This window comes from Cololabis saira, chromosome 10 (genome assembly GCF_033807715.1).
Source record: "Cololabis saira isolate AMF1-May2022 chromosome 10, fColSai1.1, whole genome shotgun sequence".
NCBI lineage: Eukaryota > Metazoa > Chordata > Actinopteri > Beloniformes > Belonidae > Cololabis > Cololabis saira.
The window spans coordinates 33,117,151-33,261,329 of record NC_084596.1 but is presented as its reverse complement, the minus strand read 5'-3'; the positions used below and the strand labels follow the sequence as shown (position 1 = coordinate 33,261,329).

At 41.5% G+C, this 144,179-nt stretch overlaps 4 protein-coding genes across 6 annotated transcripts; 1 reads left to right on the top strand and 3 right to left on the bottom strand.

Annotated features, from left to right (window-relative positions):
• Positions 1-41,536: 41,536 nt before the first annotated feature.
• On the top strand, positions 41,537-43,916 carry gadd45aa (growth arrest and DNA-damage-inducible, alpha, a). The gene is made up of 4 exons (XM_061731207.1): positions 41,537-41,721; positions 42,272-42,373; positions 42,519-42,744; positions 43,038-43,916. The coding sequence occupies exons 1-4, from the start codon at positions 41,672-41,674 to the stop codon at positions 43,149-43,151; spliced, it is 492 nt and encodes a 163-aa protein (XP_061587191.1). The 5' UTR covers positions 41,537-41,671; the 3' UTR covers positions 43,152-43,916.
• A 3,528-nt stretch (positions 43,917-47,444) lies between these two features.
• Positions 47,445-75,175, bottom strand: gng12a (guanine nucleotide binding protein (G protein), gamma 12a). 2 transcript variants are annotated; one of them, XM_061732632.1, is made up of 3 exons: positions 74,853-75,175; positions 50,726-50,834; positions 47,445-49,374 (listed from the first exon to the last, which is right to left on the bottom strand). In XM_061732632.1, the coding sequence occupies exons 2-3, from the start codon at positions 50,816-50,818 to the stop codon at positions 49,249-49,251; spliced, it is 219 nt and encodes a 72-aa protein (XP_061588616.1). In that variant the 5' UTR covers positions 50,819-50,834; positions 74,853-75,175; the 3' UTR covers positions 47,445-49,248. The 2 variants fall into 2 exon arrangements, with proteins under 2 accessions (XP_061588616.1, XP_061588617.1); XM_061732633.1 differs by lacking the exon at positions 74,853-75,175 and adding an exon at positions 71,235-71,371.
• Positions 75,176-75,936: 761 nt separating this feature from the next.
• On the bottom strand, positions 75,937-115,016 carry wls (Wnt ligand secretion mediator). Its single transcript, XM_061732631.1, has 12 exons — positions 114,731-115,016; positions 108,976-109,248; positions 97,002-97,126; positions 94,425-94,586; positions 93,021-93,157; positions 87,956-88,124; positions 81,184-81,281; positions 80,879-80,942; positions 79,092-79,235; positions 78,474-78,557; positions 78,174-78,342; positions 75,937-76,902 (listed from the first exon to the last, which is right to left on the bottom strand). Exons 1-12 carry the CDS (start codon positions 114,834-114,836, stop codon positions 76,793-76,795), a joined length of 1,641 nt encoding a protein of 546 aa, XP_061588615.1. The 5' UTR covers positions 114,837-115,016; the 3' UTR covers positions 75,937-76,792.
• A 5,846-nt stretch (positions 115,017-120,862) lies between these two features.
• scinlb (scinderin like b) lies at positions 120,863-140,836 on the bottom strand. Of its 2 annotated transcripts, none has more exons than XM_061732628.1 (17): positions 140,790-140,836; positions 138,467-138,680; positions 136,357-136,511; positions 133,590-133,751; positions 132,351-132,500; positions 131,917-132,009; positions 129,968-130,100; positions 128,382-128,470; positions 128,077-128,292; positions 127,858-127,991; positions 126,806-126,896; positions 125,540-125,710; positions 125,266-125,440; positions 124,190-124,305; positions 123,961-124,038; positions 123,754-123,814; positions 120,863-121,706 (listed from the first exon to the last, which is right to left on the bottom strand). In XM_061732628.1, exons 2-17 carry the CDS (start codon positions 138,645-138,647, stop codon positions 121,546-121,548), a joined length of 2,166 nt encoding a protein of 721 aa, XP_061588612.1. In that variant the 5' UTR covers positions 138,648-138,680; positions 140,790-140,836; the 3' UTR covers positions 120,863-121,545. The 2 variants fall into 2 exon arrangements, with proteins under 2 accessions (XP_061588612.1, XP_061588613.1); XM_061732629.1 differs by having other exon boundaries at positions 131,917-132,006; positions 140,790-140,835.
• Between the last annotated feature and the right edge of the window lie 3,343 nt (positions 140,837-144,179).

Sequence of the window (144,179 nt, the reverse complement as noted above, 5' to 3'; positions counted from 1 at the left end):
TAAGCATGGCTTGCAATAATCTATTCTCTCTCCTCTACTCCTCATGGATCAGGTTAGAGATTCCCCAACAGTGTTCAGAGTTGACACACTTATACATAATCTTTTTTTTTTCCTTATTTAATTTCCACCATCCTCTCTTGTGATTCTGCTCCTGTCCCTTTAGATGCAGCTGAGAGACTGATTTGGCTCCCATAATCTGTCCTTCCACTGCCCCCCCTCCCCTTCTCGAAGAAACCTTGAAATATCATAAGGAGATTATTTCATATGTAATTGATTGAGTGGCTCCTTTAGCACAGACCAAGATACTTCAAAGTGTGTGAACTAAGACTTGGGACGGGGTACGGAGGAAGGGGGAGGGTGTAAGGAGGCATCAAGGCTCCTGCTGAGGTCGGACAGCTGAGCCTCCTCGGCTGATCCTGTGATGGCAGCTAATTGGCTAAAGGAAGGACTTACTGATCAGGGGGGACGTTTCCATGAGGGTCTTCAGCACCGACGTACTGTACGGCTGATGTCTGAGCTACATCTTCTGCCCACAGCAGGCGGATGCTCGGTGGAGGAGGAGGAAGTTTGTAAACTTCAGTCACCTTTAAACATTTCCTGAAGCACAGGTCTTGTCAGCCTAACCTTTTTGAAAAATTTTCTGTTTAATTGTCTGACTGTAACTGTTGTTGCCAAGAGTGATGTGAATAGATCAACACTTCTCTTAGATCAAGGGTCGGCAACCCGCGGCTCTAGAGCCGGATGCGGCTCTTTAGCGCCGCCCTAGTGGCTCCCTGGAGATTTTTCAAAAATGTTTCACCTTTTTTTTTTTTTTTTTTTCTTTTTTTCTTCTCTTTTTCTCTTTTCCTTTTTTTCTCTTTTTTTCCTTTTTTCTCTTTTTTTGTTTTCCTTTTTTTCTTTTTCTTTTTTTCTTTTTTATCTTCTTTTTTTCTCTTTTTTGTCTTCCTTTTTCCTTTCCCTTTTAATCTTACATTTCAACTTTTTTCTCAACATTTCAACTTTTTTCTCAACATTTCGACTTTTTTCTCAAGAAGGTACTTCAATATTAATCTTGACATTTCGACTTTTTCTCAAAATCTTGACTTTTTTCTCGACATTTCGACTTTTTTCTCGAAGTCCATAATGAAAAAAAAATCTTCCCCCAGTCATAACTAATATAGAAATATGCAGCATGTGTTGCCTTCATTCTAAGGCTTATACAAGACTTCATTTTTTGCGGCTCCAGACATATTAGTTTTTTGTGTTTTTGGTCCAATATGGCTCTTTCAACATTTTGGGTTGCCGACCCCTGTCTTAGATAAAGCTGAAATGTGCAGATTTTGCCTCAGACTACATACGGCAGAGATAAGTAATGTGGTAGCTGTAACTGAATAATTACAGAGTTGCTGTCTCCATGTAAAGAACACAGTAAACTTTGTTCTTTGGCCGCTTTTTTATGTCAATAAGATTTAAACACTTAAAAGTCCGATCCTGCAGATTCCTTGATGCTAAGCATTTAAATTGCTAAGTCGCTCCAATGTTTTTACAGGCTTCATACTCTTTCTTACCAACAATGACGCCTCTGGTCCCCTGTTTGACATCCCAGACCTCCAGATCCACTTATTCCCCCCGCTAAGCTTTCACTGAGCACCTTTGAAGTGTCCTCCTCCAGGAAAACACCAGCCTTTGATTTGGGCCAGCTTCTGCGTTGTGTGTTTGAGTCCTCTGATCCTGAGCAGGTATCATCACAACTTTCTCTGGAGCCGTCCAAATATCAGGTTAACCATGATTGGGTCATTTAACGTGAAGGGGACACCGAAGCTGTACGAATTTGTACGATTCTGTGGCTTAGTCTCTGGGCCCACGGAAGAAAAGGATGAGGAGGACTTTTTCTCCATTTCATATCATTTCACCTCAGATCACTCATCACTGTTCATTTAACTCGACATCTCTTTTTTTCTCCTTCTGCCTCCTTTTCTTGCCTCTTTACCTTTCTCGTCCACACATCCTTTTGTCCCCCCATCACCCAACACCTCCCTATCTGTCCTGGCCGAATGCTGATTTTAATCCTCTTACCTCACGGCTCCATTACCCACTTCAGCCAGTTTTGCATTTACACCAAAGAAAGAGGGTCTCCTCTTTTTCAAACTCCAAAAGCGCAGTCCTTCAATCCCCCCAAATATAGATCCCCAAACCTCATATATCTCCCGCTGCATATGATTTAATTTTCAGTAGGATTTTTAAATCTGCAGAAATCTGAACAGTTTTATGGGGGTCCGAGGGAATGAGGCTTTGGAGGGAACGTTCAAATTCATGCACACCACCGTTCTCCTGGCAAGCTCTCATCTAAAATGGTAATGGTGGAAGTTGGTTCCCAGGCAGGGGTGCGGCCAGCCGCGGGGATTATCTCCTGTTTTGTGTTGTTTTAATCCCATAATTCCACTTCTGGTCCCTTAAGTGCCGGCAGTAAAATGTAAAAATGGCGCCGTGCTGTTCACCTTCTCTGAAGCGATTTGCCTCGTCATTGTTAAAAACACAACAGGCAGACATCACTTTATTTATTTTGAACATGCTGTTGCTTGCTTCCTAATTCATCATGTCCCCCCTTTTCCTTTTTACACGTTCATTTATGATCACATCTTTTCTAATTTACTGTTTCTCCCTCTCAAGGGAGAGATTAACCCTTAATCCCCTGATGTCCCATGCTTAATTGATATGATTTAACTACTACACGGCCCTGGGTGGTTCCACACTGCTACCTCAGAGAGATTGTTCCCTCCTCTGAGAACTGTGACCTTCCCTCTTCCCCCCATCCAGCTCCCCCTCGCCTCCCTCTTCAACTCTTCTTTCCTCTTTTTCCTTTCTCCAGTCTCTCCCTTTCATCTCCCATCTCGGCGTACCTCCCCTTTCCCTCTCCCTTGCCCCCTCTTCTGTTCTCTCTTGACATCCTTCCCATTGGTTCCCAGGGGTCATCGTTTAAAAGCAGCTTGTGGAGCAACTCTGGGAGTTTGTCTGCACCAAGAGACCAAAGGTTCATCTGAAAAACTGGGGGGACTTTACAGGCTCTTTAGCGGCTTCTTTGCATGCTCCACATTAAACTAGGAAAGTTTAACCTTCACCCTCTTTCCACAATTTCAACTCTGGAAGATTGAACACAAAAATACACCAAGTCTTAAAAATAAATAAATCAATAGATAAATATATCAGATGATCTGTCACGTATGATGTTTCAAGATCATAAAGACAAAAGTTGCAACTGCTTTGCATCTCACAGTGGAATTAAAGCTAACCCACAGCTTTAGCTTTAGTTGGCTTTAAAATCCCCAGATTTTAAAGCATTTACTCCCACAAATCCTGCGATTAGTCTGCATCTCTGTTGCTCATAATCTCTAAATCTTGTTTGTTCAGGAGCATGATGAAATCCCATTTTGAAACGACATGATAGTTCTGTGATATGAGCTTTACACTTATTATATTTTCTTTGTTTTTAATGATAATTGATAATAATTGATAATGATAAATGATAATTAAGTATTTTGTGCTTTAATTGTCTCCCACCCCTGCTCATGTGGATGTTCAAGGATTAGAATTGGAAATATTTTTTGTGACTGCATAAGAAAAAGATTTCTTTTTAAGTGCTTGATTGTATATATTAAGGTGTCTGAAGTGATCACCGCCTCCAAAATTCAAAGGGAGCACAACCCTGCCTCTTTGTTCGGAGTCACCTAAAAATGTCCTAAAAGTCCTAAAAGTCCTAAAAATGTGTCATTAAGTGAGTGGCTCAGATTTCCAGGGTGCTGCAGCATCACTTTCTTTAAATAAGAGTTGAATTATCCAGCTTTCCCAGACTTATCTCAACTTGATTTCACATTTTACTGCATTTAGGGAACCTCTGAATTGGTAAATGCAAAGCTATGTAACCATTTATGATGAGAGTTTATCCCAAACAAATTGTTTCCTGCAGAAAAATGATGGTCTGCAGTTTGAAGACGGGACTGTTTGAATCACAACTAACCTCATCTTCAGAAACAGAAATCTTCTTTATTTAATCTACTTGGAAAAGTAGAAAACGAAAATCTCTAATACACTCTGATACATGAACACCAGGAAATAGTGAAATAATGTGCGAAGAATTAGGTCCAGAAGGTCCTCCTGCTTTATTATAACAAGCCCACTTCACAGGTGGAGATTATTCGCTGGAGATGCAGCGTCACAACAAGACGAGCCCTAAAACACAAGCTAGAGTGGACAAGGAAGCAGCACACGATGGAAAAAATGCTGTCAGCAGAGATGAATGATGATCACTCCTTATCCAGAATAATGACCGTTTTAGTGCTGATATGAATCCTACATGTATTTGGACGAATCTGAAACATCAGCGACTAGAGTGAAAGTAATACGGAGGTCAGGAGAAGGAGCATGAAGAGATGACTCTGAAGGATTACCTGTCCTCGTCATACTTTGTCTCTGTCAGGAACTCCCAGAGTGAATTTTGTGGATATTTGTGTTTTCACACGCCGTCTGTAACGTGTCTTAAAGATTTCACTGCTGCGTTGGATTTGTGTCGTCCCCGAGCAGCTCCCTCTACTCTTAAAACAGCTCCTTCGACACTTCCCTCCTCTGATGACATTTCAGATGCAGAAAAACAAAAATGTAGGATTATTTTTTTCCTATAACGTTGCAACTCAATAATCTGTGGATATTGTGAAGAGTTTTGCATCAATCAATGATTTATACCAAAGTAGGAAGGAAAAGAGGCCCCCGAGATGAAAACCCTCAGAACGTTACCGTGTTACATGTCGGCTGAACTGGTTTGGTGAAGGAGCTGGTAATATATTTATAAATGCGAGGGACATTCATGCATAAACAATCAGAATCCATCATGTTGTAGTGTACGTACTCTTTACGTCTGCGGCGTTTGTTACATTCCTCATGTACATCCCTCTTCCCCTGAACCCGTGCAGAGTATGGCGACTCCATTATCAGCCCACTGTTGAAATGTCGCACCCCCACCGCAACTTTCACCACAAGTTTCTTATCGTTCTCTTTCCCCTTGTCTTCTTCTTTTCCCCCTCCTGCTTTCAGGACACATGACACGAGCACGGCCACTACACAGGCAGTCTGTCCGGTCCGCTGACGCTGGAGGCTGAGAGGGTGTCGGTGAAATCACTGTCATATTTCTCGGGCAGATGGAACATTCAGCCCAGGCCTGAAAACATAAGAAATAGAGGGTCGCACTGTCTGCTCTCAGCTTTAGCATGCATTCGTGATGCAATCATTCTCCAACCTCAGGGGCTTTTATGGCCTGCTTAGACCATAACATCCTTTCTCAGGTATTAAGGAAGAGAAGCTGAACCGAAGCGCTCACGAGCAATGGACCCCAAAAAAATAGCTAACATCATTTCTTTTTTAAACTGTCTGCACCGAAATAAATACTTTCAGACATTGTTTTTAAGAAAAGCATGGATGTGTGGAGACTTGTGGACTTTCAGTGGGAGTTAGTGAGAGTTAATCTGGATGCGTGTCCTCCAGCGCACATCTGCTGGTCTGGCTCTGTGAACGCGTTGAGCGAACGTGTCCTCAGAAAGATGAAGATTTGTCCTCTGGAGTGTTGACGCGGGAGGACTGGGAGGGCGTCGGTGTGTGTGTATGTATGTCCGTGCATGTGGAGGTTAGCGCGTGCGTTGCCCTGCAGTTTACCTTTAAGCTCACCTAAATGTCGGCGTCCTTCTTCCTCTCTTCCTTTCCTCCCACCCATCCCAACGGCTCTGCTCTTTGCAGCCCTTGTAAGCCGCTGAGGTATTTCCACAGCAGCGTGTCAGGGTTAATATTTACTCTGATCTCATGGTTGGACCACAGACACCTTGCACACCTCATCTGCCATGTCTATAACAAAGAAAGAGAAAAGAACGAGTATAAATACTCTCACCAGCCTCGGTGTACCTGATAAAGCGGTGAGTTTATAGAGTATACATGGTATATTTTATGTAGTATATTAAACTGTCTCCCCAGGAGGGAGTGTGAGCGTGCACGGCCATGTCTCATTTGTCTTTTTGATGGATCAGTAGGCTTTTACATTCAAACATGATCACTGACATAACTGCATAAGGAAAACAGCTGAAGAAAGAATTTTACCCGATTATCTCACTGTCCAAAATTAAAAGAAATGTAAATGTTATAAAAATCATGGCTGGTGCACCAAACACAGAATCAGAAGTGAATAATCACAGCGAGTCGGACGGTATGTAGCTTTTTCAGCGTGTGCATGTGTCAGTGTGCGGGCCTGCGGAGCAGTGTGTGTGATGTTGGAGTGTTTGTGTTGTCGGAGATCAGTCTCCATGGAGCCCAGCTGTCCTGGTGAAACCTCCGGGTCACAGGGGCGTAAGAACCCTGGGTAAACTTCAAGCCTCTGCCTCCCAGCGAGACACGGAGGCCGAGCCCGTGTGTTCGGCAGATCGAGCTGCAGGAAACCCACAGTGGAGGAGAATTCTTCTTCGGGGGGGTAACAGACTTGTAAAACTTCAGAAACAGTCGTGAAGAACCCAACTTTGACTGTTTACTTTGCTATTACAACAGACTATCAGACTTTTAATTGGCCCCAGGCAACAATTTAACAGTCAATAGAGCACCGGGCCTCATTTAAGCACCTATTTCACTTCCATTTGGTATCAACAAGACGACAGAGAGAGAAAAAAAAAATACAATCAGCAGAGTCCGTTGATTGAGAACAGTGATGATTTAGTTAAACTGAAAATCCAATGTGTTTCTCCCTCAGCCCGGCGATCAGCACAGAAAAACACCTCATCCAGTCGATTCTGAAGGGGCAGAAAAAAAGAAAACGAAATGTCGGCTCTTTTTCTTTATCCCCAAAGCAGGATAACAGCCTGTGTTAAGGGAATATCCACGCCTGCCAATTGCAGTAATGGCCCCTAATTCCAAATTAATTCAGTCTAAATGAACTGTCAGAGGGAGATTGATTTGTTGAAGCTGCTGTCTTGATGAGTGCTGTCGTGGGAGGAGGGTGATTAGGGCTGCGTCACCCTCCTGTGGCCTCCAGCTATAAAGGCTTACTTTTTTTTTTTTTATTCTAGTAGACCTGAGCAAGCGGCTGTTTCAGGGGATGACAGGCAGGGGGGCGTGCGGCCACTGGGGGCTGATGTCCACTAAGGAAACAGGGAGTGAGGCATCCAATTTTTTTGCTAGAATTGACTGGAAAATCGGGCTCTTATACAGAGGTTGATAGGGTTTTGAAATAATGTGAAAACGTCCCACCGTACACCTTTCAAAGCTCCGAAATAGCTTCTGATTTTGTCATCAGTTCCACAATTGGGTTTGTGTGTTTGCTGTCTTCTCCTCATCAGAAAGTTCCCTCTCTCTGCATATAGTTTCAGCATCTTTCTTTAACAAAGACAACCTTATTAAAAACATCTCTTCATAGTTAATTAGCTGTGGAAACAGGGCCAGGGGCGATGGCGTTCTGCCCCAGAGGACTTTGCTATCCCTGCTGATTCCTGGGCTAGGCTAATTATTTCCCAATAACCTTACTTACTGGCCATGCTCCTCGCTGTGGGCCTGAGCCTAACAGGCGTCAACCTGCCTGGAAGTTTTGAGCCGCCTGCCTCGCTGCATGCCCTGCCACCCCAGACATGATTTTCTCCTCTTCCTCCTTCTGAGAGGAAGCAAGTTCAGAAGCTATTGAAGCCCCAACATGTGGCAGCGGTGGGTGGTGGCTTTCCAAAGGCGCCGCTGTTTGATGTTGAAAATTAAATTCCTTCAAATTCACCATTAACGCTATTACTTAAAGTATTGGACACACTCCTAAGTATCCCAATGGCATTATGTTTGCTGTCATTAATTTGGCCCCTCTCCTGTCTGCCTGCAAATATCAATCTCAGAAAGACCTAAACAGCTTACCTTATTACTGGGCCTGCTTAATTTGACTGTTTATTTACTTTCTTATTTATATATTTATTTCATCTCCCACACCCAAAGCAGAATCGTCTGCTTTAATATACCACACATAGGAATAAATGTGGGCCACATGCACACTCTGAGGGCTGGAAAGCTGTTTATCATGCAAAGAGGGAACATCAGAGGCTAAGAGGGGAGGTGGCTAAAATAGGCCGAGGTATCAGAAGAGATGTTCGAATATTGGAAATTAAATTTGAACTTATGATCCCCTGACATTCTTGGAGATGAAAGGAAAAACTAACACTTTAAAGACCAACATTTGAGATAAGACTTTCTAACCATGCGAAATGGCAATTTTTCAGGTGAAATTCATGTTAATTATTGAAATGTAATGTTTCACCGTTTACAGCAAGCAGACTGATGTATCATGCATTTCTGACTCTTTATAATGTATTTGTCCGATTGATTATAGTATGTGTTTGTTTCTGCAGGAGTGTTTTTCTCATTTGACTATACTGCATTAATCCCCCTTTAAAGCTGTGCCATTACAATCCCCACTAAGTGCACAGCCCCGGGCCGCTGCTCACACTGTATGTACACTGGCTAATGGTCAGAGAAACATGTTTTTCTTCTTCATTGATACCGATCATAACAGATTAAATGTGAGGTTTCTTCATAATACTGAAGGATGCATATCGTGGATACTTGGTTAAGATGGTTGTTTTTTGCAGACTTGTCACAGAAACCACTTTAAATGTGTTAATTCCTCACAGAATCTAGAAAAACACAATCGGGTGGAAATATATCTGCCTTTTTTTTTCCTCAAAATATTTTGCCACAGCAAATGTTTTCATCAGATAAATCATAGGATGAAAGACAAAAAAATATGTTTCTTATTGGAATAAACACCAAATATAGGGATAAACATAAAGTCACATGTGAATATCAGCACTGAAGATCTACAATGACCTTGACTGCTGTTGATGTCATGGTGTCCGTGTTTGAAATGTGTGTGCCCTTCCTGGCGTGCACCCAAAATAATACAAAGTCCAGAAAATGTCAGGAAAAAGGAGTAGGATGGCTATAGAGAATTTTATATCACTATATTCTTCAAGGTTAGACGTTTACTTGATTAATTTATGGTTGCATCCTTTCAACCGTTCAACTCCGTTGAAACATTGTGGTTAGTCCACCACGAGCCTCTCAAAGCATCCCGGTGCCTCACTTCTCCCGGCAGAAGAGCTGCAGCTGAGTCACGTTTATGGACATTTTTGCACCTTTTCAGCGATGCCCACACATTTTATACAGGATTGAGGTCGGGGCTTTGGGATGTCTGCTCCAATACCTTCACAAGGGTCCTTAAAGAAACTTGCCAACTAATGGATTTGTGCTTAGCGTCAGTAAATCCTACAGCAAAACGAACCCTAAAACCTGATGCTGGTCCGTCTGCTTTTTATCTTGTCTCTTCACCTGCCCACCCAGTCGTCTTTTGCTCAACACCTCACGTTACCCCCTTAAGGAGAGCCAAAGTGGGGGGATTTGCTTGCATTGCATAGCACCATGTTTGGTAAAAACCTGATTAACAGCGTTCACCTCGTTCCAAAAGTCTAAATGCAGGATGATCTGTTTGACAGCTGAAGCTCACTTGAAAAGACAAAACAACAGAACAACGTTTCCAAACACACCTGAAACTCTGCAGAACAGAATACCAGAAGAAGAAGAAAAGCATCATGGCACTGCAATAACTCAAATTTCATCTAATTGACATTATATCAACTTAACACTGGTCAAATACAAGGTGGTTGATTATCAAAGGATGCATTTACTAAATAAATAACCTTTTTATTCTGTTGAGCCTCAAATAAAACCTTGGGATTCTAAGAGAGGGAATTTTTTCTCCACATATTTGTAGATCTAGATGGATTTAAAAAAAAATAAGAGCGCATCTTGGCTCTCATTATAGTATTTGATAAATACAAGTTCCAGCCCCTTTAAAAGCCTGCAAAGGGATCTCATACTATATAATCTGCATTTATGTGATGACAAAAGCAGATGAAAGCACCATGAATGGATCAAATACTTGAATTATATCATCATGTCCAGAGGAGACAGTGCAAATGGGTCGCAACTGTTTTAACGTGATGTTATGGACATAGGAAGCTGGAAGAAAAGCTTAAAATAAAAATGTCCTCAAAATGCACGGAAAGGAGAAAATTACTTTCCGCACACTGAACATAATACCAACATTTCAGGAGAAGAAATGCTTACAGCTGATTGAATTCTCTCCTGTTCTTTTCACTGTCTGGAATCTATTTCCACCAAAGTTTCCTTTTGTCCTCCCATGATGCACCTGAGGCCATAATAGAGCCCAGGTGTCTCATTTTCCTGATGGACCTCTGCTCCGCCTGACACTCCTGTCCACACACTAGTTAACAACTTTACTCCTCCCGTTGCCCGCAGCAATGCCGTGGATAGAGAGATGGCCCCAACATCTCCATATCTAACCCTTTTCCCATCTTTTCCCCCAACATCCCTCTTCCTCCACCTCAACTATCACCTTGTTTTCCTCCGCCCGCCTTACTTCTAACTCAGACGGCTGTCGTCTGCTCGCGTCTTCGTTTTTATTGTACCAACTCTGACCTATTCTACTGTAAGCACATTGTTTGCCATCTCAACTCGGAGCAGAGCCTTCTGACTGCATACATCCTACACCATGGCAGCTTAGCCTATCAATACTCTTTAAATTCTCCTTATGGCCCCAAACAAGCCGCTACATTATTTAAAAGCCATACAGTCAATTGCACATTATCTACACAACATTAATGGTGTTTGTGCAGAATGTGGCTAACAGCACATGTTGATAAATGTGTCTACCAGCATCTTTGTCACACTGGACAGTCAATACGGAGGGTTTAGTCCCTGAATCCATTCAGTAGATCTCCTTATCTGTCTCTAATGTATGTGACAGTTTCTTAATTCAGTGTAAGGCAACAAAATTCTCTGATCACTTGAACTAAGAAAGCAGGGAGAACTTTTCGAGGGGAAAACATTCACCACAAAACTGATCGCATAACGCTCTCCCTCCTTGTCTTAGTTTCTTTTGTTTCCCCCCGACCAAACTGGAACAAGCCTGTTCGCTCCGAAGCAGCAACGCGCGTAAGCGTAATGTACTTCTAGATATAGGAAAGAATGAGCCACAATAAAAACCAGGTCTCATTTTGTGTGGAAATGTGTTCCCATCTCCTGAGTTGAGGGGTTGAATATTCATTAAGGAATAAATCAAATGAGCCATGACTGCAACAAGGTTTGCAGTGGAAATTCAATTTGTATTCATAAACAGCCACGAGCAAGGAGGTGATAATTCAGAAGAGTTGTGTGACTGAAGCTGTTTTCTTCTTGTTATTTAAAAAGAAGCGGTGTTGTTGCGAGCGTACGTCTACGCCGCACATCCCCGTGTGCGCTTGCGTTTGCCCGCCTGTGCACGTTTCAGACGCTCATGAAATAATGAAGTCTTTACATCTATTAGGGATGATCATTTGTTTTCCAAGTGTTGTTTAAGATCTAAACTCAGTCGCGTTAAACAAGCACAGGGATGATGTTTGTTCATTAACGAAATGAAACGCAACTTTTCTCTGGGACTCATTTGGAAATTATTCTTCACTGATGATATAAAGAGTCCAGACTTTAACACTAAAACTACCGTAAAACTGGTCTAAGGGGAAGTATAAATAAACTGTAAATCAGAGTTTCCAGTTCAGATGCATGAGGGCCAACACCTGGCATGTTTTAGAGGTTTTACCTGCACAAGGCCCATCCCTGCAACTATCAGAGAACTGGACTGTCTGGACACATACAGTTTATTTAGAGCTCATTTATAGAAATGGTTGATTAATACTCAGCTCTGTCAGCACTAAAACTCAATTGCACCTTTCTGTATTTTTGTACTTTTGTATTTTTCTGTACTTTCTGTATCTTTCTGTACTTTTTTGTATTCTTACTGTCCAGGGACTACAGATGAAAAATAGCCTCTTGGCTAACTCTGGCACATTAACAGCAAGGTTTTTATTGATGTGCATTGTCCCTGTCAAATAAACCAATAAATAAAAAAATAAGGCAGATGAATAAACATGCAATGAAATCTTTTTATTTTAGGTGTTCAAGGAAACAAAATCTTACACACAATTTCAACTCAAACAGATTTATCCAGACCTGAAGGATGAATCTGTTTCAGCTGCAGATCTTTTACACTTTCAGTGAAATGTGATGTAGGACGAATGTGACCGAGTATTAGTTTGTCAGGACGCCATCAGGACTTTAAAGAACATTTTTACATTCATTAAAATTAAGAAAAAATGATATGATACATAACTGAGGCCGTTCTCACGTGTCTTTTCCTTTACGTCACCCCTCTTTTAGGCCTCAGAGACATATATGCATATAATGCCAATTCATAAAAAAATAACTAACTAAAGGTGCCTTTCCACTAGCAGGAGTTCAGGGGTAAACCCGTCAGACAGGAACCCCCCTCTTTTCTCTCGTTCTAGATTTCATATCCTGATTTTCATGAGTTCACGTGGTTGAAAACACGATGGGCTTAAATGGCACAAATATTACAGTTCAAGAGTGCATGCACGTCTCCATATGCTCCATCACTGCCTCCTTTAATCCATATATACTCCGCACTCAGCTTGTCCTTATTATTGTTGTTTTCTTTACTTATTGTACATTTACATCTGCACGATGGCAGGTCCCGGCAGAGGGCCAGGAGGATAGTGGGGGAGCAGCTCGCTCCCTGTTCACTCCCTTCCCATCAGGTCTCAGGTCACAGGTCCATCAGAACCAAAACCACCAGGCACTTGAACAGTTTTTCCCCAGACCACCACCCTCTTAAATAAAGCCTTCTAAAGACACTTAAAGAACACTTTATTTCCTTTTTCATTCCTGCCATCCTGTAAATACTTCTGGTCACTGTACATATTACATACATATATATTTTCTACTTACATATTATATTTTTTTCTATTTTTATTTCTAATTTGTTATTTTATTGCTCAGTGGAGCTGTTTTTACCAGGTTACGTCCCTGTGTACCTTGTACATGTGGTGAAATGAAGTGATTTCTGATTCTGATTTCTGATTCTGATTTAATGAGTCATGTTACCTGACTGAGTTAATCAGGTGAAATGATTTATTTAAATTGTGCCGCAGTGTTGTCGAGGAGAAAATCTGATCTCTGTACTATGACACGTGTGTGGGGAGGTTTGGTGCATGAATTATTTAAATAGTTGATTACATGTGATCATGATGGGCGTCTGAAACAAATTAAACAAATAGATCCAACTTTTAAAAACAGGAAACTGTCAACATTTTGAGAGACAAAAGGCCGTGGAATCAACACAGCAGTTCTTGTTGTATTTTTTTTTTTTTTTAAATCTGATTAAAAACTCCCTTTTCTTTTCTCCTATGGAAAAAGCACATGTCCCATTGTATTCTTGTGTAGCGTAGAAGCACTCCAAATACACTTGCTGTCTAACTTATGGTTGGAGGTAGTTAACCCTTCATCCTCATTAAGAGATTAAGCTTTTTTTTCTGCCAGGAAATACAGACATATTTAGAGCAACAAAAAAGAAGGACAGCTGAGAGATGGAAAGAGGATGCGTTCTCAGCAGTCATGGAGAGTCTGCCAAAATCCATTACCTAAGTGTTCTTTATCTTTTCCATATGCTTTTGTTGTCTAATCTATCGCTGCAAATCCTGGGTTCAGAAAACAAACAAATGGATCAGTCCTGCCGTTTGCTGCAGTTGAATAACCAGAGAGGAGGTCACGATGGATGGATGGATGGATGGATGGATGGATGGATGGATGGATGGATGGATGGATGGATGGATGGATGGATGGATGGATGGATGGATGGATGGATGGATGGATGGATGGATGGATGGATGGATAAGAAGCTAGAACAAAGGGCAAAGCTGCTACTCATTTCAGTATCAGAGCCTCTGCTCTGGCACTCGCATCCTTGATCCTCTCAGCTTTTACTACCTCTGCCACCATCCCCTGCTCTCTGCTTTAAGAGGGATTGGAGTTTATTCCAGACAATCCACCGCAGTTCAGGAAATCTAACAAGAGGCTCTCAGGAAGATTCAGCATCTTCTGAGGTGAATCGTATCCCGGGAGTTCTGTAGCTCCGTGACTCGTATCACCTTTAAATGTAGCCACCACCCACACACCCATTCCCCCACCTCCCCCTGTACTGATTACTGAAATGTGTTGGACCTTAAGAGAATGGGAACCTTAAAGGTTTCTGAATGTAAATATCTTTCATTAGCAGAGGGAGTCCATTCATCTGTAACAGCGGGTGCAGTGGACAACTCATGTTCAGTCTTTGAGGGCGTGCATCTCTTCAGAGTTAGGGTCACGGACTTTAAATACATACTTTAAGCTCTACAAACAGCTCTAATTACTTTGGTTTGTCTGCTCTCACATCTATGGGCTGATTAAAAGCTGCAGTGCAGGGTTTTGAACTTCTGCAGTCTCCTTTTTCTAGCTCACGTGACTGGAACATCTGTGCTTTATGCTTTTATGGTTTGATCTTGAGTTCTGAATGTAATATAATATATATTTGTTAGTTTTGATGTTATTTCTTATCCTACTGTTGCCTCCGTTCTGTTTAGCCTGACTTCCTGTTTTAAATGTTCTTCTTGTTTGAATGTGTTATTCCCTGTGTGAGAGTTTGACTTCACCTTGTTGTCAAACTCTCATGTCATGACTGTTAACTCCTGCATTTGGGTCGTCTGCACCTGAATCCTGGCAGTGGGTGTTGTTGTCGAAGTGTGTGAGCATGTTGGACGTATTTCTTTTTTTTTTTAACATGTTTCTTTATTGGGTAGTCGATGTAATGCATATTACATGATAAACATTTTTTAAAGGATTTGACAGAATACCCCGTTTTATATTTTACCACACACAAAAAAAAACAAGTAAAATAATTAAGGACACAAAACTTAACATAACAAACCAAAGTAAGTACCAATTACCAATCAAACTCTGACTGAAGACAATAATAATAGGAAAAATAAAGTAATACAATAAAATACAGGACACACAAAACAACAAAAAATAAATAAATAAATAAAAATTTAAATAAACAGACATAAGAGGAACCCTAAAAAAATAGACATGGTTAGCAATATCATACTTCCCTATAATTAAATTAAATAAAATTAAATTAATCTTCCAAGGATGCCAAATAATTAACAAAAGAAAGAATAGGTTCCCAAATATAAGAAAACTTGGACGTTGGACGTATTTCTACTTGCATACTGTACAGCTGCCTCATAACTTTGGAACATTGTCCCCATCGTCTCCACCTTTCCTCCACCGCTGTCGAAGTTCACTGGGAACTTGAAATATTCTCACAGTGCTGATCTGAAAGAAGCAGGTGGATATTTAAGCTTTTGCACGTCATCTAAACATCATAAAGGATGTTTTATGCTCCTTTCTTTTTTTGCAGTTGGAAAATAGTAACAAATTTGTTGTGCAAAGTTGTGCTCTCGCTTCTAGGCTAAAATCTGGACCACCTCTAATTAATGTGTATGTGCTCTTCAGCTGATCCAATTAGCAAACAGTGCTGTTGATACTGTCACTACTGTTACACCTCTAATGCAATGTTATCTTATCTGAAAATCAAGTCTGATTAAACACTAGCTAGATGTTTGTGAACAAATAAACTTGCTGGATGCAGCCACACAGCTCAACTCTTGTGTTTGCACACTTTTCTAATTCCCGTCACGCTGTAGGCTAAACTAGCAAGTGATCAGTCCCAGTCATTAAGCCCAGCAGCAGCATGCTGTGTGAGCAAACATCTCTAATCACAGCCTCTTTAAGACTCCTAATGAGTCTCTGGTAATTAGGCCTCCCTCTCTGAGTCAATCCTTTCTCTCCCTGCCCCACTCTGTTAGCCCAGCCTCATTTGTCTGCTATAGATTAGTGGGCAGAGGGGTGTGAGAGTGTGTTTGTGTGCAACTTAGGCTCCAATCACAAACTGAAAATCATCAGTAGTTAAGGTGAGGGTTTTGAATGACAAGTCCTGAATGATAAAAGATGAACAGGGTGGGATGACGGTGGGGCAGGGGGTGTATTTAGGGCTTTATTGTGCTTCTTATGAGGTAGAATTATTAACAATGTGGCTGTTTTGACAGGAAAAAGCCTAATCACCCTGTTTAATTCAACACTGTAAAGCCTGGGATATATACTACAAGTACAGGTACTTCTGAAGCACTGGGGCATTAATCAGAGCGGTACAAAACATACCTAGAGAGCGAACATTACAGACTAGGGTCTACCACACTGGACAAAACCCTAGCTGCAGACTGTGCAAAGATTTCCCGAAAACATCCAGCACATTATAATGGGTTGCTACATGCTGGCTGTTTGGCATAAATGGATCACCACAACCAAGAAGTGGGAACACTGTGCAGGAACATCTGTGCTGAGTATAGCTGGGAAGAGGAAAGTAGTAGTGATACACATAGCAATCTCAAGCAATAGCAATATCAAGAAGGAGCACGGCAGGGTAAATTTGGTTCTTCTGTCTGTGGAAGGTGAACACACCTGGCCGTTTGGCCGTCAGGGCCGTGACATCCCAGCTGGTGGAGCAAAAATACAGTGTACAACCCTCAAACTCCCAGGCTTCTGGTAGAGGATCGCAAGGACCTGAACAACCCACAGACTCCTTTAAGCTGTAAATCTTCTTTCAACATTTAAACAATAATCTGTGTTTGCTGATTTCTTAACATCAAAACAATGAACTAACACTTGCCACAGCCCAAAGTATCTGTTATACGGCCACTAATGTCCTTATCAGATTTCATTTGGACATTTTCGGGGAGGTTAACAGGGTCATCAAACCTCTTCTTCTACCAAGCAAGTCCCAGGGTAGCAGCAGCTGTCAGGTGACTCAAAACCCCAGGTACATTTCCAGACTGAACAGTACAAATCCTGCAGGAGACTCTCGCGCACCGACAGACTCATTTTCTCATTTGCAAACATATATACAATATGTTCTATCTATATGCATATGTGTGTGTGTGTGGGTGTGTGTGTGTGTGTGTGTGCGTGTCCACTGCACAGACAGAGAAGAGATCTCAGAGGACAAGCTTGCAGACTATGATGATTAGCTTTGGGCATACACTTCAACAGCACTAACCTGAGGTAGCCTTTTCTTGTTTGACTTTATCTGTCTCTCACATTGTTTGGTTGAATTTTGGCCCATTGGTCCGTTGGTGGAGATCCAGTCTCTGTTCTGTTTCATGTCCCAGTTTCAACCAAGTTTTAGCTGCTGGACAGGTCTTCTCATATTCGCTTCTGAAACTCAGACATAGATGAGTTCATGGTCAACTCAGTGACTGCAAGGTGCTCGGCTCCTGTGGTTGCAAACTAAACCCAACCATCACACTTCCCACTATGAACCAACCAAATGAACCTAAGTAGGACATTGTTCCAGAGGTTTTGTGGTTTGTTTAGGTTTTCTAAACTGAGTCGAGCATCCGTGCTCTATTTAGACAGAAGAGGCTTTCTGCTCCTTCTAATTGTGCTGTTGTGGTGCTTTAAAATTTAACAAGCTCAGTGAAGCCTATAAGGTCTGAGATGTAGCTCTTCAATTTTTTCTTTTCTCTTTCTTTTTTCATATCTATGTGAGCTTCACACACACTTAATCCTTCTCACTATAGAACACTAAACTCCAAACTGCTTGAAAACTATTTAATAACTCTTTCCATTAACTGAGCAAGTGGATGTGCAGCAAAAAATGTTTCTTTGAGACCATGTTTTTCTTCCATGGTATTGTTTTAATACACATCTGAATCTCAAAGACTAGCAAATTGCTGAGCTGATGATTAGCAGCGCCCAACTATGAAAAGAGAGCATTTTGTATTGCCCTCATGATTTTTTAGTTTCTTTCAGGCTTCATTTTTTTTAAATGGCACAACGAAAAAATTGTATGTTGTCATTTGTCCGAAGTTGTATTTGCTTAATACTAAGACCCAATGTGATGAGATGATATGATATTATTTGCTTGTGTCTTTATCTCAGATGTAAGTCGCTTTGGATAAAAGCGTCTGCTAAATGACAGTAGTAGTAGTAATAGTAGTAGTAGTATTATGTTTTTATGCAAAAAGACATAGGATTCAAAGAGGGGGTACACATGTCAGTTTGTGACATTGCATGATAAATGAAGCCATCTTTAAGTGTAAAACTGAAAACAAACAGTGTTGTGCTTGGTTAGGTTCAAGATAAAGATGACAAATCCTTCCATCCGGAGATTTGAGCTGTTTTGACAGCATGTGTCCATCTGTGGTGAAGGCAGGGCATCAGGCCATGATGGATTTCAGATCAGCGGGTAGAGCAAGAGGAGAATTTGTCACCGTCTGCAGAAGCAGATCAATGATAATTACCTGCCTGACATGAGTACAGCTATAACTTTACAGGATCAAGAACAGGGAGAGAGGGAGATGAGAAGGAGATGGAGAAGGGATGAAGGGCTCTGGGCCACACTTAGCTCTGAGCTGATCGATACGGTGTGAGATATGGCTGTGACCGGCCCCGAGGCCCAGCCTTATAGAAGCTCAACAAGCCATTACTACCCTCCCTCACAGGGCAGCCTGTTGCCCGGTAGTGTGTGTGTGTGTGTGTGTGTGTGTGTGTGTGTGTGTGTGTGTGTGTGTGTGTGTGTGTGTGTGTGTGTGTGTGTGTGTGTGTGTGTGTGTGTGTGTGTGTGTGTGTGTGTGTGTGTGTGTGTGTGTGTGTTTGTGTACCACAAGGAAATAAGTTGGCAGGCAACAAATCACCATCAGCCCTCTAAAATACCATTACTATCAATCATGTCTTGTAGAGAAGTTTTCAAATTTCACCAGAGCACTGTCTAGTGCAGGGGTCGGCAACCCGCATGCAGCTCTTTAGCGCCGCCCTAGTGGCTCCTGGAGCTTTTTCAAAAATGTTAGAGCTTTTTTTTTCTTGTTTTTTTTTCTTTTTTTCTCTTTTTTTCTTTTTTCTTTTTTTCTTCTTTTTTCCTTTTTTTCTTTTTTCTTCTTTTTTTCCTTTTTTCCTCTTTTTTTTCTTCCTTTTTCCTTTCCTTTTTAATCTTGACATTTCGACTTTTTTCTCAACATTTCAATGTTTTTCTCAACATTTAGACTTTTGTTGAAATTTTGACTTTTTTCTCAAGATTGTACTTCAACATTAATCTTGACATTTCTACTTTTTTCTCAACATTTCGATTTTTTTCTCAACATTTAGACTTTTTTCTCAACATTTAGACTTTTTTTCTCAAGATTTTTTTTCAAGATTGTACTTCAACTTTAATCTTGACATTTCTACTTTTTTCTCGACATTTACTTTTTTCTCGAAGTGCATAATGAAAAAAAAATCTTCCCCCAGTTATAACTAATATAGAAACATGCAGCATGTGTTGCCTTCATTCTAAGGCTTATACAAGACTTTTCATTTTTTGCGGCTCCAGACATATTTGTTTTTTGTGTTTTTGGTCCAATATGGCTCTTTCAACATTTTGGGTTGCCGACCCCTGGTCTAGTGAGTGTTCAGTGTTACAGTTATTGCAATCCAGAGGAAAGGCTAATATGTCTCCATCAGCACCATGGACAGCACTGATTTCAACCAGCCTTTCTGCGTTGGCTGGTTATGAAGCGTAATGAGCGAGTGGAAACATGTGATGGAGCAGGTTTTGTTTGAGGTTCATAGTAGACGAAGGAAATAATTAAATAAACATCAAGCATTGTTCTGCCCAAAACCTACACATTACCTGCTTCTTCCTAAGCCAAGTTTGTAATGTGTGCAGAATGTACACTGTTTCAAATAAAGTTGGAATTCTTTTGTTTTCAGAAACACTATTTCTTTTTATTCCTCTTTTTTCATGAAAAGTGAGAAGAAAAGGTTTTATTTCAACCATATGGGCAACAGTGTAGTTTTGAATTACTGAAAAACACATTAATGTTCTTGATAAAGACATCTGGATGTGGTAAATGTTCCTTTAATATCTCCGGGTACTTTTCTGACTTAATGCTGCCATGACAGATGTGTAAATGAGCTTTGCCAAGGACACTAATACGATCTCATTCCAGGACAGAGGCTTTTAGACTTGTTTTTGAAGACAGACTGGGCCTCTTTCATCTTTCTGGAATAACCCGGCCTCCTTTTCTTGGAGAAAAATAAAATAAATATCAGCAATGCAGGTGCAGTGGTCTCTTCTAGATGCTTCTGAGCCCAGAGGTGTCACCATCACCTTGGGACAAGGTTGAAATCAGGATTCCTTTTCAAAACAGTCAAGTTTTAAGTGGTGTTTGGAAATGTAACTCTGCATTGTAGTGTTTGAAATAAGGTTTTTTAAAGTGAACCGTCATGTATTTATATCAGCCGTTAATGAATTGCAGTTATTTATAGAGCTGTCTGAGGGATGAGAGATCATGGGTCAGCTTAGGTTTGCATCCTTTCCCTTCACGCAATAAAACTCCTCCAGATTCCTTTTTAAGGTTTAAAATTCACTGTGCAGGGATTAATTATGCAAATCCAATCCAGATGTTTATTGAAGAAGAAATATTTCCCAAATGTTCTATCTCCAATTGATTTTTCTACATTTATTGACAAAGTGCAGGTCCTCTGCCCATATTGCTCTCCAAAGGTTCACCCTTTCATAAATACTGCTTTTTTACCTAACCACATTACAATCACCTGTTGACACTGCATGCTTGTAACGCTATCATCTTTTTTTAAATTTAATTTCCCCATAGCAACTTTTTTAGGATATATTTCAGGCCTGATGTAAAATCTGATGTATTTTAACAGATAAAATGAGACTAATGTGAATAAACATGAATGACCTCAGATTTACATTGTCCAGATAGAAAGGAAAGTCCATATAAATGTAAGAATCACTTTTTCCCCCTTTTTTCCATATCACCCCAACTTTTTCTCATTTGGGAATTTAAGTTTCTCATCATTTGTGGTAAGCTATTTAATCCCCTGCTGAGTGAACAGAACTGAAATAGCAGTTTGCTTTGTCTGTGATGGAAAAGAACAGAAAAACCAACCCATCACTTGGATTAAGAAAAGAACAGACTGGTCAGAAGATCTATCAGTGAAATCCGTCACACTGAGAAACATCAGTGCTTCAATGGCAACACAGAACATCCTGACATTTACATCCCACTTATCTGCTGATTCACACCAGCAGCAAGTTCATCATCACAGAAAAGAGTCTTCCTGTTGTCACATCATAACAAATTAGGCAGACAGGGCAACAGGGCAACAAATTGGTACATTCATCACGGGAGAAATAGATCATGTCACTGCTGTCTGTAGTATGGAGGTGTTTCTGCTGCTCCTGTGGGCGTGCAGACATGTACTTCATCAAACACAACTGTAGGAAACGAGGCTTTCATGACACTTAATAGATTTTATTGAGTGGGTGATGGGAGTCTTTGAATCATACTGTCTCGTTGTGTTGTATTTTGCATTTTAATTAATAAAGTTCAACTTGTTTGTGTCAAGACTCACACATGCTTTTAATCAAGCCAAAAAGAACAGACAATGAACTGTAAATTTATTTCCTCTCATAATCTGACTTTTCTTTTTCTAGTTTGTTAATTAAGTTTTTTAAAAGCATTCCCCGCAAAAACATCCTGTCTACTAAGTCCTACCTACTTCCTCAAATCAAAGGCCATTAGGACAGCAAAGTGATTGTGTTTGTTTCACTGTTTCTGCATCTTTTATGAAACATGGAGTGATTAATTTCTTATTCGTAACCTCTGCAAGGTTCAGTAGCCACATCCAGTGACTGTGAGAGGAAGAGACAAGGATGGGAAGAGCGACAAGCAATCATTTCTCTGTGCGAGCGCCAGAGCGGGTAGGCGAGCACATGAAAGCCCATTTTCCTCTGATTAAGTCCTCTGAAAATATTCCATTTGTCAGTGCCAGCGCGGCTGAGACAGGCCGCGGCCGGCACAGCCAGCCGACTGTATCTGTTGACTATGTAGCTGCCACGATTTACATCACTCTCTGACAATATCATCATTTCCTCCTTTAATGTCCTCCTTGCCTGTTCTCTATACCTCCTCCCATCTCTCTATCCCTCCCCTTGTCCCACCACCTTGACCACTTCTTTTCTTCCTCCATTCCCCCCTCTCTCGTCCCATCCGCAGTGCTCAATGCCCGCCTCCCCCCTCTGCCCCCTTAACTGCCTATTTTTGTTTGATCTGCCCTCATTGCAAGGTTGACTGCTACCAAAGAGGCGAGAGCAAAGAGGGACCTGGCTCTGTCTCCGTCATAGTCATTTTCAATGTCATAAATTTCAATTTCCAATCTTTCTGCTCTTTTTCTCCTGTTCTTCACCCCTCCTTACCCTCCCTCTTCTCCTTTCGTGGCGCAGCCATCATGGGAATTTGTCAATTCTGTTTCCTTCTGTCTTTCCTTCTCATTCATTCTGACTCCCTCTCTCCCAAACACCTATTGGCTATTATCCTGTCTCATGTCTTCCCTAGACTTCTGCCCAACAGAATGCAATTTCCACCCAGCCACATCTGTGATGAGATCCAAATGAAAGATCATTAATATTTTGTTCAAAAAGAAATGGAGTTGTGTCGCCTATTTTCGATATTGCCATTTCCCTCCCTTTGCTGGTCTGCCATTAACATGCTCCTCCTCACCAGCAGCACATCAGGGTGATGCAGGTGATTACTGCAGCCTCTCCCCAGCTGTTGATTGCATATGCAGGTGTGTGTGTGTGTGTGTGTGTGTGTGTGTGTGTGTGTGTGTGTGTGTGTGTGTGTGTGTGTTTGTTTGTGCTCTGGACAAGCCAACAGGCATACAGAAGGTATTTGCTCTTTGTCTCAGAAGGTCTTTAACTTGGAGATACTGACAGCAGCAAATAAAGCAGCTGGGATTGTTGTTGTGTGAGGAAAGATGGAGCAGCACCATTAGCACAGATGAAGGCAAATCTTTATCACAGACCACAGTTTAAAGAGGGAAAGAGGACAGAGTTTATCACTGAAGGTACTGATAAACAAGATAAGCCTTTTTCTGTCTTTCACACCACGATCTGCCAGGACATTATTCAGCAGAACTACAGCGCGTCCTGATTATCTTTTGTTTGGAAAAGAAGTATGGCATTCTCTGAAATGAAGCCTTTTAGCATTGAGAGAATACAAGTGTTAGTTGTGAAGATCCTTCTCATCATGATGATGTGCTCAGAAGGTCTGCTACATTTTTTATCTTAGTTTCAACTCAGGATTTGTTCTTCTAAAAGCAGAAATTCACCTGCATCGTGACGAACAAGAACCTGTCAACGTGACATCTTACAGATTTGAATATTCATTGAGAATGCCTCTGTTACACCAGAAAACCCAGCAATTAAAATAACCTGGAAACTGTGACAGCGGGGGTGCATTAGAGATGACTCCTTGGTTATTACAAACTACTCTGGTTCAAATTAAAATAGTGTCTATAAATTACTTGGTATTCTTTATAATGTACATTTACAAAAGAGAAAAAATAGACCCATTTAAACCATATCTTTATTTTAAATCTGAGATTTTAAAAGGTGAACCACCCATAAATGTTGGAGCATTTTTGTTTTCTGAAGAGGAAAAATTATTGTTTTATATTCATTTGTGTAATTTATAAGCTTTGCTGTAAGCTTTACTGAAGTTTTTTAAATGTCTGTTTTAAATTTCTTTTTTGACAGGTTTTATTTTGCTGCAACATGGAGTCATATGATTTGAGAAGTATTTTCATGGATCCAGCACTGACTCACAGGCGCCAAAGGGCCGTCTGTCTTTATGTCTCTGTCTAATGTCGTTAGATCATTTGCGTAAATGAACTTATAACTCTGTAAAAGATGTGTGTTTGCTATATTATGGCCTGAAAAGACCTCATTATAAGTTATCCATGTCCATGTATCAGTTAATGAACACTTGATAACACATCGTAACAATCTAATTTAACTAAACTTCAATCGTTTTTAGATTCTTAAAACAACACGGATGAGAAGAGCAGTTCAACACAGACAAATCAGAAACACGAGAAACCAACAGAGGACCTGGAGCTTCGCGAGCATGATGGATGACAAAAGATTATGAGTTGTTTATGTTCCATAAATATTTGTCACCACAGTACAATTTAAACTTCTGCTTCAGGTGGTGCAAAAGTGGAGTTTAACGAGGCTTTCCTAAATAAGCAAGTCCAAATACGAAAGGCAAAGAAAACAACTTTTCCAAAAGACAGGTTTTGATGTGGGAAGTGAATCAGGGACGAAAAGAACTAATATAAGTTGTAAAAATGTAATTTGGAAACTAATCAGCATTCATCAGCCCACAGGGCCTTCCCTCAAAGTGGCTTTCTCGCCGCCTCACTGTCTTGTGGTCGTTTAATGGTCCTTTTCTCATCGAGGCATCATGGCTAGCCTGCTCACTGCTCACTCAAGCGTTGCCCATTTGCCTGCTGTCTCGCCAGCTCGCTCTCTAAGCAAACTTTACCTCCTACCTGGCGCCGCTTCCCTCCCTCCCTCTGCTGATTAGCATCACATTAGAATGATATTTGCATCATTTCAATCAGCGTTCAATTCACTTTGTCTTGTTTTTGTGCTTTCTGGTTTATAATTGATTATTTTTCATTCCTCAGCTCAGGAGAAATTATTCCCACATTTTGTTGCGGCTTCTCTTGTGTTGATGTGTTTTCTGTGTGTTTTCTGTGGCTTAGTTTTGGATATTTGGATATGCACTCAAAGAGAAGTACATCTTTTCTCTATGAATTCGCAGATTTAAGGGTTTCTGCGTGTGCTTTTACACTTCACCTAGTGGTTGGGAAGAATAACAAGCTATTTAATTATTTTGAGTTGCACCAGATCGGATTATTAGTTTCACATTACTGTATGCATTTATTTGTTTTGAGTGTGATGAAACTCTCAGGGGTTGAGATATTACTAGAAGGACAAACCATACACCATATTATGACAATGTCAGTAGCCTCGCATCTCATCCAGTAAAGCTTGAATGGAGAATTTCTTTCATTTTGTGCTGGAAAGACGTGGCAATTAACCAGTTAAGCAGAGCAGGGCGAGGTTACGCTCAGGCAATTAAGAAAGTGACAGCTCAGCCAGTACAGTGACGGGCCGAGGCCTCGGTGACGGACACGCACGTGCATTCACAGATATACAGATGTTTGCACCCTGCACCGGCGCCGGCGTCATGAACAAGGAGCCTGACTGTCATCGCCATCTCACATCAGCATCAGAAAACTAGAGGGAAATAAGTTGGACTGAAAAAATGATCTCATTCCTGTCTGGAGACAGACACGGAGGATCTCTGGACTCCCACATGGCTGAATCCTGGTGAGCAGGTCAAACTGGGCTACAGGACCTCAGATTTGATCTCTTCATAATAAGCAGTGGTTCAAAACGGGTTCTGAGTTTGTAGTTTGTCAACACAAACGACGTCTCAAAACTGTTGTTGATGTTTTGCATATTTAAGAAACGCTTGGTATTATGTAATATACTTTATGTAAGATTATTTTCTGTTTTTTGACAAAAACATACATTTGTGTATTGCTAATATTTATAACTTTATTAGCCAGCCTGAATGATTTTCATTGAATAATCTTATCTTTATTCATTTAGTGGCTGCTGTGATTTGGCGGGCCAAAAGAGTGTACGTGCTCCAAAACCAAACGTTCAACAGACATAAAAATGCAGGTAAAAGAGAGAAAGTTTGAAACATTAAGTGAAGCACAGCACTGGATTTATAGATGCATGTGTGGCGATGCATCCTGGAGACTCGCTCTTCCTGCTGCAGCACAAACATGTCCTGCAGCCCAGAGAGCTTCTCTCCGTACACGGTTATTGTGAAGAGGTCAGCTGGAGCATCGGGAGTCGTCTTTGTATTTTCCATGGACTATGTTTCTTTATTTTATATTTATGTCTTTTATATTTTTTTGGCATCTGGTGATGTTAGTTTAGTCTTGTTTTTCTGATGTAATTACTTCAGTTACTGTGTTTAATGAATGTCATTTTTAGGTCCCATTCAGTATTTTAGTCATCTTCATTTGTTTTGTCTTTTTTAATACAAATAAATAATGATAAAAAAAATAACATGTATTTCTTTAATGAATAAAACATTTTTTTCTTCTTCACCTTAATTTGATGGGTATTTTTTATATGATTTGTTTTGGAGACGGCTCTTCTCTCCTCCATCCTCTTCAGTTCAAGGAATCAGCTCACGTTATGAGAACATACGTGTCATTAACATTATTAAAGCAAATATTTTGTTCTTTTGGTAACTTTGGACACTTTGGCCTCCGTGCTCCAACCTCATCTCTATACCCACACTGAGATATTGGGGTTTAGGAGCAGCATTTGAAGCTCCTGATCTGTAGGCTCTGGCAGGTGGATGCTGGGATGACGGTGGGTTTTTGAGATGGCGGTGGGATTCTGGGATAGTGGTGGGATATTGAACAGAAATAAGTTTGAAGGTTGTGCACTATAGTGGACAAAGCAGAAATGACCACTGCAACACTCTTTAAAATGCATTTATGAACTAGTGCATGTAATCAGCTGTAATGTGATGTTTTGGCATCCCTTCTACAGCTGCCACTGTATATGTTATCTGTTAATATGCACCAATAGGTAACTTCACATTATTCAGCTATCTGCTATAGTATTATGTCCCTTATTTCTTCAGTGCTCTTTATCTTTCATGTGTTTGTAGGTCTCTGGCCGTTTTCCTGCCCATGCTGTTTGATTACCTGCAACTGCAGCCTTTGACTTTTTATTATCTTTACTTATTTATTTGTGTGCATGGTATTGGTCTTTTTTATATTATAATCAACCTGCATCTGGAACTTCCACCTACAACAACAGGCTTGACCGTCCCTAAAGTTTTCAGTCCAATGACGTACACAGCTAGTGAGAAAAAAAGTTTACTCAGTTCACGACACCCAAGTAAAGCTGGATGGATGGATGGATGGATGGAGGGAGGGAGGGAGGGAGGGAGGGAGGGATGGAGGGATGGATGGATGGATGGATGGATGGATGGATGGATGGATGGATGGATGGATGGATGGATGATGATGTAAAGACTAAGGTCTCCTCAAACCTCTCTTCACCACTACATAAAGTCTTCACAGGATTTAGCGTGTGTGCGTGTGCATGCATGCATGTGTGTGTGTATGTGTGTGTGCGCGCGTGTGTGGAGATTTGAGAGCACCACCCGAGCATCAATATAATGATTAAATGATGAATCAGTTTGTTTTATGTATTTACTTAAACCGCTCTCTTATTCCACTCTGTCAGATGTCCTGAGTGGGCAGTTAAGTGTTAAAGTCTTTGTAACATTATCCAGTTCTCCTTTTGTCTCTTCTGTGTGTGTGTGTGTGTGTGTGTGTGTGTGTGTGTGTGTGTGTGTGTGTGTGTGTGTGTGTGTGTGTGTGTGTGTGTGTGTGTGTGTGTGTGTGTGTGTGTGTGTGTGTTAGGGGGGGGGTGAGGCGTGAGGCCGGGGTGGTGGGATCCAGCATCCGGCAGTTATAAATGGCCATCATTTCCCAAACCACTCTGTTCTCCATTGTGGAGCTGATGTCGCCGCGGGGCGGGAGGAGATGATGTGTGTGAGGGAGTGTGTGTGTGGGATGACATGGGGGGGTGTGAGGGGGTAATAGAGGAAGTGAAGGGGTTGCTTGTCCCAAAGGAAAACTGTGACAGCGGAGAGCAGCAGCGATGTGACAGTTCATAGTCAGAACAGCTTTGCTAAAATCCGAGCCAGATGAGTGTATCACAGAAATACTGGAGGAAGTTTAGAGCCGTGTGTTCTGGCTGCATTCAGGGATCAGTTTCTGTCTCAGCGTAGCCGATCTGTGCTGTAGTCCAGATCTTTTCTGGAATCCAGCCAGCGGTTCGTGTCAAGTGTTACCCTGCTAGAAGTCTTTACAGAGACCAGTCCTGGTGCCAGCTAAACCCCACTGGCTTTTCTTTTATTTCCAGTTTGGAACCGAGTTTTTCATCTCACTGGAAATTCTCCAAGCTTCTAGTCCAAATGCACATCTGCCATCATTCTTATAACTCACAAACCTTTTGTTAATTTCACTTTCTTTTGGCAGTCTCAAAGTTTAGGATTAGAAATGTTAATGACCTTATCTTATCCTCTTTTTTTTCTGTCTCTCTTATTGTCTTAACGCAGTTTGGTTTTAGTTTGATCTGACTATTGTCCTGAAATTGGTTTATCTAAAACAACTCTTTCCGAGGTGTGCGTGTGGCGTGCACAAGCTTAAACCGCATCCTTGTCTGTGTGCAGTGGACAGTTATTGTGGACTTTTACTGGCAGGTCCTTGAGCCAGTCATAATAGCATATATCACATCTCCTGTTGTGCAAAACGCAGATGGCCATCAGTGTCAAACTTTACTTTTTCTGCCAGCATCCTAAATGTTTAATGAGGACAGGATAACATCAGAAGTGTTTTTCAATTATATTATTAAATAAAAAGGGTTTCTCTGTAATTGTGACCTAGATTAAATCACTTTTTATGCCAAATGAAGGCAGAAAACCAGTTTCCACACTTTTTCCTCCCTTCCCTCTCCTTGAAAGAAGCTAGATTAACCAGCACAAACAGCAGGGGACAGTGCGAGTATGAGCGATTCCCCACTTCACTAAATTACAAATGTCTTCCACTTAGGGCTCTTTGAACAAGGGGGCTGCTTTTAATACGAGAGGCGAGCGAGGAAGCGAGAGGGCCACTTATGGAGGGGAAATAGCCTGTGTTTGACAGGTGGCCTTTCCAAATCCCACACTCATCCATCATAAGTGGCATTTGAGCACTCTGAAGGCCTGATAATAGCCTTTTGCATTTTCATGCTGGACTTTGCCTTCTAGATTTGATGTGGGAGAGAGGGAGCGGATGGAGTGAAAAGGTGAGGAGAGAGGGAACACACGTCTATTGTTATACTTCCTTCTTTCTCCCGCTCCTCATCATCCCACTCTCTTTCCTTCAAGGCTGATTCTCTTCTCCGTTCCCTTGTACATTTTAGGAAAATCACTCTCTGAATTGGAAAAGGGGCCCCGAGGCCACGGGTGCTGGATCTATGTTTCTTTTTTTTTTTTTTCTTCCTCCGGATAATTGACTCCCATTGCCTGGTAATTCATTGCTTGCATATGCCAGCTAATTCATCAGTTGAAGAGATGCTGCTGACCTCGCCCCCCCCCCCCCCCCTTACATGCTCCTGCAGCTCACAACCCTCTGAAAACACTTCACATCATAGCACTTCTCATATCTCAACCCCCATTTCTCTAAATCGCATATATGCATGCACAAAAATGGATTTATATAATTTAGGGTTGAGTTTCACCCCGTCCACCTCCACCCACCGCTAAACCCAGAAGGGCCAGGAATCTGGAATGAGGGCAGGGAGCAAGTGGCAAGTTAGTAGATGAAAAGCCCCAGATGATAGATGGAGCGCACTGTGGCATTATGAATGAATTATACCTCCCAAATACCTTGAGCAGTGCCGACTGTCAGCCTGTATCTATACTAATCTGGGAGAAAATATAATGGTTTTCATATTAAATGGTGGTGACAAAGAACAAGGCGCAGAATTAATTGAGCAATCAGGCCATTAGAAAGAAACATCATACTGAGCCCTGTTTCTGATGTAACAACATTCATCATCGCTGACCGGGACTTTCCTCCTTTTCCTTTCTGTTCTTTTCCCTCTTTTCCTTTATGTTGTCTTTAATGGAACCCCATCTTCAAACAGATTAGGATTATTGTGACAAGAAAAAAGGTATCTCGTGTCTTCTCCCATGGCTGTGTCAGCGCCTGCTGCATTCATCATGGTTGTCACGCATTCTTTAGGCTTTCAGCTTGCACACCTTGTCCCATTTTTCTCTCGGTGGTGGGCCCAGTGGTGTTACATTTTCAAAAGAAAAGTACACTCCTGGAAAACAAGCCCTGATGGTTCCTGGCTGGACCGCCGGAGTGTTTATCCAGTTCTGTTGTGTCCCATGTTTATGTGATGAGTGTTGACAGAATCTAATTCTGGTTTAACACGTTTCAGTGTGGCATTAGGGGAAGTGATCTTATCGCAGATCCTCTCGGATATCTGAAACCGTCAACAAACGGACTAACGGACTGGTGGATCAGCTGCTGAACGGCCAAATAAACAATTCCTGCTCCAAGACAGTGCGGACAAATATTTTGATGTGAATGTGGGGGCTGCAGATTTGATGAGATCACTCAAACCAGTGAGAATAATTGTGATTTATGTCAACTGTCCAAATTAATAATGTATTTTAAACTTAATAATTACATACAGCACATTTCCACACTTTTCACCTCACAAAACAATAGATTAAGTAGCATTATTATTATTGTTTATTTATTAATCATCATTATTATCATTATTATCATTATTATTATTATCATTATTATTATTATTATTATTATTATTATTATTATTATTATTATTATTATTACTATAAGTTAATACGTTGTCCAGAATGAGCTGCAACTTCCTTCAGATCCAGACAAATTACTTTTTCTTGACTGAAGATCATTTTTATTATTTATATCGATGGATCTGCCATCAGAGAACATGATCATTTCCATCAGTGTGAGTTTTTATAGTTTACTTTTCACCAGTCTTTAGAAATTCATGTCTTCTACTGACGTTCTGTCATGTTTTAAACTCACTGAACATTTTCAAAATTTCTGCCAGAAATAGTCCGGGGTCAGCAGGGAATTAACCTTACAAGACGACTTAGTCATTCATCACCATGACTGAAATCATTTCACAAACCCACTTCAGTCAAAACACACTCAGTGATCTCTTTTGATGATTTAGTTATCTCCGACCACAGCCGAGCAGCAGAGATCCAATATCTGCCATCTGTCCCCCTCTAATGGACGAATCAAAGAAATGCAGCCACACCAACTCAGCTCCATCCATCCACCCATCCATCCATGCATCCATTCATCCATTCATCCATCCACTTTCTCCACCGTTTCATCAGCTGTTGAGGGTCAAAGGGGCAGGAGTCTGTTCCAGGTGCCATCAGGGCATGTCATCTACAGACCAGCCTCTCTCACTCCTGCTGCAAACACAGAGTTTGACATCATTAATACTCGCTAATAACTTGTTGAACAAACCACCTGGTATATATTAGCGGTCCAGAGAAAGCCTGAGCTTGTCCTGAGCAACATCATGAACATGAGACTGCAATTCACTCACTTTCTTAACTTTATGCTCCTCAGATATAAGTTAACATTTAGTTCATTAAGTTGCAAAAGTTGTTTATATTTACATGTAAACAATAACATGAATGTAATATGTAAAGTGAACAATAAAAAAGTTTAAATGCGTTGCAAAGATGATTTTGTATTTCATACAGAGAGTTAAACTCTTGGAAAAGTGTCGCTCCCTGGCGCTGTGATTTAAATTGATGCTTTTGGGTTTAATGATAAGGACGAACATGAACTGGTAAACACTGGTCAAGTGAAAATAAGATATATGAGCCATAAAAACTAAATCAATATTATTAGTTGTATTATACTTATTTCAGTCTGTCAATCGCTTATAATAAGCACGAAGTAGCATATTGACAGAGTGCGACATGTTTAGCTTTTTTAAGCATAACGATTAAGCAGTATCAGCAGAAATCTGTGAATTGTTTGTTTATTTCTTTGACTGCAGCGCAAATACTCTGCTCTTGTGAGCAGAATTTTCAGTTTTCAGGTTTTCAGGGATCCATGTCAGTGAAAGAGCTCCCTCTGCAGCCACAACATGCTTTCTGCAACCTCTTCCTCAGTAGAGCGGCGCTCACCAAGACTTGCAACAGATAAAACTGATGCACATGCAGCATCTTATCGATGTCTATCATCACAGGACAGAACATCAGTCCTGGGAGTAAAGGGGGCATTTTAAACTTGGGATGAAATGAAGGGATGTCAGAGTGGAAGAATAATGAGAATGATGACGCGTCCCAGAGACTGTAAAAATAACACTCCACCTGCACTTAACCATGAAGTAGAATAAAACATATTTAGCTCATAGTGTTGTTATGACTCAAAAAGCAGATGATAAAAGAGTGGGGGAATATTCATTAAACGTACTTAAGACAGTTGTGTAATCTGTGTATGTGCAGAGTAAACAACCTCTGGACGGCGTCACATCTGTTGGTTGATCTGATCAGCAAACCTTAATTAAAATATAATCACATTCAGTTCTGGTCCTCTGGCTAATTATTTTCCATTTTATCAAAAAATGCCATAAACACACTACTTTGACCAACTTGTCTACATATTACTGATGACTCTCTCCTTCTGTTACAGTTTTAGGCTTCACATGGGCTACTTTTTTATGAAGAGAAGTCCAGTTTACTAAAACTAAAAGTTTCTAGTGTCGACCTTCAGCTGGCAGTTGAACAAAACAAATATGAGTTTGTGTAAAAGTCTCAAGTTGTTATATTTCCTCTCAGGTCTGAGAACTCAGAAAATGCCAATTCAAAAAAAGAAAAGGTTGGAAACTGTGTAAAATATAAACATCAACTGTGCGGTTATTAGCTAATTTTATAAACCCGTATTTTATTCACAATCATACATAGACACCAAATGTGCAGTGAGACTTTTGACCATTTCATGAAAAATCTCATTTTACATCTGATAGCAGCAACAAATCTAAAAATAAAAAAGATGTCCAAAAAGAGGCTGGAAAAGTGACACAAGTTCTAAAAAGAACGCCCTGAATCTCCAGCAGCTTAAACGGAAACTGAATTTATTTTATTACCATTACCAACACGCTCGTCTTTGGGTAACGTTTTAGTATTTTCGTGGTTTTGGTTTTCTGACTCATACTGTAAATACAAACTAGCAGTATGAAGACGACAGGACTGCTTTTGCTCTTCTCATCTTACTCACACAGCATCATCATCACCTTTGCAAGGGCCATAAATCTATTGAGGAGTACTTTGTGAGGCATTCTGTCGTCAATTAGTACAAACTTATAACAAGGTGGTGGAGACAGATATGTCAAACATTTATTATACTTTATACACTTACAAAGCTAAAATTACTTTGATTTTTCTAGGGATCCTATCCACGCTCATTTAAGTGGAACATTTTAGTCTTATTAGAGGCTTATTATAGTAATTAGTAATTTATTCTGATTTAGGTCGGTTTTAAGTCATTTTCCGTATTTCTGCAGATGCATACCCCATCCTCACTCACAATGGCTTTGATTCGTTTTGGTTTGGTCCCCAATCACAGTAAAATCAGGCACATCAAATTAAATCAAATCAAATCAAATTAAATCCTAGTCAAACCAACATTCTTTCTTGCTTTTGTCGGCGTCCCATCAGTGGGTCTCACAGCAGGACCTGCTTCTATCCTGTTATCCTTTCATGCAGGCCAGCTGGGTGCCTTTAGTTGATCACCATCCTCGTGTGCACTAAACAGTTATAATGTGTGGAATGGCTGTATTAATGTCTGGTATATTATAGAGCTCTGACTCCAGTCCAGAAAGTGATGGTGTTCAGCCGCTGGATAGAAAGATTGATTGATTAGAAGATGTTATCTTGGATTCAACATCCACTTTTGCTTACAAAATATTCACGTTAAAATGTGCACATGCTGCAAATGTGCATCAAGGCAAAATGAGTCAGTTAATATTTGTTTTGAGCAGATACAGCGGGTGAACGGGAAAAAACATCTGTTCACTTCAATTCAGCTTTATTTATACAGCACCCAATCATGACAGATGCCATCTCAAGGTGCCTCAACAATACGGTTCAACTCAAAACTGTTTAGAACAACCCAATAATAAGTATTTACAAAAGTCCAATCTTGAAATAAGAAACGTATCGCTGAGTTTTTCTGCGTCACTCTGAGACAGGATGTTCCTAGTTTTAGTAAAAAAGGCAGTCCTGGAAACATGGTAAATATGCAAATTGAAGGACAGATTCTGGTCAGGAATAACTCTCGGGTTCCTGACTGTCGAACCACAGGCCAAGGTGATGCCGTCTAGAGTAACTGAATGTTTTTTTAACTTCATAGCTAGACAATATGTTCCTGAACCACTCAGGTCCAAATGCAGCAGCTGTAGTTCGATCTGAATTCGCTGGAGAAAGTTGCACGTCACACTCCTTTGAACAGAAGTTACCTTGTGCCACTGAGCAGTTTTTGGGATTAAACCAAGGCCAGATCCTCATGTTGAATTTGGCCAACCACGTCTGTGAAGTAAAACGCTGACACTGCACCGGAGTCTGAGCTCTGAGCTCTACATCACCTCTTCACTAGCATTTTCTCAAACAGTTGAAACAGTTGATCCATCAATGTTCAATTGTTGATTTGAGATTTGACCTTTGACTACGTCGACGCTGCTGCACTTGGTGGACTTCCTGTTAAATCTCACTCGTACAAAGCTTCATGACATCTTTTGGTGCAGCGGACAGTTGCTTAAACACACTGAAGCTGCTTGTGTGGTTGTGGTGAAATAAGTTGTTGTGAGACAAAACTGCAAGTCCTGAAAGTTCTGTTTTCCGAGTGTTGTTTTTGTCAAAAGCATGCCAGAGCAGGGAACAGGAAACTGATCCGTAGGTGTTGCCCACGTCAAGAAACAAGACTTGCAGATCTTTTTCCTCCACCGCAGCTGTCTGGATCTGACAGCGCCCGACGCCGGTGTGTTCAAGACATCCAGAAAAGCTTGTTCCTCCAGCTTTTTGGATGGCTGTGTCAACATACCGGTTCTGTTTCCAAGTATTAGTCTTTTTGCCAACACGCTAACAAGTATACGCATGATTTACTCTTCTATGTAGCAACGACACACATGGTTTGCATACAAGGCACATGTTGATGTTTATATTGGTCCTTTGCTGTTTGCATCGGCCTGAATTTGCACCACCCGATGCTGCAGAGGTGCAGGTTCTTTCCTGTAGCGCTGCATCTTGCAATGCTGTGTTCCCTTTCCTTAATTTCATATATGTAGCTCAGACATACCAAAAGAGTAAATAAAGAGGGTTGTATGTGAGTTGAAGCTGATAAATGTTGATAAATGAAAGCTATATTTGTGCTTCGCTTGAAAATAAGTGTTCTTTACCACCTGGACACCAACCACACACTTATAAAAACTCACATTTCAGACAGGGACAACCAGCTTAAAGAAGGTATTTACTACAGCCTTCATAAAACCTGAACTTGCAAATGCAGACAAGAATGAAGATGGCAGGAAAATGGGATCAAAACACAAATAGATGATGTAACAACGGAGCTTATTGCTCAGGTGAGAAACACAGCATCACAGCATGCAGCCACACAAGAAAAGGCCAACTTCTTGAAGACCAAAGGTCTGTAGTTCTCATGTCTGAAGCTTGGCTGCATGAGCAATAGCTGCAGAGAAAAGGCCCGATGTCAACAATGCTCATGACCGTGTCTCTCTTTGCGGCGTTTTCAAACTCTCACCAGACAGCAAGAGAGAGTTCAGATGAGTGGTCTTTATCCTGTACCCCGGTACGAGCGACAGAAACATCCGGTGTCACTGGAGGTGTCATTCCAGCGCGTGTCATGGCACAAAAGGGAATAAAGACAAATGTATTTCTGGATCCAAGTAGGTCACTGATAAACACACTCAAAACAAGCATCTTGTTGTGAATAATGGGAGCTGATTCTGTTGTGAATCATCCTGACTGGACTGTAATTCAGTAACTGAGACGGTAACCACTTTATTGAACTTAGAGAAGTATTAGAGAAGTATTTCCACAGATCATCAGTCCTGTAGTCCAGTATCATATCCCCCATTAAGAGGATGCTAATCGCTGGCCTGGCCTGAAGGAGGTGAGACTTCCCTCTGTGGATGCGGAGGCTGAGCTGCTCATGGGTCTGAACGTTCCTATGACGATGGAGCCATTACAAGTAATCAATGATGTGGACAATGGACCCTAACAAGGAAGTCTTTGTTTGTCAGGTGAAGGTCAAGACAAATGAGCCTTGTCTCCCAGAAACAAATCTGTCTTCCTCAAGAGTCTGAGGATGAACGATGGACTACTTGTGAAGATAAATCTCTTTTCAGGCAGGACAAAGAGCAGGGAGGAAGATTTCTTTCAATAGTTGCGTTTACACAGACTCACGTAGACGTAGCCTACGTTGGTGAGTAACGAATCAAGTGATGACGATAAGGAGCCGGGGATATATCCAGCCTATACATAAAATATAAATATTTTATTCAAACAGCAATATATAATTCAAGTCGACATGTTGAAATGACATATATTCACAGGGTTCACTTATTAATGAAGATTTGACAGAATTTACAAATTAGTGTTTCATGCTAAAATCCATAAGAATGTAAATGCTATTTTGTGTTTGGATGTAAATGTGCTAAATGTGTTAATGATTATTAAAGTTGCGTTTTAAGACTTGGTTTGCTGGGTAGCCCCTGGACTTGTCCCCGGGCGGGCGCAGCTTCAGACTTACACGTTGTGCATTAAGACATTAGCGTCAGCAGGGTCTGCACATCTGAACTTTGCACCATGCTGCTTAGCTGTGATCACACCAGTGGGTTTCAGCATGTCCCTGGAGACTCTGTAACCCCAATCAACACGTGCATGTGGCATATGTTTCTATCCCAGAGTCAATGTTAGAAATTGGAAGAAAATGACAAGATGACTATTGATCTACTTTATTGGTCTTGAAATAAAGATGGACTGTACTTCACCTGTTAACTTCTTTTCAGTCAATTTCCAAACACCTCTGATCCCCTGAGAACCAGGGTCACTTTCTCAAAACAGCCTTGATTCCTAAAAGTTTTTGTGAAATCCCATGAAGCTGAAAGCCTGCGCTTTGATCACATCTTGATTTCAGTAGTGTATGAAGGCTTAACTCTTTCATTGATTCTCTGGATGGATGGATGGATGGACGGACGGACGGACGGACGGATGGACGGACGGATGGACGGATGGATGGACGGACGGACGGATGGACGGATGGATGGACGGATGGATGGACGGATGGATGGATGGAAGCCGGAGTACCCGGAGAAAACCCACGGCACCGGGAGAACACGCAACACAGAAAGACTCCCGCCAGGCCCAGGAGTTGAACCAGGAACCCCCTTGCTGCGAGGAAACAGACTTATGGACCTACTGATAACAGAAGCTCTGTTCGTTGGATGCTGGCCGTGCTTCCTGTCTCCTTGGTCTCCTCCTCTGTTTCCCGGCCGGTTTCCACCTACATTAAGTTTTTTGGTGCTGTAGATCAATCTGCTTTGGCGGGTTTTTTTGTCAGATAAAAGGACATTATTTTGTACTCCTGCCTCCTGTTTGAGCCAGACAGTGAGTGGGACACTCACTGACCCGGACACGTGGTCACAGTTCTTAGTGAAAGAAATTAGAAAAACATTATTTGACTTCTGGAGGGCATAAACATTGTAAAATTTAAACAAAATTCATACATTTAAAAAAGAGACAATACAAAGAAATAACAGAAAATAATATAGGATAAGTTTTTCCTTGCCACTGTTTGGCCCATGGTTTTTCTCACTAGGGGAGTTTTTACCTTCCATTGTTTATGTTTAGGTAATAATTGCTCCAGGGTCATGTTCTGGGTCTCTGGAAAGATCCTAGAGACAACTTCTGTTGTAATAGACGCTATATAAATAAAATTGAATTGAATTGAATTGAATTGATTAAAAAAATAAACCTATACATTTAAATTAAAACAAAATCAAATCAGATGACAAACAAGTTTATGCTTGACAGCGTCATGGTTTCATAGCCTGAAAGAAAGGAATTATTCAAAATGTTTAGAGCTGATAGACACTTCAGGGATTACCCTGTGGTTCCTGCTGGTTTCCAGGAGCCGAGTTCGTCCTGGGGTCACAGGGTTCCCCTCATGTGGAACCAGCACAGGGAGGACCAGCACCCCCACTCAGAAACACCCTGCTGGGAGTTCAACCGAGACCTTCCCAGGACCTGGGATGTAACAGTGCCGACCACTATACCACCTTCACTTACTGTTTCTGAGAGGAGCCTTATGGTTTATCATCTTTAACAAATCAATAGAATTTACAGTTAAATATTGTATTAGATTACATAGAGCCTACGGCACTAAACTTAAAGATTTAGTCTCAGAATTCCTTCAAAAAAAGTGGAAAATACTTTTTCACCACTAACAGTACATGCAAAGTGATAAATATGTTTGTTTTTAGTTCGGTATTGAAACCATCGTGCCCCTGCTCTGTCAGCATTTTTCTTATTAGGCCACAGAGGGGCAGCATATTCCCTAAGATCCCAAGAACGGCCCTCCTGGTTGAGTGTCCCAGATCCTTGTGCAGATCATGACATGTTGAGTAGCGCTTGTAAATAAACACTTTACAGCTAATGTGAAGGCTCAGCTGTTCAGTAATGAATAAGAGTGTGAGCATGCTTGCAGGTTACACTCTTTTGTTCTGTACATCTTTGGGTGTATTTTTGGAAAACAGGGAAGCCTGGCATCCCAACACCTCCAGGCTTCTGTGTAAGTTTATCCCACCTCTGACTTGGTGACAGCTGGGATACGCTCCAGAAGAGGCCCGTGACCTGTGAATAGGGTTGAAGTAGGTAAAGACTGAATGAACTAAAATAAAATGAAATAAATCATTGTGAACTAAACAAGGCAAGTTAAGTTTATTTGTATAGCACAGTTCAACAGCAATGAGATTCAAAGGGCTTTACAGAGACATTAAAACATCACATAGTAGAAATGAAGAGCGTGATTTAAGTTCAAACAAAGAAAGCAATAAAATAAAACAAAATAGAACAAAAACAAGAGTTTAAATGCAGTAATTAATGACAGACACCATGCATTATTATTGTGCATTATGGTAGATTAATGAGATGCAGATGCCACAATGAGACTAAAAACTGATACAAAGTCAAGAAATGAACTCTCCAACATGGAGTCCAGCAGACTGCTGACCTGGTACTGATCCATGGTGCCACTATTCAAAAGAACGATACATAATGTTCAGCATCTTTATGCTGGCATGTAACAAGACCATAAAAATGTCATCACAAGGCATTGAATTAAATATGACCCCCTCATATGTGCAGGAGATTGTAGAGGAACTTTATTGCATGGGAAAAAATGACCTTTAAGTGAAGGACTAATGTAATCACACATGAATAACACAGAAGTAAGTAAATTAGTAAATAAGAGTAGGCCTACTGGAAGGTGAGGAGACCCTAAGATGGTTTTTAGAGTTATTTTATTAAGCATACTTTGATTGCAATGCAGGCCCGGTTCTACAAGGGTGCATAAGCATGCATTGCACCCTCAGTTTATGTGTTTGCATACTCAGTTGAAAAGACGAAAAGAAAACTGACAAATTGATTTATGGTTCCACGTTAAATCGACGGCGTAGCCTACGGCGTAGCCTACGGCGTAGGGTACACGGCGACGCGCACCGTACGTTCTGCAGTGATATTTCTGCAAAAATGCACTTGAAAGACACTTTAAATATTATTGTTTGACTGGTATCATTCCACTTGAAATGACTGTCATGTTTAGTGATGGTTTTGAGCTGTGTAGATAAAATTAGTTTGAATTTCTATGTTTTATTTTCAGGGTAAGAAACACCTGTTGCTAGATTGTCTGATGGGTGAGGTAGCCCAGACTACAGAAGGTCTTTCCTCCCTGCAGCTGTGAGACTACACAACCAGCACTGCTCACAGTAGACCACATACAACCTGACAATAAATGTACATAAGGGAAATAATGTGTAATACCTTTCACTCACTGCAACGTGCAATTATGTAAATATCCATCTGTAAATATCTGTCAGTTATCTTTTTTATATACTAGTATTTCTTATTATTTATCTTTCTTATTATTATTATTATTATTGTATACCAGTTTACTGTTTATAGTGTGTTATTATTATTACTGTGTTATTACTTTTACTTTTTCTATTGATGCCTCTTGTTTTTGCACTATCCCCTTTGCTGCTGTAAACTGCAAATTTCCCCTCTGTGGGACTATTAAAGGTTTATCTTATCTTATCTTATCTTACTTTGTTCTGCAGCAATATTGCTGCAATAAAGCATTTGAAATACACTTTAAATATTCTTGTTTTGCTAGTATCATTCCACTTGAAATTATGGGAAAATGCATAATTTAGTGTTGAATAACGTGCCAGGCATGTGCACCCCCTCTGATCTGAGATGCAGCCCTAGTCATCATTTTCTAGAACCGGCCCTGGTGCAATGTCAAACAACATGGGGTTCATTAAGCAGTCCACTTCTATCTGGAAGAGTACAAGTTTCACTTTGTTGATGACTTGACAACAGAGATGTCAAGTAACAAAGTACAAATACTTCGTTACCTTACTTAAGTAGAAATTTTGGTTATCTATACTTCACTGGAGTAATTATTTTTCAGACGACTTTTTACTTTTACTCCTTACATTTTCACGCAATTATCTGTACTTTTTACTCCTTACATTTTAAAAACAGCCTCGTTACTCTATTTCATTTCGGCCTTTAAAAAAAAACTATCCAGTTAAATTGCTCCATCCGGATAGAGTGAATTTGGTTGTGGTTGTGGCACAGATGTTCTTGTCCAGTTTTGTTCTTACATCCGTTGCCCTAAGATTCCTGCAACTAAAATTGGATGCACATTCCAATAAAGGTTAGGATAAATGATAACATGCCTCTGAAGTTTGACTTGCATCATTACAATACTAGTCATCATATCTTCTGCTCTCTGAAACACATGTCAATGCTCAATAGTACACATATATGGTTCTTTAATATATTTGCATTATACTAAGATGCATTCATTTTCAATGTCTTTTGTCCTTAATGGCTTTTTTCCCCCTTACATTACTTTTACTTTTATACTTTAAGTAGTTCTGAAACCAGTACTTTTATACTTTTACTTGAGTAAAAAACTTGAGTTGAGTTGAAGAACTTCTACAGGAGTATTTTTAAACTCTAGTATCTATACTTCTACCTGAGTAATGAATGTGAATACTTGACACCTCTGCTTGACAAACACTTTATTTCTCTAAGAAACAGTGAGCAGCAGTTACAAGGTCAGCGCTACAGGTGAGCGGTGACGTCAGGAGCGTGGCCCCGCGAACCCTCTCTCTCGCGCCACTGGCCGGGATCTCGCGCGGTTTGAGCTCGGGTTTCGCACGCTCCGGAACGGACCAATCAGAGGGCAGGATTCCTCGGCAGCGTCTCGTTGCTATGCAGCTGAGCGTCGACCTCCCCGTCCTCCGCTGCTACTGTAAAGGGTGAGTTTTCACCACACTAACTTGTCAGGAGAAACAAGGAGTAGTGAAATGTTGATATAATTAAAATGTGAAGTTGTGTCACGTCAAGTTGAAGTTGTTCTTCGGGGCAGTGGGGTTACGGAAGTGCTCATGTTTCCTCAGCCCGTCCAGCTGTAAGGAAACTGAATAGACTTTTGTGAAACTATTAGACGGGGTAGTAACCCGGCTGGGAGGACACGCCCCTTTCTGCGCGTCTGACCAATCACAGTCGAGATGACCCTCGCGTCCGTCCAATCACCGTGCAGATATGCAAATGTCCTGTAGCTGCATTATTGTCCCAGACGGTTTAATGTGAAGCTGCCAGATCCATCCCTCAGTTGCAGCTCTGTGCAGTAAAGATAAAACCCCGGGGCACGTCCAGAACATACCAGGATAACTCGTCATTTACACAACTTTTTTCTTTTTGCTCAAACGTGGATTTTGGATTTAATGCACAACATGACATTTGAGGAACTAAGTGGGGATTACTCTCAGGAAAGGTAAATGAAACTAATATTTCAGCACACACTTGTATGCGTGTTTAGTGTCGTGGATGACAGGCAGAGTTTGCGTGCACGACTGAGATGCATGTTAAAGATGATGTTTGGTGAAACCGGTTATAACTGTAACAGTGGCGAGACGCCGGTTACTAGCTAGTGTTTAACTGAGTTTAATGTCCTAACTTTACATAACACTCCCGAATGGAGCTGCTGTAGTCTTTTTTCTAGGGTTTGAAAGCAAATTCAGCCTCTTCATGTGAATATTTTTGTATTTCGGAGGCGAAGCTCCGTTTTTTTCCCCTCAACTGTAACCCTTATGTATGGTACTGCGTTAAATCGACGCAGAGGCTACGCCGTAGGGTACGCAACATACGGTGCGTGTCGCCGCGTAAGCTACGCCGTAGCTCTGCGTCGATTTAACGTAGAACCATAAATCAGCCTGTACTCGAAACTTCGCCGGTAGTTTGCAAGAAGTCCGGCAGACTTTGTTTCAAGGTGCTGTTGCAGCAACTATTTTAACAGGAAATGCTTGTGTTTGTGTGTGTGTCAGGATGGATTCCGTGGCCAAGGCAGTGGAGGAGCTGCTGACCTCGGCGCTGCCGCACGGCTGCATCACCGTCGGCGTCTACGAGGCGGCCAAGTCCCTCAACGTGTGAGTACCAGCTCAAGCCTGATTTACATCAGCCTTCAGAGTACCAGCTCTGACCACAGTCTGCTCCATGTACTTATATCACGAGCAAGGACATTACACAAGCCCAACAGCATCTCATTTAGTTGTTTCCCCCCTTCTTCCACAGAGACCCTGATAACGTGGTTCTGTGCATCCTGGCCACTGACGGGGATGACGTGAAGGATGTGGCCCTGCAGATCCACTTCACGCTCATCCAGGCTTTCTGCTGTGAGAATGACATCAACATCCTGCGGGTCAACAACACCAGGCGCCTGGCAGAAATACTAGGTGGAGGAGGCGGTGGAAAGCAGAGCGGGGGTGAACCTATGGACCTACACTGTGTCCTTGTGTCTGTAAGTTCTGTTGCTCAGCGATCTACATGCTTGTTGTTGTTTTCCAACTTGTGCTTTTATACAATATGTTTTTGTGTGAGCAAATGAGTGAAACTCTAGCTTAGAGGAAGAACTTGCCTGTACTTGTCTTGTACATTTGGTAAGCAGGCATGTGACTCCTCCCTCATATGACTTCTGAGGAAATTCTCTAGAGATAACTTCCCACAAGTAGACTGGGTGAACTGCAGTGTGACATGTGTGTGTGTATACATATATGTATCTATAATTTGATCTCTTTGTCTCAATGTTTTCAGAGCCCACATTCTACATCATGGAAGGACCCTGCATTGAGCAAACTCAGCCGGTTCTGTAGAGAAAGTCGCTGTATGGACCAGTGGGTGCCCATCATCAATCTGCCTGAGCGATGAACTCCTGGTCGCAGCAGCCTGTCCAGAAAGGAATTTTATCTGCACAGGAAGAATGGTGTGAACCCAGATGAACACATTACCACCCAAATTCTGAAGCACTGCTGACGGGAAAATCAATAAAAGCAAGAAGAAAACCCTGCTGTTAGCATGGGACACATTAAAAAGTTTAAAAGGCAAAAAAGCAGGGGGTTGGAAATTCCACTTTGGATGGGGCTGTCTGGAGCTGCAGCTGTCAGCCTCTGCAGGCGAGATAAGATGGCGATCGGCTTGTATTGCTACAAGTTGGAAATTAGAAAAAAGAAGCATGTTTGCTTTTCAATGTGAAGCTCAGCCCTGCAGACGGATTATATATCGCGTTTGTTTGGTAAAGCCTCTGTGACGAGTCAGAAAAGTGGGGAGAAGCCAGAACACGGAGCTGTTGAGTGGACCAAGGCCTCGGCCTCTCTCTGCAGAAACAAAGCACTTGTTGAAGCACTGGACCTATTGCAATGTCACTTATCTGATTAAAATTGTTCTTTTTTGACGTTGCTATTATAATTTAAAAAGGGAAGGGCTGCACATCCAGTGAAGAAATTCTGTGTGTTTAGTGTTTCATTTAACAGCTGTTTTTTTGCCACAAGTGAAATAGTTTCTTTGTTACAATTTAAGTTATTTCTAATTATATTTAAGTATATTTATGTTAATTTTTTTTTTACCTATTTGCAAGATTTGAATATAAGACACATATTTGTAATGCTGTCAATAAAATATTTTCTTGGAAAAAGAGCTGAATGTGCTTTGCTTTTTTTTTTTTTTCCTCTGCTGATAGTTTAGCAAAGTCGAGCTGAATGCTGACCTGCAGCAGCTGTTAAAAGAGGCGTCACGCGTGGATCACAGGGGTCACGTTGGCCGCTGTGGCCTCAGTGCCATCTCTGAGCAAAAGAGAACAATGATCCACAGCGCTCTCCCTGGATGGGCTTCTGCCGTGGTCAGCAGGACCATGCGCATTCATCCAAACAGGTTCCCTTTTCACCGATTCTCTGTGATTTGTTTGACTCTTTAGTTTGCATTTCCACTGACCTACAAAAGGCATGAAAATTGAAAACTGCACACAGGTTGCATGGGTTAAGAGCGAATGCGGACATGGTTACCCACTGCATAAAGGTTGAGTCTTTATTGCAGATGCGTGTTAAAGGTTGCATCAGGTGGCTTATGCGTGGCTGACTGGGACTTCCCTCTGGAGCATAACTGTTGATGAAAGTTCATACAGCTCATAACTGGAAATATTTGGAAGATTGTAATAGGTGGCTTTGGCATGCAATCTATTGTGCAAGTCCTGCTGAGCAGCCTACGCCACTCCGCCCCTCCTCTTTCATTTTCCTACTGTCACAGTCACACACGCTCCCGAAAGCAGGTGATTTTCCAGCGCTGAATGATGGTGATGTCACTTTCCTGATGCCAGCAACCTCCTCTGAAAGTGCAGCGTCACGATCACGAGAGGAGAGATGGGCATCTTTGAGTTTCACAATCCAGTTCAGCTCTCCATGTGAGAGAAATCATGTGATAAGTGCTTGATGCAGCCGCACTGGAGCCGTTGTAAAAATCTGGTGGAATAAGGAATCAGCAAAGTCATTGTTTACTTTCTAACGCATTTATCAAGCTTTCTCTGACAGCCAGCTGGAAGAATCCATGGATTCCCTGCTCTCCCTTCTCACTATTACCCAAAATACCTAAAGGTGATCTGACGTACTACTCTCGTTGTAGTATGCTAAACATAATAATGGCTCATTACGGTATGAGGTCAGCACACATATTTCCATATTTCCACTTGTGAAGTGGCTTGTGGCGTTTTTAAAGGATAAACATTACAAACATACAGTAGGTCAAATAAAGAACAATGTGTTCTGACATGCTGAATTAGTTTGGCTGCACATAAAAGATGTTTTCAGTGTCACCTGCATAAAAGCATTTCTTTGCCTTGGAGCGTCTCTGGAGCTTCGGTTGGCATTGTGTGAAAGGTTGCCTGCATGGCATGTGACTCCAGGGTGTGACTCACTTATGCATTATGGTATTGTTATGACAGAAAGGGCAATGGTTATTTTAAGACCGAGCAGAGGATCACAGATGCAAGCCCCTTTTGCTTTCCAGTGAGGTTACTCACAAAAGGTGTGTCGGTATTAATACCTGCTGGTTATGAAAAAGAGCAGGTGAAGGCTCAGGTGCAGCATAAGGCACACGGCTTCTAATATAGAGGTGCAGTTTCACAATCTCATTCATGCTGTTTGTTGTATAAGGTGTTGCCCAAAGTGTTGCCCAAAGTCCTGAGTCATTGCTTTACTCACTGTGTCAAAGATGAAAAACATTCAGAAATCAGCCTGATGCTCAGATTGGACAACAGAAGGAGAACCTCTTGTGATAACATGATTGCAAAAGACAGTAAGATACTCATAAAAGATGCAGACAGCAACTATTTTATTTGATAGAGCAAAACTAAGGGTGGTAGTGTTTAGTTTAAGTCTATAACAGCCATCATCATCATGACCTCCATCATTATAATTTATAGCAGTTATCAGGAGGGATTGTCAGAGTGGGATTAAAATTTAGAAAAACTTTATTTTGGGTATCTCTATGCCAAATATGTCCAAACTATTAATGTACATTATGGTTAAAACACGGTAATGATTAAAAAACACCTATCATTGAGGTTTAGAAAGTCAGCAATACTTAGATTCCCAAGTATTTGATCAAAACTACCAGCAGATCATTGTAGGAATATTGCATTAAACTGTGTTGACCTAACGGTCCTATTCTGAGAAACTTGGAAGTTTCTCCCTGACTAAGTAACGTTATGGATACGGTGCCTTAAAATGTTTTCTATCCTTATGTCAACCTGCGCTTGGGTAGTATCAGTTAAATGTAAGCTAAGCATTAAAATTGTGCATATTAAGCAGATCAGACACTTTCAAGGTGAAACACTAAACATTGTGTGTTGTAACGTTCTGTTTTGAGTTCCATGGTAATCTAATGTGAGTCCCAGCTGGGCCACATGAAACTCACAACAGAAGACGCCAGCTCATCGTGTCTTGAAATAGGAATGTGGGCTTTATTGATATCTGATCATCTGCAGGAATTTCTGAACTCAAGTAAAAGTAACTTCAAGGGGTTGAATAAGTGCGGACTGAAAAGACTACTACTCGCATTGTTGCAAAAAAAATGTTCCCGTTCTTTTCTGGTGCTGTTTTTGAGTGGATGGCGTGAATAACATATTTAACATTACTGGGAGTTTGAAGACCAGCTGAGGCGAGGGTGCAGCAGGACCTGCTGAGGACTAGACGGGCTGCTGCAGTGCTCTCTGTCAGCCGTCACCCTCATATACATCCTCACCCACCCTTTCCTCTACCCGGCATCAGCACATTCCAACTCACTGACACTGGAACTGCCAGGAGAGATTTTCACACTGGGCCACATGGGCCATTATACCCTCTGATTCCAACATTGCTGTCCAATGACAAACAGGGATCAATGCAGAGAATGTGCTCCAGTGACCCTCAGGAGTAGTCGGACCTGCAGAGCCCTCCAAGCCCCAATCATCTCTGCAGAATACTCGACTTTTATAGTTTTATGATCAGTTTCATCGTGTGCAATAATTTGTCCGTTTACACGGTCCTGCAGTGATATTTGATCCTGTGTAGAAAACTGCTGCCAATGAGAATGCATAAAAGCAGGAAGTTTGCCCCTTTTTTTACGTTATTAGACAATATATAATAGGTGGGATTGTTATTTCAACACTTCCCTGATGTCATGTGTGAGAACTGTCACATCTACAGCAGCATTTCTGCAGCTTTTACAATTTGTGACAATATGATGTTCCTGTGTGAGCCTCCCATTGTGTTCTGCAGAAAACTTCACAGGCTGTGCATCCACCATCTGGCCAGAAACAAGGCCAGACAGACCGTGTGGCCTCCGACCAGGATTGAAAACAGACTCTCAGGCTAAGTGGGGAGTTCCCAGAAATAGATTCTCTGCTCTCTAAGAGCGGAAATCAGAGTTTGGGACTTTCTAAAATTGGCTGTGTGCAGTGTTTTTTTTTTGCTTTCTGGCAGCCCTGGTGAGAGACCTGAGGTTTCACCTCTCCCAAATGAGATAAAAACACAATTAATGGGAGGAAATGGGGCCAAGATACAAGCAGTGATAAGAAGCCAGTCAGCTTTTATATTGGGTACATTTTCACATCGGTGGCAGCAGTGCTCTTCCCGATCCTCCATCTGTGCAGCATGACATGTTTTCATCAAGATAGTAATACAGCCTTGCACCGTAGGAATGCTTCACTTTATTAATCTTAGTTAGGACTTCATACAAAGATTGGTGTATTAATAAAGACATTTATCAAAAAGCTGATCTTGACTGTTAAATTAATCCAGCAATGGTACAATAAGGCTGTTACAGAGTTGCTGTGAATGGACAGGAATGATCACGTGTGGCAGTGGCTTTCTGAGTTTCTCCCGTGGAGGCATGAAGGAGGGATTTATTGCAGGTGAGAAGAGCCAACTCCAAGAGACACCATAAGAAACACACAGCTGACAATACGCTAGATCTTGCTGACCTGAAGACCTGTGGGTACACTTTGGAGGAAGCAACGACACAGAAACTGCTGAGAAGCGGAGCACCAGGTAAGTGAAACGAAAGTTGACAGGTTTTTACATGTACACAAAACAAATGGCACAAGAAATTGTTACAAATCACTTTCATCCCACAAAAAAACATTTGACAGAATTTTTTCTTTTTTTTTAAAGAAACACTTTAGGATTGTTCTTCATCATACAAGCAGACATAAGTAAGGCTTTAGAGTGAGGATTTGTATCGGTAATATCTACTCAATGTCATTGCTTAATTTCCTGCAGCAGATATTTTCATCAGCAGATCAGAGCCTGGGTGACGTGTGAGACTGAAGCCCCACTAACCACACAAATGTTGACTACAGAAGGAGAACATGGAAAACATTGGGAGCGGTTTTGTCACTAAAACACTTTGCACCTCCAATCCTTGTGTTGAAGTACTTGCTGTGACGTGCACTTTGACTCGACTAGGTAATTTGTTGTGATGAATGAAAAATTGTCACTCACTATGTTAAGCAAGTTTTCCGTTACTACAAAAAAAAACAGCCTTGCACTGACGTGTTTTCTGAGTAAATGCCTGCAATGCTCTCAGATAATATTGAGATGCTTATAAATGCAGGAGGATTGGTTTGGTTTGGTCTATTAACACATTGTTATTCTGCACCCAATGTCCACCGACAGCAGGATGGGAAAAAACAAAAACACCAGACCAGTGAGAAAGAAAGAAAAAAGCCTTTTTCATTTGGGCTTGATTCACCATTTGTCTCAAATATGTGGGTGAGTTTCCAGAAGCTTGAAAATCTGATACTGACATCATGGAAATTGTCTAAACATGGTGTTTTCTTTAAATCAGCTAAAGACAACACTGTACAAAGCAATCATGCTGCAGAGACCAAACAGGAAAGGTGGGAGTTCAGAGGGATGTAGCTTGCCATTGATCAGAAAGAGCTGCTGCAACGCTGTAAAATACTTTTGAGTTACTGTAATCAACAACAACAGGCTCGTGTACCCAAATCAACAATACTTAATGGTAACATCTGCTGAGAAGCTCGGTGGAAACACAGACCCCTTGAATTGAGTCATCAACACTGCAGAGCTGTAACATGCAGTTGTTTTCTGAAGCTGATGTCATTTTAAAGGACAGAAGGGTTACTTTGGTTGTTTGTATCCATTTAAGGCAAACCAGAGACACAAATAACAGTCACTGCCCATTGGAGATGAGACTGTGTACAGATGAGGGACCAAATCCATCACTGATCATTGTCATTGCTGTTAGAATAGTCAGGAAATAATGTTCACGTTTGACATTTAAAACATTGTGCACCCGATGCCATCAGACATCATGTAGTCAAAGTTTTGCTGCTTTTGAGAAAATCATGGTTGATTTGTTAACTTGTAGTCATGATAATAATCACAGTCCCCCCCTCAATCCTCCCAACAAAATGAATACAGCAACATTAATAACAAAACAAAATAAACACATAAAGGCTAAGTGGCTCCCATTACAATATAGTGCAGGGTTTTTTATCCTTGAAGGGATTGTCTGAAGCAGGGATGCCAACGAGGAAAGGGTCGTTTCTGGCATGTTCACTGCAGTAGTTCATGAGGTCAGCAGAGGCTTTCGACACCTGGGAAAACAAACACAGATGGATTGAGGGACAATTCAGCGAGTGCTTTTTTTAAAAACATTTATTGTGCCGAGCATTCTTCCCAATCAATTGTTTCCCTCAGTTTAACATATTATTGCAGACTGCCAGGCAGAGATTAAAGTCCTGTTTGTTTAAAGACCAGAGAACAGATTCAGTTTCAGTGATGTCTTCAAGCCTTTAGGTGTTACTGCTGGATATTTCTTTATTTATCTGAGGATTTAACATTATGCCCTTGGAGTCGTCTTGGCTGGGCAACCCACACAGAACTAAACCTTCTCCATTTATCAACTTTCTGTCTAACTATGGACTGATGAATAGCACTATGATTCATGTTCTCTGGAAAGCGCTTACAGACAACTTCTGTTGTAGACACTATATAAATAAAACTGAATTTAAAAAAATGCAGTCTGAAGAAGCCCAACTACTCTGGATCTAACAAACTTTGATACGTAAGAGTGTTTTTCATTAACCAGCGCGGCTCTGAACCAAACATCTGAGCATCATTTCCATAACTGGACTCCAGGTGGGAAACAAGTGACTCCAATTAGTTTTTGTCCAATTTGCTGCTAGCATGCAAATAAATCCATAATATGGGACCACAATGCATTTATGATCTTCTTTATGAGGAATACAAACCAGATTGCTGCAGTCTGCTTTTGAGGCGAACTGGGACTATACATAAATACGGGAAGTAAACTGAGTTGAAATCAAAAAACCTCCAGGTAACAGAGGTAGTTGTGTGACTTGAATTTGATTGATCGGCCTGAATCTGATCAGATTTCTATTGAACACGTTGGCTTCTTCTGGGATATGCCTTCAGAGGACTTTTGTTTTTCACTGGGTGCCACATTAGTAAAGTTAAACAAATTCCTATTATAACTCCTTTACACCCTTCTTTTTGTAGTTTTGTGTTAAATATAAGCAAAATATCCAAAAAGTTTTGCTCTGTATCTGTGGATGAGATGGTGGGATAAGTTTCAAAAAGGGAAGACATCAAGATAAGAAGAGTGGAAAAGAAGGTTTCAAAATCTTTTAATAACAACAAAAATCTCAGACAATGTTGTTATCCACTGTGTTGATGACTTTAAAAGCCTTCAAAAAATAGTATTTTTTGTGTATAAGTTGCATTTAGCATGCAAAATGTATACATTTCATACATTTTTTTTAATGCATGACTGGTTTCTATTTAAACTTTGCATGAATAGAAACCAAAAGCGGAATGAATTCCCGAGCAGGAGCACAAGATAAACCAGATAATTACGTTCAACAAGGGCAAAGGCGTGTAATTAAGATGTGAAGTTTAACTGCATGTTTTATGGCGGCACCATACCTTTATCCTCTCAATGCTGGCCTCTATTCTCAGCTGGTGCACCGTTCGCCTGGCATTGGCAATATTATTGGAGCTGTGAGGCTTTGAAGACATCCTGCGCAACACAACTCTGCAATGAAGAACAAGAGAGAAAAAAGCTGAAGTAAGATGGTTGAAAATGTAATGATGATGTACTGGGGATTTTGTAAGTCAAGCACAAACGTAATGAGGCAAATACACAGACAGAATCCAATCTACTTCCTGTTCCTCTGCAGGACATTCTCCATGTGCACTGTTTAATTAACTTTCAGCAATTATGAGCCAAAATCATGAGCATGAGGCGTAGGCAGAGTTTAACTATGCACAACCTATATTTGTTAAACTACGACAAAATGCCCAGTTTTCAGTGTTAAGGAAAGATTAAGTCTGAAGTTCAGACGTATGCATGTGGGGGTGAAGCACTTCAAAGGGTCTGGCTTGTGATTCTGGTTCCTGCTAATCACTGACAGACTGGATGTGAGCAAGCCCGGACACATCACACGGTCCATAAAGGAACGCTGGCGCTGGTATTGCTCTCCTGCTCCCTTGCTTACTGTTTATTCCCATTCGTTGCAGTTTCTCATAAAGACGTCCACATTTCCTCTGACATTTCTGCAAATGCCTTTGCAGGACACACCTCGCTATTGCCATAACTGCTTCTCGGTAGGGAACAGGAAGTCCTGAGAACACTTTCTAAGAAGTACATTGTGACATCTACATGAAAACCTTCTGCATACATGCAAGAGTTTTATTTCAAGTAAATGTTAATAAACGTGTGTTGACTATATTGCTAATACTCCTCTGGTTTGAATATCGTTGGATGTTTCCCAGAATTATTTTAATCTGTAGTGACTGCTAATGGATATATTATTTTTAATTTGTAAACATGCAAATGAACTAAAATATGTTGCTCCATAAATGCATTAAGTTCTCCAATCAGTTTACTTACTTAAGAGTTTTTCTGCTTCTATGGTTCTTTAACTTTAAATCTCTCAGACCCCAGCCATGGGGACTAAATGAAAGCAATTAAACAAGAGGAGAAATTAAAAGGGACAACTGAGAGCACCACACAAAAACTTACAAAAGTCACACCCAGCCCTAAGCCACGATGTAAGATGACTCTATGTTTATTAGACAGATCCTCTGCAACCTGCAGGTTGTAGTCTCTCCAGACAGCGTCTGATGCTGTAGCTGTTCCTGCTGGACAATGTGGGTTAAGAGGTATTTTGCAGTATTTTTGGGCTGAACATCAATATGTGATATTAATCATTGGTACCTAATAATTCTGACCACATTAAATCAAACATGCTGACTTTAGAAACTCCAACATCAGGATGAGAAAAGCCGAACTGCCGGCTCTGTAAGCACTCAGAGACAATAGGAGAGCAGATGGCTCTACTGAGAAAAAAATGTAAATAAAGTGAATTAAAGCAACATTAACTGCATATTGATATCACACTATATCTCCTTGTACATATTATACTACTAATTTAAGATCAATCAATCTCTCTTACAAAACCAGTATCGTGTCCCGTCCTATAGCTGGATCACACTGAAGGAGGAACAATGACTTCTGTTTATACAATCTGACATAGACAAAAAAGTGTCAATGGAAAGAGAAATCTTAACGTTCAGATCTCTAAGACAGAGAGAGAGAGAGAGAGAGAGAGAGAGAGAGAGAGAGAGAGAGAGAGAGAGAGAGAGAGAGAGAGAGAGAGAGAGAGAGAGAGAGACACACAGAGAGAGAGAGAGACACACAGAGAGAGAGAGTCGAGTTTCTTTTTACGATGAAGATAAGAAACTACTGAAAAGAAAGAACACGTAGGGATGACTCAGATAGCTTAAGTGTTATTGATAGCATGTCAGTGAGGCATGTTCGGGTCACAACGTGAGGGAACATCCTCAGGAAACATTGTAGGCTGGTCACAAAGGCAAGGCCCACGACGGAGGGCACGGAAAAACGCTTTACATTCATGAATGATGAGTGAAGGTGTTTGTTTCTATAGAGCAGAGGAAGGTTTCGTGTGGGCTGGGTTCTGGCTGGGTGGCTAAACTGCAGAAAAGGTTCACTTTTTCATTCTAGTTAATTAAGTTTGATTTTTCTTAGAGATATAACTTCAAAAGATGTCTATGCAGATAGTGCATTCCGCTTTCCGTCTGACCCCCAGGTTCAAAGCTGGAGGTGACAAATGTTTTCCAATGTTGGTGTTACAATTCATCAACCCAGACGGAGTCAGACAAACCCAGAGGATTAGTACTTTTGTCTTATTCAGCTTTAGTTCTTATGTTGCCAAAACCATGCATGTGTTACTGTGTAATTTAGCTCAACCAAAGATCCTCTATACACAAGATAGCGCATTGCCGTTACTGGCAATGGTTTGAAATGGTATACACTTCTGGTCTCCTAAGTGGGCGTGGCCGCCCCCTCCCCACATCGTTTTGGAACATACAACACTAGATACAGTACAACTTTCTTCCAAAAAAGGCTTAAATAATAAAAATAACAGTATTATTAACCAAAGAAGCAAGTTTTATATTAGTTTTAAACTTCATTTTATCCGTTGGGAAAACGATGAGCGCCAAATCTCGCGAGAGTGTGTTGCTCAGACAGAGACAGGTCTCAAACAAAGTTCATTTTCTCCTAATCTGTCGGTCTGAAAATTTCCATTTTGGTGTCAGAATGTTCAGAAGGTTTGTGGCTTTTGAAAAATGGGTCCCATATTTCCTTAGGTTACTATGGGGCGAAAGAATTGGTAATAATCTGTGCTCACGTTCACTTTTCCCATAGGACTCAATAGACTCAGACCTAATAGACTCAGGTCTCCTAAGGGGGCGTGGCAGTCACGTGACACAGATACAGGAAACACAACCGTAGTGGACTGTCTCGGTTTATAGAACGTCTCTGGCTCAACAGTAGCTCTCCTGGACGTGTCAGTCTCCTTTTTCTGATTTCTATCCTATTGCAAACTGAATGCATCCCAGTCTGTTTTTTACTGTTTTTTAATGGATAAGCCATCGACACAGGTCCCGAGCTAAGATGTCCATGCAGTATACCTGCAAACGCTGCACCTGCATAATTCAGTGCTAAACATAGCATGTAACACGCACTTTTATTTTAAGACTTTAACCTTCCAGGTGTTCAGTTTCTGCTAAACAAAATCACAGATGTGCAAACAACAAATGTTGACAACGGTACACGCCATCCCTGTTTGAAAATATGCTGCACAGAGTGTACTAACATGCAAATAAAAAGGTTAGATAAGAATTTTTTTTAAATAGCTAGCTTATATAAAAAAAACGTAATCTCTGCTCCCACTGAGCTGTGCATTGTTACTTTGTAATTTTTAAAGTCTAAAATTGTGAATTTACCAAGTCTGAAATTTCTAAAACATCTCTTCAGATTTGTGTTCATGTGCAGTCTTGTGGAAGATACTGATGGTTGAAGTAACAATGCAGTGATAAAAGGGGCTTTAGTTACCTTGAAATACAGGAAATAATGTTCATATTTTTAAGAATACAAAGCCAGACTTTCCGACTCTTTTTCTTGGATATTTATAGCCATAGGATTTGATGAATAAAAGCAACTAAGTACACTTGGATATTACAATATTGTCCCTTCTAACATGCATTTGTATATTTCCCAATATTGATGTAGTGATGCAAGCTGTACTACTGATTAATGCTGCTATAAGGCTTATTTGTGAGCGCTAACATTAAGCCAAAGTGACTTATCAGCTTAACCAACATGGAGACTAGTGGGGAGAGGAAAGAGTTCAATCCCACCAACACTTAAAAGTGATTTTTGCGGGAAAAGCACCTCATGTGAGCCACCTCAGTCAAACTGTGCAGCCCCTATGATGTGATGCCAACTACCAGCAACTCCAGTCAGGCTGAAGCTCTGTAGGAGGGCACTGGCGTGTGAGCTCAAGTGTGTGGTATTAAGAACCACCATGTACATATAGGAACCTGGAGAAAAAAAAAGGGTTACCTCAAAGGATCAGAAAGAAGACCACCCCCTTTACAGTACAATACACACTCAAACAGTGAGGACCACCTACTGCACTGAGGAGCCCAACTTCCCTGCAGCACCTAACGCACAAACACAACCCACCCGCACATATGCAATTCATTAACGCAGTGTTCAAAGTGAACAGGGGCCCATTATGAGTCAATTGCATTAACACCAACAGTAGAGGAGCACCCGTGTGTGAGTCTCAGACTGTTACTATACAGGGACTCAGGCCCAGAGAAGACTCTTAAACTGGCTGCTGACGAACACAAAGAGAACCATTAAAAGCTAAAAGAAGAGTCAGTTCTGTCAACTGTACAGTATGTGTGGTCTCCTTGGGACTTCTTAGACTGGAACAGCTTTTATGATTAAATAAAACTGCTAATAAACCACTTTAGAGTTTAAGTATTGTTGACTGACATGAAGTGGCTGCGCACTTTGCTTTTTACACATCAGAAGTCCTCTATTTAGTAAACTTTTTAGTGTTTGGAATGAAAAAAACCAAAACCAGTCTATTAGGACCACAATTGAAAAAAAAAGAAAAAAAAAAGAAAAACGTTTTGGAAACTCAATCTGAGTCCTGCAATTTTGACACTTAAAAGCAGCTCACACCATTTGTTTGACATGAGGTTAATGAGTTCAATCGAAGGATATTTTTGCATATGACATGCAGCGCATGATTGCTTACCGTTCAGGCCGGTTTAATTGGTGCTTTTATAAACCTCACTGACGTTTATGACATAACAGAGAGATGAATTGGCTGTGAGCCATTTTTAAACTAAATTCTTCTCAAGGTTATCATCCTTTAGAAGTTCATGAAATGAAACCTCTTGTTTGAGTATTACTAATTATTTCTCTACAAAGTACTCTATAAAGTACTATACAGTTGTAATCTCCATAAAGACTGTCATTTTGATTTGGATTGCTTTTACAGTGTATAAAATCCAAGATAATGTAGTTAAAGTCTCAGCACAAAACTCTCCCTGTGTGAGTTATACCCTGCTAGAGCTGTTTTAAATAAATGCTTGTGCATACACAACGTTTTTACCACTACCTAAGGTCCTTTATGTGACTGGACTACTTTTAATTTTTTCCAAGAAACACCAGCGACTTGTTAAGACAGAAACTTGTCTGCAACATTACAGCCTTTATGGTAAACTCCTGATGTGTGGAAAAATACTTGTTCATGCTCCAAAGTATAACAGACTGATTGTTTTGTTTATGAAAATAACAAATGTACAATAAGTTTCTTTATGAAAACCTAAATCAAATGCTTTCCTATAGCTTTTTTAGTATTGTGCATGTACTGCATGCATGATGATGCATGCATCATTATGATTGTACATGAGAACTTTACTAACTTTTCAGCTTATATTCAAAGTAGATTTTCCTGTAATGGTTCTGGGGTTAAGAATAAAAAAAAAAGGTGTGTGTGTCGGTGTGGGTGTGGGGATAAATGACATATCTGCTGCCTGGCGTCAGATGTTATATACCATCTGATAAGTAAATAACGAAATTGTTGAAATGCAGACAGATGTCTGCACCTTCGAACAAAAGGGTTCAAAGACCTGGCTCCAACCACAGACCAGTGAAATAGTTCTCCCTTGTGTATCCACACACACGCACGTACACACACACACACACAGTGTTTTTTTTATTTCTCTCATGTGTGCTCCTCCTGCCAGTAGGAGTTTCCCTGTTCAAACAAGGCTAAAATTAACCTTCTCACACCCTCTACTGCTGGTCAGCACTTTTCCAGCTGAGTGAAAAAAAACCCTTGGGCTGCACCTACAACGTGACCCAGAGCTACTGTGCTGTGTTTTCTGCTTTACTATAAACACTGTCTTGTTCTCACATCATTACCATGCTTATCAAGGCCAGTAATACCCAGTCATCAATCCTGCTGCTGAGTATAGTTAGATTGTGTTTATGAACCAGGGGGGAGACTGCCAACAGCAGGGGAGAGGCAGAGACTGTAGACTTGCACTCGTTCACACTGAGAACCAGCCAACAAGTGACATCCCACCAGACGAAAAGAAAGGAGTAAATATTACTCTGTGCTTTGTTTGCCAGAAAAAGTTGATACTGCAAATATTGTGACTATGCAGTGAGACAAAGGACCTAGAAGACAAGTTTTCTTTTGACTTAAGGTTGTTCTCCCACTAGGGGAGTTTTTTACCTGCCATTCTTTATGTTATGTTTATGTAATAATTGCTCGGGGGTCATGTTCTGGGTGTCTGGAAAGATCCTAGAGACAACTTGTGTTGTAATAGACGCTATATAAATAGAATTGAATTGAATTACTAACATCAAAACATTTACCAACAGTTACCAGTATTTATAAGTTCAGCGATTGCACATATGGAAACTTACAGGATGTAGTTCTGCAACAAGATGTTTTCAAGACACCATTGAGGGCACAACTAAAAATGTAATTATAACATAACAAATTAGGGCAACTGCAGTAATTTGCATGTGTAGCCTACCGTGTTTTCCGTACTATAAGGCACACCTAAAATCCTTAATTTTCCTCAAAAATCAGCTTTGCCCCTATAATCAGATGTGCCTTATGTATGAATTGTGTTGTCCTTAATTACCCCAAACCAGTTTTAAGTGGTACACTACGCTCAAAAAAACGTATAAGTGCGACTTTGGTAAGCGGCCTGACTGAATGTCGGATCATTCCCAGTTTACAAAAGACGCTGTATTAAAGTCTGTCGTTGGTTGGATACGTGTTGCAACGCCAGACGTTAAATAACAAATTATGTAGTGCTGGCAAGCAACCAACATCTAGTCAACTCGACGACGAAATCAAAAATGATAGCAATGTTTAGCTGAGTTAATACAGACGGGTGGTTGCTTCGTTAAACACGGATTACAGATGAGAAAGTGATAGCAGCTAGGCATTGGCTGAGCCGACTGTCAATCAATCATATTAGAAATAAATCATGTTTGATACAAACTCTCCTAGACGTTATTAAAAAAATTCACTGTTGTCTGAGTTGTCATGGGTGTGAACTCATATGATTGAGACCAAAACATTTTTTAGAACCACGCTGTAAATATGTTTATTTCTGCTCTAAAACTGGACAATTTAGCATGGGTGTCAATGGAGATTGACCTGCTTTTCGAACTCGCTCTAGCGGCCAGTCGAGGAACTGCAACAAATCTTAGTTAAGACAACCGGGAAGGTAGATGGGTGGCGCTTAGATATAATGATCATCTTATTATAGTGCCCCCTACTGGCTATTTAGGTTCAAATTTGGCACATTCTTTCGAAATAAAATAATGAATGAGTCTTCATAAACGTCAGTCTTTCCCTTTTGTAATTGTTGGCCTCTGATTGGCTGTTAAGCAGCTGGTTTGAGAAGTTATCGAAATAGGTCTTTAGGTTTTGCTTTCAGTTTAAACCTTCTATAATCATACCAACATTGAGATTTTATCTCAGTATATTCATTAGATACTGACAGGTGTTTGTTGTGGCAGAGTAAAATTTAGCTTTTTCTTTGTTTTACCCTGTAAAAGTTCTGAAGATACGAGGCAAAATGTGAGTTGTAACTGCAGAGCCACCTACAGTGTACTGGGATCATATTACAGTAATTGACAGAGGTCTGGATGTAGGTTGGACTCTATATACCAGTTTTACTTGATGCAAAATGGACTTTTGCACTGCCGGAGCCCCTAAAAAAGAATCATATCAGTCTTGCAAAGACCCAGGGAAAGCCCGGACATCAACTCCACTGAAATGGGAGCTGTATATATGAATGCATATTCTCAATGAACTAAAACTTAACTGTAAAGAAGAATCGGAAGAAAAAATCCACTGGATATGTGAGGGGTTGACAGTATCATACATGAATTATTTCTTTCAAGTTATTGTGATATAAGATTGCTTTTACCAGCTACTGAATCATGCAGGGGTGCAATTTCTTCCACACGCCTGCATCTTGAGTTTTTGGTCAGGAAATACAGTATGACATGCGTATAAGTCATAAGTCATGTGCTGGTTTGTCAGGCTTTATTTATCTAATTCCAATAAAAGAAGATGTTTTAATTATGTCCTGATATGGAAAACCTAAACACTGAAGTAATATTTAGTGCAACGAATACATTTGACATAATCAATTATTAACAGAGAAGATATTAAAAGCAGTCATAGTTTGCAGAAGGAGTTGTAAAGAGATTATATACCTGAGTTCCAGGTTTATCAGCTGCACAAACACAAACCCAGAGTCAACAACATAGGGAAGCAGAATTGTAGAGCATGTGTCCTCTGAGGGCAACCCTGACAAGACGCAGAGCTGCAGGTATGGCCACTGTGATAAGCGACGTCGACGGGACCCCACCCAGGCCACAGGCTGCACGCTCAGTACAATGGGATACTAAGAAAATTCAGTCCTCTTAATGAAACTGCTCAATTTCCAGTTAGCTGACAGGCATACTGTATATTATCCCTATGCAGGCAAACATTTCCAGGGAAAGCTGCAGGACTGTTCAAGGGTTGGTGGACAGATGTTCAGATAAAACATGCACTCCAACAAACAACATTCTTGATATTTTTGCACCCGTATGAAGAAGTCTCAGTCTGTTACACCCAGGTTCTCAGAATCTGGCAAGCCTGCACAATCCTCTTTTTTTAAAGAAAAACTTGCAAATGTAGGAAACTGCAAAACAGACACACAGCGTCTAGACTCGAGGATTTCTAAATCCGAAATTCATGCGCAATTACTTGAAGCTCATTCCTGTCCAAATAAGCTCTGAATGATTCTTTGTGTCGAGCACAGACGAGATGACCAGCAAGTTTTCATGTTGGAATTATTACAAGTCAGCCCAGTTATTGTGAAGTCTCCAGACCAGCACCAGAAGATACATGTAAAAACTGAATGTCCTGTTAGATAAGCTGGCCACTGCAATGAGATAGAAGTAAGTGAATCTGCATCTTAACAAAGATGTTCTTTCAGACTGTGCGAACATGGCTGCAAATACAGGGGCTGATACAGCACCGAAGAAAAGCAGCATGTCAGGGTCTGTGAGTGCCTGACATAAGGGACGGATAACGCTGATAACACCGGGGAATAGTAACTCTGGTATGCAACACATGATTACGCAAAAAAGGCATCCACTCTGCACAAAACACAATTCAAAACTCTACCACCTGACTGCAATTCATCCGAAAAAGGACTATTCGTCTCAATCTTTTAACTCAGTCCTTGAATTATTTTTAGCTCTCTTCCAAATCATTGGGTTGGGTGGTAAAATCTGGCCTCTGAACTGCTGAGCTTGCTCTCCCAACATAGCTGTGTCAGCCGTGCTGTTAGTACTGTATATTGTTGAAATAGCAAATTATCACTTTGTGCAGTTCTAAATGTGGGTGCAGTGTGGTTGAAATATTAGGGAGAATATAGAATAAGTGTAGGTACGTTGAGGCTTAATGGATGCCTGCAACCAGCATTTGTGTGTGTGTGTGTGTGTGTGTGTGTGTGTGTGTGTGTGTGCATGTATATGGGGGGGAGGGGGTTGTAAGTGAGTAAAGGAGAAAAAAAAAAACTTATCGTGGACTTATCTGCATTAACTGTGCTAAATAAATATTTGGCCCACATTTGGAAAGGATAAATAAACAGTTTATAATGTTTATAATGTATTATGTCAGATACAAAGTATTTAGACTAGGTACAGAGCCAACCTTGGGCAGCAACTTTAAGAAACATTTCATATCAACAGTGCAGTTAATGGTGCTCTGCAAAAAAGCCGGGATGAAATGATGAAACAACATGCAACAAGATTGTACTGTTAATTTAGCACTAATTTAGACAGACTAACTAGCAAAAAGAAAGGATGATTGAATGTGAGAGTTAACAGTGAAGATTGGAGAGTCTTTCACTGTCCATTGTTGCAGCTGACGATCGAAGTCTTTGCATACCTTCCACAGAAGACAGACGTGGTAATGATGTAATTATGTGATGCTCAACACGTAGCCGGACAGGACGCATGGCTTTCAGACAAAGGATCTCAAATGTTAAGGAGCAACAGAAGCTGACACAGAGGGCTTCCCGCACCAAAATGACATCATTACCAACTAGAATATGCACTAAAAATAGTCCACAGGTCTCTGTTGTTGTTGGCTACGGTGGACTCAGTTACAGCTAAAAACTACTTCAGCTGCAGCCAAGTGTGCCTATTCCTACTGCCAGCTGGCTATCGTCCAGATTAGCAAGGTCTCTGCAGAGGTGCCCATGAGCCTCTGGTTCTCCAGTAATGGGTCATTATCAAGCGCAGAAGAGCTCAAAACAAACAAAGGCCTATGACAGATAATGCCGTTCAGACGTCACTACAGACGTACTGGGGCTGACATGCAGGAGACACAGGCGACCCGGGCCAGAGAGGCAGTGTCTCTCTGCCCTGCCCTCGGCAAACAAACAGCATTGTTTCACAAAACCTGCACAAAAGGAAGCTTAGTGCAAGCCAAGTGGAGTTTGCTGGAAATGGATGCAGAGAAGGAATAAATGGTGGGGCAGAGAGCGGCGTGCTTGCAACTGAGACTGAGGGAAAGTTAGAGTTTGCGTGCACTCTGAAAGGGGAGTTCAGCTGCAGGAAGCATGCTATGTAGCTCTGCACATGTTGCACTTGGTCTTTTGCCAAAAACTCTATGGCTGGCGACATGTACACCATAAAAGTTGAAGCTATTGTGAGTGGCTCGCCTGTTGCCTTGGCCCTTCTTGCCTGTGAAAGCTACTATTCACGACGAAGGCAGAGAGATACCACACAATGGATCTCCATTTCTGGCCCAACACTGCCCTGCCTATATGGAACAATAAACAAACGTGTTCAGTCTTTCCAGTCCCCGCCCCTGAGCTTGACTTACTAAATTTGTGTTACTACCACTGCAGTAAAGGTGGAATAAAGCAGGCCAAAGGTCTGGATTGTTGCCAGTTGGATGGAAAAGGTTGGGCTGGGGGTCCTGGGGGTTAAGAAAAATAGCATGCATGGACGGAATCACTGATAATGGCTTGGGTGTCACGAAGCTCATGAGAAAAAAAAAATGTAAGGGTTGTAAAACAATTTATGTTTCTTGTAAAGAGGAAATGGGATTAGTGAGTGGGTACCATAAATGAGAATAGTGTATGTGTGGGGAGGGAGGGAGGAGAGAGAGAGAGAGAGAGAGAGAGAGAGAGAGAGAGAGAGAGAGAGAGAGAGAGCGAGAGAGAGAGAGAGAGAGAGAGCGAGGGAGAGGGAGCGAGAAAGCGAAAGAGAGAGAGAGAAAGGAGGACAAAGGTGAATTTGTGTCACAAGTTGCAAAGTCCATTTTTGTATGTGGATTTGTTTTATGGTAATCCATACACACAATGTCAAGACTAAGACATAGATGTGCTCAGTATCTAATGACTATTTCAGATTCAGGATTCAGGATTCAGTAACGTGTCCAACGTGTGCAGGGCTGGTTGGATGCTCAACTACTGTTCCATCCAGGCAGCTTCATCCCACTCGTGGTTATGAGGGCCGGTAGCCCATTCAACTTTATATAGGGCAAAGAGGCACAGTACATCATGGAGCTGACAAAATACAGAGAATACAAAGAATGATAAATACAACAGCAACCAGCAGTCCTATCATACAGGAAAGGGAATTCATGTTGAGAAAAAGGCACAATTTCCTCTTTCAGGAGGCTGAATTTAGAGAGAAATAAAGAGGAGAAATATCTTTCACGCTATCAGCAAAAAAAAGTCTTTTGAGCAAACAAAAACCCTTTCAATAAAAATGTTCCCAAAGAAAAAGGATTATTTGAATGAGGAAATTAAATATTGCATCTTTACTATTTAACAATATTTTTTTTCTTTACATTTATGAACGGCCTGTTGACGTGCAGAGGGTCCCAACTTCTGCCATCTGACAGCTGACACCGGCTGCAGCAGACTCCCATGCAAAAATGATTGTGGGTTAATAAATCATTATTCAATTCAGTAAAATTAAATTCCGCTTGGGGAGAATGTTGTATAATGCAGACAAGACAATAAACCAAGAGCATATGCATTCATATTTGAACAATAAAGATCTTGTTCATTCAAAGTACATGCACACAGCTCTGTTGACTGAAAACAGAAGCATGTACAACGTGCTGATCTGTCATTAGTGCAGCTAGAACATACAGCAGCTGTGTCATGACACCCATGTGATCCAGTGGGTGGAGAACAGACTGTATGTGAAAAAGTGTCAGCTTTGGATACAAGCATGTGGGTTTGCTAGTGCATGAATATGCATGTGTTTTTTCTAGTGCATGCTTATTCTTATCACTGCTATTTGATAACTTACTGTTTACAGGCATTTTATTTTACTTTTCAATTATACATATTTATAGTTACAACAGCAATCTGAAATAAATGCAAATGCTGCACAAATGAAACTGAAAAAAGGGAAACCAGAGCACCTATTTCCATACTTGCATCTCCCTCAACACAAGACATTAAGTGATTTAACACCTAAGAGGCCACATTTGTTCTAGTTTGTCGCTCTCATTTGTTCATCTAAAAACTGCTGACCTTTGTCCTCACATGTCAGAGGTCAGCGGACCAGCCGTGCTACTATCTCATTCTGTTGCCCTCACTTGAAAAAGAAGAGAAAAGAGGGTGACGGGTATCACAGCACGGAGGAGGGGAAACCTGAAACGGAAGAGCTGACAGGGACCGGTCACTGATAAAACATTTCAGATTCATGATCCTCAACAACTCTCAAACCCAGCCCACAGGAAGCCCGGGACATATTTGGAAGTCATGAACAAGAAGTCATGTGGTTTTCTATCTAAAGCCCTGACAGCGTTAGTTCAGAACCCAGTGATCCAAATTATCTCTGAGTAAGAAGGGACATTTCTGAACAAACGGGAACAGGAATGACCGGCACGTGGATAACAGAAAGATTACTGCACATGAGCACTCGAGAACAAACTGCACGAGGGAAAGAAAAAAAAACCCTCCCATGCGATCACACAGAGCTAAAAGAGCAGGTAGAGCATATCTAAATACAGTTCTGAGCAGCGCTGATGCTAAACTCCACGAGGAAAATGCAACAGTCATTATGACTAATGCAAAGTCAGGATATTACACCACTGAAGGAGGGGAATATCCTTTGTGTCTACTGACGTATTACCTCTTCCAGAGTGATTGGGACTACAAAGTCTAATAAACTGCAGATATTTATGAGCTAGTGTTTGCGTTTATGACGGAAGTGAAGGCCTTTGTTTGAGCTGTCCAGGATGGTTGAGGAACAAAGAATCTATCGGTCAACACAAATATGTCTGTGGACTTACTACATGTTGAAATAATTCTCACAAGTTTCTTTTGGTGGTTTTTCACACACGCACATGTGTCAAATACACCTTCCTGTTTTTAAACCTAGCAAGAATTGACGGTTGTGTTACATCCAGAATCCTGTCTACAACTGACAAGCGTCTACAGTTAATTACTGGACGTCTCTTGTGATGATGTGATGAAAGGATAAGACTTGTTGGAGTTTTCCCTTGAGATTTAGAAACCAGAAAAAAGACAAGAAAGTTTCTTGAATGCATTTTATAAGCGTAAGACCTCTAAAACAAATGACATTCTAACGTCAGCTAAGATGCTGCCTGCAGGACATTTAAAGTCATGACAGCGAACAGGAGTTCCTGTCACGCAGCTGGAAAGAAAAAGCACTTTTGGTTTTGATTTTTAAACGTTTCCATTGTTGGAGAGAGATGTGAAGACTGCAAAGCACAAAAATGCAGGGCTGGATTCCTAAATTCCCCTAAAATATCTAAAATACTTGTGGAGTGGATTCACTGTGGTTGGATGAAAGCTGAAACTCTGGTAATTATATGAAAATGAAGGCAGACCGGAACTTGCAATGACCCATTGACTTTGATAGCTCAGACCCCCCACAACCTTCACACACACACATGCACACACACACACACGCACACATACACACACAGACAAAGTGGCGTGAATTACAATTAATCAGGAGCTACATGAATGGCTGCTCCTCCCTCAGATCAGCAGTTACAGAGTCACATTGGCTCCAGGAAGAGGCTCACACTGTGGGTCACACTGGGGCCACTTCCTGTGCAGCCCACCCCAAATCCCCTAAAAAAAAAAAGATCTTTGCCTCCTTTTCATCCTCCCTTTCCTTCCCCTCTTCATGCTCTATCCATTTCTCAGCGGCCGCAGGTCAAAAGGTCCACCTGGATCATTCATGCAAGTATATTTTTGTTTGTTTTACCCTGATTGTAGACACTGCAATGAGGTTCCCACAAAAAAGTATGCTTTTTTTTTCAAGTTAACATACAGTGCATTGAGTTGAATTGTGCCTTGTCAAGAAAAATCTAAACTGAGCGCTATGGCTGCAAAGCGACAAGTACTTCAACATGGAGAGGGAGGGTAAAAGAGTAAAATGAGTTCATTGTAGATTTTGTGACTGATTTCTGCAGCAAATATTATAAACATTCAGATAATTCCCTCCACTGAAAAGTGTGTAACAAGGGATGCCTGTCTCTTTGGCAAAGTTCAGAAAGGTAGACTGCACAAGGAGCCAGTATACAAGAAGCTGGACCAAATGTGAGGCCTTGTTCTGGGCACAATGAAAGAGCGAGAAATAAACCAAATCAACTTTGAAAGTGAATAAATTTCACAGAGTGTGAATGGGGCACCTGGTGTGGGCACATGAAGAAGCACTGATAGTCTGCTCAAGAACACAGGCTGGTATTGTGCCAGAAAAACACAGCGTCGTGTCGAACAGAACTGGGGGTCAGACGGAGTTGTAAGGCAACAAAACATGGCTGCAGCTTCTTCTTACAAACACAACACAACTGACATTTGTAGCTAGTAAACGGTGGTGCTACAGGTGTTGCATCCTTCAAGTCCCAGCTGGGCCTCATTGAGGAAGTGCACACACTGTTCTTTGTGTGGGATGCCAGCAAACTTCTTCATACTTTTACAAAAGGTTCTAAAGGAGAATCTGTCAGACTGAAAGGGTTCCTCCAATCATGCACACGCCCACCCTGCTATAAACGCAGCATGAATGATACATTTGTCATCTGAGCCTTTAAGCTGCTGCATCTTCAACTTTACTACGGTTGTATCAGGATCTGTGCATATTTGGGAGTGGTGAACGTTGCAGCTCAAAGGTTCCCATACCTGTCAGACAGGCTGCTATTTTATGTTGGCTGGACTCTCGCCCCCTCTCACAGGATATGTCCATATTTGGGTTGCTGCCTTATGAAATACAGAGGAGCTCGGAGGAAATACAATCAAGAAGGGAACTTGAGATCTTACAAAAGGTATGCCTTCCTGTTAGTTGGGAGTAAACCCGTCCCACCGGACCGGCAAACAGAATTACTGCCTTTACTTGTTTGACAATTTCCAATATGCAGGAAACATTCATTTTAAATACCCGGTAGTAGGAAGCAGTTCCAGTATCAGTTCAAAGGATGGACTACATTTATGCTGGAATGCATGAAGATGAAGAGTGCGTGTAGGATACGTTGTATCCCAGAATTATGAGGTCAGATGTGAGAAGAAGATTATTTGGAGAGAAGAGTTTTACGTTTCTGTCACCCAACATTTGATCCTCTGTTTGTGCACATCTGTTGTGTTTGTGACACCGTGCTTGTGCTGGTTAAAACAGTTATTCCAGTAAATAAGAGTAATGTGAACCTCAAGGGTGCACACACAACCCGGGCCATCAGACAGGACAAATAACTGAAAACTGAATCATGCCACAGGTGCTGCAGAAGCTCCATAATCTCTTACGCTGCAGGAAAAGGCCTCTTTTACACACATTCACGTATTCTGGCTCTCTCTTGAGAATAAACAGAAATGGCTCTCTGCAACGGACGCATCTATAGTGTGTTTGAGCCACCTGGAGTGACAGATGGCTCATGTGTGTGTGAGCGGGAGTCTGCAGAGACAACACTACAGAAGGAGAAAGATGCAATTCAGGGGTGCAGGTCCACTCATGGAAGGTGGCATCATGTAGACAATTTGACACTTAACTAATGACTTATCCCGGCTCAAAAACTACACCATAAAAGTTTGACAGTTACTGCTTTTGCTGACGCAGCTGAACCCATGTTGATACAAAGCATACCAGCGGGGGCCAGAAAGCGCTCAGAGAGCCCCACCATGTGGCAGAAAGGGGGTACTGTATGATAACTTTAAGCGCCAGTTATTGTCCGTCTATCCCAAACCTTACATCGCTGTATAATACTTTGAACTGTATTTTTCAATTACCCTTTTCAGTCTTGTAAAAGCGGACCATTGTCCTTTCCAGTTCATTAAATTTCCCTTCATATGTAATCTATTACACTTATGTGACTCAAGTAGGGTTGCAGAGGGGTGGAAAATTCCCATTAAACATCCAAAAAGTTTCCAGAAACCTTGTACGGAAAGTTCACCATTGGAAATATTCCAAATTGGAAACTGTCCATGGGAAATAGAAATTTGTGGTAAATTATCATTTATAAATACAAATATCAGCAGTTACGCATGCCAGTAAACTTCATTTCTTCTCCAGCAAATGTGCTTTTTACATATTTTAGATCCAACATTTATGCTGTTCTTCATTCTCTCTGTTTCTGTTTTCTCTTTTCCTGCTCTGTCCAGCTGGTCTTCAGCAGGAGGATCCCCCCTTATGATCCAGGACCTGGTCCAGCTTTCTTCCCTCCTAAAGGGGAGTTTTCCTTGCCACTGTTTGGCTTAAGGTTTTTCTCCCACTAGGGTTTTTTTTACCTGCCACTGTTTATGTTTATGTAATAATTGCTTGGGGGTCATGTTCTGGGTCTCTGGAAAGCACCTAGAGACAACTTCTGTTGTAATAAACGCTACAGTACATAAATAAAATTTAACTGAATTGAATTGAATTGACTGCTGCTGTAAGTAATGTTTTTATGCAGGACTTTTGGCACATCACACTCATGCAATAGCATGCACAAGTATATAGTTAGCTAAACATTTGTAACGATCTGGAATGGTTAAAATAACAACAAGCCACATGATAAGCAAACTCTATTACTTCAGTAACATCACCAACCCTGAGTGAATGGATAGCGTTCCTGGGTTGAAATGATGTGTCCTCATGGTCCTGATGTGACCTGCAGGATTCTAGCAACGATCCATGTTATGGGACAGAGGGATGTGCAGAGTAGAAATTAAACTGACTTTACAATAAATATAATGGCTTTATTCCATTATATAGATTATACTGACAGATGTTTTAGTTCCAACAACTTCCCTATTATGAGCTAACCTGTAATCTTTGACATTTCAGATTCATGCCCATATTTATAATGTTAATTCCCATGGAAAGTTTCCAACTTTTAAAAATGTATTTGTGCATCCCTATGCTCAAATAAGTCCACTGTCCTAAATATTCTAACCCCACAGAGAGCTCTATAAACCAGTCGTCTGCTGTCATACAGAGACCTGGCAACTGGCTTCTGCTCCAGCGACGTCACAACCGAGGAGGAAGCTCAAGATCAGTCAACAAAGTAAACGTTTCCTTCTGCTGATCAGTTTGTGGAGGTTTTTCCTCTGAATGTTTCTGAGAAGTGTATAATATTTCCCTGTTATTATCTAACAGTGACACCACAAATTCAAATCAAAATTGCAAATAATGCAATTAGCAAATTGCAAAGGCTGTACTTATGCTATACATGATGCAGCATGTCTGACGAGGCTCAAAGCCTTGCTGCTCACTGCTGTTAGTCACTGTGTGTTGCTGGTGTGACAGTCATGCCCACCGATGATAAATACCATTCTTCTCAGTACTAATCACATCACCCAATCAAAAATGGTCCATGTCTAGACACGCGAAAGTAGTGGAAGCATAACATTAAGTGCCATGTTAAGAGAAATAACCACTGTCATCCCTTTACAGATTAAACTTTTATTCCCAAACAAAAAGAGGGGATTGTATTGTATGGATGAATTTTGAATTTGATAAAGGAGGAGTACACAGCAGAAAAGGACAAATCCAGCCAGCACAACAGGACTCAACACCACAATATAATAACAAAAGCACCACAGGCCGCGTCACGTTGATGTGTCTGTCACGTCAATAGAATGGAAAAAACAACTTCTGAGTCACTTGTCATGGTAGAGCCATATGAAAACAGCTCATGGAGGCACAACTCTGTGCCCACGCCGTGGTTAAAGACTCTTTAACACACTCACATCAGAACTCAACAAAATATCTCCCATTTCCTCCTGTGCATATCTTAGTCACGTGTCCCTTCCTGAGCTTTGCCCAGAATGAATGAATGAATGAAATAATTACAGCTGGAAAAGCTGGAAAAGGTGGAGTTTTGTGCCACAACAACAGACAGACTAATCCATACCTGTGTCACACCATATAGTTAATTAATAATGTATTTAAATTGAAGAATTGCTGCTTACAAATGCCCCATGGGTTAATGTAGTAATCCTCGAATGCAGAGTGAATATTCAATTTGAGCATCACAAATCTAATCGCAATATTTGTCAGAAAATTGCAATTCAATGCTTCCGTTCCGCCCTAAACGGCGTGCATCTTTCCTTGAAAGCACGAGCTGCTGGATTGCGTAAGGCCCCTTCGCAACCCTCCAGTCACAGAGCCATGCTGAACAACAGATGGAGGACAGAAAGGTCCCTGTATCTGCAGTAAAGATCACAATGGGCCTAAAAATAGATTAATTGCTCACCAACGTAAATAAATACACTTCTCTCTGTCCCTCCTCTCACTCATTCACATACTGTTGTCCTGTCACACCCGTCAAACACACACAAATACTGAACTGTGAGAAACTGAGTTTGAGAATTAAGGAAAGCAGCATTTCCAGGTCAGGGCGCCACTTCTTTCTTTTCTTCATAAAGTAATATTTGGTTATATGTTACCCAATTTATAGGGAAGAAAAAGGCATTGAACCTGCATTTACATAAAATGAAACGGGAAGGATTTGGATGTGTCTTGGTACAGCTGGAAATTAAGAAAACTGTGAAGGCTAAATAGAGTTAATCTGCTTTAGTTTTAAGATTGTGGTATTGTTGCACACTATTGTCATCTAAATTATCTAATAGCATAAAACAAAGTCATTATTAAGGTTATCACTTGTGTTTTCCCCACTGTATGACAGACACAAAGAAACAGCAAAAGCACATAACGTTGACATGTTACAGGATTTCTAAAACATTTTTCAACCATACAGATAGCTAGGAGTGGATTTTCAGTTGGACATAACAAGTTATGGTTTGAAGTCATTTTGTTTCTTTACTGTGGATAACAGAAAACAATACTATATCCTTGTCCTGAAAGGAAAACTCATCAAATGATTCAATACTTCATTCTTTTTTTTTTTTAAACCTTTACTAAGTATTCTGATCTTTTTTTTCTCATTCTGTGTTTATTCTCAAATTCCCTGACACCAATATCTTTATTGTATCAAGTTACTGACGAGTATTGTGGAGAAATCAGCTTCTCAGCTCATTAACTAACCTTGTCTGTTAGAAGAGCTCCAAATCTGAGCTCACATCAGTGTCAACGAAGAGCGTCACCTTTGGGCGCAGTTTACACTCCAAACACGGCTATCTTATCTGCCTCTGCGTCTCTGTCCAATCAGAAAAGAGAAAGAGTTCTGTTTCACCAGAAAACTGGGGCCTCATGAAAACCTCAACTAAAAAAAAAAAAAAAAGTTTTTAACAACTAACTTTTTTGCACTGACGTCGGTTTGAAATAGTCATTCTGCAGGGCACCGACTTTTCTGACTAAAGTCCTCAGATGATTAAACCTGGTTGTTACATAGGTTTATTGTACTCAGCAGAAACGTTTTTAAGAAATATTCTAACAAAAAAAAAAACAGTTAAGATCGCAACATTAAGATGACTTATTCACTTCTATCCGCTATTATTTCATTTTGTACTTGAGCTAAAATGTGCTCTCAACTGAGTGCACAACTGGATCCACGCTGTGGAGTAAAATCAGTGGGAAAACTGTTTGTACCACAGCCTGCTCTCCTTCAGCTCAAGTATTTTGGACTTTCCTGTTAGATCCTGACATGTTACCGCAGGCCCCCGGCGCTTGGTAGCACAATCACACACTGCCGGCTGACAGGAGACAGTCAGCCGGCAGTGTGTGAAAATCTGCAACAGTCAATGATTGTTGGCTTCTGATGTTGAAAATACAAGTCACCTGATAGATCCTTTCATCGCTTGAAGTAGACAGACAATAATAACCATTAAGCTTATAAAAAACATCAATCGGAACTTTTTAAGTTCAAAATTTCCGCTCTTATTTTATACAAACAATAGCGTTTGCAAAATATCATCAAGAACACTCTCTCTAAGTGACCGTGATTTAAGGAAGAAATCCTTATTAGCCGATCAGTAGCTACTGTATGAGCAGGAAGCTGTGGAAATAAAGCATCCTGCAGTTCCTGCTATAACATTAATTTCAGGTTCTTTGCCTTTGTGGCGACGTGGGTCCTACCTCTTCTCCCTGTCAACAGTCTCCTCCACCCAGATTGACAAACAGAGACGCAGCAGCTCTGCAGGCTGAACACGGGCTGTAGCACCAGTCTTTCCTCAAAATGGAAAGCAGACTGAGAGGGGAAGGCCACGCTGAGAGAAACAATCTGAAAATCTCCACACGTTACAGAGATGACAGGGGAAAAAAGGCAGACGCTACCTTGATTACCTATGTGAGATGGTTGTCATGACAACACTTCCTGCTTCGGTAATAAGCACATTTGAAGTTGATGTCAATGAGATTAGTACATAAGCACAAACAAGTCATTATGCACTGAAGCCAACAGTGAAAAAAACCTCTAACTTTGTCCATGCCTTCTTTTTTGCTGTACCATTTTATTCCCTGATAAATGACGATATTAGGATAAAGTTCATTATGTAACCTACTCGGTCTACTTTGAGTCAATACAAAAAAAAGATCCTAAGTAATGCCTGGTATTTCATAAAAGCAAGTACTTGCTGCTGCCAAACCAACAGATGGGTGTGACTTTCTATCCGCAGTGTCACCACCCCTCCTGCATCTGCTTCTGGGTAGGGAGGAATTCAAGAAAACCAGACAATGTAGGCTATGCCTTGTGACTACCGACACACACAATGCAGAGCATTCAAACACACACTAAAACACTCTCACACAAACAAATGCCAAGTTAGGAAAGCTTTTAAGAGCTACGGTTCATCTTTACATGCCTCTGAAGAACGACATACTTAAGAACATTTAAAGAAAAGACAGGCAGAGATGTACTTAATGTTTGTATCTGTCATCATGTCTAGAAAAAGAAATTTAAAAAAAACAAACAGAAAAAGAAACTGTTGTGTATTGAAGAAGACATTAGTTGGGCACAGATTCCTAAGGTGGTTCTGGAGGTTAACCCTCCAACCAGATCTGAGTATCAAAGATTCTCTTAAGTATAATTTGTTGGGTTTTTTTAAATTAGGAAAATATGACCGGTGAAGGAATTTTTTACTTTTGCCAAATACAAATGAAATAACTGACAAATGAAGTTTCACCCGTCCATTCCTGTCAGGGACTGGGCGGTGGGGCAGCAGCCTGGGTCTTCCAGAAGAGAAAGCTCAGCTATCCATCATGTGGGTCTGTCCCCGAGTCCTCGGCCCTCACAATCAGACCCTGACCCTCATCTGACGTGCAACAGTGCAGGGATCCATCTCTGAACAAATCCTAAATGACTGAGCATCTCTGAAGATGTGCTCAAACATCTCTCAATGGAACCTCAGCTCCACCACTTCAGCAAATGTTTATCACATGATCTAATTATCCTTTTGATACTGAAATTATATAAAGTATCTATTTAGCACAGATATGTCCCGTAGTGTCATTTGCATAAAAATGTGCAATACAAGCATAAAAGCTGCTTGTCTTGTTCATCTACTCTCAGAACTTCCATCTTGCTGACATTAAATGTGTCATTACTTACATATACTGATGAAGTTAACACTTATCAAATAGTTAGTGATTAATCAATTGAATTGTAATAAATATGTTTATAAATAAAATGTTTTGAGTAGCTTATTTCAACCAACAATCAGCTCCAACCCAAGGATGCATCACCTCGTTTGATAAGTGGGGCTGCAGATAAGGTGAATTTGTGCTTACTACAGTTTAATTGAGCCTCTGATTAGCCTTACATTAATCAGCAGATGTTAGATACTGATCATTTAGTCTCAAAATAGGCTACCACAGCAGTCAGGCGTGCACACGTTGGAAATATCAGTGTTTGCATGAGGATGCCGCTACGCTATTATTATGAGTCAGAAATGGAGGATAAAAAGCAAGTGTGAGCTTTCATGAGTATATTCTGCAACATGTACTTTTAGCAACATATACTTTACGTACTCTGTGTGTGTGTGTGTGTGTGTGTGTGTGTGTGTGTGTGTGTGTGTGTGTGTGTGTGTGTGTGTGTGTGTGTGTGTGTGTGTGAAAATATGTGAATCACTAGTAGGGAAGTAGTAAGCTCATTCAAAAAGCACTGAAGCAAGCACATACACACACACACATTAACTCTCCCCAGCGGGGACTTCACAGACAGAACTATGAGGAAACAGATCCTGGCTGATGACAGGCTCCCACTGGAGGCCACCGCTGTGTCTTCCTCCAATCTGGCTGTTTGTCGGAAACCCTTCTCCAGAGCTGCCAATCGAGTTGGGCAGCATTCTGTCAGAGGAGATGCACGGTGGCTCTAGAACAGTCTTCTGGCTGATAAACTGCTGCAGCATTGCTTACAGCTGCATGTGCCACATCCCACATGATCCCAACAGTTCATCCCTTGTTCAGCAAGTTAAAACTAAAATTTAAAAAAATATCTTTCTTCTGTGCAAACTCAAACTGTACAGGGAGGTCCTTTCCCTGTCTAATCTTTACACTAAGCAGGCTATAGTTCCCTGCTTGACAACCTACTCCCTCATTCTTTCTCTAATTCATCTGCATGCATCACACGTTGCATAAACCCTGCCAGTAATCTGGCCTGGCCGGCTCACACAACTCCAAATACATCCCATACCACAGAAACTGCGAGAAAGATAATGAGTTTTTTTTTTTTTAAAACAGAAGGGACAAGCAATTGTTGGAATGCACATCATCTGCTTAATTTCAAATGAAAAACCACAACGTGAAGCTGCCCTTTCCTGCTCTGTTTGTGGCACATATGCTGAGTAAACCACTGATAGATTTGGATGCACTTGCTCACGGCTGCACGTCTGCCTCTTCGCCACCTACAAAATCTGAGGTACTTTCTCTTGTCTAGAATCGGCTACGAGCTCTTCACCCCTAAAACGTGAAACGTGTCGACCCAACCCAAACCTCAGCCATCAGTGCGAAAGGCAGGAAATGTGTGTTCTTCATCCTCCAGTGTGTGCGCTGTGCCCCAATCATGTTGATGGGCATCAAGAGGAGGCTTTGATGGCGGTGAATGGGGTACTAATGAGTTGGCCTTATCAATGGCCAGTCTGTATTCTGTCCTCCTAATGGCCAGAGGGGCATCCACAGCTCTGTGGATGCCCCATGTAAACATCTCAGCCTCTTCCCTGTGCAGGGCCTCCTCTCCCCATCACACAAAGATCACACTCCCCTGCCCCATCCCCCATTGAAACTCATTTATAACACGCACTTTCTAATGATTTCTTTGGTTTATATAAAAGTGTTACTCATTTTCTGGAATAATCCAAGTCCCTCAGTGGCAAACACAGTAGGTGGAGCTTGTAGGGAATCAGAAAGAGCTGAAGGCCCCGGTCACCTGTTGAATACTATACTCAGAAAGACATTAGTCTAACATTAAACCAAACATTGCTGGAGCCACTTCAATGTTGTTGAGGAGTCCGATCTGGAAGCTGGGGCTTGTGTTGTCTACTGTCTCGCAGGGAAGCAGTTTGGCACCAACTGTTGCTTGGGTTAAGACTGAATTATGGTTCTGCGTTAAATCGACGCGCAGCCTACGCCGTAGACTACGGCGTATGGTACGCGGCGACGCGAACCGTACGGCGTAGGCTCTGCGTTGGTGTAACGCGGAACCATAAATCAGCCTTCAGAAACGTCTCTCTTCCTATGGATGGGTGATGTTGGTCCTACCTGCTCAGTTTCTGTCGCTGGAGCCGAACTGGGTCCGTCAACAGGCTGGGAGGAGACCTCGTTCTCTCACGGTGCTGGATCAGAACTACACTGTTATAAATGATAATTAAAAAAAAAAATAACACCTGTACATGTAATCTCGCTGTCGACTTCGCAGATATCAGGTTTTGACTTTTCGCTGACAGCCGGTGTTGATATGTTTTAATGTCGACTACTTTTTTCCTTCTTCTTCTTCACGAGGGCGAAGACTACCCACTCTCCTTTTCTTTTCCTCCTCCACTTGGACGAAAACAGCCGAAATCAGCCGGGAGGACCGAGGCGGACCGAGGCGGACTGAGGGACCAACCCGAAACACGGCGCTCATCCAGCGTCGACCGCGTAACTGCACTTCCGGAGTTTTAGCGCAATGTGTCGTTGTCATAGAAACACTATTGAAAAAAAAAAGATTTGAAAAATAAATAAATCACCGAAAGAGTGGAAAAAAACGTCGTCTCAACATTTTTTTTATATATTCATTTACAATTTTTTTTAAAAAAGAGAGAAAGCGCATTAACTTATTTTGAAATGTTGACCTTATGAAAGTGATTAAACCATGAATCATGTACCGGCTTATTGACGTAAGATGTAGAGATGTCCTTTTCCCTGCAGTCAATATGCACTGGACTAAACTGCTTTCTCTGGGGAAAGAGCAAGAAACTGCTACTGGATCACCTCCTCTAGAAATACTGCACCGAGTTGTACATTTGTGAGAAATGTGAAAACCAAAAAAATGAAAAAAGGACTTCATGTGTTACTCTTTCTGTGATTAACTTAAAATATGAAAAAGTGAGAGCATGCTTGTCGTTCTACTTTGACCCTTGCAGAGGCGCACTCTCCCCACCTAAAATATCTAATGAGCTCACATTTTGGTTGCACTTATTTTGAAAATCCAAGCTGCAGCTGAAAAGTTTGACTGTTTAAAAAAAATAAAGAAAAACATAATGTTCACAATAAGAAGAAAATGTTTAGCTACAATAGTGACATTTCTGTAGTTCTCTTTTTTTTAAATGATGAATAAATCAGTCAAGAATTGATGACAAAACAATAATAGGCAGAAGGTTTTTTATTATTTAAATTAGCTTACAAAGCAAACCTAAAAACAACGTGTGATTGGCTACAGTCAACTTCAAAAAGGTATTGATAGTTTGATTCATACTTTTTTTAAAGCTGAAAATAAGTACATACATATAAAAAAAGACAGATATCTACATTGTAACATAATGAACATACTTTTCCCAAAGTGGCAGTTTTCCACATTTCCCCCAGTGATGCAAGAAAAATAGAAAAAAAAAATGGACTATGAGTGACAGCAGTACATAACACTTTTTTTATTAAATGATGGATGCATCCTCGAATGACATAAAACATAATAAAGCAGGACATTCAAAACATTTGGCTGAAACGTCTCACTGTTCATGTCCCTCAGCTCAGGCCTTTACCGATGACTGTTTAACCACTATACTTGAAAAGATAAGTGTGCCAGCTGCTAAATGCACCTTCTCTCCACCAATAAGTGGTTCTCTTCACTCGTGAATCTCTTTGTAACGCAGCTTTTCAGTACCTGACTTGGTGTATTGTGCAACATTTACAATCGGTATAGTTTACGTTAATGAGGATGTGAATGAAATGTTACAGGAGAGTCCTACATGAAATGAAAAGGGCCGATACGAATTTTGATATTCTAAAAAGGTACAACAGGGACTTTGGAAAGAGGGTGCCATGTAAACAAGCTCCGGTTTCGGTGCAGCAACAGATGGGCTGGTAGCTGCATGCAGGCTGGATTGTGTAAGCACTTATAGGGACAGGGAGTGTTAAAAAAAACAAAGAAACATACTGAAACTTGTCTCAGCATAAAGATATTGGAGCAGTAGGTAGTAGATAGGAGTCTGAGACACAGCAGTCTATTCCTGGGCTTCTTTGCCAGTCATTTTGTAGATCTCAGTGGGGCCGTCAACATGAGTGATGGTTGTGGTCAACTGGATGTCCTCCCCGCTGCTTGCTCCAGTATCACCTGCACACAAACACCATCAGCACAGAAACGGACAATGATACAATGCCAACGCCTAACGCGTCAAGAGCGCGTTAACTTCTTTGTGATGGCGTCACTATTTGCTGCTGCATCTCAGGCTGAATTTCAACAACAGATACTCAGCTCACTCAACAGAAGTGCAGCTTGGACAGAGCTGCTCTTCCTATGTCATGGTTTGATGCACTTCAGGGAAAACTTCCAGAACTAAGCCCTCTCTCTCTCCCCTTGTCAATGACAGCAGATGAATGGCTTTCATTACCTCCTTGCTCTTCTCCCCACCCCCTCTCTTCACTTCTCCATCTCATTCTCTCTGGAAGGAAGCCTGGTGTCCATTAGAATCACTCTCTTGGGCCAAAAAAGACCTTTTTTCCCCCCTGGGAATCTGGGTGCTTCTCAATCTCCACCACCCCTTCTCAAAAAACCTTGGATGAATAGGCAGCTTTAGAGCGGAGGACAGGCACTTGCTCTCCATCAGACGGGAGAGTGTTTTTCTTTCACTCTCATACAGCAAGGAGATAAGTTGGGTGAGTCAGGCCACAATTAACTTTGTTTAACTCAGTGCCATGTTTCTATTCTTCTTTCAGTTGCACTTTAAACTCTTTACCGTGCATTCACACCGAAAGCATCACAGGCATCATACGCGTCCGGCTGCCATTCATTTCCTATGAAAGCTCGCTTTCATATGTGTCGGAGGCGTTGGGAGCGTCAATTTGAGGTTGAGAGAATCTCAACTTTATGCAAATGAGCAGCGACGACGCCGAGGCGGCGTCCAATCACAGACCGGGATTCCCAAAGCAAGAAGGTTCAATGCACATTCTTCTACAAACATACACTCATTCACATAGCTGTGCACTAACAAACATATTTCATCAGGAATTAATCTTTCTCATCTTGCAAACTGATATATTTCCAGATTTGACTGCCGTTTTTACCTGAACTCTGCTCATATGAACCACATAACTGATGGTTGAGGAGCTGGATGGATGGTCTGAGCAATTTTATTTGATACATCGATCCAACGCAAAACCATTAAAAGCAGTGCTTATTAATCACAAAACACAGTTTAAACAATATGACCAAATTCGCTTCGACCCGGATAGGCAAGCGGTGCGATGCAAGCGTCCTGAGCGACTACGGGCGATTTTTGACGATTTCGGTGTGAATGCACAGTTACAGTTAACAGGAAGCTGCAGGGTTTATAAACAGCGTATGTTAGTCTGACTGCTTTCAAAGCTTGGAGTAATCGTAGTTACCTGTGATGCACTGACCACTTGAATGCTCGTCCCCATAACGTTTGTGAGAGGGTGCGTAGAGAAACATGATGGCGAAGACGTACAGATTCCACATGCCATAGATGCCGGTAAAGAAGGCACTGTGCACCTGCACAGTGTGATCCCCCCAGTGCCAGTGGCCCTCATTCACCTGAACACACACAGGAAAATGAGAGGTTGTTGGTATATGCTTTGTTGTATATTGTTGGAGTCAAATATAAAATAGTTTTTAGGGTCATCTTGAACATTTATATATTTAAAAATCACTTCACAGAGACTCACCTGGCTGATGATAAAGAAGATGACCGTCATGGCAGCACAGGTCAGAGTGACCAGCATGAGAAATTTGAACCTGAAAATAAGACCCTAATAATAAAAAACAAAAAAGGGGAGGGGGCAAAAGCAGGACAATTAAGTACAAAACCGACTTAACTGAAACAGTTTGCTGACTTAAGTGCAAATGTTTGCAAGTGGAGGGCCCCAGACAGCTCAGTGGGTTGAGTGGGTGCACCACAAGCAGAGGCTATCGCCCTCCCGCAGTAGGCGCAGGTTTGAATCCCGCCTGATGCTCTTCCCATTTTCCAGCCACTTTCAAAATAAAAGGCCACCAGAGCCAAAAAAAAAAAATCTTTAAACATTTTTTTTTAAATAAAAGACAAAAATGTGGTGTATTGATCAATAACAGGGCAGCCACTGAGATATATGCATCTCTTTCACACATCTGAGTACAAATATGTGCAAGTAAAATGGGGTTCCTCACATAGACATCTCAATTACTACCCCCATTTCACATAAATACAGCAATTCTGCCCTCACTTTTACCATCTTACTCCCATGAACCTAGAGACTGGTTCCCATCTACCTCTAAATACATGAGTGCTAAATGATCTGCATACACACCTCGTAGTGTAGACGTCTGGCCTTCGACATGGCAGGCAGTGACGACCTCTTACCACTGATGTTGCGAAAGACTTGAAAAACCATGAAGCAGAGGAAGAGGAAATAAAGACAGGCGCAGATCCCTGCCACAATTATGAACGCCATCTGAGTGTCGAGTGTCAAGGAGGTAACGAGCCCATGTAGTCATAAAGGTACCCATCTAATATGCAAGTGTTCCAACCTATGCTTTCCTGCAATGAAAACATCATGTTTTAGTGCTTTGTGAAGTTATACACCTAATTTGCAAAGTCATAAATTTTGGTGCCGTAGACAGAACCAGTGAGACTTGTGTTAGACATCGTAAATCGTTGTGCCCAACGTTATCGAAAGCAGGAAGATTCAGGATAAAATAAATAAATAAATAAATAAATATAGTAGTGGCTATTTGTTCTCAAGGTGAATTATTAAAAACTCAAAAGTATCAAACTATAATGAACTGAATCAAATCAAACGGCCACTGAGACACAGGAGTAAATTTACGCAGGATAAACAGAGTCCATTGTGCAGGCAGAAAATGAAGTTTCTTGAGGTTTATTCCACTGGCAAACAAACAAACAACGAACAATGGCCCTTTGTCGCCTCTCTTGCCCTGGTAAAAAAAAAAAACATCTGCCCTCCCAGGTGCCTGCCTCACCCGTGTCTGCCAACCCATATATGTAAACTCACCCGGTGCCCTCTAGCTACCCAGTACCTTCAAAATAAAAAGCATGCTTAAGTACCAAAATAAACTTAATCAATACTAAATATCATAAACAAAACTAAAAAGGTGTGTTCCCAAAGCTAATCCACAAAAACTAAATATAAATAAATAATAAATTACTAAATAATGCAAAAGTGATAAATAGCTCCAACAATTTAAATGGGAAAAAGCAGAACAAGTCAGTCGGAGAGCTAATAAAGAAACAGGCCGACTCACAATCACACCATACTGAGACGCCGAGTGATGCTTTCACATATGGCACCACTGAATTATTTCTCATCACATTAGCCTAGAGATTAGCTCCTAGTTCAGGTTGATGCCAAAAAATAAATAAGTCATGTATGGTTGGTAAAGCAGTTTCACTGAAAATCTTTTTTTGGGCCACCTGCAGTGTCAGAGCATGTAGTTAATTTATAACAATAATAATAATAATTAGTTAATAGTTAATTTAGCGCCAGTTTAACATAGTAGTTCCTAGACCGCAACGTTTCAGCTCGACCTGCAGCCAGGGAAGTTTTCAGGTGATTCCAGAGCTGAAACAAGGAGGTTTAGTTGATCTGCAGTTCATCAGGATTGATGTCAGAGGTACACTACAATGTACACATGAACCCTGCAGTCAGTACAGCCTACAAGAATTATACCAGCAACATCATTATATAATTATCAAGATAAAATTAATATAATAAAAGGCTCAAAAGCTAAATCAGACCCAGAACCATGAAGTCAAACCAAACAGTCAATTTTGGTTGGCTGTAATTAAAGTCTCTAGTTGGCCTAGTGCCAGTGGATAAAGAGGTTTTTACTTTTCAGAGCATTACACATCCACCTGCATGTTCAACATATTACCTATGACCTAGTATTCAACATATAAAGCAGACTGCTTTAGTGAGACCATATACATTTTTTTATTCCAATTCAATGTTATTTATGTAGCATCTATTACAACAGAATAAGTTGTCCCTAGGCACTTTCCAGAGACCCAGAACATGAAAAATGTGTTTCGAATTTAAAATGTATTTAAATCAAAATGTAGTTTGAAAAAGGATACAGCCAGCTCCGTTCCAACATCAGAGGCCCAGATGCTGTAGAAGGGATTAGTTAGCTGAACTCCTCTGAGAACAAAAGAAAATCAAAAAAAGGCTGTGAGACAAAATTAATGTTAAGTAAACATTAGTTTAACTAATTTTAAACAAAAAGTAAATAAAAAAATACAGCTGAAAATTATTCATAAAAGCTAAAAAAAAAGAAACACATTTCACAATGTTCACTGAAAAATTACATTTAATTATTTACCTTTTGAGAAAAAAAAAAATCAAGGTGAAAGAAAAGAAAACCACAAAAAGCCCGTCTTACCTCTCACACATGTCAAAGATGAAGAGGCAGAACGATCCAAACACAATGGGTCCAACCTGCTTCCAGTAGACAGAAAAACGGTTCCTCTCCGTCTGATCCTGAGAGCAGCACACAAAAGACATACTTTAAAATCAAACCTAGACATATTAATAAAATGAATGATTAGTTTTAGTGGATTTTGGCAAAATTCAAAACATTTTTTACTCTTATTTTTAATTTCATTTCATTCTTGAATTTTTGTACTATTTTATCATTTATGCCTTTATATGGGTCACTGTTATCATTCTGCTGTTTTTAACATGTACAGTATGGAGGTAGATTTGTTTCTTAATTATTCAATCAAAAAATATATTTTCAATAAAAAAAGATTTCACTTCTATCAGAAAAAAAAGATTTCAATCAAAGAAAAAAAGTGTTTGAATGCAAAAAAATATTTGAGACTCAAAAAAATGCATTTGAACACTTTCTTCACTCAAACATGTCTGACTCTATTGTCTGACCAATGGGGAACACACCACACACTTCAAATATAAAAATAAGTGTTCAAATGCAATTTTTGGGGGTCTCAAATATTTTTTTGCATTCAAACACTTTTTCTTTGATTGAAGAAGTTTTGTTTTATTGAATTGATCTTTTTTTTATTGAAAATATAATGTATAAATGTCCTACCCATGATATGGCCCAAACACAAAAGAACACTACTTAAATCAAAAAAGTTGCTTCAAACAAAAAAACTTCACTTTTATCAAAGAAAAAATTTCAGATCAAAGAAAATAGTGTTAAAATGCATTTTTTTGAGTCTCAAATATATATATATATATATATATATATATATATATATATATATATATATATATATAACACTTTTTTTCTTTGATTGAAATAAATTTTTTTGATTGAAGTTAAAAAAGAAAATATTTTTTGATTGAATAATTAAGAAACAAATCTACCTCCATAGTACGGCCCTTTGGTCAACCTCGGCTGTTAATATGTGCTCTATAAATAAAGTTTGAGTTGAAAGTGTGTGTTATTTGAACAGCGGACATTCATATACATGATTTCAAAAAGGGCTCAAGTGAAATCAAACATGTAAACAGTGACACACAGCAATATGATAAATGGGTAGTTGGTACAAAAACACACAAACCTGAAAGTCCTGGAAGAAAAATACTATAGAAAAACTTTCATGACCTTTTCAAATCTGCCACTGTAGATACAAACCTTCACTGATGATTTCATTTAATTATGCAATAAAATGTTTCTTAAAGACTCCATGACATAAACATAAGTGGTATCCAAAGTAAAACATTGGTGGTACATTCATTAACAGAAAAACTGGGTGATGAAGAGTCAGGTGCGGCAAACGAGCCTACGATGAAGCTACCACAGCAGCTCAGAGTGTGAACCGTCATTATTGATCAGATCATTGAAACTGAAAAGCAGAGATGCAACATCACTTCACTGAGCATGCTGCTTTGAAAGAAACCTGTAAGTAATTTAAATTAATCTAGATAGATGAGAAGAGCAGAGCCAGAGGAAGCCTGCTGTGCAAAGGCTGGATAAAGACAGTAATCCTGTCTCAGGCAGACATGGAGCTCATCAAGGGGGTCTTCAAGCTAATGGTGCCAATCACGTTCCATGTGAGATGAGAGGGAGAACACACACACACACCTCCACGACTGCCCCATAACAGGCCGAGTGACAGAGTTCAGATAAAAATGACCTGCACTGCATGTGTGGGACGAGGCTGAACTTGTGGAAAGGTTTTGATGGTGGGCTCACAGCTCCCAGACACCCTCAGCCATCCTCCGTCCACAAACAGAGCTGCAAAGAATTCTGTCTCCTGGACCAACATGGCAGCGAGTAAGATAGGGAAACAGCCCCTGCTGCACAAAATCTGACTCTGTAAATCTAATTTTTAAAAATAAAACACTCACACAACTGTTTGACAGACTAAAAAAATAGATAAATAAATCACATTTGCAGAAAAGTTAGGACGTTTTCTCAAAGTTGGCATCCTAATGAAGCCTGGCAGCTGGCATTGTATCAGTGAATAAGAGGGCAGCACTACCATCATGAGATACCTGACAACCTAGACTGGAGCAGTCAAGAAGGGAGGTTACTGAAGGGGTTCAAGCCTTGACAACAAACTGGACGGGTCTACAAACACAGATATCCGGTACCGAAAGAGTCAGCTCTTCTTCCTCAGGAGGCTCAGGTCCTTCGACGTATGCAGCGAAATGCTGCATACGTTTTATCAGTCAGTGGTTACCAGGGTCTGCTGGGGCGGTACAAAGACTGATAGCAACACTAGGTGAAGACCTAGTCCGACCGGTCAAGAAGGTTAGCTCTTTGCTTGGTAAAGAGTCTGGACTCACTGGCAAATGAAATACTTGTTCAGGGATAATGTTTGTCTGGGGACATTTTCAGAGCAACAGAAACGAGTCCACAGGAGAGGGAGTTGTGTAGAAGAGGAAATTCAACTTGAACTTTTGTCAGTAAAACAGCAACTACATCTACCATGCACCACCGCTTCTCGCCTGTAATGAGCTGGGATAGGCTCCAGCAGACCCCCGGGACCCTGCACACGATGAAGCTTATATAGAAAATGGATGGACATCTAGCTTGCAGAGGAATGAGTCAAGCGCCGTCTTCTGTTCAGCTTTCAAAGTAAAAGTCCGACTAACTGTCCGATTTAAACGGCCGTTATTGCTCAGCTGCAGCTTCTACACCATTTACACATTACTACAGTGTTTGTTATATGTGCATGTACGTGGGCATGAGCGTTGTTGATGTTTTTTTTTTTTTTATTTATTTTTAAATATGTAAAGCAATTTGTGCTACATTTTTATGTATGAAAACTAATCTTTAAATAAAGATTATTACTATTACTACATTATTATTATTACTCTGTCAGCATCGTGTTAAAATGCCCAGAGACTAACACGATCGACTGATTTGATCTGAGTGTTAAATACAATGAAACAGGACCTGAGTTTGTTGTCCAAATGTTTGTACACCACACCTTGGATAATATCTTAAACTTATTGATTCTGTTCAAATTAACCACCACCACAAGTGTACTTTTATGCTTTTATCCCTGAACAGGTATTTAACAAATTAAATAAATAAAATGCAATGACTTTCTCTCAGAAAATAAAACATAAAACAATACAAAAAAAAAAATCTAAAAAAAAGGGGCGTGGTGTGTCAATCCCACATTGTAAATAACAAATAATAAACTTAGAAAATAAAAAATAAAAAACTTTAAATGGCCATCTGAGAGAAAAAAAAACGACATAGGAAGTTAGATGAAATAAAGCAGACATCGGGGGGGTAGTCTGTGGCGGCGGTAGGCCTGGATGAGCTGGAGATACATTCCAGTGAGGTTCTTACAGGAACCCCAGCTCCCCCAGCCAGACGGCATTATGAGTCTTATTTCAATATGTGCCTGTTACCTCACCTCCTCTGCTTCCTGGAAGACAAACACCTACATAAAAGGGACCGACATTGCTACACAGCATAAGATAATTGTATCAGTTATGATTGCAATTTTGGCTTCAAGGCAACATGATCTTAACATATTTTTGGTTTTTCCCAATTGAGTTTGAGGAAGGAGACAAGGAAGACACTTCATTTCTTGTTTTATCCGACACAATGTTAACCCCCCCCCCCCCCCGCAAAAAAAGAAAAGAAAAGCTCAGAGCCATGAAAGCATCTAACAATGGCTCTGCCAAGTCTGGAAATACATTTTGGATCTAAATAGCTGTAGATGAGCTCAGAGTTGGAAGGGAGCCTGCAGTCGGACGAACAGAGATGCCAGAGATCAAGTTGAAGCCTGTCTGCAGATAACACACATCTGAAAGCTCGTCTCTGTTCATACACGTTATATTTGGGGATTTTCTTATACAAAATATCATAATAGGATCCATGTCTGTTAGTGGTTTAGTTGAAACTGTTTCTTATACACGAGACACTCACAGCTAAGGACGACATATAGATTTGATAGCTGAAGCTGTTTAGGGGCGTGTATCTTTAATTTTTTTCTTTTCCTACTACTTCTACTTTCAGTTGAGAGAGATATCCTGGGTATGTTGAACCTGCTACACAGCGAGCGGCCCAGGAGACGACACAACACAAAGATGGCTTCTTTAGCTGGCAAAATGCTTTTTTGGTTTCTAATAATAATGTGACAAGCTTCCAGCTCATCACCTCCAGTGGTTTCCTTGTCCTCTCTTTCCTGTTCCTGCATTTGGTGTTCCTTTTACCCCCGACACATGGCTGTGCAGCATGGGAGATATACCGGGACTGCGTCAGTCCCGGTGCTGCACAGCAGGAGTTGAGACTGTCATTTCAGCTAAGAAATACACAAACAGATATAAATATGTAGAGAGAGACAAAGGGCCAATGACTAGGCCTGTGTTGAAAAAAATCGATTTCCCAATTCTAAAATCGACTCTCATATTAATTCCTAAAAATCGATTCATATGTCTAAAGATCGATTTTTTTTTTTTTTTGCGGGGGGGGGGTGTTCTTTTATTTATTTATGCATTTTTTTTTTTCATCATTACATTACAACTTTTGGTTATGTTTTTGTTTATCCCCAAAAAAGGAATGTTTTGTTGGACACGAGAATAACTGGTGCCATGTTTTTGCCTTTAAATATGTTTAAAGGTATGAAAACATTAAAGTGTTATGTTATAATTGCATAAATTGTCTATTTCATTACTTTATATACTGTCTTGGGGTTACATTTGCAAAAAATGCTAAAAACCAAATGCTCAAAAATTAAAAACCAAAATAGAGCGAAAATGGAACAAATAAACGGAATGTGGGAAAAAATAAAACCGATTTCATCCGTCTCTGTTTCCTCCCTGGATCTGTTTGGTAATTTTGCCCCACGATGTTTCTGAAAGCAGTTCTATCAGCATTCTGGGAGCTGATTGGTCCTTACAGCATCATTAGTTGCAATACTTGCTGTTGAATCTCAATACTTGTATTAATATGTTGCATAACTACAGTCATATAATTCATGCAACAGCTCAAAAAACTGTTTTAATAACACTAACCCAAATCAATATCGGAATCGGTTCGAATCTTGATAATCGATTCTGAATCTTAAGAATCGGAATCAAATCTTGACATTTGAATCTCCAGCCCTAACAATGACACAATGAATTTCTGTAACATTTATGTAAAAATGGGCCATCAATTACCCAAGTGGGCAAATGGCTTTTTTTTTTTTTTTTAATCTTGCCAATGTCATGCCTAATATGAATATATATATATATATATATATATATATATATATATATATATATATATATATATATATATATAAAGTTTATTATTAATTATTATAATTATTAATATTATTGTTCATTTGTGACCAATTTGTGGGTCTGACGACAGGGAACCGTCTACAAGAGATACGACAGGTTTACAATGTGGTGGTACCATCGATGGCACATTCCTGTAAGTGTCTCCTTGACGATGCGCCGACCTGTAACTGGAAGGGATGGAAGCTGTTATTCTCCAAGCTGCGTCAGATCCCCCCAAGTGTTATTTTAACCGTGCTGGTGTATAATAGGTCAGACCGTAGACCGTTTCAGGGCCTACGTCATAATGACGTAAGGCGACTGGCTGGAGGCGAAACAGAGCAAACCTGAATGAAAGTAAGAATATTCACTGCTGTTTAGTTGGCTATAAAAGTTCAACATAGTAAAGTTAAGCACGGTAAGTAAAGAAGAATAAGACGTACAGACAAACCCAACTTTTATGGTATTTGGGTTGTACATGTGTAAATACAGAGACACAGACCGACACACAAATTACACTTGTAGGGATTTTCCAACAAAAGCGGTTCCAGAGTGAGTGCCTACATCGACACCAGCTACAGCTACAGTCACTAGGAAAGAGCTGCTTTCTCTCATAACAAAACTTTGGTTGGCGAGACGCAGGAACCGGTTAGGTCAGGGGTGAGGAGTGGGATTAGAGCGACCCATCAAAAAGAGGCAACAGTCATTGATAAAGTCAGTCTGTGACAGGCTGATAGAGAAGAAAGAACCAAAAAGAAAAGGAAACTTAAAAAAAATAAATAAATAAAAAAATAAATAAAATAAAAAAAATCAGGCAGCAGAGGTTCCTGGGGTAGATCACATCCTTGCACAAAAAAGAAAAAAGGTAGATAGAGGGTTTAACTGCATATCATCCAGTCTGAGTGAAACATTTTGATCACTATTATTAATGAAAAAACTAAACTGCGTCACTGTAATTTGCAAAAGCACCGGAACGACGATGTTTCAATCCCCCAATGGCCTGTGGAACCCATTCAAAGGCACAGGTATAAATCCTGATAAAAGGCATGTTCATAGACACCGGCTCATACAGAAAAACAGTTTTCACAAGTGCCAAAGGTTGTTTAAAACAACCTTTACAAACCCAGACTGGCAACATTAAAACATTAGCTTAGAAAGTGAACCTTGGACCACTACAGAAATGCAGAGTTCAGTCATGTGAGCATCAAACCATTTCCTTAAAACAACCAGCTCTCAACTGGTTCAAGCACCAGCCCAGAACCGGCACCTGGATCAAGTTTATGCGCACAGCGAATAACAGCTACCTAGGTATCCAACGCTGGATAAACCCCAGGTGGCAGGCTTGGGACTTGTTTCAATTATATGCATTAAAGCAAAAAAAAAAAAAATTTGAAAAAGAAAATGTATCAAATTCTATTTTGATTAACTTTGAATTTAAGCTTCATACACCGTACCATGAGATGTTCGCCACAGAAGATGATCCAGAATGAGAGCAGCATGGAGTAGAAGATGCCCTGTCTGATGTCTCCGAAGAGCAGCATCCAGGTCCAGTCGAAGCCGATGGAGAACCACTCCACCGGGATGTTGATGAACGTCATGGAGATGCCCAGAGCCAAGATTACCCTGGGGAAGGACGTGATGAATAATCAAACTTATCACTTAGACATATGAGGATAAATGAGACTGAAAAGGATACAAATATTTAAAACTAATGATCTATTTTTCTCTCCATTCATCTGTTGAAGTTTTAAGAGCTGAGGGGCAACTAACTGGTTTACACCTGCTTTAAACGATCCCAGTACCTGCATTTAAAAATTGGCGGTAGGAATTTTAGATTCCCCTCCAATGCACATGATTAGATTATGCATTTCACATATTATACATGTAGCATTTGTTCTTATTGCACATAACACACAGACAAGGAATCAGTGAGTTGGCACGTGAGATGTGTTGTGTAACCAGATGGGTGTCGGGACTAGATTTCCTTTATTCGGGACATTTCCAACCGAACGGACAGCACCAACGCTCCTCTCTCCCCAAGCAGTCTTGTTTAGATCTTAAATGAAGCAGGTTCATTAGATCTCTCAGCACTGGTGAGATATCTCCTCTCCAAAAAGGACTCAACTGTTCCTTTTCTAAATAACTCGTACATCCTTCCTCATTATCACCCGGATCTCATCATAAAAATCCAATCCCTTCAAATATAAACAACAAAAACTGAGGAAATCAAGCAATTTTTCACTGGCAGGTATCAGAGAGGCGCGAACAGAGATGCAGAGTCCCTGATAGAGATGTTGAAGTAAAATATGAAGGTGACTTTTTATTTGTATCTAAAAATCACTGGGTATACAGTAATGGTTGCACTTAATTTCTTACTGGACAGAGAAGTTCTGGAGAGCAAAGAAAGGAAAATGAGTAGTGTGCAGAGAGTTTATCTGGGGCAGCATGGCACAGACTGGAGAGCTGAGACAGGGACCGGATTGACTCAACACGTGTAGGACAAGATGTAAAGAGCAAAGTGTTACGTGTCCTACTGTAAATAAACTATTTTCACCAAAACATTATTAGCATAATACAATTTGTGTGTGTGTGTGTGCGCCGGTCAGTGAGTCTTGGACGGGTCAATTCAACCAAAGCCATCATTAATGTCATGTGACAAATCGTCCATCCCCAGTGTCAGCATCATTCTTTCACACTTCACAGTATATATTTGGTTACAAATATTGATCCTTAATGACTGTATCATTAAGTATTGAGAAGGTCTGAAGTTTACCATTCTGACACTTCAGTGGCCGAGCCTGACGGAGACTGGTGAGGCTTTTACAGCAGGAAAAAAAATCATCCCCTGTCCACAAATAGGGTTCAAGTCGCACTTCCTGAGAGCCTCCTGGTCATCTGGGAATAAGAGCTGTGTGTGTGTGTGTGTGTGTGTGTGTGTGTGTGTGTGTGTGTGTGTGTGTGTGTGTGTGTGTGTGTGTGTGTGTGTGTGTATGTTCACTGGTGCGTTTCTGTCTTTAAAGCATGTGTCTGCTGAGTGCTAGCTTGCAGATTTTGTAACGCATTTCACGCTTGGCCGGGCACTTCCTGTGACGCAGATCGCTGCCTCTTACTAATCCATCTTTCCTGCATCATAGAAAGTCACCAAAACACTACATTCTGAGGACAGGGTCAGCTTTTCACAGCATGGCCTTTAAACTGCTCACTGCAGGCACCAACACCGATATTTGGGTTGACATTTTGAGTCAAATTTTCTAGAAAAATATGTTGCAATGATGAGACATCTGACAAGTGACATTTTCATGAGATTAGACGGCATCTCGTTTTATATTAGTTTGGATACTAACACTGTAAATGCAACAGTTACATCTACGGAAACTTGAGACACTCAAAACAACAAATTCAGCCTCCACTACACATCGTAAGTCTGACCTATTTGAGCCTTTCACACACATTTTAAGGGATGTTAAAATCATTCTTATCTTATATCCAACGATAAAACCTTGTTCAGATGTTAAGATAGAGATTCATAGCAGAGGTCTGGAGTGTTCAGGTGTGTGTTCAGAAGGATGCCAAGCAGGAAAATGAGAGATAGAAATGCTCTTAGAGAAGCAATTCTTGCTGCACATCAGTCTGGAAGGGTTATAAAACCACTGCCAAACAATAATCATTTCAACATTCGACAGTGAAAAGCTTTCAAGACCATTACAAATCTTCCCAGAGGCAGGCATCCCCAACTACTCATGCAATGCTCAGTAAAAAATACAGTAGAGAGACCCAACATGCCTGAGTGAGCACTTTAAAGTCAATGACAGTGCTGATAAAGGACAATTGAACTTGTAGAGATTGTTGGGGAGAGCTGCCAGGATTAAGCGTCTTCTGTACAAAAAACAAGACCTCTGGAACAATGTTGTCTGGACAAACAGAGTCTCATCACCGCATTTTAGCATGTACAGTTTAGTCGAGCTACAGCTAAAGCACAAAGGCTGATTAATTGGACACTTTTCTTTGTCCCAATATTCATGCGGTGAAGGGAATTGATTACCAACCAAAGAATGTCACACCCCACCACTAAAGGTGCCGTTATTGAGCCGTTACCTAATACACCCGTTCGGCAACCATCTAACTTCCAGGTTGAGTCTCATGTGGAACCAAGTTTCGTTGCAGTTCCTCGACTGACCGCTAGAGGCCACAAAAGGGAGTCGATCTCCATTGACTCCCATGTTGAAATGTCCATCTTTAGAGCAGAAATAAACATTTTCAGACTGGTTCAAAAAGCCATTTTGGTCTCAATTGTTTGATTTCACACCCATGACAACTCTGAGGGGGGTGAATGTTTTTGTACCCCGCCAGGAGAGTTTATATCAAGCATTACATTTATTCTTAATATGATTGATTGACATTTGTCTCAGCCAATGGCTAGCCGTCATCAGAATTTTTATTTTTGTTAGCTCCGATTTGTAGTTATGTGAAGACATAAAAATAGGGCTCCTACCAGGCAAGTGCGGGGCCAGTAAGTTCCACCCAGTTCTTCAACCGGTCTAAAGATGTTTTGGTCGACCGTGTCAAATGCAGCACTGAGATCCAGCAAGACCAAGACTGAAATGCTGCCACTATTGGAGCCGATGTCTAAGATTACACCACGAACCGAAACAACAGATAAATCTTTGGCTTGGCTGGAAACGACAAACTGGACCCACGGGGGAACGATGAGTTGGTCAGACACACAGCTCATTTTGTAAGTCCAGTTCTCTTCTGTTTTTGTGTTCTTCTCTTCATCACTCCGTGTCACCTTCTACCAGCACTTGTAGGTAAAAGTCTGGGGCAGTAATTGTGCAGCATGTTCAGAGTGTATGGGCCAATTCCAGTCCTCCTTAATAGTTGGGGATTAGCTCGGCTTCAACTGCGTTATCTGGCTGTTAGACTATGAAAAGTTAAGTCTAGTTAAAGTTCAATTGGACTAAGCTGAAGCTCTGTTTTTTTCTAGGCTCATGTAAACCTGTCAACTGTCAAGCCCGGCAGTTTGAGAAACACCTAGTCAAAGTCCAGACTTGAACCCAAATGAAATTTTGTGGTGGGACCTTGAGAGCTGCGGACAAGCAAACATCCAAAACACCTCAACGAACTGCAGTACCGTTGTAGAGAAGAATGAGCAAATTCCAATACACCACAGAGAAACTGATAGTCATACGGGAAATTACCACATCAGGTTGTCGTTGTTAAAGGTGGACCTACAGGCCATCATGTTTTCACCCATTTAAATCTATACACCTGCATTCAAAATGTACTTCATCAGCGGTATTGATGAAGATGGGACACAGCAGACAAAACAATGACTTCTACGTTCTACTGCACCTCAAATGAACGCAAAGACGAAATCATGACCTTGTATTCAGACTGCTGAGCTTTTCACACATTTGCATAGCTGTTATCAGTTCAGTATTTGTTTAGGTTGTTCAGAGCATCACAAAGGATTAATGTTAGTTTGTTGAAGCGATTGCTTGGTTAACCTGCAAAACCTTTTTGTTCAACTTCCTGGGCACAAAGTCTCTTATAATCACAGGTGATAAATCTGGTGACACGCTGAACTCAGCCTATCTTAGGTAGGTGTAAACATTCCTGAAGTGGAGCTCTGGGGTCTGTTTCAAAAAGCAGGTTATGCAGAGATTCTGAGCATGTTTGAGCTGATCTCAGGGACACTCGGAGAAATTCAGTGTGTTGACTCAGGGTTAGTTTGTTGACTCAGAGTTAGTTGAAGCACCTTTCTGAAACAGGCCCCTGAAGGGCCCCTCACTGCCTGAAGAGGCTGAAACACAGCAGGTGCTGTTTGGATCACACCTACCCAAAACATCTAGTTTGAGACTGTGTTGTTTTTCATGTGTTGACAGATGATCCAACTATCTGTGGTTTGAAATCAATGAGTGACCAGCTTTTCCTGTGTCGCCACCTTGGATCATCGTTTTGCCCTTCACCCCGTTGCGATCGTAAAGAGACCAAAAATTAGGAACCGTGGAGGGTATTTCATGACTTTTCCCTTTTGGCTTAATTTTCTTTTGACAAATAACGCTCCTATGAAAATAGTAATTGTTGTTTTTCCATCAAGCTGAATTTGCCTGAGAGCATTTTTACACATACAAGAGTAAAAATAAATATTGGATTAAAAGGTGGTTAGTAACTTTTGCAGACAACATTAAGTAATCACTGTGACTCTGACTTAACCTACTTTTTTCTTGCTTCATCACTGAAGCACCATCAATGCAAGACTGAGCTAAAACTGTGGGTAAACCTTATTTAAGAATGATTATAAATCATAGTGGAAAGTTAATTTAACCCCTGACTGGGTTTTCAAACCTCTTTAAAAAAAATGTGATTCTTATCCACAATCATTGTTTCCTTTTATCTAGACTAAACAGGTGTCCTCTTGTCTACAGTCAGATGCTGATATAGAGGGCAATGCTGCAGTTTAGCATGCTCTTTAAGGACAATGGAGATAGATGGCTGGAGAACAGGCGGTAATCTTACTTTTCCAGAAGAACAGGAGGTCTACTCATGAGGGTGATGCGTCTCCAGTACCAAATCATGATGATGAGGATGCTGAGTGTGAGGAAGGTCTTCATGGCAAACCAAACCTGTGTGAAGCCTCCGTTCTGATGAATGCTCTTGAGGGAAAATGAGAAAGTCGTTGTCAATCACTGGTGGTATGCTTTACTTTGTGGCGGCAAGAAAGGACGAATGTTATCACTATAGTCTAGACCAGAGGTAGGCAACCCTGGTCCTTGAGTGCCACTGTCCTGCATGTTTTAGATGTTTCCCTGCTTTAACACACCTGATTCTAATTAATCATCGTCATCAGCTTGTCATCCAGGGCTGCACAATTCTGTTGATGACACAGGTACTTTTATCACGGTGTGCTGAAGCAGGGTAGCATCTAAGACATGCAGGACAGTGGCAGTCGAGGACCAGGGTTGCCTAGCCCTGGTCTAGACTTATGGCGCTCGAGACCGGTCTCTGTCTCGAAACCACTTTTTTGTGGTCCTGGTCTTGTCTCGGTCTCGCCACGTCTCGGACTCGGATCATTGAGATGCTGTTGCACACCAAGGTGACAGAATCTGGTGATCATCAGTTCTTCCTCTTGTTAATGTACAGTTATGCAAACTATTTGTATTTTGCATTTGATTTAATGTTTTGGTGCATCTGCATGTATGTCTGTATTTAATAACAGTATTGTGTTTATAATGGCCTTGTTTGAATAAATATATGGCATCATTGGGTTTTGGATAACATTTGCATATTGTTATGATTTAAGCATTAGGTCTATTTCAGTGATGTTGATATATGGTGTAATTTGGCTACTATAATGGTAAATAATGCAAGTTCAAGTCGATAAGTGTGTATCTTTGATATAAAAAAAATAAATAAAATTGCGTTTCATCTACAAATTAAGTCCAATTTAAATCAATAAAATGTACTATTCATCAGACTTTCCTGAGGTGGAGGGGGGTGTTGGAGGCTGGTTATTCTGTTAGAGGACTTAGGGACTAGTTAGTCGTATCAATCCTTAAAAGCACTGGAGTCAATCCTCAAATAGTGTAGAAATAGCGGTAGTGCAGTCGCCACACATATCTGATCTCAGCTGATCGATGAAAACGTTTATAGTGAGTTCAACATGAGTAAGTTCAAGACATACACTTCTCTGTGTTATTGTGCTGCAGTTGAATAAAACCTCATATGGAAACTAAGCAGCTACACCAGGATGGTGCTGATGTTCTACAACTCACGCAAGATGATAAAATAACTAGGTTAATTTTTGGTCTCAGTCTTGAGCTGAACTAGTCTTGGTCTTGATACTCTCTGGTCTTGGTAGTGTCTTGGTCTCGGTTTAGGCAGCCTTGACCACAAGTCTACTATAATCACATATAAACTCACAACAAGCCGGATGTCTTTGATTTCTCCAATCCCCACGTTGATTTTCTTGCGCTCGTTGACGGGCAGGCGGATGTTGAGAAGATAGTACTTGTGGGAGACGCTCCCCAGTTCCATGAATGGCAGCAGGTCACACTCATAGAAGCGGCCCTCGTTCTCGGTTGTCTAGACAATAAAAAAAAAAGTTCACACAGTGAGGGGTTAAAATACATTGCTCCACAATAATGTACTAGCGAGGGCTGCAGGAAAACCCACAATGATTAGGATGTTAATGTTTAAGTGTGGCCTTCGTCAGCATATACTGGCATGTGACCACTCAACCGAAGCGGCGTACAGTCAGTACATGTGGGCATCCACCTGCAAGGAATGAGGGCTGCTGCACCTCCTGCACCGACATTAGCACGCTGTGCAAACCTACAACACTGGCATCCTTGTCGGCCTAAAAATGCAGCTCATTGTGCCAATGACTGCACAAGATTATCTTCCCTTTCAGCTTTAAAGATAAAAACAAAAGGAAAATTGATGGATGGATTATGATGAAAGAGTACTTTGAAAGGCACATGATGATCACATTAAGACAGGAATGTTTTTGGCGTTCCTGAGAAAAAAGTATTGGCTCCTTTTTGCCAAATTTAAAAGGTAATAGTGTCTAAAAAAAAGTGTGTTTGCATGTACACAGCGGTGAAATACACATTCATGTTATCAAAGCAGATGATAGACACGTTTCCAGTAGCAGGAGGTCAGGATGAACCCGCCAGACAGGAACCTCTAACGGGGCCGACCGTCTCCTCGGCCCTTCAGCTGGCATGTCTCCATTACACTCTAGCGCCACACAAGAACCTTTGACTGAACAAATAACACACCTGACCACAAGGTGGCGGTAATGCACATTTCTTTGCTTTTCGCACACACCCAGCAGTATAAAAGAGGAATGCAGCAAAAGAAAAAAGAGAAGAAACACAAACTAGGGTTGATGGTTGCGTTTTTGTTGTGTTTTACTTTTAAAAAACATGCACTGGTGGTCGTAGCAATTCAGATTAAAAGAAAACCGCCTGCCTGACTTCTACATTGGTGTGATATGCCAACAAGACGTGAAACAATTCCTTGGTCCATCTATTGTTTTTCTTGTAATCTCCAAATTCAAATGTACTCGTAGAAAAATGAGTGCTGAGCATAATTTAGACATCTTGATTAGCAGTGACCTCCCCCCCTGTTGGCCAACCTGAGTACCTCTCCTACTACAGGAACGGGGTTTTTTTTGCCCCATAAAAGGCTCCTGAGGGCCACTTTTGCAGGGCCATTCATGGTAACCGAGACATCTAGCAATGATCCGGCCCCGAAAAATCTACCTAGAACCCCGGCTAGTGAAAACGCATCTATTATGGATAATTAAGTAGCAATTAAGTAGCATCCCTCTTAACATTACAGCACCAAGGGGTGATGAGCTGATGTGTCAACATGCATGTGTATTATTGAAAAAATGGCCACTAGAGAGCAAACAAAAAAAAAAAAAAACTGAACACATTTTAGAAATACAGTTAGAGTAACATTATACTTTTGCTGACAGTATAGATTCTCTGACAGATCAGATTCTCATACCAGCCCATGCCTAATCTTCATGTGACTCAAACAGCATGTCGGCTGGTCATAACCTCTCAGCCCCATCAGGGACTTGCATGCAAGTCAAGTGTTTTCTAATGGAGATCAGAATAATCTTTCACAGATGTGCAAACCATTTCCCTGTCCAAATGTGGAGATTTGTCTCTCTATGACAGGCAAGGCAAGTTTATTTGTATGGTGCATTTCAACAACAGGGCAATTCAAAGTGCTTTACAGAATGAAAACATGAAAAGTAAAGAGAAGAAGAAAAATTTTTAGTTACAGTGCAGTGGCATCATAAAAAGGAAAGTTAGGCTTAAACCAGTTTCTCCACAGAGATTTGTTCTTAGCAGAGTATCAATGATATCAATGAAACTTTAGAGTGGAAGTTATCTAGAAGTTCAGTTACTAAGTTACAGCACAGAGTGGAGGTGAAGGTGTAGACGTGGTTAAAGGTTTCTGTTGAGCTGTCCTTAAAAAAGTATTTTTTATTACTTCTCTTTGGCTACATGAGTGGATGGAAGTGGTGCTTTCAAAGAAAAGAGAAGTGGTCACACAGGAAAACAGTCACAAAGACCTTGGAAATACCAAGACCCCTTATTGATGATCAAATCCAAAGTATGTCCCAATTTGTGCGTTTCACATGTTGAGTCAAACAAAACTTTTTACCACATCACGAAGTTAGGAGGCATTGACTCCATCAAAAGCAGGCGTCTTACTATTTTTTTTAATCCAACCATCTTTCTAAACAATAAGATTATGCGCTGTAATTAAATCATTAATTAAAATGTTTTCCCATGATCTGATGTTTAACAGAGACAATTCAAGTGACTTAGCAGCTGGTATAATCTTTGGGAAAAGCTGTGATTGACAACGAATAAGTGTCCATTTTATGGTCTGTTTTTCATTTGTCTGTGTATGCAAGGTTCTGGTTCTCCTTTATAGGCAAGTTACTGTGAAATCACAGCGTATTTTCTGTACCTTAGCAGTGGTAAAGTTGCAGTTAAGCTTCCTCTGTTCATAGGAATGAGCCATCTCGGTCCACTCGCTGACCGTATCGTCCCTGTAGGCCAGGGAGACATCGATGGTGACCACAGCCCCTTTCTCTGCAGGGAAAAAAATAAATAAATAACTGTCACAATAACATAACATTTCAGGTGTTCAGAGTTTGTTTTTTTTGTCATTCAAGTTTTTATTTATATTTTTTAGATGTAAACATAAACAGACAGTATTTTTTCAACATAAAATAGCCCATAACAAATGCTCATGTTTGAAACAACCAACCAGACATTCAATTACGTTCATATCAGTGCCGTCATCACCCTGTCGTAACACCATTACATATGAGAAAACGGTCCCACGACCTCTTGAAATTATCAACATCATCGATGATTCTGGCCAACATGCGTTCGTATGATACAACCTCTAACATTACTTCGATCCATTTCTTGATCTCCGGGGAAGCTGAGCTTTTCCACACTCTGAGAATTATTCGAGCAGCTGTAACAGCCCCTAACTTTATCACTACCAGGTGACATTTTGGTATGTTAGGCAGCTCTGTTTGGTCTCCCAGTAGGCACACTCTTGGTGATACTGGTATTATTGACCCTATCCACTTCCCTATGTGTTCAGCTACTTTTTCCCAGAATGGTTTAATGTGTTTACACTCCCAAATAGCATGTAGGTATGTTCCGGTCTCTTCTTGACATTTCCAACATAAATTATTAGCCAACTACCCCATTCTGTAGAGTTTAGATGGGGTGAAATAATACCTATGTATTAATTTGTACTGGGTAAATTTCCCTCTGGCTTCCTTTATATGTTTTCCTGAATTTGCTAATATTCTCAGCCAGGTTTCATCATTCAGTTCACACCCTATGTCTTTCTGCCAGATACATCTCAGACTTTGACATATATTTCCCTTTAACCCATTAAAGATTCTGAAACACAGCTGCCCTGTGAGTTGTGTCAGGTAGTTCCAAAAATGTCACCACCGGATTCTTGTCTTGTGGGAATTGACCCTTAGTTATACTGTCTCTGACTTGTAAAAACTTCCAAAAATTTCCTTTATCTTCCAAGTTGTATTTTTGCTTAAGTTCGGAAAAAGAGATAAACACTCTACCAGAGTACAAGTCACCCACATTACATATTCCTTTCATCAGCCATTGATTCCAGTGAACAGTCTTTTTCCCAACACGTATTGCAGTGTTGTGCCATATAGATGCATGCATATGATTGTCTACATTCACATTCTATGCACTTCTCTCCAAACAGTTCTAGAATGTGCTAGCACCGGGTTTGAGAAGTTGTCTGACTCCTGTCCATCAGAAGTTGAGGTGTTCAGAGTTTTAAAGTGAAAGGATGTGTGACAAATCCCTTTATTCACACAACTGAAGTGTAATTCATTCAACTTTCAATGACAACAAAATTCATCAGGCATAATAATAATAATGAACAACTCTTGAATTATACATTCAGGTGTACCTTGACTGTATATCTACCATGCCCCCACCTGTCTGTTATCATCCTAGTGATGACACAGAATTAGGTCTTGTTGACGGACAGCCATGGCCTTTTCATTAGAAGTCCAGCAAAGCCCAGCACACACTCTTCACATTATAACCAGAAACTATCATTTACCCTCCTTTCAGGGTCTCGGATGCCAATTTTACAATAGTCTGGTGTTTAAAACAATAAGATGATGGTCTAGATCCCATACACTGTTGTCTGCCATGAGAATCATTATCTGAGGTAAAATAATTTAAGCAAATTACCTTAGCATGAATGTGGCACAACATTAATAGAATAATCAAATCGGCATGTATATGTTCAATTATTCAGGGAGCTCTCCTCAGTGGCCCAGATTTATGCAGTTTCCTTCTTGGTATGAAGCTCAATAATACCTTGAGCTGGCCTTTAACATCCCTGCACATTGAGTCTAACAAAAAGATCCAAAGCCAGGCCAATAAAGCTGCATCTTTAGATCACATTACAAAGCCAAGTGTCCTCTCCTTCAGCTCTGCAGAGTGCCTCTTGTGCCATTATGAAGCAAGCAGGAATGAAGAGAAAGAAACCCAGTGGCCTGTGCTGTAAGAAAGGGGGAGGAAGAAGAAAAACGAAACAGAGAGCGAGCAGGAGGAAGGAGGAACTAGATGAGAACTGGCAGCAGACTGTCTGTGTAATAGCCTTCCCTCTGCCATTGGCTGAGCCCAACGCCCTCAAATGTCAGCTCACTTCATGCAAACATTCCTGTCCAGTCCAGTCCAGGAGTCATTGCCATGGAAACTAAGCCTTCTCAGCAGCTGTGTTATTGCTGGACACTGGCCAAGGGGTCCTTATGCTGAGGTAGAGTGGGGCAGGTGGGTGGAGGGGTTAATAAGGGTAGCGCTCCTCTCTGGGATGAACGTTGTTGGACTGGATAGTCAATAGAGAGATGCCTTTGTGCTCGTTTGGCAGAGCTGCAACACAGAATCTGCATAACTTAAGCTCCAAGAATCCTGGTTAGGTCTTAAACTGACAACCTGATGCAACTTAGTAAAGGCACACCTGACTTTACAAATATCATTAAAACAAACTTCTGGAAGCTGACCCGCTTAAATCTGTTTTTGTTTAGCAATTATAAAAATGTCTGAAGATTTGGCTTAGTTTTACAGGATAGAATAAAAAGCTAATCTACGAGATAAAAAGTTTTGAGTGTTTTGCACAAGGCTAATGAACAAAAAGAATAAGTAATAAGCTTTGATTTGTTTGTATTAGGAAGGTAACCATTTGTGGGCTCGGGGCAGCCAGAAAAACGACATTTCCACCAAGTTAAGTGCAACTATAAACAGGCACTGAGCAACGTCAACATGTTATCACAACAATGTCTCAGAGCAGGGTGTCTGCGCTGCACGGTCCTGCAGCTTACGTGAACAACTATATTCTCTCCCAGACTGGGAAAAGCTGACCTACATGTATCTACATAAACAATTTAAAATGTTTAAAGTTTAATACAATTTTTATTAATTAAAAACTAAATTAAAATGAATTTAAATAAATCAATTCGAATACAAATCTTTACATAAAAAAATTGTATTAATCAAAAACTAAATTAAAATTCATTCTAATTAATTCAAATACAAATGTTATTACATAAAAAAATGTAATTAAAGTTCATTTTAATTCAAATTAATTAATTAATTAAAAATGTCATTTAATAAGGACTATAAACAAAAGTGAAACTCAATTTGCAATTAAGGTTGTGAGGGGATGCTTCGATTGAATAGTGTTTTACTTTTTACAAGTGCAACTCTCCTAGCTCTCCCTCCGTAACTGTCTTACAAAACTTTTCTTCAAAACAATGAAAAAAAAAAGATTGGACAAAGAAGATGGACAAAACCATCTTTAGTCTGACAAATTACTGCGACCGCTGTTTCGAACATAATCGACAGAAAATGAAGGCAGCAGATGATCATTAAAAAGCACCTGTGTAATGTAATAATGGATAATAATCCAATAGTGTTACAGCACAACAACGTCGTATCAATGACCCCAAAAACAGCTGGAAACTACATTTTCCCACCCGGGTTCATGTACATTCAACTATTCTTCACGTATCTCAAAGAGACAAAAATAAAGTCTTCAACATCTGGCAAAAGCTTTGTCTGTAGTCTCGGCTGAATCACTGAGTCATTTGTCAGACAGCCAGCAAGTAAACAACTCAGGGCTCCTAACAAATCTCCGCACAGGCCAAGAATGTCAGCAAATAAATGATGTTGGTGACGAGGTTGGCATTCTGCAACGGTTTAGATAAGCCAGAACTCCAACTTCATGAATGTTTTCTCTATGCATCACTATCGGATACCTCTTACCTCTCTAAACAACTGATCAACAAAAGCTGTCAATGTGGACTTACATCCATAATAAATCATGCAAATGTTCAGGTTTACATAGCTAAAAACGTTTTAAACCAATACATAAAAGATGTAATTAAGGGGGGGGCGCTGTTGGCAGGGAAGCATGTGAGACGTGTGTTGCTACAGCTCCGCCGGAATGTGACTTAAAACTTATTATTTTTGCACTATTTTATGTTCGGGAGTGATATTACGCTTTGATAGTACTTTTTCTCCCTTTGGGTGTACTTTTTGTCCGAAGAACGAACTGCAATGTCAACAACAAGACAACAACAACAAGACCGACGCCAGCGTGCGCCAGCCAAGACGTCAGATCCCGCTGTGGGAAGTGCAGAGGCCGAGCCGAGGCCCGATGCTAACGAGGCCTTGCTGCAGAGCATCAAAGTGATGATGGACGACCTACGTTCTGACATTCTCTCCAGATTTGATGCAATTGTGGCTGATACAGTTAAGAGGGAGATGACCGGGGCGCTGAAGCCGATGGAGATTAAAATGGAAGCTCAGGGCCGATCTATTGTGGAGCTGGAACGCTCGGCGAGTGACCAGGCTACCGAAGTTACTGAGCTACATGCTACGGTTAGCACGTTGTCCGGCCTGGTCAAATCCCTCTCAGACAAGTGTGAAGATTTGGAATCTCGCCAGAGGTTAAATAATATAAGACTGGTCGGCTTACCCGAGGGCGTGGAGGGTCCGCGACCCACTGAATCCGTGGCGAAGCTGCTGAAGGACCTGCTTTCCCTGGACGAACCGCCAGTCTTGGACCGGTGTCATCGTAGCCTGCGAGCCCGACCCAGGGAAGGGGAACCTCCGCGTCCTCTCATCATGCGAGTGAACCTGTTTCAGGTCCGTAACCTGATACTACGCCGAGCCGGGGAATGCTCCCCTCTCAACTACCAGGGTAAGAGGCTGTCTATCTTCGCTGACTTCACCCAGGCCGTGGCAAAGAGGAGGACCGCGTTTGCAGCCGTGAAGAGGGAGCTACACTCTTGCCCTGGCGTGAAATTTGGATTAATGTTCCCTGCGGTTTTGCGCATCACACCAGCAGACGGCCAAACACGTAGGTTTGAAGATCCGGTTCGGGCGATGGACTTTGTTGTGAAGAACCTTAAAAAAGTGGTTGTTCCGGATGAGGTAGCTTAGCTTCAGCTAAGCTAAGCTAAGCTAACTGGCTGGGCTGGCTGGTGGCTGAGCCGTCTCGTTTGTTTTGGACTACAACTCCCGCGTGCCCCGGGTGCCGGGACCGCGCGGCTGGACTGCGTTTTCATTGGCGGTAAGAACTACATTTACCGAGTGCCTTGGCCACCGCGGCCGGAAGATCTATACTGACTACGTTTCCCATGCATATCGGGTGCTGCAGCCTGGACGGCTGAGCCTTGTTTATCACTGACTGTGAGTTATCTTTGATGCCAGGTTGCCAGGTTGTGTGGAGTTCCGCTTTAATGCTTTATTTTGTCCCTCTCCCTCATTCTCTGCAGTTTTTGCACACTTATTTTTCAGTGCAATGAGGTTTGTTGTTGTTCTTTTCTTCTTTTAATATATATTCCACAGATTTTGTAGGGGGGGGGGGGGTTGATTTTGGGTTACAACTTGAAGGTTGGTTTAGATTTTTTTCTCAAGATAATCTTTGTTTTTGTTGTTTTATATTTAGGCAATGATACTTGATAATGACTGAGAATACGTAATTTATTTAAATACTTTTTTTATGAGAGGATTATTATTTATTTTTACACATACATTTTATGGGGTATACAGTCATGCCGTTTACTTTAGCATATTTGCTCACATCTTGTTTCGTCATTTTTTACCTTTTTATTTTTATTTGTGAGGAGGATAACACATATTATTGACAGCAGCCTTGCACTGCTCATCTTAGGTTGTTTATATTTATATATGTGTATGTGTGTATATATGTGTATGTATATATATATATGTGTATGTGTATATATACATATATATGTGTACCCGAAGTTTATTGAGGGATGCACCTAACATTTTTGATTCCTTTTTTGTTTTTTTTTCCCCCTCTTTTTTTCTCTCACATCTGATAAGGTTTCTCCTTTTATTGTATGCAGTAGGTTGATGGTGCAGTTTTTCTATATTTGTTTTTCACCCTATTTTATACCCATGGGTACTCCTTTTTCCCCATTGGCCTTTAGTAGTTTGTTTTTCTACCTGGATTTTTGCTTGTTTCTAACAGCCGGGTAATTGTACTAATGTGCATTATTGGGATCCTTTTTAATTTTTAATTTGTGGTCACATTCACCTGGGAGGTTTTTTTTTGCCCTAGTAGCTTTGTAGGTGTGCTACTATGTGGTGTGATAGGGGTTTTGTATTACTAGGGGTGGGTTGCGCGCATCTCCTGCGGGGGGTTGCTTCTGCTTTTGTGTTGGTGGGATGGGGTGAGGTTTGTGTATTTCGTTTTTTGTTTTTTGCCTGTTGTTTTTTTTGTTTTCATCAGTCTAATACTGGTCTTGTGATCTGCTGTGGGACGGCGCCCGCCTTGGTGCATATAATGGTATCTGAATATATTTATGGCCCAAGCTAATTTGACGAATAGGTTGGGTGGGGGTGAAATTCAGTTCACTAGTTTCAATTGTAAAGGACTTAACAACCCTATAAAACGCAGTAAAGTGTTGCATCATGTTCAACAGCTGGGAGCACATATCATTTTTTTACAAGAAACCCACCTAAAAGCCTCTGATCATTTGAAACTTAAAAAGAGTTGGGTGGGGCAGATCTATCACTCTTCTTTTGCGGGGAAATCAAGAGGTACAGCTATTCTGATTCATAAGTCAGTCCCTTTTCAGCTCTCGAACGTTACCTCTGACCCTAATGGTAGATTTATTATCATCACCGGACAGATTCATGGTACTCGTGTTGCCCTGGCGAATGTGTATGCTCCGAACTGGGATGACGATGCCTTCTTTAGACGCCTTTTTAGCACACTCCCAGATATATCCTCACACCATCTGATACTGGGAGGAGACTTTAACTGCTGGCTTTGTCCTCATCTAGACCGCTCATCTACTAAGGTCTGTGCCCCCTCGAAATCCTCTAAGGTAATACAATCCTTTATGTCTGAGTTTGCTGTAACTGACGCCTGGCGTTTTTTTAACCCGTCTAAAAGAGAGTACTCATTTTTCTCTCCGGTCCATCATACCTTTACCCGTATTGATCTCTTCTTGGTAGATAATAAACTACTCTCTAGTGTGTCTGCTTGTAGATATGATACCATTGTCATATCGGATCATGCTCCCATATCAATGAAGGTTTCCTTTAGGAACTTTACAATTATGAGAGCACCATGGCGTCTTAATACTCGTCTGCTTACTAACGAGGGCTTTGTTGATTTTGTCTCTAAACAAATAGATTATTTTTTAAGTTTCAACAAGACCCCAGATGTGTCGGCCGCATTGCTGTGGGAGAGCCTTAAGGCATACATTAGAGGGGAGATAATTTCTTATTCACGATTTGAGGATAAGTGTAGGAAAAATAAACTGGCTAACTTATCTCAACGTATTGCCCAAATTGATGCCACATACGCTGACTCCCCGTCTTCAGAACTTTATAAAGAGCGTCTTACTCTTCAATCAGAATATAACGTTCTCACAACGAATCATGCCACAGAACTGTTACTTCAGACAAGATCCAACTTTTTTGAACAAGGCGATAAGGCAGGTAAATTATTGGCACATCAACTACGGCAAAGGTCTACTTCCAACCTCATTCCACAGATTCGGTCGGACTCCGGTATTACAACTATTCCCTGTGAGATTAATAATACCTTCAAACAGTTCTATTCCAAACTGTACTCCTCAGACCAGGTCTCTGACTCGGCCTTCGACACTTTCTTCGATGATCTAGACATTCCCTCCATTGAGCAACCTGTAATTGAGGAGTTGGAGAAACCAATCACCTTGGAAGAACTTAGGGCGGCTGCTTCAAACTTGCAAAGCGGGAAATGTCCGGGACCAGATGGTTTTCCATCCGACTTTTATAAGAAGTTTTTTCATAAACTAGGTCCAATACTCCTGGACATGTTCAATGAAGCATTCGGATCGGGGTGTCTCCCGCAGACTCTTACTCAGGCCTCCATTTCCCTTCTTCTTAAGAAAGGGAAGGATCCCCTTGACTGTACATCCTATCGCCCAATTAGCTTATTAAATGTGGACTTTAAGTTATTGTCAAAGTTGCTGGCTTCACGCCTGGAGTCTCGCTTGCCGTCTATTATTTCTCCAGAACAAACAGGGTTCATTTGTGGGAGGCAATCATTCTCCAATCTTAGACAGTTGTTCGGTGCCATCTATAACTCCTCCCCCTTCCCTTCCACCCATGAGGCCTTAATATCATTGGATGCTGAGAAGGCCTTTGATAGGGTGGAGTGGAACTATTTGTTCTACACCCTGGGGCGGTTTGGTTTTGGAGAAAATTTTATCTCATGGATTAAGCTGCTCTATTCATCCCCGCTGGCCTCCGTTAGGACCAATAATGATCAATCAGACTATTTTCGTCTATACCGCTCTACCAGACAGGGCTGTCCTTTGAGTCCACTGTTGTTCGCATTAGCCATAGAGCCACTGTCTGTGGCACTCAGAACAAATCCACGTATTACTGGCATTTCTAGGCATGGGGTCGAGTTGAAAGTCTCTCTCTATGCAGATGATCTGCTCTTGTACGTTTCCAATTTACCTGTCTCAGTTCCGGCCGCTCTGGATACCCTTGACTCGTTTGGTCGGATATCTGGTTACAAACTTAACTTAAGCAAAAGCGAAATTTTTCCTGTTAATGAAGCAGCTAGGAAGTATCCCCTGCGTAATCTACCCTTTAAGGTTGCTATGGAGGGTTTTACATACCTTGGAGTTTATGTTGCACGTGAATATGAGGATTTAAACAAAACTAACTTTGCCCCCTTAATGAAAAAACTTAAAGAGGACTTTGAACGTTGGTCTATACTCAATCTTTCTCTAGCTGCTCGCATCAATACTGTTAAGATGAATATTCTTCCTCGGTTTACATATTTATTTCAATGTATCCCCCTCTTTCTTCCTCAGACTTTCTTTAGGAAACTAGACAGCATGATCACCGACTTTATATGGAATAAAAAAGTACCTAGGATACGCAAGCAGTGCTTACAGAGACCCAAGTCTCTTGGAGGGATGGCAATGCCTAACTTTAGGTTTTACTACTGGTCTGCCAATATCAGGATTCTGAAATACTGGCTGCTATATGAAACTTTTGACCCTCCACCAACGTGGTTGGCTATGGAGGCGAGTTCCACACGGCCGGTGACGTTGGCTGCTTTAGCACACTCCCCCATTAAGTCATCTACCGCCCCATACACTACAAACATTACGGTCAAGACCTCCCTTAGAATTTGGATCCAATTTAGACGCCATTTTGGTTTACAATGTTTTTCTATTCATGCGCCATTGGCATCGAACCACGTTTTTCATCCCTCTCTAATAGATAGTGCCTTCTCAACTTGGTCAAAACATGGTATTCATTCCTTCAATGATCTATATGTCGATAATGTTTGTGCTTCATTTCAACTGCTTTCAGATAAATACACAATTCCCAAACAACATTTTTTTAGATATCTACAGGTGCGTAGTTTTTTACAGAAAACTTTTCCCACTTTCCCTAATTCCCCAAATGAGTCTGCTATAGATACCTTTCTACGTCCATTGCCTACCTTTAAGGGGGCAATTTCGGTTATATATAATCAGATCTGTGGTCTACGTCCTGAATCGCTTCAAGCTATGAAAACCCGTTGGGAGGGGGATATAGGTGAAGAATTGGATGGAGAGGTTTGGAACGAGATTCTGCGTCGGGTACACAAATCCTCTATATGTGCGAGACATGCTCTCATCCAATGCAAACTTTTACATCGCATCTATTACACCAAAGAAAGGTTGTCTAAAATATACGATACTGTATCGCCTGACTGTTATAGATGCCGACAAACTCCAGCAGACCTCATGCATACCTTTTGGCTTTGCCCCTCATTAAACAACTTTTGGACAGAGATTTTCCGCTCCCTATCAAAGATAGTGGGGCAGAGAGTGGAACCTACTCCTCTAGGAGCCTTGTTTGGGGTTTTCCCCTCATTGCCCTCTCTTTCCAAATCGGAGAGGGATGTTTTGGCTTTTGTTACGTTATTGGCTAGGAGGTTGATAGTGATAAATTGGAAGAGTCGCTCCCCCCCCTCCTACACCCACTGGATAAGGGATATTTTGTATAATCTTAAACTGGAGAAGATCAGATTCTCCCTTAATGGCTCTGTGGACAAATTTCGGAGGGCCTGGGGTCCATTCTTCACCTTTGTACGAAGTCTGGATCCTACTCTAGTGGCGGACAGTTGAGGTCCGGTGGAATAGTGGCTTTATAAACTTGTACTAGGGGTGGGGCGCTGCGGCGCGGGTCACGGTAAATCTTATATGTAATACTTCTGGACTGATGTTTTATGTTTGTTTGATGTTTGCTTTTTTATTTGTTGTTACTATTATTTTTTTAATTTGGCTTGCAGTATGTCCTATATGTTATGTTTTTGTTTTGGTCTCTGATGATGTTTTTTTTTTTTTGTATTGTTTTTTTTATTTTTGGGGTGAAAAAGAAAAACACAGTCTTTTCTTTTATAAGGTTTCTATTTACTGGGTTGTACTGGAAGTTTGCATGTAACTACAAAACTACCTCTGCTTTGTATACTTCTGTGAAAATCCAATAAACAAATGTTTAAAAAAAAAAAAAAGATGTAATTAAGCAAAAACTTCTCCCCCAGGCACCACTGATGACTCAGACACTTGTTTAGACTTCGTCATGTTTTCTAATCTCTTCTTTCAGGGTCCCAACCACCCTGCCAAAGTACCGAAGCCTGTCTGACGGGGAAAAACTGATCTGTCCTCCCCTTCCTGCCTTTCAAGCAGGCAATTTACCACATAAGAGTATTTAACAAAAAAAAAAAAAAAAAAAATCAGGTAAGGATGTCTAAATGGAAAACAACGAGAGTCTTATGTTACCAGCTCATGACGTCAAAGGCAACCAACACATCTTTAAACATTTCTCAATTGTGTCTTACAAGCTCATTTACAACCCCCCCCAAAAGGTTGTTTAGAACAAACATGCAGGAGATCCATCATTAGCCCCTTTTACGTTGGCGAATACCCCATGTTTAATGCGCATATCTAGAGTGTCGTGTGCCCTTTTTACATTGACTAACGCAGGATGGCGTGTCATAGGAGGGGTTTGTTGATCACGTGACCCGAGTACAACCCACCAAGGAAGTTTTTATTTATTATTATTTTATGAAATAAGGAAACGGCTGCTGAAAGTAGCAACAGCAGCAGGACGTCACAGGTAGGATCTATATTACTAAGATGAGTAACTGCTCAGAGCCTCGGAGCCACGAACCGGCGTATGTCCAGAACCACAAAAGGATGGTCCTTGTTTGAACAACTGGACACAAAAATGACAAACCGAGGGTTTGCAAAAAGAAAAACCTGGTTACGTTATGTTTCTGGGATAACGCTTCCCGAATCGCCATCCCTCCCCTCACCTTCAGGTCCTAGGTCACAAGTAACACACCTTGTGTTTACATTGCCAACGCGCATCAACACGCGTTCATCATCCAGCGATATTAGTGGGATCCATTCTAAAAACACCTAGTGTCTGCTCCCTTTCAGTGTAGCAAATTCTGTTGACTGAAAAAGACACATTCCTGTGACTTTCAAGCATTTAATGGGAGCGACTCATAGGAATCCTAGAGATAGCCGAGCAGGAAGGTAATATTCAATATATAAAAAAGGAACAGTATTTCTGCCAAAGTTGTAACAACTTTGCACTTGAATTCATGATATCAGCGATTACATTTGACTACGGCTGTGAATATTTCATAAGTTTAGTCACAATGAGACATGCTAATGGTTCTACCAAGATTGTGAAAGTAAAATACCAAAGTGACAAAATATTGACATGGATCTCTCTCGGGGGGGGAAACAAACGGTCCATGCAAAACAAATCCTCAATCCCAGGAGGTGAGGATATGCCTTGAGGATTTAAGTTCTCACCTATTTGGTTGTACATCTTGAATGCGATGTCAAACTGCAGGATGACCAGCATGAACTGGAACCAGGGGCTCATCTCCTTGTTGGGCAGCGGGATGTGGACGGCAAACACAATGTTGTTGGCCTCGATCCTCTTGGCCATGGCCTCGTCGAAGGACTTGATCTTGTCACACTGGTTAGGACCCCAGGGCATGAACCACTTGGTTTCTTGCCTGTATTTGGTCGTGTCCACACACTTGGTGGCCACGTAGTCGATAGGATGGGTGGGGCCGGGAGCTGGAGGGACAAAAACACATAAATGTTAGGGAAAGTATGCCTGAAATACTGCTGCGAACAGTGGTGAGGGCTTGGAAAAAAACAACAACAAAAAAAAAAAAACTTAAAAGTTGAAGCAACAGAAATTAGTTGTTTTTTTCCTTTTTCAATGTTCAAAATCCGCTTAAAAGGTATACTAGATTACTGTACTTTTAGGAAGTGTTGTCAAGCTCAAGGGGTCTTCCGTCTCCACCACTGAACTCCCACCCAAGTCATCTGTTTGCAACTATGCATCACTTAACAGCACCATGAAACGCACCAATGATGGTGAAACTGGACCATAAAACTCTAGACTAAGGAAACATCCACACTGCCGGTCTTAGACTTCAATTCTGATTTTTTTTTTGTTGCTAAGATCCAACTCTTTTGTGGTTGTTCATGTGAGGACTTCACAAATAAGTCTGATGTAAGACACATTTGAACAGGCTTCTGCTTTGAAGTTTGCACAGAAAGACAAAGTTATGTCATACGCAGTAGGTCAGGCAAATAAAAGCTGCAGGTGCGAGGAACCTGGAGGATTTCTTTTTGAAGTTTTTGAGCTGTGAATGCCGACAAATTCATAGATTAGATTACATGAAGAAGCCTGAGAAAAAGGAGAGCAACATTTTTTATAATGGCCATCCGTGGATTGAACATCTGCAGAGGCGTGAGTATTTGAGGAACTGGAGCCAGGAGTGGTGTAACGTGACATGACTGGGTTCTCTGAGGCAGATTTCATCCAAGAAAAGTCCCACCAGTGCACAACTGTGACATTAATCCCATAACGGTGATGTCAACAATGGATTAGATACAACCTGAGATCCCATTGGAAAACATCAAGAACTTGTCCGACTTAGGAGCCACAGGCATAAATAAAAAGTTTTTGTCAATGGAATAGTCCACCTTAATAGGCTACCTGTCAGTCACGCAAGTGCATGATGACACAATGATGTGAGTTTTCAGCAAGGAAAAGGGTAAACAAAAGAAAATGGGATACCAAAAATAGCATAGTATCATGTTTAGCAAAAACATGGTCTACGTCATGATGCTGTCTTTAGCAAAAAAGCGGCACACAAAAGAGAAGGAGCCAGGATGATGTTCAAGCAAAAATTACAACATTAAGTTAAGTTTGTTACTGCAACTGAGGAAAAGGCCAGCGTCCCGCAAGAGGATAGCTCGCAGCTACCTCCATAAGTGAAACGGCACTGACCCGACGGGGGGGCCAGGAGACTTCCCCTGCAGGGTGGGTGTGGCCAGTCACAACTTAAGCCTACATGGCGACCATAGCAGTTATCTATAGTGGCTGTGCATGCGTGTGCATGCACACGCATGCGTGTGCATGCGTGTTGTTGCGTGTGCATGCGGTTGTTTAGGGCAGGGTTGGGGGCACAAAAAAATATTTGCACCGGGGCCTGCCACCATGATGTTACGCCACTGTTAGGAGCACCTATCAAAAATGGGCCAGGTCTAATGTGGAGGGAAGAAAAAAATAAATAAATGAAAATCGGATGATTGCGAAAGCAAGAATTCGGGTTGCTTTTGCCTGCAGTGTGAACACAGCCTGAGAGCCAAAGGAGTAACGACAGAAGAGAAAACAAGAGTGACCAAGCAAGTGACTGAATGTGTGCAAATCTCAGACCATAAAGAACAATGGATGAGGCATCAGTCAAGTGACCCATTAGTTTTGTACGAAGCGGCTTTGAAGTCAGTCTCCCTCTCTCTCAGCAATGTTGCTTGGGAAGCCAAGCAACAGAAGACGCCAACCATATCTCAATCAAAGTTAGCTGTGGCTACCAGGCAGCTCCTTCAGCGGATCCCCACCGAAACAGAGGAGAGCGTTTAAAATATCCTGTTTCACATAATTCTTCAGCAAAATAAAACATTATTGCTACATGTAGCTGACACTGAGTTAGCTTAAGGCAGATAGCCTCGGTAACCTTGGTCGCATCACAATTTGGTCGCATCACAATTAGGAAAAAGAAAGAAAAAAAAATACTGTCATGTAAATGCAGAAAACTGGCTTTATCTGTGAAAGTTAAAGATCTGACGTGACAGGAGGATAATCTGAGGACGGGAGCAGCCTAGAGACACTGAACACTGTTCATGTTTTGAGTTCAGTGAATGCATTTCATGGTGGTCAATTACAAACAAGGCAAACACTGACGCAAGTCTCTTTGGAAGTAAAGCTTTTGGCACTTCCATATCGTCACCGGCCACCCCGTGTGAGCTTGCTGCCCTTCAGTTTATTAAGATTTTGAACCAACATAGATCATTTAATATAAACATAGCTGACATTTTCAGTTTCTGCTGCATGGAGCAAAAAGGTTTAATTAATTTGTCTTGATAGCAGCAGTGCCAACTGCGTCACCCTTATGTACAACAAGTTTCCAGAGTATACACCAAACCTGAAACCTAACACTTGGGAGGGAAAAGAGAAAATTAAGGCTGAAACAAACTATAAGTTATGTGTTCACAACATTAACATGTGAAAATCAAGTTCCCGCCTTGTAGCAAAACATGTCTATGACTGGAGGCAAAGGCAGTAAGTTTACAGCAGCAGATCAGACAGGGTGTGTTTATGACATAATGATGGGAAACTACTGGGATGCGTCCTGGAGCTGCAGTCAGTCTGCTGCACATCAACATCACCACTTGGGACAAACCCTTGGAAATAGGACAGCTGCTTCATACTAATGATTACTGAACACTTTATTCTGGAAAAAAGGTTAGTCTTGATTAAAGTTGGAGTCAACAGCAGATAAGATGTTTTGCACTAATCTGAAATATTAAATTGCTTCGTGGTTCCTCGGCTTAAGCCACCAATTACCAATCCAGGCCTACATTCACTGTCGGCTATTAACGTGTTCAGTAATATGCTGGTTTACTATGTTAAATCAATGGAGCACTGATCCTGATGAAGCTGCACCACCGACTCTTAACATCAGCATCACCAAATTATTTAATTATGGATCAGCTTAACTATTTAATTTATCTGAGAAAGTCTTCAAAAAAGAAAAATTTAAAGTACGAGGTGGACATTTGTGTTCTTTACTTTAAGTGTAATCATCTTGCGTGAGGTGCCATCCTTCAACGGACCACTTCTTCAGGGGACAAGGAGGAACAGATTCCCTAAAGTCATTTGTTTGCATTTGTTGTGCACCTGAATGCATCTTTAGTGATCAGACCTGATCTCCTCCTCCAACGTGCATGTAAATATGGACACAATTTCCAATAACAACAATAAAATTGTTTTTAAAAAAGGTCCAGAGGCTCCAGGAATATATCATAAATAACAAAAAAGAGCCACCAGGAAGAGTCTTCTGGTGATTTGTTCACAAAATGAAATGAGTAATAGCCTAAGCTGATGACCCAAGATGACCTCCTTCACATGAGTCCTGAGTGATCCACCCTGGTATGTGTTCACATTAGGTGGCTTCCTCTACACAAGTGTATTCGAGTGTTATCAGAGTACTCCTTTTAACATTTATGGATATTTAGTTCTTTGACCAAATGTGTGTATTGGATGGAAGTGTCAAAAGTAAAAAGCATGAATCAGAGTAGCACCTGTGGACAGTCATCTGCTATCTGAAGATCTAGATCTCGATTGTTCAGTCTTTGCAGAGAAGGAAAAAAAATAAAAACAGCAGATGCTAAAGTTTACACAACCACGATTAAAAAGCTCTGAATAAAAGCCCCCAGAGGGGAGGCAGTTCAGTATGTTACGGGGTTTGGTTTAGATAACTGACAACAGAATTAAACTGAGCTGTCTGAACCCCGTGGGTCCAGCGGCTCCTCCAGTCTCCACCTCAGTGTGTCCAGAATAAAGGCCGTCCCCTCAGACCCCTGACCCCACGCTGTGCTCCCGGGTTTGTGGGGAAACATGGAGAGAGAAAACCACCCTCTCCTCTCAATTACCCCTGCAGCCCCCGGCCACTGAGCAAACACAAAGGAATCTGGCTTCATTAAAACCATCTCAGCGAGGAAGGAGCCAAACAGGCTAATTTATCGGCGATGTCGCCTGGGAGAGGGACTGCAGGGACAAAGGTTTCGACCGGTGGAGGTTTCCAGACCGGGCTCCAAACTACACACAGGCTTTCAGGGGGAGCTCAAGCTCTGTGTGCAGGAGAAAGAGAGAGAAAAAGAGAGGATTTGAGGAAACTTGACAGCAACTCCCATTCAGACCCCAAGGCAAAAATGCAACTTTGACAACTCCCCAGTTATGTTGTACTTCATGTCCCTTTCTTTCCTTTCTCTTCCTTTCCCATCTCCACAATCTGTTTACCCTACAACTGGCATAGAACCTTAAATTCCACAACCGAATAATACATATGATCTGGTTTTGCATTGCTGCAGCCCATTCCATATTCACTCTCCCCTCCCATCCTCCTTCTCTTTCCCCCATTATAGCACTTTAACTTTAAACCCTCAGCACTTTAATCGTAACCAGCACTTTAACTTACTCTGGCACTTTACCGCCTAAACTTTTAACTGCTAAATGCGAAATGTGTGTAATGTATTGTAATATATGTAAATGTCTGTAAGATCGTGTTAGTATGAAGATTGATGCGTCAGGTTGTTCTCCTGTTCCTTCCATCTTAAATAGAAGCAAAATAACAAGAACAGAAACTTTTTGCACGCTTTATTTGTATTTGTTCTAACTTGTTGTTTAACTTGTCTTTCTTTTATATTTTTAGCCGGGGGACTGCCAATGGAAACTAGCTCTGTAGCTAAAATTGGGGGCATTTGCATTTTTAATTCTAAATGTATATGAATGTACACTGTCCCTTCCCAAATAAACTGAATTGAACTATGTGTGCATGTGTGTGTTTGTTTTGTGCCCCACTGCCGGTCTCAAAGCACATGGAACCAGGGAGGAAGGAACAAGAATAATCAGCCTGCAAGGAGATAGGGATTAGTGGGGAAAGGCGGGCACAGGGGGGGGTGAGAGGAAGGTAGAGATGCTGCCTGGGGCCCCGCGGCAGACAGACATATATGGCAGGAGGAAGAGGAGGAAGAGGAGGTGTGAGGAGACGAGGAGGGAACAACACAAGTTTGGATCAAAGAAGCCGAAAACAAGGCTGGGTTTCATTTTCATTAAAATCAGTACACGACTCCACAAAACAACCAGCTCCTGTGGCGTTTTACCCAGAGAAAAGCCGCGTGTGCGGGCGGACGGCGAGCACCTTGATACGGGTTGAGCTGCAGCAGCCTCGGGAACTAAAGGCTGATTTATGGTTCCGCGTTAAACCGACGCAGCGCCTACGCCGTAGGCTCTGCGTCGGTTTAACGCGGAACCATAAATCAGCCTTTAGCGTCTCCTCTCTGCCCCAAAACGGCTGGATGACCAACAACCCGGCGGAAAGTTGGGGTTTTTTCCTTTTGTTTTCGCCGTTTACAAACATGATAGTCGATAGTCAGCCTCCCCGGGTGAATGTTAGTAAAAGTGCGAGGAGGGGAAACTTACCAATTAAGCCGCCGACCATGAAGGAAAACGCCTGGAACAAAAGCAGAATAACTCCCACTATCACCAACTTTTTGGTGCTCATGTTCTCAATGATAGCCCCTGCCATCTTGAAGTAAAAGGTTGCGGTGGGAAAAATAGATAAAAATATATATATATATGAAACCCGAGCAGAAAAAAAACGGACAATGTGGTTAAAAATGGGTAATAGAAAAAGGTTGCATCAACGGCATGTAAGAAGGCAAAGTGGGCCCCTCCGCCGCTCTGCTGCTCCTGCCTTCAACTTCACTGAGGAGAGAGATAGAGGGAGGGAGAGAAAGAGGGAGGGAGGGAGAAAAAAGCCAGGCATCACATGACCGAGCGGAGCCCAGCTTCAGCCCGAGCAGGCAAGGCAAGTTTATTTATATAGCACAATTCAACACCAGGTAATTCAAAGGGCTTTACATCAACATTAAAAGCGGAAAGACACAATTAAAACATAAATAACAAATAAAATGATTAGAAAAGAGGTAAAATAATAGAAAGCACAAGTTGTTAAAAAGTTGTTCCATTTTTATTTATTATAAATATCTCATAGTATTGTTTTTGTCCATCGCTCCTGTAGTTTCTTGTGCTGGCCCCCCTTTTTTCTCTTTTGTGCATGTTTGCAGGCCGGAGCCTCGGGAGCTGCGTTCTGGCCTGCGGTCCCGGCCCCCCCCGCCCCCATCCCCGGTCATCCTGTTGCTGCTTCCACCTGCCTACGTGGATGTCTGCTGTGTGCTGCTGACGCCCCCCCCCCTCTGGTCATCCCGTTGCTGCTTCCACCTGCCTGCTGTGTGCTGCTGACGTCCCCAACTCCCCCAGTCTGGCCTTCGGCAGGAGGGTCCCCCCTTATGAGCCTGCTCAAGGTTTCTTCCCTCCTAAAGGGGAGTTTTTCCTTGCCAATGTTTGGCGTAAGGCTTTTCTCCCACTATGGGAGTTTTTACCTGCCATTGTTTATGTAATAATTGCTCGGGGGTTTATGTTTATGTTTATGTTTATGTTCATGTTCTGGATCTCTGGAAAGCGTCTAGAGACAACATCTGTTGTATTAGACGCTATATAAATAAAATTGAATTGAATTGAATTGAATTGAATTGAATTGAATTGAATTGAAAAAAAGTAAGGGCAGTAGAGTACAGCAGGGACACATCTCATTCTCCCCTCCTTGAACCGCCACCTTATTGTGGTGGAGGGGTTTGTGTTGCCCGAGTGATCCTAGGAGCTATGTTGTCGGGGGCATTACGCCCCTGGTAGGGTCTCCCATGCCAAACAGGTCCTAGGTGACGGGCCAGACTAAGAGTGGTTCACAAGCTTATCATGAGAAGGAAGAGAACAAGGACCGTTACGTCGCCCGGATCGGCGTCACCGGGGCCCCACCCTGGAGCCAGGCCTGGGCTTGGGGCTCGAAGTCGAGCGCCTGGTGGCCGGGTCTTTGCCCAAGGGACCCGAAACGGCGATGTGGGCCCAACTTCCTGTAGGCCCACCACCCGCAGGAAGGACCATGACAGCCCGGTGAGATGTAGTCTGGGTAGCAGTCGTGGCGGGGTGCCTCGACGACCCAATCCCTGGACCAAAACCCTCTCAGTGGGGGCATGGAATGTCACCTCGCTGGGGGGGAAGGAGCCGGAGCTTGTGCGTGAGGTTGAGAGATACCGGCTAGAGATAGTCGGGCTCACCTCCACACATAGCTTGGGCTCTGGAACCAGCTCCTTGAAAGGGGGTGGATCCTCCACTACTCTGGAGTTGCCCAGGGTGAGAGGCGGCGAGCTGGTGTGGGCTTGTTTATAGCCCCTCAGCTCAGTCGCCAGGTGTTGGAGTTTACCCCGGTGACCGAGAGGGTCTCTCACTGTTGTTTGTGCCTACGGGCGGAACAGCAGTGCAGAGTACCCGGGCTTCTTGGGGTCCCTGGGAGGAGTACTTGATAGTGCTCCAACTGGGGACTCCATTGTTCTACTGGGGGAATTCAACGCTCACGTAATGACAGCAATACCTGGAGAGGCGTGATTGGGAGGAACGGCCTCCCCGATCTGAACCCGAGCGGTGCTTTGTTGTTGGACTTCTGTGCCAGTCACAGTTTGTCCATAACAAACACCATGTTCAGGCATAAGGGTGTCCATCAGTGCACGTGGCACCAGGACACCCTAAGCCAGAGGTCAATGATCGACTTTGTTGTCATTTCATCTGACCTTCGGCCGCATGTCTTGGACACTCGGGTGAAGAGAGGGGCTGAGCTGTCAACTGATCACCACCTGGTGGTGAGTTGGATGCGCTGGTGGAGGAGGATGTTGGACAGACTGGGCAGACCCAAACGGATTGTGAGGGTCTGTTGGGAACGTCTGGCTGAGCTCTCTGTCAGGGACGTCTTCAACTCCCACATCCGAGAGAACTTCTCTCAGATCCCAGGGGAGGCGGGGGACATTGAGTCCGAGTGGACCATGTTCTCTGCCTCCATTGTCAACGTGGCGGCTCAAAGTTGTGGACGTGCCGGCAATCCTAGAACCCGGTGGTGGACACCAGAAGTAAAGGATGCCGTCAGACTGAAGAAGGAGTCCTACCGGGCTATGTTGGCCTGTGCAACTCCTGACGCAGTAGATAGGTACCGGCAGGCCAAGCAAGCCGCAGCTCGGGCAGTCCTGGAGGCAAAAACTCGGGTCTGGGAGGAGTTCGGTGAGGCCATGGAAGAAGACTTTCGGCCTTGAGGAAATTCTGGCGGACCGTTCGGCGCCTCAGAAGGGGGAAGCAGTACTCTGCCGGCACCATTTACGGTGCGGGTGGGGAGGTGTTGACCTCGACTGGGGACATCGTCGGACGGTGGAAGGAATACTTCGAGGATCTCCTCAATCCGGCTGACATGCCTTCCACTGAGGAAGTAGAGAGTGTGGACTCGGGGATGTGCTCATCCATCACCCAAGCCGATGTCACTGAGGTGGTTCGTAAGCTCCTCAGTGGCAGGGCACCGGGGGTGGATGAGATGCGCCCTGAGTACCTCAAGTCTCTGGATGTCGTAGGGCTGTCTTGGTTGATATGCCTCTGTAACAATGCATGGTGGAAGGGGACAGTACCGCTCGAGTGGCAAACCGGCCACTCGGGAAAGTCTATGCCAGGGTACTGGAGAGGAGAATAAGGCTGATAGTTGAACCTCGGATTCAGGAGGAACAAGGCATTTTTCGTCCCTGTCGTGGAACACTGGACCAGCTCTACACCCTCCGCAGGGTGCTTGAGGGTTCATGGGAATTTGCCCAACACGTCTACATGTGCTTTGTGGATCTGGAGAAGGCATTTGACCGTGTCCCTTGTGCCATTCTGTGGGGGGCGCTCAGTGAATATGGAGTCAGGGGCCCTCTGCTAAGGGCTGTCCGGTCTCTGTATGATCGGCGCAGGAGTTTGGTTCGCATTGCCGGCAGTAAGTCAGACTTGTTCCCGGTGCATGTTGGACTCCGGCAAGGCTGCCCTTTGTCACCGGTCCTGTTCATAATCTTTATGGACAGGATTTCTAGGCGTAGCCAGGGGCTGGAGGGGATCCGGTTTGGGAACCATAGGATTTCATCTCTGCTTTTTGCAGATGATGTTGTCCTGTTGGCGTCATCGGACCGGGACCTTCAGCATGTGCGGGGGCGGTTTGAGGCCGAGTGCGACGCAGCAGGGATGAGAATCAGCACCTCCAAAACCGACGCCATGGTTCTCCACCGGGAAAGGGTGGCGTGCCTTCTCCGGGTGGGTGGAGAAGTCCTGCCTCAGGTGGAGGAGTTCAAGTATCTCGGGGTCTTGTTCACGAGTGAGGGAACTATGGAGCGTGAGATTGACAGACGGATCAGTGCAGTGTCCGCAGTTATGCGGTTGGTGTACCGGACTGTCGTGGTGAAGAAGGAGCTGAGTCGAAAGGCGAAGCTCTCGATTTACCGGTCAATCTACGGACCTACCCTCACACATGGTCATGAACTTTGGGTAGTGACCGAAAGGACAAGATCGCGGATACAAGCAGCCGAGATGAGTTTCCTCCGCAGGGTGGCTGGACGCTCCCTTAGAGATAGGGTGAGGAGTTCGGTCACCCGGGAGGAGCTCGGAGTCGAGCCGCTGCTCCTTCACATTGAGAGGAGTCAGCTGAGGTGGCTTGGGCATCTGTACCGGATCCTCCTGGACGCCTCCCTAGGGAGGGGGTCCAGGCATGTCCCACCGGGAGGAGACCCCGGGGAAGACCTAGGACATGCTGGAGAGACTCTGTCTCTCGGCTGGCCTGGGAACACCTCGGACTCCCCCCGGAAGAGCTGGAGGAAGTGTCTGGGGTGAGGGAAGTCTGGGCATCCCTGCTGAGGCTGCTGCCCCCACGACCAGGTTCCGGATAAGCGCTGGGAAAATGGATGGATGGATGGATGGACATCTCATTCTTAATGGCAAGAATTACATTTCTATACAGTCAAAACGTACAAAGACCGGGTCACAAACAGTATTACAAAGTAATCTGTGCCGATTCCTGCGGTGAATCAAATTTTGACAATTCTACATCACAATGCCTGCATTCAGGACTTATCCATAACTTTGCGCGGTTTTCAAAAAGTATTTAATTTAAGAGTACGCTTAAATAAAAAATAAAATGAAATAAAATGATGAGAAAAGAGGTAAAATAATAAAAAGCACAAGTTGTTAAAAAATAAGGGCAGTAGAGTCCAGCAGGTAAGTATTTAATTTAGGAGTACGCTTGAGTAAACAGTAATGTTTTTAGGCCTGATTTTAAAAAGCTGACAGTTGCAGCAGACCTCAGGTCTACAGGAAGTTTGTTCCACCGGTGAGGAGCAGAATAACTGAACGCTGCCTCACCTTGCTTGGTTCTGGTTCTGGAACCACAACAAACCAGATCCAGATGAACCTCAGGGGTCTGGGAGCTTCATAGGAACTAACAGATCCAGCATGTATTTGGGTCCAAGACCATTCAGTGCTTTGTAGACCAGCAGAAACATTTTAAACTCTATCCTTTGACTCACTGGAAGCCAGTGGAGCGATTTCATGACCGGTGTGATACGGCGACACCAGCCCAGGGAGGACGCGTGGAGCCCCGCCGGGTCCCGCTGGGTCCCTGCGCCCCTGGATTCCTCTCATCGCGCCCCTGCTGAAAGGGAACAGCCGGGTTTATTTACAGCCGGGTTTCAGGAATTCTGTCCCGCATACTGCTCAGTACACATTCACAGATTGTTCTCCATGAACTATTCTTACTCCACCTCACGGATGGCTACAGCGATGATCACCATCAGCCTCCACCCAAAACAAACACTTCCCCTTTGATCCGGTGTTGTTTATTAATCCCAGTGTTCCCATATCTGCCTGATTAGGCTGTAAAGACTTCCTTAGATCCGTTTGTACTGTAGGCTATGCCTTCCCTGAAGCAGAAGAGGAAAATATCAGCTTCCATCTGCTCTAAAGTTTGCATACATATTCAGACAAGAGCTAATTATATGTTATTGTCACTACAGGATATCACTTTATTGTCAGTTGAGGCTTTAATTCTTGCATCCCTAGGTAGCTCATATAAGAGAAGGACAGACACATTACATGCACAAAGGATAACAAAAAAAGATAAAAAACTATACACAAAGGTCATACTATACACTTTGTCTCATATTTGTTAAATCATCACTATAACACTTTATTTATTATTATAAGAGGAAACTTTGGCAGCCTGAGTTGATGTAAAGATGGTTTAGCAGTTACTGTTGGCACACCATTTACTTATAAAACATTGGAATTTTATGTGAAGTAAATTAATAAAATACTCCTCTGGCTTTCCAACAGTTGTGTTTACAGTAAAACCAGTTTACATAGGAAAATTGTGCATTATGCTCAATGTCAGGCTAAGGTAATGTGAGACAAATAGAAATGTTCAGGTAATAATGTTGCTGCTCTTTCCTCTCAAATAAACCCGGTTGCCTATAGAAGGGGAAGGACTGCACAGCTGCGAGCGGCACTTTCATGTCTTCTTCCCGCTTCAACAGATGCTGCAAGCTGTAACAAGGTCCCATTCTCTCCTCCCGAGAGAAAGATGGAGACGCGATAAAAACTCAGAAGGCAGGCTGGTGAAGGTTCTGACAGACTCCGAAGAAATGATTCAAAATAGAAACAGGCTCATAGCGCGGTACACATTTTGCTTTTATTCTGCTACTCTTAACCATCTGAACAGTTCATGAACCCCAGCATGTCAAGGGTCACCTAAAAAGGAGCAGATCCAAGCACTGTTCACAAAACACTGTTTCTTTAAAAGTCAAAATACAGAATATGATAAAAGTGCAGCTTGCAAGGTCTGGAAAGAGTTGTGTACAATCTTCCAGTAGCGAGGACATAATGATGCATACAGACATGTAGGGTAAACAAGTAGAGATCTTTTTTTGGGGTGTTTTAGTGCATTAAGAAAAAAAATATTCTCTTGAACACAAGTATGCTACAATAAGAGACAGAAACATAAGGAAATCTTGCTTTTAAAGGACATCTTGAGTTGGTACAATCCTGATGTGAAGGCAACAAGTGTTGGATGCAGAAGATCAGTTTAAAAAAACAACTACTTTTACTCATTAAAGTCATCATTTGCACACTGATGTGACTCATTCCTGTTCAAGAAGTTGATCTAATTGCACCATAGTTAAGGCATCCTGGCGAATCCGTGCACATAACTGAGAGAACAGTGGTACTGGCACTTCGGGACTGGAATTAAGGTACAGCATTACAGCATAAAAACAACAAAATACTACGGCAATAGAGGGTGCAGAACACGTAAACAGTCATAACGGGAGGAGAAGCCCGGGGTCTTGTATTCAGAAACGGGCGCGGATTCTTTCCAATGGATCCGTCTCCCACATCTTCAGATCCCAAGCCTGGAACCAGCCAGTGAAAGTTGGAGGCTCGGCCCCCTGTTTGATGGTGACGATGGGAATCCCTTTGCGGCCAGACGGGTCAGAGTCCACGTATTCTTTTGCTGCACGGCAGGAAGTGGAGAGAGATTGGGGATGGACACAGAGACAGGAGATGGAAAGTGAGGATATGTAAAGTTTAACAGCATCATCTCTGCAAAGTAGCTTATTAGTATTCCATTATTTTTTACAGTTTTTGTAAGAGCCAAGACCCAAATCTTGAAACGTTTTTCATGCATCTTATAGTTACAGTTGCAGTCAATCAATTATTAATAGATAAACGCAAACCATTTGGGACTTCCTGGTATCAGGCATTAATTTGTCATAAAATGTGACCTGACAGTCCTCCCAGTCACAATAACAGACAAACACAATGTGCTTGAGTTGGCAAGGATACTTGTGTCTTGACTGAACACAGCCATTAAACATTCACAGTGCTGGTAGAAAAATAAATAAATGAACCCGTGGAGGTAACGGCTGAACTTCCTCAGTCATTGCTGCCTAAGGAGGTTCAGCTGTGAAGTTAATGGTTGATCCTCCTTAGGCAGCAATGACTTCAATCAGGTATTTTGTTGCACTGGATCAAACCTGCAGAATATTGAGGAGGAAAGTTTTGATTGTTCCTCTCTGCAGAATTGCTACAGCTCACACACATTTGTGGGACATCTGCTGTGATCTTGTCTTTTGAAGTAATTCTGCAGCATCTCTACGGGGTAAATGTCTGGGTTATGACAGGACAACTGCAAAATGCAGATGTTCTTCATCGAAACCATCCTGTGATGGATCCATTTCAACATCTATAGTCTTTGAGCGGCTGCTGGACAGCTAGCCTGACATTATCCTGGAGGATACTTTGCTAAACTTGGGAATTAATTTACCGCTGATGGTGGCAAGAGGTCCAGCCCCCGAGGTAATGAAGCCAGACATTTTATTAGTTTATAAAATGGTTACATTAATTAGTGGTTTTATAGATCGTCCAGGTCCAGTGATGTCTTTATGCCTTTAGTTGTTACTTGTGCTTCTCCTTTATCTTAATGCAGATTTTTCATCACACCATTCAAGTCATCTCGGCTTCCAGGAGGAGCAGCAGCAGGACTAAACTGTCTCAGTTTATACACAGTTTATCTCTTTATACAAAATACATTACTTTGTTTCTCTTTTCAGACTAATGCAGATTCATTCATCTTCATTAATCCTCAGAGGTTGCCTTTATACAAGGCATGGTTCACGCCGCCAGATGCTTGTTATTAAGAGCAAACTTATAACTGTCTTTTCTCCATCAAAGTGGCTCTAAATAAGCCACAGCTCCAAACTCATTTCATTAATTTGACTCTAAGTGTGCAAACTACTGACAGCATTTAGCTTTTAAGTAATGAGCCTGTGGGCTGGCTTGCTCTTTCCTCCAGCACTGGGAATGTGTAGTCGTCAGTAGAGACAGAAGACATTATAATTACTAAGGTGTCATCAGTTTAATTAAAGCACATTGTTTTTATCTGTTGTTGTAGATGGAGCAGATCACATCTTATGGCAAATTGATGCAGAAAACCAGTTAAGACCATTTCGCCGTGCAACTACTAAAGATGAATGGTAATATTGTTTTTCAGTGCCGCCATTTGCTGCTAATAAGACAATGTTGCTCCTTTAAATTCTCCGTTTTCATTGGGATTAAACCTAAAAAGTGTCCTCTGCTTTACGTTTGATCCAGTATCTACAAACACGACATCAGCTCCCAGATATACAGACTGTCTCGTGTACATGCTGGCTGCTAGACTATGGATACATTTGGATAAAAGCATCATATAATGAACAAAAGACAGGGGCACAACTCGATGCAAATGGAAAAGAACTTGGGCATATGAAGTTTCTGTCAGTTTTATCCTGCAATTATTATTATTATTATTATTATAAACCAATATATTTATGATAATCAATGCACAATGATTATTTGACATAATCAGTAGAAATATGTCCGTGCCTAAAGTGCGATGGCCTAATGAGCACATTACTAATATACTGTACTTGTATGTCACAAACAAATGGATTCATCCCACTTTAAGATGCAACAGCCTAAATCTATAATGTTTTCTTCTTTCAAACAAAAGTGCCACCAACCTATTTTTGGAGCTCCGCTCCTTTCCTCTCCATTAGCGTCATTGCCAACCCAAATGAAGAGCTATGAGGAGGAGAGAGAGACATTCAAAGTCAATCAGACAGTCCACAGATAAGTACCACACACACTTTAAATCTCTGCCTCTCACAATTCTGCAGCCTTTAATGCTAAAAACGATTCACACAAGAGGAAAAAAAAGCTCATCTTGCCTGGTCCCAGGTATCCAGGAGCATGACGTCATCGGTGGCCAGATCTGACTGCGTGAAGTCTCCTGGTACCTCTTCCACCTGACAGACGGCACAAACCAAAACTCAATCTGACTGCATGCTGGGGAGTGGGGATTCAAATCTCAGTCATTTTCTACATATACTCTGTATGTACACAGAAAGAGAGGGAAGGAAAAGAGAAGGCCGTGTGTCACCATAACCTTGAACTTACAGTGAGTCTTCCTGTTTTGTTGGAGCAGCCAAACAGACGTGGGGCTCTGACGGTGCTGCGTAGACTCTTTGAGGTCTGGTACTCCTTTTTGCCACCCAGGGCAGACCAGAAATCCCCTAGGAGGGAAAAGTAAGCACAGCAGCCGTCAGATACAAGAACTGCACATCCCCGTGTGATTGGTGCTTCGTCTCTGAACATTGAACACTTTAGCTCAGTGACAAGATGCATCTTCTACTCAAGTCCAATCAAAACCAGAGCAGAAATGCTCTGTTTCTTGCACATGTTTTTTTTATTTTGGCAGAACATTTTTGAGACTTTTTCTAAAATATGTGGGAAAACAATCCTGCCGTCACCATATATTGCTCTGTTTGGCGTGGCTTCTGTGGACTCTCCTCTACTTATGCAGCGGGAAACCAACATGATGGCCTTTTGTTCCCTCCTGGCTAGGAGACTGATTTTGTTTAAATGGAAAGACTCTGCTCCACCATCATCTAATCATAAGGGAAGTCATGGCTCATCTCAAACTGGAAAAGATCAGGTACACTGTTCGGGGATCCACTGAGACATTTTATAGGATCTGGCAGCCTTTCCTGAACTTTGTGGAGGGTATGGATGCTGATAATATAATGTAGGAGTCTTCATTCATTTTCATTTATGTTGGCCCTGTGTCTGATGGTTATCTGGCAATATATGTTATTTTTTTATTTTTTCTATTTAACCTTTATTTAACCAGGAAAATCCCATATTTAATTTCTTTCTTTTTTTTGTCTGGTTTTTGGGGGTTATTTTTCTTGTTTTTGTTTCTGTTTGACTGTACAGTCCTGTTTTAATGATAAAAAACTAATAAAAAGACTTTGATCAAAAAAAAGAAATGCTCTGTTTCTGCATGTTCGTGTAGATAACTCAGCACAAACCCTCAGAGCTGATGTTTATTCCCCCAAAATTGTGTAAATAAATACAGTTAAACGCAGCATCTGATTTTAATCTGATCAATTAAGTAAAAGGCCCTCCAACCAATGGGAGGATAGATTTTGAAATCGTTATTTTGTGATGCATGCAGTGTTTTAGAGACCCACCTGGCTCCTTGGTCTCCGACACTTGGCTCGCGCTCCCACCCAAGAAGCCCACCACCCCGTTGGCCGCCTTCACCTCCTCCTCGGTGCTGCCGTCGCCCCGCCACACAAACAGACCGCTGGGGCTCTTCAGCACAAACACATCATTGGTGTTCAGATTGGAGGCACTGGGTTCCACCTGGACATGAAGCCGAGAGAAAGAGATAAACAAGAAAATCAGAACTCCTCACAGCCCGGGTAGGCACATCTAAACACCACGCTGTCCTGCCCAGCTCACCTCCACAGCCCGGGTGGCACCGGAGGAGCTCTGCCGGATGTGGAAGAGACGAGTGCCGCCGGCCTGCGACTGTCCACCCTTGCGTGAGGTTCCTCCGCTCAGGATGATCATGGGCTTGCCCTGGAAGAGGGTCATCAGGTGTGCAGGTTCTTGACCCTGAGTCACTCTCACCTGCCAATATGAGGAGCTAAGTTATCCATAAAATTCTCCTGAGGTGGTTAATAGATTATGTCATTCAGACCTAATTCATCTACAATGATTAAGCTAATACAAAATAAAGTGGAGCAGCTCATATATGATCTACAGTATGTGCAGTAATGTCTGAACTGCATTTCTGGGCTGCAGAATCACAAAATAAAAGCTTCACAGCATTTATCTGGCTAACAAAAAATTGATTTATATGAAGACTTATCTCAAAATTCTGTAAGTAAAGTTGTTGTTAAGAAGCATTATCTAATAACAATGAAACACTGATATAAAGTGATGCATAGCTGATGTCCACTGTGACCGTTTACTCTTAATACAACATACACAAATATTAACTGATCGCTGCCTGTTTTCTAAAGTATTAACTATAAAATGTCTTTTTAATTTTGACTTTTTATTAAAAAAAAAATGGAATCTGTTTTAAAGAAAGTGTAACACTTCCCACTATCTTAGGGACCCCCCCCCCTTATAATTTAATTAGGTAAGGTAATTAGGTAATAACCTGCTGCTACTTCAGAGATCTGGCTTCAAATAAAATCTAGAGCAACACTGCCCCCTGCTGGCAATCCATCTGAACAATCAGTTCTTGCCAGCAGCACAAATAATTGTGGTTAAGAAAAAGCTCCATCAACAGCAAAAAGAAAGAAACAAAGAAAAAAAATTACTCCAAGAAAAACAGTTACTGGCAGAAGGCAGCCAAACTTTGCAGTTTTCTTTCCGTGTGAGGTATAAAAAAAAACACCAGATGCATACTTTGTGGCAAATTATGCAACATGTAGGGGAAGGAATTTATAAAAGAGTCAGTCTGTGACATTTTCTGGAATTTACTAATTTTAATCTCGTGTGCAGCTTCTTATTTATTTTCATTTCTAAAAACAGATGCAGAAACTACTCTTCTCTTTTCACATAAACATAAAAAACCCTAACAAGGTGATCCAACCTTTCCACTTTTGTCATATTTTATTACACTTTAGTTATAAAAATATACATTTTAATCGTGAGCTGTAAACATCTGTGTGTAAATGTGATACAACGGTGTCCCTTGAGTCAAGTCCGAACCTGAACCGGAGCTCCTCCCATGGAGTCATCCAGCTTGACGGTGAGGAACGCTGAGCCCGCCAGTTCGTCTTGTGTGCACTTCAGTCCCTGCCTGGCAAAGTAACACACACCGTCTCACTGCTTTTACTTGGATCAGTTCATTAACCGGGGGGTTGAACACAGTCTGCTACAGCTTCTAACGGTTTGTCTCTCATAGTTGAGATATACCTGTGGTGAAAATTACAGGCCTCTCATCTTTTTAAGTGGGAGAACTTGCACAACTGGTGTCTGACTAAATACTTTTTTTCCCCACGGTATATATATATCCAGTACTCGAGTTGTGAAAAAAAATCAGGGGGGATGGTGGATTTTATCATATGGGGACAGATAATTTGTGCTGATTACAAATAATATAATATATTACAAATAATAGCACTGACCAAAACACCTGCAGAAATACTGCAGGAATAACATAGCAGCAGTTAAATGCAGCCTTCTGTAAGCTTTAAATATCCACTGGACTTACATCAAATACATCAAAACACAAAAATAAAAAACACTTTTCTGAACTTATCAATATGACTCTGTCCTTCACAGGATAAGTAAAATAGATCACTGCAAAAACTCAAAATCTTAACAAGAATATTTGTCTTATTTCTAGTTAAAATGTCTAATTTTAGTAAAAAAAAATCTTAATTTTCACCTGTTTCAAGTAGATTTTCACTTGAAATAAGTAGAAAAATCTGCCAGTGGAAAAATATTTTTTTGCTTGTAATAAAAAGATAAACAGACAGATTTTCCTACTTATTTCGAGTGAAAGTTTACTTGAAACAGGTGAAAATTGTCAAATAAGTTATTTTTCTGGTGTTATTTTTCTGGTGATGACTCTAAATGTTGAAATAGCAGTAAAACCACATTCATTGATGAAATTACATAAGGGATGGAAAGGGTGGATGGCAGTTTTACAGGGGGGATGATTCGGACTGTTTTTATTTCAGGAGGGATGCCATCCCCCCTCAACCCCCTCAACTCGAGTACTGTATATATCTGAGTGGATGTCCCTGGTTACTCACCAGGTGTATATGATGTGCTGCTCCCGGCCTCCCAGTCTGTAGCTGTACAGGATGAGGTAGCAGTCTCCACCGTAGAAGTGGCCGTGGGCGGCAGCATCCACGGGGACCCTGTCGCCGTTCTCCACACGCCAGATCTGAATGCCAAACGTCAGTCCATGTAAACATCTGTCCACTGTTTCCTGTCTGAGCTGTGCTTCTGGTTGTCATGGAGCTCCTTACCTGGACCTTGCCCTTGCCATCGTCCACCATGCCGTGCTGGGCTGCCATGGCTTTGTTGGAGTGCAGAGTGGAGGCGTCGAAGGGCACCTGCTTCACCTTGGCGATGCGGCCGATGGCGTAGGCCTTACCGGGGCCCGTGGTCTGATCCTTGTCCTTCCAGTCGCTGAAGAACTGCTTGAAGAGAATCGTCTCGCCTCCTGCAGGAAGCACTTGGATCTGCAAGTCAAACTCCTCAGTCAGCTGCGATGTGACGCGCGGTCGCAGGTTTACTTATTGAGTGACATGTCGGTGCTCGTCAGCTTCACCTGTGTTTTATTGCTGTACCCCTTGTCTTTGATGAACTGCTGCCCTGCAGACATGGACGCTTTACGCTCCATCGTATTGGCCTTGGGCCCTTGTGGGAGTCAGACAAGACGTATTAAACAGCATCCTGCAATGATTAGTTACTCGATAACTAAGTATACAAAGAACAAGAAACATCAGAGCCAGAAATGAGGGGTGTTGCATGAAACATGAATGCTAACGTAGACATTTTATGATATTCTTTCAAATTTTGACACAGTAACAGTAACAATGAAATATTGGTGGTTCTGTGAGTTCCTGGATGACTGCAAGTCACACAGGTCACTCGGTTCTTGTGAGACTAGACATCGTCTACCACCAAGATGAAGTTTACTATGTTGAATGCCAAAGCAATCAGGAGAGAACGAAACAGAACAAGTTTCAGCCAAAATATTGCCAAAATACCATCCACATGCTTCCACTCCAGCTTCTCATGTTTGTCCATAACAGACATCTCTGAGTGCCGGGATCAGGTGTGCCGGTCTAACCCACATTCCTCATCTGTGCTGAGTAACACTTTCCCTCAGCTTTGCATGCCCACTCCGAGGTGTGGAAAATGCCACAAAAATCTGAGGGTTGGTGGAGATTAAGCTGCATGTCTCTCCTCTGACCTGGTTCTGTTTTGAGTTTTGTTTAATTTTCTTTTCTTGTGTTTTTCTTGGTTCTTCCCATTTTGCCTTGTGTTTATAACTTGTTACCTCTTTTATTTTGAAAGTCTGTGTCCTCGTGTCCTTAATTATTTTTCCTGACTCTAATCTTCCCAGATTGTTCCCCCATGTGTCTTGTCAGCCCTTTACCTTGTCTCAACTTCTTCCTCCTCCCTGCTGGTCTGTCTGTTTTTCATCCCGTCTGTTCAACCCACTTGACTTCTAGTTTATGGGTCTGAATTTTCTGCTGGAGGCCTTTTTGGTTTCTACTGTTTTAGATTCCTGCCTGATCAGCGCTTTTGCTTGCTTTAAAGATCATTGGATGCAACTGCTTCAGTCTCCTGCATTTGGGTCCTCACATGTCAGAGTGTGCCGGTGTTCTGCCAATTTCTGTTACCTGCCGAGAAATGCTACTTTGTGGTTCTGCGCATGCGCACAGTCGATTTTCAAAGTTTGATTGCCACGCTAAAATTGATAATATAGGATGTTGAGTATTTGATCCTTCAAAATACACTACCCATGACATGAATCGAATTACACTTTGTGAACATTATACGATAAAGAGGGGGAAAAAAAACAATTCTAGCGCTTTATTCGCCTTTTTTTAACCAGGAAAATCATTAAGAACACATTTTTATTTACAATGACGGCCTGGCAAGCAACAAGGACCACTTGGGGGAAAAGGAAGTGGGCTTAGGGAGTAAAACACAGTAAAAAATGTAGCTCTACAAAGGTAGAAAACCATTAGGGAGCATTTTTTGGCAAAGCAGCAGAAATTGGCAGAACACCGGCTCTACAGGAAGTGACGACTCTCACTTCACACTCCAAAATGATTTCAAGTACACACACAAAATGTAAAAAATCCTGTCTCTTTTAACACAATGCTCTGATCCTGTTGATACCTTTCCATACGAAGATGTTTCTGTCCACGCCGTTGTCCAGGATGTAGCACTCCTCAGGAGACAGCATGGCCTGCTTGAAGGGACTGGACGCCGCCACGGACGTCACCTTCATGGAACCAGAAGCATCGGAGATCTAAAAAGGAAAAAAAAAAATGGCGGCAAAATAAGTTAAGAAGCACAAAATTCAGATGAATTGTAATTTTCTTTCTTATCATACCAGATGATGAAAATGAACAACATGCGACAAGAGTTATTTTTACATTTTTAAGACAAAAAGCATGAAAAAACACTTGTTTTGGGCCCGTCCAAAGGTAAATGCTTTCTGGCATAAAATCCATTCAGAGTTAGTAATGATTTTTGGTCAGATGTTGCTTTTAACTGGGACGAACTTCTTTTTGGGTTTGCGCACTCTGTATCTATGGTTGTGGAATCAAGATACCTGTTTGGTTTGCTAAGTGTAGCTGCACAAAAAGCTATTACCAAGAAGTGGTTTACAGTAAGCCAGATGCTTCTTCATTAGATGATTGGTAAGACATAATTTACAATATCTTTGTATGGTGAGGATAACGTACTCTATGAGGCTGCAACAATCCAAATTTGAAGCAATCTGGGAAGATTGGAAAAGTTATATTTCCCTGAGATGCCCTGCTTTTGTTTGAGATGTATTTCATTTACCCATTTGTCTTTACATAAAGTTTTTTTTTTTCTCTTGATCTTAATGAAAACACCCCTTGTTCATGTTTTTGTTCTTTTTTCTGTTTGCAAGAAAAAGAAAAAAAAAGAAAAATGGATCCCAGTAGAGATATAATGTTGGTATGCTTATGTTATGCTGCTGTAATGCTTGTGTAATTACGAATAATAAAAAACTTTTTATTTTTTGAATTTGACCTAAAAAGTTCAGATTTTCGTCTAAATCACAATTACACAAACTCTAAGTCACTATCAGGTGAACACAGCGTGCTCCAGGTGATGACATATTCCTGTTTCCCGGGTTGTTGTTGCCTCTGTTAACCTCTCACAGTGCTGGTGGAAACGCCAGCGGCCCCTTGGACTTAACACCTGCTCTATCACGGTAACGGCTCCTCTGGATCAGGAGGGATCGTTGACTGGTCCTGCCCACAGAACTCCTTCAGCTCAGGAACATTTGAGGGATGTCTGGGCTCTGATTTTATTTTTCTGAAGGCTTTCTGTGGTCATCGTCCTGTTACTTTAGGAGAGTAACAGCGTCCTCCACGGTGCTCTGCCCATGTTTGCCCGTGCCAGTGATGTCGTCCAGCTTTTGCTGCTCGTGGGTTCTTCTTCACCTCGCTGGGGGTTCTGTGTTGTACCTTTCAAGTCATGTCGGTTGGACACTGACTTTTTGCGTGTTTGTTTTACAAATACTAAAACTGTCTGTGGACTGCTGGACGACTGAATACGTATGATCACTCTGTGTCAATCTCCAGCCTTATGCGAATGATTGATGATATGTTTTCAAAGATCTCACCTTGTCAATCACCAGATGTTTCTTATGAACGGCAAACTTTAATTTGATTTATTGACTTTTATCACTCAAAGTAGTTCTGAACCACTCCTCCGACTCCTTTTCGTTAACTTGACTCTCTCTCTCATTGAAGTTATCAGTCTCAGGTTCAGACTTTTCTACCAGAAATATAAACAGTTAACGGGTTTTTCGATAAATAAATGATATTAGCATTATCAGCTAAAGCACATGGTGTTTGTTTATCACTCTGACTTAGATGAAGAATGTATTTCATGACAGATTAATGCAGAAAAATAGAAAATTTGAGGGGCTCTGTATAGTTTTTCTTGCCCTGAAACTTGAAACTTACAAATAACGTTTACAGATCATGTTCAGTGATTCCAATTGAAATGTTATTTGTCATATCCTGCTGAGCGGTAATGGATTTAAATTCAAGCTTGAGTGGTGTGATTCAGCCGTTCCTCACCATGTAGAGAGCACCCTTCTTCCGGTTGGAATGGTCCACCTTATCATCATCGGGAGTGCTGGGGGCGATGGTGGTCCGGGGCCCCAGAGCCTGCTTGATGAAATGGTTTTGGTAAACACAGAGACACAAGGCCGTGACATACAGCATCTCTAAGATTCACAGGAAGGTTTTGATTAACGAAAACCACCTGCTGAGCCCGTGGGATGTAAAGGAAGTGTTTGCAACGCCACCATGGCACAGAATTGGCACATGAGCAGCGCTTAACAAAGACCAGCATTGTGTGCAGAGATTCCCACGCTGACTAACTCAGTGTGAGCGAGATGCACCAATGACGCGGGAAGTTCCTACTTAGTAGTAACCACTTTTGAGATTTAGGTTAAGTGAAAGTCTTCGGGTGAGCATGATCTGAGGAATGTGTGTTTTGTTTGTTTTACCTGTACAACATTATCCGGCTCCTCCGCCTCCTCCACCATGTGCACCTTCGCTCTGCCGTTTCTCTCGTTATCTCTGATGTCAATCGCCACTTGAGAGGCCTTCAGCCGCTCGAAGCGATTACACTCACTGCCACACCACTGATACACATCCTGTGGAAAAAAAAAAAAAAAAAGAAAGATTATGTACTATGTATTTGAAAATGTAGACTTTATATTACAGTCAAGAGATAGGATAGAAAAATTACGAGCTATGGAAATATTTTTAAAATGATAAATGTCAGCATAAAGCATCTGTGGTCCAGGCGTACGTGTATAAATGTGTGTGTATATCATTTCTGATTGGATATTGCTGGGGGTGGAGTTTAGACAGTTTTTACTGTTTCTATCAGTTTTTTGTGTTTTAATCACTTTGTGTTGCAAAGGCTACATGACAAGTGCTAATAAATGATGCACCGCTGCATGAAAACAGTTTAACAACATAAAGTCACAACAAGTCTGTAAGATCTATGACTGTCAAAGCCTAATGTGCACGTATGAATCCTAATATGTGATCTGCAAACAAAGTTTTTAAAGTGTTCATATCTAAAGTGACGACCAAACGCCCCACACATCCTTGTGTCTTTGTCTGTGGCTGGAGGTGTTATTCACATGCTGTTCAGAGCTACTTCTGAAATACGGGTGTAACACGCCTTTTTTAAGCATTCAAGCAGGTCAGTGACTGTGTCAGTTTTACGTCGTCAAGCAGAGGTTTTCACAGTGGGGAAGCTCTGACTGACGAGGTCAGGTTAGTTCTACTTTATTACTCAAACATACCAAGTACTATATTAGGAACAATCAGAGTTGGAGGCTGAAACGATCAAAAGTTCAGAAATACATTGTAAAATGTTCAAATCGATTCTAAAACTGATCAGCTGCCAGTGAAGGTTGAATGAAACATGATCTTTTAATTTTACTCTGATTCTGACAAATTAGGATGTAGAAAACAGTAAATTAATTTAATTACTCCTAGAATTTGATATATTATAAAAGATTATCTGACGCAACAATATATAAGTGAATTAAAATACAGAAATCTTATAAAACATTATAAATTCTGACACATTATTGCAGAAATTATTCACCAAAAACATCTAATCTTATAAAGCCAGACATTTACTGCATTTTTATAAGCATTTTCACATCTGAAAAAGTCTGTTTACATGTCTGAAAACAATAATAATTAAAAAAAAAACAGCTGACCTTTCCTAAGTCGATGATGAAGCAGTCCCCCTTGTTGAAGCTGGACCAGGACATGTCCACCTCTGTGGCTCTGATGACCCTGCGACCCTTGACGTGAAGCAGCCGCTTCACATTCATGTCATTGGTCACCACATGCTGGAAGCCCGAGGCCACGCCCCCTTTCTGCAACAGAAAATAATACATTTAAAGCCATGGAAGGCCGTTTTTATCCCACAGTTACAGTTTAAGCCACAAAGGTCGACCCAGTGAACTTGAGGGGAGGAGTTTGAGGCGAGATGGGTGATGTGATGACACAGAGCTGCTGTACGGTGAATTAAACACGCACCTCAACAAACAAAGGGCTGTAAGCTTCTTTACGTTGATGGGACGAGCGTATAAATCACTGCTAACAAAAACAGTCCATCTTATCAAATGGAAGAAATAGAGGCAGCACAAAGCCTGCTTATGCAAACAGGGAGAATGATATCTGGGCTGTGCAGTGCTGTAGCTTTGAGTCATGACGGCCACGCTTCAGTGTGACGTCCTCGGTGAAGCCATTAGACAAAACAAGTATTTACAAAACACGCAAATGAAAAGATGTAAATCAGCGACGCAAATAGCCTCAACTGGAGGAGAGCCGTGCGCTTTGGCAGGTGGGTCGTGGAGAAAAGTGAAGCTGCCGTTTCCTGAGAGCAACATTAAAGGGAACTGAAGACACAATAGAAAGATCTTTTAGTAAGGTTTCAACCTCAAATAGGATAAAAACAGCAAACATTTGTGATGTTATCTTTGCTCCACATTTGTGCTGGTCCCCTTTTTCTAAAAAGGCGAGTTGAAGATGCGTGGACACACATGTGCAGAGCAGAGCTCCCAACCTCCGGTAGAAGGAGAAAGCAAATATTTGAACTAATTACATTTCTCTAAAACCAAGCTGGTGGGGGGATGGTCGCTTTTCATGGCAATGAGAAGCAGATGACTGGTAAAAGAGGTTTATGCTTCAAAAAGTCCTCTTTTTAAGAGGTTGGTTAGAGCCAATCAGCCCGTCAGACACACCCTGGGATTTAAACGGCTCAGAGAGACGGGTTTCTGTCCTCTGGACTTCAGACTCCTGAGCTGAACCAGGCGGCAAAGTTCGAGGACTGTGACAATCATTAAACAGCGTGGATTCATATAAGCCACCTTTGTTTCTGAGGCAGATTTTAGCTCCGTGTGACTGATATCTCCAAAGTGACGAGCGTTAGGGCTCGGCGATATATTGAGATTTTAATATATATCGATATATTTTCAAACGCGATATGGTACGAGACAATATCGTTTATATCGATTTAAAAAAAATATATATATATATATATATTTATTTATTTTTTATGATTTTGATATAGCTTATTTTGTGACAAATTGACTTGAATGTTTTATTTGAGTTTTGCACAAATGTTTTGTTATTTGCACAACTGTCAACCTCAGTGGAAAAGTCTGCCTGTTACTGTCTACATTGTATTAATTGCACAGTGTATTTTAATGTAATTGTTATGCAGGAAAGGGATATTTGTTTTATTTTATTCAAGAAGCATTTTTATTCTATATATGCAGGCAGTTTATTTTTATTTCATTTGTTTTATACATTTTTTTTGGTTTGCCTCAGAAAAAAATGAAGCTAACAGAGATGCTATGCTATAATGCTTTGGGGGAAACCCCAATTATGGCACAGAAAAAATATCGATATATATCGAGTATCGCAATTTAGCTAGAAAATATCGAGATATGACTTTTGGTCCATATCGCCCAGCCCTAACAAGCGTCATGTTGACCTCATAGTATAAAGGATCCGGTTCAGGATAAGACACAACTTTCAGCAGTTTTAGTTGTTCGTGCAAGCATCAGCTCTGGGCGGCATGTCCTAACCTTTCCTCCGCCTGTGCCTGCAACGTGTCACCAGGCCGCGCTGCTGCAGCCACATCAGCAGCTGCACGTTGCTATTCTCATAATCAATCATCAGCACGGTAATGTGCACGCACCGTGCTCATGTTTGTTCATCATGTCTCCCATTTTATGATACTGCACCAGTGATCATTGATGATAAACACATCTGATGTTGATGAGAACATACGTTGTTTTTTTAGGTTTCCAGTCAGAAAAATGAAGAGGAGCACATAAAACTGTATTATATAATATTCTGTTGTGAAAATGACATCCTTCTCCCTGGCTTCCCCTCTAAATTTCTCAACTTCCTTGTCTTTTTCACACAGTCACACACAATCACGCAACTATGATGTACGTGACTCAGCCTCAGCAGCTGCGTTTCATCATACCTTCTAACAAGCACGTCCAGCAAATGCGTGTGATATTTCGATGAGCTTTGTACTAATATATCAATAAAATAACCACATAAATAAGCAGTTTCAGTGAAAAAGTTTAATGGAAGATCACAGTCTGTAGGGGACCAGGACTGATAAACTGGTAAACTACCACCGGGGTGGACGGACCTGTGGAACACCGCCACTAAACACTACAATCACAGACAGATGGAGGCTTGGCTTTTATCCCTGGCTTTAAGAGGTTATTTCAAGATTGTAAATCGGCTGCCAAAGTTAGGAAACAAAATAGTCTGAGAACAGAAATTAATCATCAAGTACATTCTTTTACATTTCGCATCACTATTGTCGTAGTTTAATCATCGTGAAGGCTTTTGTGCACCATCATCTTGCTGTGAAGCTCCGATATGGCGACAGCAGGGTTTGAGATGGAAACATTAGCCACCCAGATGTGCTTCTGCTGCTGTGAAGCTCACCTGGTACTTGAGGCCTGACTTGAAGTAGCCCAGAAAGGTGTTGGATTCGTTGTTCTGCACCTCCCTGAACTGCAGCGGCCCGCCGCCCAGGAAGTCGTCCAGCTGCGTGGCGAAGATGGCAGCCGCTCCGCTCTCGTCCTGTGAGCATTCGTCCCCTGCAGAGAACAAACCGCCATGAAGTCGCTCCTTCAAAGTGTTTCATTCTGCAAAATGATGGTCAAAGACGGAGCTTCTCTTTGACTTTGAGTCGACTCAACCAGTGGCGTCAATTCAGTGGAAGCTAAGGTATGGCAAGGTTACGAGTCACAGAACTTAACTAGAATATCAATCAATACGTCCAGCAAATACTCATCACAGAAGTCTATGTAGCTGATCTGTGTGGTCAAGAAAATTGGAACTTTTTCAAATGCAGTCTCGCTCACTGCAAAAACTCAAAATCTTACCAGGAATATTTGTCTTATTTCTAGTTAAAATGTCTCATTTTTAGTAAAAAAAATGTCATTACACTTAAAACAAGAGTCATCACCAGAAAAATAACTTATTTGACCAATTTCACCTGCTTCAAGTAAATTTTCACTTAAAATAAGTAGAAAAATCTGCCAGTGGAACAAGATTTATCTTCTCATTACAAGCAAAAAAATCTTGTTCCGCTGGCAGATTTTTCCACTTATTTTAAGTGAAAATCTACTTGAAACAGGTGAAAATGGTCAAATAAGTTATTTTTCTGGTGATGTCTCTTGTTTTAAATGCAATGACATTTTTTTTTACTAAAAATTAGACATTTTAACTAGAAATAAGACAATATTCTTGTTAAGATTTTGAGTTTTTGCAGTGTATAATAACTAGTGAAATCGATCATGTTGTTCTGATTTGCATTTGTAGTTATTCTATGTGTATTAAGTAATAGAATAATAGGTGTGGCGGCTGCCATACCTTGCCATACCCAATTGACGCCCCTGCAGAGAACAAACCGCCATGAAGTCGCTCCTTCAAAGTGTTTGATTCTGCAAAATGACGGTCAAGGACGGAGCTTCTCTTTGACTTTGAGTCGACTCAACCGCATCCGTGCCAGAGCTGCTTTGTATCCCGTGATTACTGCTGGATGCCACACAGCACGGATGAAACTCATGACTAACAACGGTCCCCGCACGGACAGATGTTATTCATACCGTAGCATTTTGCAGATGGCTGTGACAGAAGCAAAACTAAGTGCTTGTGTCTGTGCTGGCAGTGTGTGCAGGAAAACTGGCAGCAAACCGCACAAACTTGAAGGGATTTGCGCCTGCCGCTCAAGGCTTGAGGGGTTTTTCCAGATGTGAGTCATGCAGAGGTTCTCATTAAGGTTTCCATTCTTCTCATGCAACTAAAACTTTTACTGTGGATGCGAAAAGACTGCCTTCAATTTGAGGATTCAGAGTAGTTAAAGTTAAACACCAGCTCTGCTCTTCACGGGCCTCCACAGAGGCCCCGATAATAGGGGAGAGCACCAATGGGGAGACGGATCGGGGGGGAGAGGCATTTCACAAACTAGTATGACTTTCAGACTCGCTCATTTCAGCCTGTCACGCAACAGGGGAAGTTTCAGCACTGAGATCAGTGGCTTTGGACATCATAACGAACACACGGAGTGGCACAACGACAAGACGAAGCATGACTTTGCTCTGGTCTCGTGAATTTGCATCTTCTTACGTGAGAAAGTATCAAGCTGAAGGGGCGTTTACGTGGATAATATCAGCTGCAGAGGAAGTGACATTTAAACATGTGAATATACTTACCCTTTAAACATTAACAAAATCAAACAAAATTAAGATAAATATTGCAAATCATAAAAGCTGTTATGAAGCCATAAAGAGTCTTTGTCAAATGATAAAAACAAGCAATAAAAAAGACAAGTAAAACAATGACTGTCACTGGTAGACCATCCAGCAGGAAGAAGGCATGTTGTCTTTAGTAATTGCAGCACAAATGTGTCACTGATTCATCCTCAAACATAATATACACAACCGTTCTGGTTATAAACCTGTAGCAATATTCATTTTAAAACAAGGCCAGGAAGATTTCTGCTTTTTTTGTCTTCCCTTTTTCAGGAATGTGAGCGTGGACATCTTACCGAGCCACATGTGTATGTTGTAGGACGGGGCGGCGGTGGTGAAGAGCAGCAGGTAAGCGTCCCCGCTGTAAAAGCAGCCGTGCAGCGCCTTGGGAACCGGTTTGAGGTCCATGCTCTCAATTCGCCACACCTGGAGCCCCGGCTCCTTCCCTGCAGTTTGAAACTCTTTATGGGAAACCATGGTGCCTCCGAGGAACAAGAGGGACAACTACACCTGAGGTCAAAGAGAGGCACAGAAATATATGCTGTTGTGTTTTTTTTTCTTTTTTTACTTCACATAAAACAAACTCAGAGTGAAGCCAAGCTGAGAACACAAAGGAGGATAAAGATGCAGGAAATGCTGCAGAACACAAAGACATTGCATGTCAGGGGCTTCCTGAGCAACGCTGGTAAATAGCATGCGAATAACAGCTAAAAGAGAAGACAGTGGTTATAAATACATCTGCTGAAAACCTCTCCCCATATTTGGGCATTCAGTTTTGAACCAGACAAACTAGTTCTCCCATCCTCAGTTAGTCATCCACGGCTGCTGCTTTAACACATACGTTAACCGGTCATCAATACCATCCAGGGACGACCTTTTGGTTAATATCAAATAATGCTCAAAATGCTGCTGACTATCTTGTGCAGGAAGACCGCAGCTGATACTGACCTTTCCATCTGCATCAAAGTCATCCTACTTCCTCATTTGACACTAATTCATTTCCTCAACACATTTTTATTTCAGCTCCGGCTGCAGCAGGGTTGAGTTAGTTTTTTCTTTTTTAAATCTATTTTGAAGCCACATTCATCCTATTTTAATTGGCATATTTACTTATGTCTTTGTAATTATTATTTCTTGGCTAAAAGATGGGGACTAATAAATAGAACATCTCTGGATCATCTAATAATAATAATAATAATAATAAAAGTAATCATAATAATGCAGCATCACAAAGGTCCATTTTCATGGAAAGCTTTGCTCTCAACAGTGTTTGGAAACACAAACACTTAAAGAGTCGTCAGCACCTTATCTGACAAACCGAAAGCAGATTGATGCAGGATCTTTGTACTATTATCAGTTGATATCTAATCACGATCTCTGTATAAAGAAACAACAAGATAATCACCATTTCCTCAGGCATCAGCGCACAAGGATCTGCAGGGCCTACTTTTTTAAAAGTTACATCACATCATTTTTTAATTGGATATTTTCAGCAAAGATAAAACTTCAGTGACAGAAGCGGATCTCAGCACCGCCAATCTGGGAGCTTAGATGGATTTCCATGTTCTAGATTGCACAAGAGCCAGATTACACGACTGTGTGGCAGCAGGATTATTGCTGCAGGGAGTCTGACGTGCCCTGTGATGACACAACGCAGGCCGAGTCCACTCACCTTGCACGCTCAGACCCCCTGTTATTATTCAGTGTGGTTATAGATAACAACACCCTCTATATATGAGCCATACACACAAACATCATCACCATGATGAAGAGTGTTATTATAGAGGATGCAGTTAGAAGAGTGGCTGGCAGCTCAGGTTTCAGTGAGGGGAGGAAACACCCAGTGGACTTCCTGAAAGAGGATGATAGATAAGTGCTGTATCGTTAGCGAATCTCCAGATTCCAGATCAATCATGGATATTAACTGGAGTCAGATGCATTTGGAGCAACACTGATGTGACCCTGCAGTGAAGGCAACACTGTACATCTCTGGTGAAGGAGGCTGGAAGGAGCATCTTTAATTTCACCTGACCTGCTGCTTATCTACCACTGACTTTAAAAACTGGCAATGCCATCTTGCACATCCTTTAAAAAGGGCAAAAAAAAACAAAAAAAAACAGGATCTCAGATGCATCCTAGTTGCCCCCCGTCATTCTTTCTTTCTTTTTTTTTTTCTTGGAGTGTTGCGTAACGTCCACAACACCACTTACAGCGCTGTAATCGCAGCTTTTTGCGCAGCAGACTGCATGGAGACATAACAATTAAAGTCCTGGAAGCCAACCCAGCAGGCTGTTTCCATCATAAAACCCAACCTTTCCCCCCCCTTCTGTTTTTCTGCCCTCTCACTGCGCTGCTGCTGTGACTCAGAGCAGCGGAATGAGCAGTCTTACTTTCCAAGTGTGGAAATTCACTGTCCATACATCAACTTTCAAATCCTGCCGGTCCAGACAAGTGCAACACACACAGCAAACACCCTGCATTCATTAACAGCCCCGGGGCGTGCACGATTTAAAAAGCCTCGAATCATGTACTACCTGATGCATATTTTAATGAAACATGCAGTAAAGTTGACAGCAAGGGGAAAACAAAGCATGATAATAAAAAAATAAGCGAACTCACAGTTTTGCAGGACGAATTGCGCAGCAGAGAGAGGAGCAGAGTCGCTGATGGAGGTTGCAGATGTGGGAGTGAGGCGTGTACAGAGACTCTTTATGTTTTACTGTGTAGTAGACAGGAGGGAGGAGGAGGAGGAGGAGGAGGAGGAGGAGGAAGGGGCTCTGTACATGCGCTCGAGAAAGAGGGAGGCGGATAAAGACAATCCCTTCAGCAGCAAGAGGGCAGAGCTCCCGACGATGCTTTTAAACTGTCACCTGGGAACAGAAATGAACTTTTTATGTGCGGATTTTGCACCGTAGTTCAGGTTGAATGTGTGCAAACGTTGTTCCAGTGGGGAGGGAACTAATGTCATTGCGTCAGAGCCGCTCATTGCAGCTGAATCCAGCCTATGTTTTGGTTTAAGTGTGACTAAAAATTATCCCAAAGTAATGTTGGGAAATATCTATTTTTGTGTAATTATAAGGGAACACTGACTGCAGCTTCTGCAGGAGAAAAACTGTTGTGACTTTTTTTTATTACACTAGAAAACAAACAGACAAACGAAACAGTTCAAATCAACAAAGTCAATGTTTTTGCTCAGATTTTGATCAGGTGCGTGTATTGATTGATTGATTGATTGATTGATTGATTGAAGAATGTATTAGAAGAATTGCATAGGATCAGGTACAGTTTCATGACAGTACAGATTCGCTGATACAAAGTCAACTAAAAGGCATTATTCCAAGAAAGCATTACACTTGTTTACATTGGAGACCTTTTTTAACTCATATAACATTGAATGACATACAGGTAAGAAGCAGTACTTTGTAGGGAAGATTGTAAAAAAAAAAAAGAAAAGGGGGGAATTACTGTTATTTTGCACCGAGAGAGACTAAAAGGTGATGAGACAAATAGAATAAGCTAGGTAATACAAAACAAAAGCAGAAAACAAAACGAAAAAAAAAACAAAAACAAAAACAAGAAGCAATAATCAGAAGGAACAGTGGGATGTGCAGTAGAGGCTTTGATTATTCCCAGTTACGAGTAGCAGCCTCCTGTAGGTGGCTTTTTAGGGCAGACTTGAAGGAGATTAGGGATTTGCTGAATTTTGTATGAGTGTGTTATACAGTTGTTACATTTTAATGGAGGTTACTGTTTTTCCAACTTGCTTAAAAAGCCACTCTTGCAAACATCTACAAAAAGCATCTTCCCTGTGCTCTCTTTTCCAGTGGGATATGTGCATAAACCCCCTCCTCCCCTGTCAGCCATGGTCGTTGCTAAGCCCCCTCAGCTGCTCCTGTCACTGCTGGGAGACCCTCCCCCCACACACACACACAGGAACCGCTCACACCTCCCTAAAGCGTTGCCCTGACACCCTTCAAGGAAGCTCATTTCTGCAGCTTTTATTTGCAGTGACATTCTTTCAGTCACCACCTTCAGTTCATGACCGTGGGTGAGGCCTGGAGCGTAGACAGAAGTAAACAGAGAGCACGGCCCTCGGCCTCGGATGATGGCAGCCCTGGGAGAGTCCAAACTCTGCCAAAAATGGCTCGGACTCCCTCGGCAATGAGAAGCAAGTTCTCCCTCCGACTCTACATGGACCAAGTGACCTCTACTGTAACAAAGAGCCTGAGACCCAAAACTCCCAAGGCACCTCTCACTGAACCCAGCGAGGATACAGGCGTAAGCCTTCTCCAAGAACACTAAATACACGATGATGATACGGGCAAACCTCCCAGAAGCCCTCCGGTAGCGGTGTGAAGGTTCAGAGCTGGCGGCCTTCCACAACTGGGATGAACCACGCCCGCATCACTCCTCCTGTAACTCCTAGAATCCTCGCTTTAAAGGTTAAGTAACTTCCAGGTTTGCAAGAACACAACTCTGTCGCTTTATTTGTTTTCACCTGAGATCAACCACGACCCCAATTCTTCGAGGACAGAAAATCCAGATGAGATCAGAACAATCCAACCTCCCCATTGTTATCTCCAGCGTGAAGCTCAGGTGGTGCAGCTGGTACTGGAAGTCCTTTGCTTTTGGTTTGTTGCATAACATTCAACCCTAATGGCTGGTTATATAGTTAGAATAAATAATGATGTTTTATTAGGCCAAGAATAGCAACAGGAACATTGTACTTCTACCTAATAAGCGTGAGCTCTTGCTGAGTAATGTTGCAGAAATTTGAGTTAATAACCTTAAACCAAGAAATCCAACTTCTTGTTAGCATTTTTTTTTTCTTATCTTTGTTTTTTCCCCCAATTGTTAAGTCTGAAATTCTGATTTCCAGACTGTTGTTGATAGCAGCAGCATCAGGGACACACACGTGCAATGCCAGGAGCTTGCAGGAAAGGGTGCAGGTTATGAAAAAGAAAAAGAAAAAACCCTTTGCTCGTACTTGAGCATCTATGACTGGGCGTCTGTGGTAACCGTAAGCTACGAGGACTGAAATAACACGGGCCGTAGACTGTAAACATCTGAATGTTCACCATTCAGTGAGATGTTCACAGTTACACACACAGCTTTGTTTCACATTTCCTCTGCATTTTCTGAATTTCCAAAAATACACACCCCCATGGAAAAGGGTGGATGACTCCATCCCCTAAAACATTCATGGACAGAGCTACAAACACAATATTCCTGACTTTAGCCTCCAGAGACTAGAAACACAGAGGGATGGATGAGGGGTGAAGATTGAAGGTCTGGCTTGAGCAAGTTTTACATCTACAGAAGCATGTTCACACATTTCATCAACACCTCTGTAAAGTGTCCCAACTTGTGGACAAAAGGGACCTAATATACCTCCTTTAATAACTTTCTCCCCCCACGATCCTCGTTTGCAAACATCAGATCCCAGTTTAACCCAGGAGGCTCAAACAGATCCCACATGGAGGGATCCCTCATGTTGGAGGTTGTTTACCCAGAAATGTTTGGCCCGCAGGGACGAAGGTTCCAGATCCAGCAGCCAGTAACGATGTCGGAGTTTCAACACAAAGTCACAGTGTTTTAGATCTGGCCAGCACCAAAGAAATGTGCTCATACTTGCTGTTCTGTGGTTTAAATGATGCACCTAACCACAGCCAGGTTTGGCACCAGTGACTCACAAACATGCAGTCGCAGGAATTCAGCTGAATTAAATTCTGGTCCTGATACTTTACTGTTTGTGTTTGCACTGCCAGAGTGATGAGACGTTACCTTCAACCTGCTGCAGCTGACTTTTGTTTGAAAACTAGAGCCAACGGACATGTACAGAGCAGAGCAACCCTACTGGGGGGCGGGGGGTGTCACTGTTAAGAGAGAAGTGGTTTGAGGTGATAGACTGATGCTCGTGATAGTTTTGTGTGGCATCTGAAGAAAAAACCTATGCTACAGAAGTCAGAGTTAATCAAACTTCTCATTGCCATCTTCTGTGAAGTTGGA

What these genes read in the sequence shown, in the direction of transcription:
- gadd45aa (XM_061731207.1), top strand. Translation starts at nt 41,672, where the DNA reads ATGCACAACATGACATTTGAGGAACTAAGTGGGGATTACTCTCAGGAA. An exon ending in GGGGATTACTCTCAGGAAAG is followed by an intron (nt 41,722 to 42,271) that starts GTAAATGAAACT and finishes TGTGTGTGTCAG; the next exon opens with GATGGATTCCGTGGCCAAGG. An exon ending in GCGGCCAAGTCCCTCAACGT is followed by an intron (nt 42,374 to 42,518) that starts GTGAGTACCAGC and finishes CTTCTTCCACAG; the next exon opens with AGACCCTGATAACGTGGTTC.
- wls (XM_061732631.1), bottom strand. Translation starts at nt 114,836, where the DNA reads ATGGCAGGGGCTATCATTGAGAACATGAGCACCAAAAAGTTGGTGATA. An exon ending in ATCTTTGACATGTGTGAGAG is followed by an intron (nt 80,943 to 81,183) that starts GTAAGACGGGCT and finishes TTTTGTTCTCAG; the next exon opens with AGGAGTTCAGCTAACTAATC. An exon ending in TCTTCTTTATCATCAGCCAG is followed by an intron (nt 78,343 to 78,473) that starts GTGAGTCTCTGT and finishes GTGTGTGTTCAG; the next exon opens with GTGAATGAGGGCCACTGGCA.
- gng12a (XM_061732632.1), bottom strand. Translation starts at nt 50,818, where the DNA reads ATGTCTTCAAAGCCTCACAGCTCCAATAATATTGCCAATGCCAGGCGA. An exon ending in CCAGCATTGAGAGGATAAAG is followed by an intron (nt 49,375 to 50,725) that starts GTATGGTGCCGC and finishes TTGTTTTCCCAG; the next exon opens with GTGTCGAAAGCCTCTGCTGA.
- scinlb (XM_061732628.1), bottom strand. Translation starts at nt 138,647, where the DNA reads ATGGTTTCCCATAAAGAGTTTCAAACTGCAGGGAAGGAGCCGGGGCTC. An exon ending in GGTACAGCAATAAAACACAG is followed by an intron (nt 128,293 to 128,381) that starts GTGAAGCTGACG and finishes TTTGACTTGCAG; the next exon opens with ATCCAAGTGCTTCCTGCAGG. An exon ending in GAGCGGAGCTCCAAAAATAG is followed by an intron (nt 121,707 to 123,753) that starts GTTGGTGGCACT and finishes CCTGCCGTGCAG; the next exon opens with CAAAAGAATACGTGGACTCT.